Source organism: Amblyomma maculatum, chromosome 8, assembly GCF_055883805.1.
Source record: "Amblyomma maculatum isolate TAMU_Amacu chromosome 8, ASM5588380v1, whole genome shotgun sequence".
Lineage (NCBI taxonomy): Eukaryota > Metazoa > Arthropoda > Arachnida > Ixodida > Ixodidae > Amblyomma > Amblyomma maculatum.
In genome coordinates this window covers 108,738,972-108,883,150 of record NC_139351.1, presented here as the reverse complement: position 1 = coordinate 108,883,150, position 144,179 = coordinate 108,738,972, and the positions used below count along the sequence as shown (strand labels likewise).

At 46.5% G+C, this 144,179-nt stretch overlaps 1 protein-coding gene across 1 annotated transcript; it reads right to left on the bottom strand.

Moving 5' to 3' along the window:
* Positions 1 to 26,785: 26,785 nt before the first annotated feature.
* Positions 26,786 to 134,938, bottom strand: LOC146182152 (uncharacterized). The gene is made up of 15 exons (XM_084575903.1): positions 134,909 to 134,938; positions 132,188 to 132,317; positions 125,415 to 125,705; positions 108,276 to 108,545; positions 91,660 to 91,935; positions 90,207 to 90,461; positions 87,769 to 88,062; positions 87,311 to 87,568; positions 78,820 to 78,995; positions 75,045 to 75,178; positions 74,093 to 74,235; positions 70,382 to 70,463; positions 63,800 to 63,953; positions 47,379 to 47,601; positions 26,786 to 27,467 (listed from the first exon to the last, which is right to left on the bottom strand). Exons 1-15 carry the CDS (start codon positions 134,936 to 134,938, stop codon positions 27,235 to 27,237), a joined length of 2,949 nt encoding a protein of 982 aa, XP_084432029.1. The 3' UTR covers positions 26,786 to 27,234.
* Positions 134,939 to 144,179: the final 9,241 nt, after the last annotated feature.

Sequence of the window (144,179 nt, the reverse complement as noted above, 5' to 3'; positions counted from 1 at the left end):
ACCGAGTAGCGCGGAGTGCGTGGCCAACGGTCTAGTTTACTCATCCGCCTGTCGAAAGCAGCGATAGGAGCGCTCATTCAGTTTGCGAAAATTTTGCTTCTGTTTTCTTTAAGGTTCGTTTTCGCGTTTTGCCACTGGAGTGTCACTTTCATTCTTTCCACTGATACCAAATTGCGATGCGCGGTTTCGTTGGCAGCAGCGGCTGTGGCTCGCGTGGGTGGCTAAGAGAGCGCTCTCAGCTCGTCGCAACAACGCTTTGATTTTGCTTCCGTCATCTCACTTGCTTCACCCGCGTTGACCATAGCCGCTACGCAAGGCGCCACCTCTGAGAATGCACTGCGCCCGAGTGGCGATACCATAAAACGAACTTAACCAAAACGATCGCTCCACTGCTTTCGCGACAGGAGGAGCCGCTTCCCTTCTAGCTGGACAACACACTCAGCATCCCTCAGGATCGGACTCATGCTCGGGCCCAGGTTTTCCAAGTTTAGCGTACTATGCTCACATTAATTTCCAAGAACGAAAGATGAACGTATCTCATACTTAATTTCTGCAGCGTTTCGGTTGCTTGACAGAGGTTCTTGGCTTATATGTAGCCTCGACGGTCGCGTTTCGCTCCGGGCGAGATCCAAAACTCGCCCGCCTACCCATTTTCCGGTTAACGTTAAAACCGCAGAAGTCCGAAGTTAATCGAGAGCCCTACACCTAATACGTAATGACTGATGGCGTGTTGCTTCAGCACGTAAAGGTCGATTAACTAACTGCCAGAGCAAGGCCACGCTTGAAGCGGTTGACGGGCCCGAGGGCCAGGTAATATAAACCCAGCGCGCGGCGCCGTAAAGTGAGGGATGTATCTCGCGGGTCACGGGCTGCACTGGCCGGTCGGAGCGGAACCAAAGAGTGAAGCGTAGCTAACGACCGCGAGCAGCTGGGCCGGTGGTTTCGACGCCCACGTCATTAAGAATGCCCAGGAATACAAGCGCGAAGGAAAGACCCTGCGATTGGGAGGAAGAGGAGAAGAAGGAGGAGGACATAACAAGCGCGAAAAGATACCCTCCGTCTACAGGGAAAAGGAGCAGTAGTTCCGCGCAACACGCCGGAAAGGCTGCATCAGTGTCCGAGCGAGTCGACGACTGAAGAAACTGCTGAGGTACGGAGAGTTTACCTATCGCGTGCAGGTAAAAGCATGAGCAAAGCGATTTGAAATCAGTGAAGGAGCAAGATCCCAGCATCCTTGATCCTAACCAAGAGATGGCAATAATTTTAAGCGCCTGGGCAATGTTTACGGTCGGTGTATGTGTCCAGGTGGTAGTTATGGTTGTATTGACAAACTTTGTCAAAATGTGGATTTAACTGCGAGTTCACAACATTGTTCAAGCCTTATATTAAAGGCCGCACGAGAGTGCATTGTTACTGAAAAACAGGGACGCATTTGCAAGGTTGCACAGGTTGTATCTGCGCCAAAGTTGATTACAGAAGGGAAATGCGGAACCAAAGAGACTGTTCGGACGCTTTCAAGAAAACGCCTTCAGTTGTATCGATAGAAACTCACATTGAAAACGCCTTCAGTTGTATCGATAGAAACTCACATTGAATTTAGAATGGAGTCTAAAGCTGCATGAAGCGAATGTCTTTCGAAGACGGGGATCCTTGAGCAGCGACAACTCACACACTGAACGCTCTAGATAATGCGCGAGCGACAGGCTTCGGCAGCCTGCATACAACTATGAAGGGACAAGGCATAAGGCAAACACTGTCCAGTGGAACCAAGACAGGAGAAAGAGGAAAGGCGGAAGCAAACAAGGTATGACCACGCCTGACGCAAAGAAAGCGAGGGGCTGGCCGGGAAGGAGGCGACGGGAGGGGCAGAGTTTGAAGCGTGACTAGTCAGATCGCCTCGCTCATTTACCTACAGCGACGCGTGACACAACCGTGGTGGGGGAGCCCGCTACGAGGCGCTACGAGCGCATGCCCGAGCACGCTTTGGTTCCTTTTGCGCACGTGATGTGTAGCGGCGCGAGCTTGAAAGACGCCCCCGGAAGGTTCATTTTTCAACTGCCCGTCGTCTTGGCGCGAGTCGAAGAGCAAATACGGCGGCTTTTGCACCACCTGGAAGTGACGAAACGCCTACCGAGCGGCCGCAAGCGTGAATATCCGGTTTCTGTAGCGTATAGCAACGTGCGAGATCGTGCGGAGATTCGTCCTAGTACACAAAGGGTCTGCTGTACGTGCTAGGTTTTTCAAAGGAGGGCAGATTATGAAAAGCCGGAACCGGAATCGATAAGGAAGTCAAGCGCGAGAGACCTGCGCATTAGGTGCGTTGTGGAATTACTGGGGCTAGATTTAAAAAGCTGTTCTTAGTTTTTGAAAACATAACACAAATACAGACACGGACCACGCAGATGCAGACGGGACAGGTGCTACAACACAGGATTCCTTGGCAGCAGAGGATAGAAAAGAGCCAAGTATAGGAGAAATTTGATGCATCAGATGTTCGGTTTGGACTAGTTGATACTAATTACTTGAAAGCATAGCGAAAATACAGACACGACCGACACAGATGTATACGGGACAAGAACTGTCAGGTATGTTCGGTACCGGCGCGGGACAGGTATGTTCGGCTTGTTGATGACCTGAGTTAGCGCAGTAGACTAGTAGAACGGCACAAGGTACAAGAAAGGTTGATTCGCAAGAAACAGTGAACCTGAACTTACCTCATCATCATCATCATCATCATCATCATCATCATCATCATCATCATCATCACCATCATCATCATCATCATCACCACCACCATCATCATCATCATCATCATCATCATCATCATCATCATCATCATCATCAGCCTGATTATGCCCACTGCAGGGTGAAGGCCTCTCCCATTTTTGTCCACTTAACCCGGTTCTGTGCTTGCTGAATCCACTTGACCCCTGCGAACTTCTTAATCTTATCCGCCCACCTAACTTTCTGCCGCCCCCTGCTACGCTTTCCTTCCCTTGGAATCCAGTTTGTTACCCTCAGCGACCATCGGTTATCCTATCTTCGCACTACATGTCCTGCCCATGCCCATTTCTTCTTCTTAATTACCACTAGAATGTCAGTAACGAGTTATTTCTCTGACCCACTCTGCACCCTTTCTACCTCTGAATGTTACCCCTACCATTTTTCGTTCCATAGCCCTCTGGGTTGTCCTCAACTGAAGCAGAACTCTCTTGGTTAGCCTCCACGTTTCAGCCCCATAGGTGAGTACAGGCAAGATGCAAGATGCAACTTACCTACCAACACTTTACATATGGAGGGTCGGAATGACTGCGTAAAAAAAGAATTTCATAAAAGAATGATAATCTAAAGATTATTGCATGCAGAGACAATGTTTACGACGCAATTACCAAACGAGCAAGACGACTCAAATGTATTTAGGATGTTATGATAAGACAGAAGCATCCATTATTAAATGAAAATATGGCTTGAAATAATTCGCAGGCCAAAACACTCCAGTGCTTCATGAACCGAAATCGACTTTGTTTATGAGGAATTTTTTGTAAACCATATCACTTCCAGTCTGTGCTGCAGGCCCGAACAGTGATTCTTCTTTAGTCACATGTTTTTGCTGCAAATCTCGGTTGCCCTTCTCAGGCAAAGAAACACAGCCCTGCTGTAGCTTTTAAAAGCGAATACTTCTTCAGATATGCTAATGACTGAGCTTGGAACGAATGAGTTCACTGCATAGTGCTGATAATTATTTTCCTTGTTGCTTACACATTCAGTAATTCTGAAAGAAATTTCACAGATGTCGTATGAAGAACTGGCACAGCGAAGAAAAGTTAGGCATACGTAAGCGGCTATTATCGTTGTGACAACGTTAAGTGAAACAAACGCGGTAAAGTTAAACAATCTCAATTGGAGAGATATGTATGTACATATTCGAATTCAGTGTTTACGGTGCCAAAAAAGTTGTTTTCATTCACGTATCTCACGAAGAGCGGAAAGACATCAATAACATGATTTATTCTCAGCTGTCCCAGCTAATGAGGCGATTTCAGAGCAGCAACTATGTATCCCTTTGTCAAAGACTTCTGACCCCACGATCCGCTCTAAAAGGTGCAGACGAAACTAGGTAGCGAAACTCGAGCTAACAGTCCCATAAAAAACATTTTTTGCCAGTCACCACGAGGAAAGAAAAGCAGGAAAAAAATATAAGAAAAGAAAATGCCCCACCGGTGTGGCGCAGTGGTTACGGCGCTCAACTACTGTTCCGAAGGATGTGGGATCGAATCCCGGCCTCGGCGGTCGCTTTTCAATGGAGGCGAAAAGCAAGGCGCCCGTGTGCTGTGCGATGTCAGTGCACGTTAAAGAACTCCAGGTGGTCGAAATTTCTGGAGTCCTTCACTACGGCGTCTCTCATAGCCTTAGTTGCTTTGTGACGTTGAACCCTACAAACCAAAGCAAACCAAACAAAAAGATAAGATAACCAAGATATTCTTGCTGCCATGTATGAATTTATTTTTGAAATTTCTGAGGCAGCTACAGACTTAACCATGTTGTTCCCCACACTTTCTCGTGAAGTTTTCGAATAGCCTTCCCTCTTGGAGTTCTTCCTCTTAACCGTGGAGGCACCAGTTACATATTCTCAGTAGAATAATTACCCAGCGCAGCATTTGTGCAGCGTTTCCTGACTGATTGGAGACAAGCAGGCAGGAGGCCGGCGAAAGCATGCAAAGCTAAACATTTAGTGCCAGTAACTCCGACGCAAGAATGACCTTCACAAAGTGAGCCGCGTTACACAAGGACGGACGTTTCCTACTCGTCCCTTTGCAACGTCTCTCCTTTTCTGAACATCACTTGACGCTGAGGTTATTGCCAATCATCTAAATCAACTCGCCAAACCGATTATCTTACTATTTTAGGGCCAGTTTGAAACGCAGCATACTTTTCTGGGATGAATGAAGCCCGACAGTCATTAACGTGTTATCGACAGTCGTCATAATCAGTGGTTCTTAGCAGCATCCAGTTTAAAATGCCCAGAAACGTTTCATATAACGCCCTTACTTCGTCGAAATGGCCCGAAATATAGTAGTCGCACGCAGTTGACAGCTTTCGATAACTTTCAAAACTTCAAAGACCCTGTTTAACGAGCTCCTTGTTCCGTCTTGAATGCAGGTGCAATATACATCATTTAAGTTAAGTACGTGGTAGAATGCTCATTGGAAACAAAATTACAACTTTCAAAGTGAATCATACAAATCGCATCAGTTTACTTATACAAAGTGATCTTGGAAAGGCTTTTTTCAGAGCGTTCTTTTATTGCACAATTTCTTGCACGGCGACTATATATAGGGGCACGATGAATACTATAATTTCCAACCTCATTTTGCCTGCACAAATAACACATTGTTATAAAAAAAGTAAATGTATGAAAAACATATACATCGGCATTATGATGTAAATGCAAGGTCCCATGAGGTCGCGCGACTCTTTCCCCGTTGCTGGAACTTCAGCAGCCTCCAACGACGCCCAGCAATTTCCAGAACATTCTAGAGCAAAGATAAATGCACTGACAAAACGAAGTTTAAATCATACCGTTCTTCAAGCTCACGGAGGGCGCCAGCGGCTGGAGTTTGTCCCCGTTATTCTTCTTTAGCCCGAGCATTTGCATTCAAAGGCCGATGTCGAAACCAGGTCCTGTGCAAACAACCCGTGCGTGAGAGCGTGCTCGAGACAGCGAAGCGTGTCATTAACCTTCACAGAGGCGCCGAGTTCTTGATCATTCCTTCCAGCTGCTGCTGCCCCCTAATTGCGTCTTCGCGATGAGGTCCGCGAAGAGAATGGATGCCAGCTGTGGCGTGGGCGGCATTTCGACACTGTCCACCGAGCGCGCTCTTGAAGAATGGCTCTTGCGTTAAAGCTCGGCCGAGCACTGGGCTCCATCGCATGCTGTGAAGTCGGCGAAGCGAAGTTGCGCGTGTGCTTATGCGTACTTGTGTTCTGAGGTAGAGAAAAGGTAGCGCCTTTTCAGGAGCTGTCTAGTTAGTTACGCTCGCTTAAAGCGACATGCGCTCACACGTGCATAAAATGCGCGCAGCTCAAAGAGCACATGAGGAATTTTTTGTAAACCATATCACTTCCAGTCTGTGCTGCAGGCCCGAACAGTGATTCTTCTTTAGTCACATGTTTTTGCTGCAAATCTCGGTTGCCCTTCTCAGGCAAAGAAACACAGCCCTGCTGTAGCTTTTAAAAGCGAATACTTCTTCAGATATGCTAATGACTGAGCTTGGAACGAATGAGTTCACTGCATAGTGCTGATAATTATTTTCCTTGTTGCTTACACATTCAGTAATTCTGAAAGAAATTTCACAGATGTCGTATGAAGAACTGGCACAGCGAAGAAAAGTTAGGCATACGTAAGCGGCTATTATCGTTGTGACAACGTTAAGTGAAACAAACGCGGTAAAGTTAAACAATCTCAATTGGAGAGATATGTATGTACATATTCGAATTCAGTGTTTACGGTGCCAAAAAAGTTGTTTTCATTCACGTATCTCACGAAGAGCGGAAAGACATCAATAACATGATTTATACCTCACGTGCGTGGAGGCGTACTGACTCACCTATTAGAAGTCGTCGCTTGCCCGGTTGACTTTCGCCCGGACTAGTCACGAAACGTTGGTTACTGCTGGCGTATGTTGTAGAAAGAAACGCAGGCAGCATTTAAAAATATATGACGACGCTTATTGAGCTACAGACGCGCTAACGCCTCGAATTTTCGGCATTCAGAGACTGGCGTAGAGTTTGGCAGTGTTAAAGATCTTTATATTAAATTGGTTTATATATAAAAAAAAAAGAAACGCGCAGTATTTGCCACACCACTTGGTAAACACCTGTCCGCACGTGAAAGAAGGCGGGAGTGCAAGAGGAACGAGAAAAAGACGTGTCGTTGTGGAGGCTGCGGAGTAATTTCTACCCCATGGGGTCGTTGACGTACACTGACATTGCGTTCTCCCCTGATGGGGCTGGGGCAGGTAGGCCACCGCCGCTTGCGGCGAGGGCTAGCTAAGTTAAAGTTAAATTGGTTCACAGGAAGGGAAAGGCGCAGTAACTGTCACACTTGCACTGTGGACACCCGAACCGCGCCGTAAGGGAAGGGAGGAAGGTGGGAGCCTGCCACCGAATTTTTATCTGTTGTAGGCCGTCATTGCACCCGCCCCCGCTTCGGTGGTGGACGACGGCTGTTGTTGCGGCGCGCGTCTTTCTTTCCCTCTTCCTTTTCTTCTCTATTTTATCTTCTATCTGCACGAGGCAGCGGAGATGGCTCAGCTACAGAGCCAGTAGCAGGCCCGTGCATTTTCTTTTCCTTCTTCCTACAGCCACAACAACAACACTGACATTGCGGGTTCGGCGGCTGCGTTTCGGTGGAGGCGAAACGAAGAGGCGTCGTGTGCTGTGCGATGTCAGCCCACGTTAAAGATCCCCAGGTGGTCGAAATTACTCCGTAGCCCTTCACTACGGCTCCTCTTCTCTCTTTCCACTTTCACTACCACCTTACTCCCTTCCCTTACGGCGTGGTTGAGGTGTCCACGGAAAACAAGTGAGGCAGTTACAGCGCCTTTCCCTTCCTATAAATCAATCAGATCATTGCGGGCGAAGGGAGGTGGTGAAGAGTGGCTGTTCCTGGGCCATACGGGGCTGGGATGGTAGGTCAATGACGCTTTCGGTGTGGGCTGCCAGCCACCGAAATTTTATCCGTTGTAGGCCGTCATTGCACCCGCCACCACTTAGGGGGTGGACGACAGCCGTTGCGGCGCGCGTCTTTCTCTCCCTCTTCTTTTTCTTTCTTCTCTACTTTCTCTTTTCTGTCCGCACGAGGCAGCGGAGGGCCCCGCCAGTGGTAAGACGCCCGACTACTGTGCCGGAATACCCGGGTTCGAACCCGACCTCGGCGGCTGCGTTTCGATGGAGGCGAAATGAAGAGGCGTCGTGTGCTGTGCGATGTCAGCGCACGTTAAAGATCCCCAGGTGGTCGAAATTACTCCGTAGCCCTCCACTATGGCTCCTCTTTCTCTCTTTTCCCTTTCACTCCCATCTACCTCCCTTCCCTTACGGCGCGGTTGCGGTGTCCACAGAAATCAAGTGAGACAGTTACCGCGCCTTTCCCTTCCTATAAATAAATCAGAGGCAGCGGAGGTGGCTCAGCTACAGAGCCAGTAGCAGGCCCGTGCATTTTCTTTTCTTTCTTAAAAAACTGAAAAAAACTCTGAAGACGCCCCAAAAACGTTTTTGGGGCGTCTTCAGAGTTCCTTGTTGCATTCCCAGGAGTCTCCTCCGTCGACCTTGTCCACTTCCACCCAATGGTCGGTTGCTTTCAGTCCAGGGCTCCGCTGGCTACTGCTGCCCGTTGAGCTCGCTGTACCAGACCTTGCTGGTCTTCGCAGCGGTAGCTGGACAGCAGAGTCTCCCATTGATCCCCACACATGTTTCGAAATTTGTGGACCCCGTCTACATTTTGACAGGGACAGCACTCTCTTGATCGTGGAGCGAGCGGACGCATCTCACATGAGCTCCGTGATTTCACAGCAAAATTTCGTATTTCTTGCCACTTGCGTTCACCAACTTTGCCCTGGACGTTCGTCTATCGCTCCGGACCCGGTGTGGTGATTTCCAGACCAAGGCAAGCAGTTTGATGATTTTTCGACCAAATATTTTTGGCCGCAACAGCTGCGACAGCTAAGCCTATCGCTGCCTCACGACATCGGCGCGTTCGCGCGCAGCGGCGGTGGCGACGTCGCGTCCCGCCAAGCCCAACACCGCCTTGACTATGCCTTACACTGTGGAAGGCACCGATATCACCGCCGCGGAGTTATCAGATGGCTCATGGACGGCATTCGAGATGCAACGCCGGTACCGAAGACCATCTCCGCCCAAGAAACAACCTGCCGAGGCCCAGACGCCAGCCACGACATCGACTGTACCGAATCCGCGGACACGCGGACGCCCTCCACCTTTGACCAAAAAGCGTCCTCTGCCCCGCCTGCCCTCGGAACACCTCAAGATCGTCCTCCGTCCACAGGGCACGCTCAACCTTCACACCGTAGGCCCCGCACGACTTGCACTTGCTATCTACGCAGCCGCCAACGTCGACCACCGCCTAGCGGTTACTGCCGACCAAGTCCGCATACACCCCACTAACAACACCATCACAGTGAGCACGCCTGACAATGCCCGTGCAGTGTCTTACGCCAAGATCGGCACCATCACCATCGACAAGACAGTAGTCCCGGTTGCCGCCTACGCCCCAGCCCCGGACAATTCCGTACGGGGGATTTTGTACCGAGCCTACAGTTACGAAAACGATGCCGAGATCCTGGCTGAGCTCCGCGCTCGAAATCCCGATCTCCCCATCGTTGCTGCGCGTCGTATGGGCAAGACGCAGCACTTCGTCGTTACGTTCGCCAACACCGAGCTGCCCCGATACGTGCGGTACTTGGGGTTTACTTTCGAAGTCTTCCCTTTGAAGCCTCGTCCGGAGGCGTGCTTCAACTGTCGCAAGCTGGGTCACCGAGCGGACGTGTGCCCCCAACCACGAATACCTACATGCCGCCGCTGCGGCGTTGCTCACGACTCCCCACCAGCCGGCCAACCACCTACCTGCCAAGCCATGTGCATCGTATGCAAAGGCTCACATCCAACAGGCAGCAGAAGCTGCAAATACCGCTTCGTGTCTAGCCACAGGCGCAAATCTTCACAATCCCCCACGGACACTGCCACTGACCCAGACAGTTCGCCAAGCGGCCGCCAGTCCCGTCCCCGAGAACGCGGCCACCAACAACCACCTCCAAGGGATGAATCCTTCCCGCCACTGCAAAGCAGCAGTCCCCCAACTGACCTCGCCACAAGTCCACCACTTCAGCTGCAGGAACCAAGAGATGACTCTTTTCCCCCTCTACGTGGACGCAGTGGGAGCAGAGATAGGAGCAGGTCATCGTCCCAGAGACGCAGCTCGCGGATCAACTCCAACTCCGGAGAAGAAGGAAGACCTGCCAAACATTTGGCATGGAAGACTCCACTTACAGACGACAAGCAACGCCGAGCACCCGACCCACAGGTAAGGGAGCTGGCAGAGTTAGTCCGACAACTGCAACAACAGTTAGCTCAGTCTAACGCAAAAATCAAACAGCTAGAAACTGCAAATGCGCAATCAAAAAATGAACAGTCGTCTGTGGCTCGCGCTCGCGTTGAAGTCAGCCGCAATGAGGACATGGAAGTAGATCAAAACCGCCGTAACAAACGAAAGGCACCTTCGGTACCTCGGCCAGATACAGATGACTTAGAGAGTAATTATGAAGAGAGATTTGCAAAAATAGACCAAAGACTAGCCAAGGTGGAGGAAACTATCCAGAAATTAATACCACAGCTTAACAAAGTAACTGACACAATGGAAAAGTTTCCGACTACTTTCGAAACTGTCCTAGCTAAACTCGACACGCTTACAACCAGGGTTAACGCACTAGCATCCCCTAGCAATCTGATATCTCCAACGCCAAATGCAGGCTCTTTGCCTCCCGCCCACACAGCATTCTCACGCCCAGCTGACGGTGCTTCGGCGCGTCCGTCCCCAAGCAGCATTCTCCGACCCAGCGTATTGCAACCCGCGCGAGCGGAACCTTACCCGATACGCGATGGCTAGTACACCTGTTATAGTGTGGCAATGGAACTGCAGGGGATTCCGAGCCAAGCGCAAGGCTCTGGAATATGCAGTTTTGGCCCAAACAAACAGGCCGGTAGTCATAGCACTTCAAGAGACGAATACAGAAGTAAAGCTCGCAGGGTATACAGCATACAATGAGAAAGTGTCGGCTGAGTGCCGGCCGATCACAGCTACACTTGTACACCGTAATCTAACTGCAAACCAATTAGATTTGGAAATACCGGAGGTCTCTCATACATTTATACAAATCCTGCCGAACAAACGAACACAATCTCCCCTTTACATTCTAAACGTATATAGTCCACCTAAAGACAACAGCACGAAAATAGCCACACTCTTCCGTAAGGCGCATGTAGCCGCTCATAATGGAATGTTGCTGACTGTTGGAGACTTTAACGCACTCCATGCAGAATGGGGCTACTCAGTTAACAGTAGAAAGGGAACTAAATTATGGGAGACAGCCCAGGCGCTAGGGCATACCTTACTCGTCGACCCTGATAAACCTACGCGCATTGGTAACAGTGTAACCAGGGATACGTGCCCTGACCTTACCTTTGCCAGAAATATCCCCGATGCGAGATGGGAAAACCTAAATACAAACATAGGAAGCGACCACTATGTACTATGTACCACTTTCCGAGCTACGCATTGCAAAATGCGTCGCCAGGAAGTGAAGCACACGAACTGGGACGCCTTTAGATATGTCCGCTCGCAAAGGCCAGCGGAAAGTATAGTAGATTTAAGACAATGGACGGAGCGTCTGTTGCAAGACGCCGCAAACACTTCAAAAACTGTTGCCCTTGAGGACAGCAGTCCCAGTCCGGACGCTAAGCTAGTGCACATGATTGAAGCACAAGGAAGTATCCATGCTCGATGGCGTAAAAATAAGCATAACCGACGTTTAAAAATTCGGCTAACCCGGCTTGAAAAGGAAATCGAGGCTTACTCGTGGGAACTTAGCCGAGAACAGTGGCATCAGACTTGCGACCGCCTTAATGGGCAACTGGGCAACAAGAACACGTGGTTTTTACTTAGACATTTACTGGATCCTACGAGAACTAAGGCAGATTCCCACAAGAACCTACATAGGATCTCGCAATCTTTCCAAGGCACCGACGAAGAGCTCATGACCACTTTAAAAGATAAATACATTAACACCTCCCAGGATATACCCACGCCAGATGGGTACTCAGGATTGGATAATCCTCGCATGGATAGCGTCTTTACCGTAGCAGAGATTAGGGCTGCTCTTAACAAAATTAACACCACCTCGGCACCGGGGGAAGATTGCATCACCAATAAGATGTTGCGCAATTTAGAAGACCAGTCAGTAGAGGCTCTTACGGACCTCTTCAACAGGTACTGGACAGAGGGCAGCGTCCCTGAGGAATGGAAGCACGCTAAAATTATTTTCATACCTAAACCGGGCAAAAGACTCGAGATGGGGAACCTCCGCCCAATCTCGCTAACGTCATGTCTCGGGAAGGTAATGGAACACGTTGTCTTAAACAGGCTCCTTATGCACACCGATGCGGAAGGCACGTTTCCCCCGTCCATGATTGGGTTTCGAGCAGGTCTTTCGACTCAGGACATTATGTGGCAAATTCAACAAGACATTCTTGATACAAATCGCATAAGAGCCACGCGAACCATCCTGGGACTCGATGTGAGTAAGGCCTTCGACAATGTGTCACACGCTTCCATCCTCAATCACCTCTCACAGTTACACGTAGGCAAACGGACATACGACTACATCGCCGCCTTTCTGAATGCGCGTACGGCTACGCTCCATTTCGTTGACAAAGTTAGCGACAAAATTACACTAGGGACGAGAGGAACACCGCAAGGCGCCGTACTTTCACCTTTTCTCTTCAACATCGTTATGAGCGGCCTCCCGCGTCTGTTAGATGAGATCCCACACATACATCATTCCATATACGCCGACGACATCACCATATGGACCAATTCTGGCTCCGATGGAGATATTACAGATTCATTACAACGAGCTATCGACACGGTACAGTCTTATGTGCAGGAAAACGGCCTTACCTGTTCACCGGCTAAATCAGAACTATTAGTTATAAGGAACAAACAAGCTTCACAGGTAAAGCCAGATTCTCGAGAACCTATCCAGTTACACATTGACAACCATCCGATACCCCCGGTAGCCACGATCAGAGTTCTTGGAATGTTGATTCAGAATAATACGCAGAACACAGAAGCTATACGCCGGCTACGCGTCACGGCGCACCAGATAGGTGGGCTGGTGAGACGCATTGCCACACGTCGCAGGGGTATGAGAGAAGCCGACCTGTGCAGGATTATCCAAGCCTTTATGATAAGCAGAATCATGTACGCTTGCCCGTACTATCATCTGCGTCGTAGGGACGAACATGCACTTAATAGCATAATTAGAACAGCATACAAAGCGGCCCTTAGCTTACCAGTATACGCTAACTCAGATCGACTACTGCAGTTAGGAATTTTTAACACACTATCTGAACTAATTGAAGCCCATAAGACAGCACAAGTGACCCGCCTGTCACGCAGCCTTGCGGGACGCGTAATTCTCGACAAGCTCCACATCCACCCCACTGAGGAGGTGTGCGCAACATCCCATTTATCGGCTGACATAACTAGTAGACTAGTTGTTAAACCAATAGCCAAAAACATGCTACCAGGTAGACATGATGCCCGCAGGAAGACAAGGGCACAGACCCTTGAGAAACAGTACGAGGACGATCCACAAGCAGTGTACGTGGATGCAGCTCAGCATATCAAAAACGGAGCATACGTGGCATGTATGGCCACTCCAAAGTCAACCTTCATTAACGCTATAACATTTCATGCTAGCTCCATATGCGAGGCAGAGGAAGTAGCTATCGCACTGGCCATCGCGGATCCCCACACCAAAACTATTCTAAGCGACTCAAAAAGCGCTGTTCAAAATTTCGCCAAAAATTCTGTAAGCGCACTCGCGGCGCGAATTCTGCGCAACCGATCTCTCAATCACAACATCAATCTCGTATGGGTTCCGGCTCACGCGGGTAACTCCGGAAACGAAGGGGTCGACCGTCTAGCCCGAGGCTTAACCAACCGGGAGACGGGAGATCTATCGGGAACGGACGCGCCTGTGGAGGCACCGCGCACATACGCAGAGGTAACAAACTTTTATCGCGAGCTAAGATGCACGTACCCCGCCCCTCACCCCGACCTCGACCGGGCGCAAGCCACGACACTCAGACGCCTACAAACAAAGGCCATTCTTAGCCCCTACCGACTATCGTTAATTACAAACGGAGAATTCAACCCTGCATGCCGGCACTGCGGTGACGGGACGCAGGCCACTCAAGACCATATACTGTGGGAATGCGCCAGCAATCCCCCTCCAAAGACACTCTTGCCAGCTCCCTCAGCGGAGGAATGGGACAAGCTGTTGGCCAGCCCAAGGAAAACTACGCAACTGGCCCTCGTCACGCGAGCTCAAGAGGTCGCTCCCGACTGGAGGCCACCCTAGACTCGCCCCAGCCCGAAATAATTCCTTTCATTTCGTGGCAATAAAAGTTGTTACCACCACCTACATTTTGACAGGCCCATGAGATGTGATATAGTGTGGGTTTTTCATCGCACCACGAACATCTGTCTGCGTATATGGTAAGGGGCATTTTGTCTAGTATGTGTAGGTTTGGTATGAACCCGTCTGTAATTGTCTCCAAATGACAGCTTCCGTTCTGTTGAGAGAACTGTGCGGTGGGGGATATCACATTCTTCTGCCTCTATAGTTTTCTATAGTATGGCAGAGTATGCCTTGGGAGCTGGGAAAAGTTACGCGGACTCGTCGGATGCTCGGAAAGTAGTGTATGCTCAAGCTATCCTGTCGGCCTTTTGGTTCTCTGCCACCCTCATGTGCCCCGGTGCCCACATAATTTTGTGTGTGGTCTTGTTTTCTTCGTGGTTTTTAATTTTGTCACTCACTTCGAGGAGTATACGGAGCGCGTGACGACCTATCCTACCATTCATGTAGTCTTGACAGGCTGTTTGAGAGTCCGTGAGTATCTTTAGCGTCCGCCCGGTTCTATAGCCCTCCGCCACCGCTAGAGCTACGGCTACTTCCTCGGCCTCTTTTACCGTGCAGTGTTGCGTGACCGTGTATGCAGACGCGTCCACAACAAAATTGCAGTAGCCACGCTGGTCGATTCGTCTCTAGTGAAGTGGGTCGTTTAAGAAACTATTTTAGTGTGAGATTGCAGAAGCTTTCTCGTAAATGAGCAGCACAATCTGGCATCAGTGTTTAAAAACCAAAACGCTTAAAGAAATTGTCTAGCAACACACAAAAGAGCGACAACGTTTGCAGTGCGCCCAACAGCCACTCTCTGTCCCGAGAAATGTGAAAAGTCCGAGTCAATGTCAGCGAAGCACATTATAGGGATTCATAGGGGACATTTGTTTTCTGTCTTTCTTCAGCCGCTTGCATATCGTCCCTGCAATTTGCAGTAGATTGCAGGCTGCGTAAAACACGTGTCATCCAGAAGTGAATAATAAGTGCAGTCCGTTATGCTTTGCCGGCATTTTATAGCAATGCTTCTTAATATCGCGATAGCTAAAGTTGACTGCATGACATGACGCTCCTTTGGATCTCTTGGAAGGTTATCTCTCTTTCATGCCTGCATGGAATAGATGGGAGAGTGAGATAAGAATGGAACACGGGGCCTTTTGATTCCGTTTATTACCCCTACGCCGCGCAGGCACGCCGCACAGCTTGTTTGAGCGGGGCTTGATATATCTACTACGTCCGGTGGTCTTTCCCACATGGGGTAGTCTACGACCGAGTGCTAATGCGCATGTGCGAGATAATAAATTAAAAATTAAGGGATTAGTGAGTAAGAGAGTAGCATATTGCATGTACGCGAACGAGGATCCGCAAGGGGGAGCCACATACGGGAGCCATTAACGCTGTAGCATCATTGAAATGCGAAGCTTAAATGCCTCACTAATGTTTTTGGTGCCACAACACTGGAGTTTATACCGCCAGAAGGAACCGGTGGCATCCAGCGTTATCAGGAAATTTTCTGATTGGTCAAGTCGTTGATAACGTCACTTCGTCACGTGACATGCATGGTCGAATAGGCAGGTGCTCTAGCAGGTGACAGTTGGCAGGTGCCATGCCGTAGAACGCTCACTGGTCGCTAGGGTGCGTGACATCCTGAGACCACGTGACATGCCACACTTTGTATCCATAATCTACTATACGCTGTAAATATAAAACGAGAAAAAAAAAAAAGCGACAATGAGGACGTTGTGCTATAGTGACAGAAACCCGTTGCAGCGACTTTGCTAATGCCATCGCAGTTCGCTCTGAAAGTGATTTAAATGTCCAAATAATTTATTTTAGAGCGAAGTCCGTTCGACAGCTGAGGAGCGTCACTGTTCGTGCCGTAGCCGGAGCAACCGAGTGAAAGTCACGAGTCCAGAGAGAGTCACAAGCCAAAGAAATAGAGTTCCTCAGAAGGAGAGAAAGAAGAGAGCAACGTAGCTTTGTGCCGCTTGCTTGCGGCTGTTTTTTCTATTTTTCTGCCGAATTCCTTTTGGTTGGTTCGTTTTGGTTCATAGGGTTTAACTTCTCAAGGCGACTCGGGCTATGAGAGACGCCTTAGTAAAGGGCTCCGGAAATTTTGACCACTTGGCTTTCCTTAACGTGCACTGACATCGCACAATCCACGAGCGCTTAGCTTTTCGACTGTATCGAAAAGCTGCCGCCGCGACCGGGACTTGGTCCCGCAACCTTGGGTAGAACAGTCGAGTGGCCGTACTGGCTACTGCTTCACAACCACGGAGGGGGAATTCTGTTTGGTTCGTGAGAAAAGTTGTGTGTTTTGTAACTGCACATACATATATACAATCGTCTTTCAATTCCTTCCCTCAGTATGATGCAAAAACGCTTAAATAACCTCGTTAAAAAGTTTGTATTAGGGATTGCCGTACTCGTCCTCAGAATATTTTTTAAAGCAAGGCGCCCGTGTGCTGTGCGATATCAGTGCACGTTAAAGAACCCCAGGTGGTCGAGATTTCCGGAGCTCTCCACTACGGCGTCTCTCATAGTCTGAGTCGATTTGGGACATTAAACCCCACAAACCAAATCAAACCATTTTGTATGGCAAAAATAACGTGCGATATCAGTGCACGTTAAAGAACCCCTTGTGGTCGAAATTTCCGGAGCCCTCCACTACGGCGTCTCTCATAGTCTGAGTCGCTTTGGGACATTAAACCCCACAAACCAAATCAAACCATTTTGTATGGCAAAAATAACGTGCGATATCAGTGCACGTTAAAGAACCCCAGGTGGTCGAAATTTCCGGAGCCCTCCACTACGGCGTCTCTCATAGTCTGAGTCGCTTTGGGACATTAAACCCCACAAACCAAATCAAACCATTTTGTATGGCAAAAATAACGTGTGATCTCAGTGCACGTTAAAGAACCCCAGGTGGTCGAAATTTCCGGAGCCCTCCACTACGGCGTCTCTCATAGTCTGAGTCGCTTTGGGACATTAAACCCCACAAACCAAATCAAACCATTTTGTATGGCAAAAATAACGTGTGATCTCAGTGCACGTTAAAGAACCCCAGGTGGTCGAAATTTCCGGAGCCCTCCACTACGGCGTCTCTCATAGTCTGAGTCGCTTTGGGACATTAAACCCCACAAACCAAATCAAACCATTTTGTATGGCAAAAATAACGTGTGATCTCAGTGCACGTTAAAGAACCCCAGGTGGTCGAAATTTCCGGAGCCCTCCACTACGGCGTCTCTCATAGTCTGAGTCGCTTTGGGACATTAAACCCCACAAACCAAATCAAACCATTTTGTATGGCAAAAATAACGTGTGATCTCAGTGCACGTTAAAGAACCCCAGGTGATCGAAATTTCCGGAGTCCTTTACTACGGCGTCTCTCATAGTCTGAGTCGCTTTGGGACGTTAAACCCCACAAACCAACAAACCAATTATAAAAGATTTAATCGCACACTGTGCGGCTGGTAGGCTCGAAATTAGGCGGCGTACATCGTGTACAGCCTGATGAAATGGCGGTGGATGTGGAGTTAATTTTTGCTTAAATAAGTTTTCCTCAAAATTTGACAGCAGCGGCACTCCCTTAATTATTTTTTTTCCTTTTAAAATATTCGTTCGACTTGCATTCAGTTACTGGCATAAGATTGGGATGGAGCGCATTTGGCAAGCACTCGCAGATTATGACTAGCAGCTTACCGGTATCGCTCAAGAGGAAAGTATATAACAGTTGCATCTTGCCTGTACTCACCTATGGGGCTGAAACGTGGAGGCTAACCAAGAGAGTTCTACTTAAGCTGAGGACAACCCAGAGGGCTATGGAACGAAAAATGGTAGGGGTAACATTAAGAGATAGAAAGCGTGCAGAGTGGGTCAGAGAAATAACTCAAGTTACCGACATTCTAGTGGAAATTAAGAAGAAGAAATGGACATGGGCAGGACATGTAGTGCGAAGAGAGGATAACCGATGGTCGCTGAGGGTAACAAACTGGATTCCAAGGGAAGGAAAGCGTAGCAGGGGGCGGCAGAAAGTTAGGTGGGCGGACGAGATTAAGAAGTTCGCTGGGGTCAAGTGGATGCAGCTAGCACAGAACCGTGTTAAGTGGAGAAATATGGGAGAGGCCTTCGCCCTGCAGTGGGTATAATCAGGCTGATGATGATGATGATGATGATGACTGGCAAACAGTCTTATTCGTTTTGTTTGTGCGTAACAAAACAGCCTTTAAATAAAAACTGTTTTGTTACGTACAAACAAAACCAAATTAAAGGCTGTTTTGTTACGCACAAACAAAACGAATAAGACTGTTTCCCAATAACTGGATGCAAGTAGAACGAATGCTTTATAAAGGAAAAAAAATCCACATCTTTCATGCAAACGATTGCAAAGTTAGTGCATTTCTTTTATTTACACTCATTATTTACTTAGCAGGAGTTCGCGCCACGGACGTGTCTTCGCCAAGATTTATTCAGCAGTATCTTCTCAATGCGCAGCTTATTCGAGCTTCGGAAATGAAATATAATCGTTGTTTTATTTTATTTCTTTCAACAGAATGTCTACGCGTTCCATTGAAACGGGACCTATTATCGACGCGCCGGTATGAAGTTGTTCAAAAATATGCGCTGCTGCGACGCCGCCACCTGCGACGCGGCCTGTAAGCATTGAGCGTGCCTCACTCGGGAATCGGTCGCCAGGTGCCGCCACCTAGCCAAGAGGATGTGCGCCCTCTTTTTAATGATCGCTGGCGCCAAATGCTTTCGACTTTTTTCTGGACCTGGTAATCTGCATCACTTTTGTGGTTACGAGATGCGCTATAAAGAAAATGGAGTACCGTTTCCTCCTTGGGGTAAAATGATGGGCCTGAACACTGTAAACAACGTATTTTCTCTTAAGAGTGTACCTCCAAAGTGTTCGAACTCATTTGTCGATAAGCTAAAGCAATCGACAATCCTCCCCAGAATACTGATCGGCGAGTTTGACCTTTGGTCTTTGGTACCACTAGACTTCAGTTCGGCAACTCTCAATCACAGATTCTGAATTTCACATATATATATATATATATATATATATATATATATATATATATATATATATATATATATATATAAGATATCTAATTCCACTTTCACCTATTCGCTCAATAATAGCCATGCCGTACATCTCATCGCCTTCACAATCACAATAGCTTCACGCATATTTTCGGCCGTACCAAAGCATTTACCTTGCCTGCCCTCCCACGCGTCATAAGCCTCTGGAATAACCTTCCTGACGACACGTTACGAATATCAGTGGATACTGCAGCGTTCAGAGGAATAATAACTGATAGGATTGCTTAATATTTGGTCTATGCGCTCTTAGAAACAATAACTCTTGACGTTGTATAAAATCCACATTATTACCCTCGTATTAGCTTCAACTGATATTTGTGTTTGTAGCCTTATTTTAAACTTTGCATAATTGTTTCCTTCCGTTTGGTGTTTTGTGTTCAATACTTACCTGTAACCATTGCGTAACACTTTTCTTTAGTTGTTGTATTTGCTTTTACATTCTGTTACTTTATTTGTATGTCCTAATCACACAATACTCCTATGTACAAGGAGCCTGTGAGTTATTTGAATAAATAAATAAATGGAGAAATTTGTGAGCACAGAGAACTCGACGCCCCCCCCCCCCCCTCCCCTTTTTCTGCCAGCTCAGCCCTTATTCTGCAGCCGAGGTTTAAAAACAGAACTTCGTTAGTAATTGGCTCCAGTACTCGCGACAATAAACCGGGCTTCCAGCTAAATGTAGCTAAATTCTCAAAGTGAATTGTCCATTCCCAGAGAAACAAACCGAGGGCTGTAGAGAGTGGCGTGGCAGAGTCTGTGCCGGGCCGTATTGTTCTTTTCCGATAATTGTTTCGTAACGGCTAATTAGCTCACACAATTAGCAAATCGAATGACAAAACAAAACAAAACAAAATGAGAAAATATTTTTTTCGAATATTTGTATCTGGTGCGAATATTTGTAAAAAACGAATCACTCGAGACTCCGGTACAGTTAGAGCTACGGCTAAAAAGACGGGGTGCTGATTTCAATCCGAGGGATGCAACACGAAGTGAGTATGTAAGACAATATAATCTCTGGGGCATCATGTTTATGCGCATGGGAAATGTGCTTTGGCAATTTCTGATGGCAGTGAACAAACGATACATTCCTGTGGATGAGTGGGGCGAGAGATGCAAATGAGCCATGGCCTCCAAGATAAGGCATCGCGGTAGAGTTCACCAACACCATCTGCCCTTTCAGTGGCGACTGCGTCGCGGCGCTGAACTTTTTATACCACGCTTAACTTCCCAGCAATACTCCGTGCAGCGTTCGTATGCGACCTGTTTTATTCGGTCCGTTCCAAGCAATCCTGAACATGCAATATTTTAATCGTGTGGTGATAGAAAAACGATCAATGGACTGTTGGAAAGTTGAACATTCGCGCATTCCTAATTAAGTTTGTGATTTGTAGCGTCCAGGAAGACGTTACTTCGCGGAACATTTTCTTTCCGATTTTGCTTCTAGTGGATCTGAATAACATTTCAGTTCTGAGCTCTCCATTGGCCGCTGACGTGTTTAGATTTCAGGTAACTGCGAAGCAGATATCTTTGATGTCCATAATTAATTGCCGACTGCCTCTACGGATTAATGGTTAAAATTAAGGCACGCTATCAATCGCCGCTAATGATCTACTCGAATGCCAATAGAAATGAATGAAATCAGAACAGGCCGTACAAGGTTTGAATAGGACCGAGGGAAGTCCGCAATTATGCGTCATATGCCGAGAATTCGCGATCTTAGCCTATCGGAGTCTCTCTCCTTTGCCGAGATATAATCAGGTCAAAACATTACGCCGTTCTCTGAGGCCATGCGGTGACACAGTATAAGCATCGCAAATTCCGGTCGGTCTTGTTTAACAAGATCAGCTGAAAGTCAGCGTTTATTCTGTCTCTTTTTACACCATATTTTCAGTCTTTACGCTGTTAATATGACTTTGCACAAGTGTGGCGCATTTTCAAGAACACGTAGCCTATCCACACATGACAAAGATGCACCACTTTGTCCGAGTGGATTTCGCGTCCGGCTGCTGAGCCTATGGACATGGTTTCGAATCCTGGCCACGGTGGTCGCAATTTGATGGAGTCTATACGTGTAAAGGACCATGTTGTCTGCGAATTCGGCGCACGTTAAATAAAATTGGCTGTGGTTTGACCAATCACCATCCCGAGTAGAATTGCGGAAGCTTCTTCTGCGGCCAGTACAGCTGCGGCGTCACCATCGTATCGCGGAGGAGTCGGCGGTGGCACCGGCTTGCCAGCTGTGCACTGTGTCACATCACACCCCTTGGCGCCTGTGTAGCTAGCGCGGCGACACCTCTGAGTCACCCGCGCATCGGAGGAGTCGGCGGCGGCTCCGACGCGGTGCTCCAGCTGTGCTCCGTGTGACGTCACTCATTCCTCGCGCATGCGCAGCTTGGCTCATCGGGGGCTCCGCGAAATGGCTCAGCGACTTGCGTAGTGTTGCTTCCGCAAAAGCACCGGGCGGTAGTGTTGCATACGGTGCTCGCCACTACAGCATCTCAAATCCATAATATTCAGCTTTCCGGCGTTAATGCCTCCAAACTTACCTCACATATGTCGCTATAGACAGCAGCGGGAGTTATCTGTATGACATGCACTACCTTCGGCCCGTATTCACGAGATGATTTATTAACGAAGTGCCCTGTAGGGTAGCTGTGACGTGGGTTGATGTGTTGCAATGCTATATGTTGTGGCGCTGAGGCAGCCCAGAATTTGGGAACCGTGTAATACCAGATAGTGTATTTTTGAAAATCTGTGACATGTATAGCCAACGTCACTTGTAGCCTACAATGCACTTTTGCAAAGGTGGAAAACATTGCCAGGGTTATGTCCATTAAACCGATTACAGTGCGAAAACATGGGCCTTTCTTTTTCTTGTCTTGTTTTAACTCGGTGTAACTGATATTTTTACACTATACGTACCTGGAACAAACTTTCTGTGACTATGGGTCTCGTGCGCTGCGGTTGCTTCTGTACATGTGGAGAAATCTGGAGCGGCCAACTCGAATGGTGGAGCTTTAACCCCGTTTAAACCAGGTTATAATCAGAGAATTGAATAACCCACCATTATGGCTCACAGGTTGAAATACTCTGCTGCCTAACCCGAGTGCCCGGGTTCAAAACTGACAGGTTCGATTCCGCTGCGTTGCTTTTTTAGTGCGAATGCATTACAAGAGGTGATGGACAGTAATTGTTTCGTAGGCGCGTATCACTCCGTGCGTTCGGTAGCGAACTTGGAAAACCCGCCGCACAGACTCACGCGCTGGAGCCGCTACACAGTATTTAGTATGAAGTACCCGCGTGAGTCCACGTGATTGTGACCTCACGAAACAATAAGAGTGACGACACAAACAAGGCCACACAAAATTCTTGATTGGTAGTGGTGAGCTATAAGTGCTTTCGCAAAATTCGCACTAATAGAAAGCAGGCTTACAGTTCGCTGAGAGTAGGCTAGTTTATTATTCTCACGGCTTCTCCATTCTTTTCTATGACATCTTCTTACCAATAAACCGTAAAGACATGCGCCTCTAGGACTCGACGTTGGAGAAATCTCTATCAGGTATCGCAATTTTATGATATTCCAGGCAATGCGGAGGATTAGAGCGATGAATTAATCTGAGCATGACGATGCATGAGGTTGGAGATACTGCTTTCTACCATTGCGTGGCTTCATCCTTGTCCTAAAGAAGTGAACGAGAACGACCTTTCCGGGTACTAATTTTGCCTGTCTCCCGTTCTTGGCGCCACTGCTTTGTTTTCTTCATACTCTGTCAGCCTTGTAACTTCTGAAGTAAAATTTACTGCTTAAGTAAAGAAAGTAAAAAGTAAAGAATAATTAAACACCTACAATGTTTTGTGAACAGCTTAAAACATGTCCCCCCCCCCCCCCCCCCCCCCCCACACACACACACACAACAGACACCACACGCATGCAAGCAAGCACACTGCCGCTGGCTTATGCTCCGCAGAGGTACGGTTTGCTTTGAGAATTAGGATGCGTCTCGGCGCCATCTTCGTAACAGGCTACAGAAGTTGCGCAGGAGAAGAGTAAAAGAGGAGGAAAAACTAGCGGTGAAGAAATCGAGTTCACAAAGAGACTGCGACAGTTTGGAGCGTTTATTTAGGAAACATTCATCCACCGTCATGCGGCCCACCCGGAGAAAACAGCCGACCCTTTGAGAGCGTTGCTTGCGGTCTCTTCAGGACCGCACGAGCGCGCACGCGAGAGAGAGTTTCTTTTAAGTTTTGTCGTTCGCGTTGGCTACAGGGAGAAGAACGGATATATTGCTCTTTCAGCACGACGACGAGTTTGGAGTAGTGAGTGTGTGTGTGTGTCTGGACGGAGTCGTGGCGAGTTTTCTCTCTTATTTTTCTCATTTTGTTCCACTTTATCTTTTGCTACGTGGTTCCCTCGGCGTTGAAACCTTTGCTCGGAGCAGACAGGCGGAAAACACCCGCGGGGCCAGGCCGAAGAAGCAGGACATTGACTAAGCACATCGGCGAAAGGAGACGGGAAGCCAATTCGCCAGAAAGCCTTCTTCGTGCCTCATGTCACGTTATGCTGTGTGTCTCCACTGGCGATGGTGCTTTGAAACGCAAGTCGCGGCACAGACCGAGTCCTCCTCGCGGGCCATGTCACAGTATACCTTCTTCCGTTCACGCGATGTGGTATTTTGGGTGTGCGTCTCGTCTTTCCGCATTTCTTTGGAACGGCTGGAGCGTTTCGATTTTCGTCTTCACATTATCGCGCGGCGCATAGAGCAACAGCGAGCTTTGTGTAGGACCCATCATCTCCTTCCTTTGTGCGAGTGATGTCTCGATTCGAAAAAAGGAAATATCGACTACAAAGAGATACGCTTTGAAGAAGGAAAGTACTGGACAGGACCCCGTTGGTACATCGTGTCGACACTGCGTGAAAACCGAGGTGGCGAGGAAACTAATCTCCAAGTGCGAGATGCAACAGAAGTTACAAAAGCACTCAGCTCTAGAGCTCGAAAGATTCTCCGAAAATATTATAAGCGCGTTGAAAATTAAAAAAGAAAAACGACTAAGAAGTCGGAACAATATGATTACACATAAAAGTGTATTACTGCTCGCAGCCCAAGTTTTCATTTTGAGGTTGTGGTACATTTTTTCCTTTTTTTTTTTTTTTTTTTCAGGTTTGGCAGAGGTAGACTGAGGGAACAGCGCTGATTTTCTGCTGTAGACAATTCCAAAGTCTCGATTTAAGCAAGCAAGCTTCTTCTTTTTGTTCTTCTTTTTTTCTTTTGTTTAGGCAGTACTACGAGCAACACAGCGCTTCCTACTGAAACAAAATAGTTTAGGAACTAAGTATTAATATTTTTCCTTCGTGGACACACATTCGTTAATCGTCTGTCCTCTAAGTGTACGCGTGCGAGAACTGAATACTGCAACTACATGTTAAAAAAAAAAAAAAGTGCATAACGTTTTTCTGCCTAAAAACTGGGGTAGGAACTCGGAAGCTAAAACGAAGACAACGCTCATGAGACAGTTCGATTAGGCGTTCAAAATGAACCTTACGAAAGACGACAGTGAGTGTAAGGCGTAATAATCCCAAAATGAAGGCCATCTGCTGAAGTACTTCAAGCAATAAAACAGCATGACTGAGATCAAATGTAGCCGGATCAATTTGATACGAGCCATTAAGCAACGCAAGCTGTTTACAAGACAGCTATAGCTCTAATACTATGTAATATGTCCAGCAGTGCGCAGCATGCTTAATCAGTTAGTTTCCAAGGTTCTCTGCCACTTTAGTTTGATGCAGAATAAGCGGTATTACATATCTGTACTTTTTCCTTGATTACGAGGCAGAAAAGCGCATGAACTCTTTAAGCTGGAGATGGCAATGTAGTTCACAGAGTACTGCACGCCGCATCTGTACGGGCAATGAATGAGTGGTCTTTTTCCAGCTCAAACAGCCTTTGGAGCCATGTAGCTTTCACCTCTTGAACGACTTAATTGAAAGGACAAATGATAGACTTCATGCCACTCATGACCTTTTCCGAAAACATATCATTCTCACTGAAGGTGAAAAACCTGCGGCATATGTAACTTATATAAGATTAATTCGCCGTTCTTTTTAAAAAGCAGCCCGGAAAATCAGCGCGTTTCGTCATTTGCCTTCTTCTGAGTTCCAGTGGCCGATAACTGTTATTTTGTACAATGCATGCGCGGTTTGTGTCAGTGACCGGCGTAAGTAACGTAAGGTGACAGCCCTATCTAGCGAAAAAGCCGAATTCTCTTGGCCAGTAAGAAATTACAGTTACCACATTAAAGTTATTAGGGTTAGGTAACTTTCGGGACACTAGTAATAAAGTTAATACTGAACACAGACGACCGTGCCCATGCAGCACAAACCATTGGGCTAATATTGGCAATGTGTTGGCAACGTCCGGCCCAAAATAGGGCCAGTGTACTGCCAAGACAGTGCCAATATTGGGCCGGTGGCTTCTTTGTGTCGCCTGTGTGTTCGCTGTGCACATGCATGCGCTACCTCATTGAATACTGGTTGGTAGCCTTTGCATCAAAAGAAGCTTTGATGTTCCTCTAAGCGTCACTGTAGCAGACGCCATGCTCACGGTATCAGCAATAGTCAGTCGAACGTTAGCAACACTGTCTCCTGTTCAGCTCCAAGCGTTACGCGGGTTCTCAGCGACTTAGCGAGCACAGCTTACATGAGGGCGAGTTGTCCCCGACAAAGCGCTTTCTTCAGGACAGCGCCTGGTGAATCGATGGTACAAAAACGAAACATGCGATATCAATTCGGACGGTCAGGATCGTGACTGACATGCGCACGTTGAGCGATCCTACTGCTTATCGACGATGCCGGTGCTAGAGAAGAGATGCTTAACCCTCGGTCTGCCGAAGGACTACAGCAATACCGAGGCTTAGTACGTCATTTACTGTAGAACAACCTGTTTTCCTAGAAATGACATCTGTTGACGACAGGAACGAAGAAGCAGAGGCCCTCCACACTGTTGTGTGTTCGTGTGTAAAATGTGTATATAGCTTTTGCCGGAATGCCAGGTGGCGGCTGACCATGCTGACCTGTTTTACAAGAAATGTGACAATTATTATTTGAATACGGTGTGACACCGATCGTTAGCTAGACTCAGCACCATATGAGTGATGATGCAGCTACAATGTCTTCGACTTCGGAGAATACAGTAGAAGACTAATCAGCTCTGATCCGACAGAGTTGCCCTGTATGTTGAGATGACGGTTTATGTGCTATACTGCACAATGTCCTTTACTTGAAGAAATACTAGTACCTCGGCGGGATGTCCCAAGTTCAGGATGACGATGTCGTAGGAATGGTCTCAGAGTATTATGGATTGTGCACGAGATTCCCGACGAACTACTCGAGCTAAATTTTCCCTAAGTGACCTGGGGCCATGTCTTGTAGATTCCTTTCTCTATCCAATCTTTTTGTTTTCTGCCACTGGCCGGCGCCTTCCTTGATAGAGGAACCAAAAAATGAAGGTTTCAGCAACCTAAGTGACGTCACAAACTGCAGTAACGGAAGGAAAAGAGGCAAAAAAAATGCACAGGTTAAAAAATATTGGTTACAAAATCCCAACATAACATTCACTGAGGCCATTCAGGTGGTGCCGCCTTTCCCTCTACCTAGCCTCACGTGCCTTCGTTAGCATGGAATATATCACCGGGTCAAACCAAAGGCATATCAGGTGGAAAAGAGGTACGGTGTTTAAACAACCGTGCGCGAATTTTCGGTGCTTAATATCCGGACACAGTACAGCACGGCAAGCCCAAGTGGCATTCCGGCAATGCTGACGCCAAGAAGGGCGTCTGGACCTGCTTGGAAGCGCGCGAGAAGCTCCCCTTTTCAGTAAGGGGCGGAACAGGCAAAGTCCGTGGAGCCCTCGACGGAGTTGTCGTAGCAGATCGGCTCGTCAGCAGCGCCGCCTTTGCGGCGACGCAGCGCGAACACGAGGCAGGTGCCGAAACCAAAGACCTCGAGGAAGAGCGCCAGGCCTCCGACGACGGCCGAGGCGGTTGGCTCGAAGCACATCACGCCCAGCTGCTCGGCGATCAGGTCCTCCATACTGGCTGGCCGCCCTGCGCATTATTCGCAGAGAGAGAAGGGGAGAGTCACGTGACCACCAAGTCATCACAAAATAAGGTCACGTGGCTTGCATGACCGACGACTCAAAGCGCTCATTAGATCGGGCCATCATTTCGAGATATCAGTGGGCCATGGGAGCCATTCAACACTTAGTTAAATGAACGTAAATCTGAACACAAGAAAGCAAGGGGTTGAGAACTAGTAAGTTGCTGCGTGCAATTTTCTTTCGTGCAAATAAATCTTCTATCTCTTCTTCTTCGCTCCATCACATCTTTTATTATGTCGTGTCGTTAGCACCCTTTGAAATTAACTGCCTGAATGAAAATCACAAAAAAAAAAGCCTTCGGGATGATTTCACATCAATATGGCCGCTGTGCTATTAGTTCCAGAGCTGAATTTTATTTTATTTTATTTACACCTACTACACACAAAGACGTGATTATGAAGGGGATAATTAAAATAAATAAAAATACAAAGGCGAACAAAGACGCAACCAGGGGCGCCAAAAGTCCTTAACATGTAAAGCCCAAGTGGTGTTCAATGAAGTCCCAAGTTGCTCCTGTACGTTCAATAAAACAAATGTATTTCAACGTGAAACTGGGAGAATTAAAGGGGAAATTATGTTTCGTAAAGTTTCGTGGCTGTCTACGGCAGTGTAGGTGATTAAACAAATCTCAGAAAATCTGGGCAGTAAAAGTGTCCAGTTCACCGTCAAGGAGGCAGCAAGCCTATATTATGTGTTCACAAATCGCACAACTCACGGAAATATAGTCATAAGCCGTTCTAGTCTGGCATTCCACAGCACAGGAAGCCGTGTGCGGTACTTCCACCAGTTTACCAATTATATCCTTACGCACATAGCGTCTAAACATAATATCAAACACATATAAAATAAGCGTTGAGGTGCCGGCTAGTTGGTTATACATTTTGGAATAACAGCGCGAAGGACGAGGACGAAGATCAGAAGGCTGTGTTTGTGTCCTTCTGATCTTCGTCCTCGTCCTTCGCGCTGTTATTCCAAAACGTATAAAATGCACTCTAAATGAGCATCTTTTTCTCCTGTGCCAAGAGTTGTGCTAATGTGACCCCAGTAGCAATCTGATGCCGAAGAGAAGCCTCCAGGATGAATGGATGGATGGATGTTGAGAGTGTCCCCTTTGACACGGGGTGGTGATAGTCATCACGGTGCTGAACCTGTCTTTTTTATGCTTTTTCACTTAGATAACTTTTTAGCCTTAACGACTTTACGTTTAGATACGGGTTATCTTTATATACCCTTGTTTAATTTCGATTTAGCTTCCATGCGTTTCCTCCCTGCTATTTATCCAACAATCTTTCAAAAGTCTCTTGCTAACCTCTACCGCCTATTAATTCTTGCTTCCTTTGTTACCTCTAAACGCCCAGGGTCTCGGCTAGAGTTACTTTGTCCGCATCGACATATATGGATACTGCTACACTCCAGTATAAGATGTTCAACGTTTCTGGGCATCTACCGCAGATAGCACAAGTTTCGTCTTCTTGATTAGGTTTCCTTCTGTATCTTCGGTCTCTATGACATCCTGATCTAGCTTCATAGAGAAGGCCGCTGCCTCTTGAGTTGCCATCAAAAGTTTCCTCCTTAGTGCCAGTTTTCCATTTTCTATATATGGCTATAGGTTCGTCTTCCTTTCCCTTCAGTTGTTCTAGCTTTTAGCCTCTGTGTTTTTTACCTGTCGCTTATCGTTCTTTATTTCTCCGTTCTGCCTTCCGACATACTTGCTGATCAGTTGTCTGGTCCTTTTCCGCCACTGCCAGTCAATGCCCTTTCGGTATAACTATAAATGCTTTACCTGCTCAACTATTGCAGTCCATTTTCCCGAGGCGTTCTTCATAATTTTACTCTCAGCCTCTCGTGCCTCGAAAGACACCTAGCCCAGGTCTCCCTTACTGCTTCGTTATAGTTTTGCCGTGGGCTCCATGTGCCAACCTTCCCACAGAACGCTGGTTTATTTCTAACCCCGACTAGATTTCTGCCTTTATTCTAACTCCGACTAGATTTCTGCCCTTAAGAACAAAACCGCTTTCCCGAAGGTAAGCCCAGGTAATGATGATGATGATGATAATAATAATAATAATAATAATAATAATAATAATAATAATAATAATAATAATAATAATAATAATAATAATAATAATAATAATAATAATAATAATAACTGGTCCACAGTAAAGGAAAGGCGCAGTATCTGCCACACTTGTTTCTGTGGACACCTGCACCGCGCCGTAGGGGAAGGGAGGAAGATGGGAGTGAAAGCAGATAGAGAGAAAGAGGAGCCATAGTGGAGGGCTACGGAGTAATTTCTACAACTTGGGGATTTTTAACGTGCGCTGGCATCGCACAGCACACGACGCCCCTTCGTTTCGCCTCCATCGAAACGCAGTCATTATTCATTTCTAAATACCTTTAGGTACTTCATACTTGTTGTACCCCCATAATGCCCTGTGCTCCATTATCGCGGCATCCCTTCGTCTCTTCGCCCTAGTGGCCTCTTCATGCTCTTTCATAATGCGTGTTCTTCGTTTATTCATAGCGCGATATATTTATATTCTGCCAGTCTTAGTATCTCCCTTACTCGTAACGTAATCTTTTTATCATTGAAATATGTAGTTGAATACTACAGACCCGACTTAACTGCGCTCTAGGTTATGCAGACTGCATCTCCCACGTATTCACATATTTTCTCCAATGCTTGTAAATCTTCCTGGCCATTGGCCAATAGAACGATGTCGTTCGTGTACATTGATCCCGGAAGCGCTTGTTTCACATCCCTTCCACCTAGCTTATACGAGAGATTAAAACCAGGGTTGCTTTCTTGCAGACTCCACATCTTTCATATAAATGCTGAACAACAGCGCACCTCGACAGTAGACGTAGTTCTTAACCCATCCCATGCAACTTCAGCATCCCTGTATATTTCCTCTAGTATTTCAATTACTTTTTTACCGATGCCTTCAGATTCGAGTATATATATGTCCCACAAAAGTTCCTTGTTTACGCTGCCGTATGCACAGCTAATGTCCAGAAAGACTAAATACAGTGGTCCGCTTCCCCTCCTGGGTAATTCTCTGTATTGGGTTATTATGAAAAGGCTATCACTAGGCGACCATCGGTTATCCTTTCTTCGCGCTACACGTTCTGCCCATGCCCATTTCTTCTTCTTAATTTCCACTAGAATGTCAGTAACTTGAGTTATTTCTCTGACCCACTCTGCAAGTTTCCTATCTCTTAACGTTATCCCTACCATTTTTCTTTCCATAGCTCTGTGTGTTGTCCTCAGCTTAAGTAGAACCCTCTTTGTTAGCCTCCACGTTTCGGCCCCATAGGTTAGTACAGGTAAGATGCACCCGTACTCCTGAACCCGTATTGCAATTAGCCAAGTACATTATCACTTTCTATCCATGTCTGAATTTTTAATTTAACTGCCTGCATTGCCAGCCTGTACGTAACTAATGTTATCGTAATCGGTTTAAATAATGTAATGTTCTTCCTATCTCCTTTCCTTTTATAGATTAAATTCATCCTACTCAGTCACCAGCTGTCCGGAATTTCTTTACTTGTTATTACTGTTACCAGTGCCTTTAACAAAAAGTCCTTGCTTCTTGGACCAAGCCTATTAATTAGCTTGATTGAAATTTCGTCGATCACTATGGCTGTACACACAAGAACATCGGTCTCAGCCTTCTTCTTGTTAAGATTAGTCAATAATAAGATCCTTTTCTTCATGCTGTCTGATACGGTTTCTTCATTCGAGGAGATTACCCCACCATCGCACCTAAAATACTCGGCAATTACTGATGTAATACCAGCTTCCAGCGAGGAAGCGCCACCTACTTCCACCTTCTACAAGCTAGCTACGTCCCCGAATTCCCTAACTAGGGGGCTGCCCATCCATCCGTGGTCCTACATGATCCAATGCCACACCCCACCCTTGAGTGCCTTCAGTCTCCAGAAGCGCCATCGACCCACCCATTATCCCACCCAACTCTGCTCTTAGAAGCGGTGCGCACCCCCAACATGACTGCCTCCACCCTGCACAGGGCACCCATTCATCCAGTAGTTGAAGGAAAAAGCAAAAGCGAAACGAGTTCGAAGACGTGGTGGGAAAGTCACCTGCCATCTAAATGTTCCACCCACCACCCAACAGCCACCTATCCACCCAAGCTAGAGAAACTGCCTCTCAAACCACCGCCACACTCGACCTATAGCTCCGCCCACTTTCATCCGCCACAAAAATTGCATCGCGTGCGTGAAGTCTTGGCTTAGAGTAAAATCATGCATTAGAGCTAAAGCATAAAAAAAAATATATAAATAAATAATCGAAGCTAAGTTCAACTATTCTCGCAGAATATTGCACCAGGTTTATGATCGTCCCTCGATAGTTCGATTCTCCCTCTTCGCTTCACCAGACAGCGCTTCCGAAGAACGCTGCACAAACCGAAAACAAAAAGCATCGCAATCTAGTGACGGGAGTTACGCTTGAACAATAGTTGTTTACGCCTTTAATGAGGCGTAAACAAACGAACAAAAAAAAAACAACAATCAGTGAAAGGCAAAGTGGAAATGGCGACCGCAGAAGGGGAGAGCAAGGGCAGGTTTAGGTGATCCGTCTGCGATAGAAACGTTTTATTTTTTTTTTCTCATCAGTATGTAGCTGATGCATTCTTCACACTCGTTTCTAACCGCCAGGACACGGCACAGGCTATTCCAATGCGCTGCCTGCAATATTACATGCATATATTCCGTTCTAACCATCAGGACACGGATCAGGCTTTTTCAACAATAATGCGCTGCAATATTACATGTATATTAATTGAACGAACGAATCAACCAACGTTAACAAATAAAGGCGAGTAACGATAGATTGAGCATATTGGATGCCGTGCAACTCTGCCAGTCCCTCTCAAAAGCACGCCTTTCTTTGAAACTGTGCAGCTGGCTTCGCTTCAAAAGTGTCGAGAAGACATACGCACTTTTACCAAGGGCACACGAGAAACAAGAGCTTTACCTGGGCTAGTTTGTTCACGGTTAAGTGGCAAAAGAACAGCGCGAAAAAACGAGTACAAAAGAACACACGCAAATACAGGACGGGCGTTGTGTTCGCGTGTATTACTTAGCCCTCATTTCGTCGCGCTGTTCTTTCGCCACTTAGCCCACAAGAAAGAGCGAAGGAAAGGAAGGAAGCAAAGTCAGCTACTTTTTTCGACGGTGAAAACTAGACTTCCCACTAAGGCTGCGCCACGCCATAAAGTGAGCAAACTGAAGTTCAGTTTCAACCTGCTGTGCACAGTATCATGCCGAGAGTTATACGCAATACGCGACGCTCGCTGGAGTGTGGAAGCCTTTACAAATACCAAGTTACGCAATACATGTATGATAGTTAAAAGGATTGTGCAAGCTCTTTTCACTGTCCCCGAGAGAGCGGTAAAAACGGTGGCATGAATTGAGCCGTGCTGTAAACTCTTGTCTCCTGGGATTTATTTTGACAAAAAAAAGCGCTAAGCAGCTAAAAACTCGGGCACTTTCATCGTACTCATCTTTTATTTGCCCTTTCGTCTTCTTTCACAGTTTCTAAGAAGTAGATTTCAACAGTTCTTCAGAGGACATCATCATCATCATCATCGTCGTCGTCGTCGTCATCATCATCATCATCATCATCATCATCATAATCCTCATCCTCAGCCTGACTGCACCCACTGCAGGGCGAGGGCATCTCCCATATTTTTCCAATTAACCCGGTCCTGTGCTAGCTGTATCCACTTGACCCCTTCGAACTTCTTAACCTGATCCGCCCACCTAACTCTCTGCCGCCTCCTGCTGCGTTTTCCTTCCCTCGGAATCCAGGTTTTTACCCTAAGCGATCATCGGTTATCCTTTCTTCGCGCTACATGTCCTGCCCATGCCCATTCTTCTTCTTGATTTCCACTAGAATGTCAGTAACTTGAGTCATTTCTCTGACCCACTCTGCACGTTTCCCATCTCTTAACGTTATTCCTACCATTTTTCTTTCCATAGCTCTGTGCGTTGTCCTCAACTTAAGTAGAACCTTCTTTGTTAGCCTCCACGTTTCAGCCCCATAGGTACAGGTAAGATGCAACTGTTGTATACTTTCCCCTTGAGCGACATGCTGCGTCCTGAAAGTGCATGTGTCTTTGTGCGCGTGTGTCAAACGTCTTGAAGATATTGGTTTGCAGCTCCCATATGATCAACCGGCGCATTTACCCATTCTCGTCTGAATCGCATTGTGAACATAAGGTACTCTTCGTAAAGCCCTAGCATATACGCTTTCTCACCTGTCCCTTAAAGCTGACGGCAGTGAATTATATATGGAGTGAAGGCTATTATAGGAGAATAAAAAAAAATTCAGGGTCTTTTAGATGTCTCTTAAGAGGAGAATGGCGAGAACCTACCCTTCCCTATCATTTGCCTGTCATCGTTTGCCTCTTATCGGCGTTATAATTGGTTTACAAGAAAGGAAAGGCGCAGTATCTCTCCCACACACTCCGGTAAGTGGGTTTGTTCCTGTCGCGGGGGGTTCCTTGGCGGGCGTTCAAGTGTGATATTGCAGATGGCAGCAACGCTAGACAAGAACTAATCTCGTTGAATCTCGTGGTATATGACAGATCTCGCGCACGGGACTTCGTTCCATTTTCGCCTTAAAAAGAGAGCTTGCAGCGAGTTCATTGTGTATGTGAAGAACAATTAAGCGAAGCTGCAATGGCAGCGTCATGCTCTAAGCAGATATACTGCGCATGACATCACCACCCCTTGGGGAATAAAAAAACGAGAACCAATGCGCCCTTCAAAATCAAGATTTTCAAGTAAGCGCGTCAGATCCGGATGATGCATGTCATGAAAAATAAAACGGCACCAAGCAACAGACAAATGGAGCGATGTTCCGGTCCTCACGAGAGAGCTGAAACGCCACTCCATTTGTCTTTTGCTCGGCGCCTTGCAATTTCAGGAAACGACGCCCTTGTAAAGAGGGAAATCGCGTCACGCAGTACAAGTTGTTAGTCAGAGTTCAAACAGGGACTACTTACTGCCTTGAATGAAAAGCACATTCGGATCTGCTACCCTTCCTCTACGCGTGTAGGAGTAACGTACACAAACGCGTACTCGTAGACCTCAATCGATTAAAGCAAAATATTTTTTTTTTTTTTGCAGCATCTGCAATACTACGTAGAGGTCAGGAACGACCGATGATGCTGCTCTTTTCACGGCCCACCTTCACATGAGGACTTCAGGGCAGACCACTACCAAGACAATTCAGCGAGTGTAAAAAAGAAACAAAGAAATCAAAGCGAGGGAAGAGAAGGATGCACGAGGCATGCCTAGCGATCCAACTGCCCGTTGAGACTCTCCACTCGGTGAGTTCTCGGAAAGCCATCAATTTTTACGAGAGGCAACAGTAAAAAGGTGGAACGAAAAGAAAAAAAGACGTCTCCAATAAATAACACTAGCGCGACGAAAGTTGGACGCGGGACACGGGTCGGCCGGGCCACCGGACTGCTCGTTTACCTCGAAGCATAGTGAGGAAGGCTAGAACGGCGACGCTGTTTCACCCAGGTCTCGGATGAAGGAGAAACGAAGAAAAGAGATGGGCAGTCGGGGTGAAGGGGGAAATAAAAGGGGAGTATACGACTGCATCGGGTTTTCCCAGGTCCTGCAGTGCACATATATATTCTTTTCCCGGGTTACTTCATTCTCGACAAAGAAAGCACTGCGAAATGCGACGGCCACCTTCTTTCCCTGCGCGCGCTTCCGAGACTAATGCACACAAAAAACTGAGAGACGGCGCACAGCTTTACCGTGGCCGAAGACAAAGGAAGCTTCTTTCCTTGGTCACCGCCTCCCGAAAAGGGGAAGCAAAAAGGGGATGAAAGGCGTCCATCTCGGAGGCGCGGTGGCTATTTCGGTTTCTCGAGCGGATCGCGCGAGTCAGAATCAATGCTGCAGCGCGGAGACTTTCGTTTCGAGATTGAACAGTTGCCGCGCGCGGTTTTACCGGAAAGTGAAGTCTTGGGAAATGTAAGAAAGAAAAAACAAACAAACAAAAGCACCGGGCACCGACTTTCGAAAGATCTCTCTTTTATTTTTCCGACGCACCGCGCATGCCGTTCCGCGCGGGAGTATATAAAATGAAGAAAGCCTTCGACTCAGCCGACTGCCCAAAACTCAAAATACGATGGACGTTACCACTGGCCCCAAGGGATCATTTCACATTGCCGCCCGCCCCCAAAAAGTGCCACTCTGATAGCTTTGTCCCAGCGGGCGCTGGTCAGGCTAGTGTGGTGCTATAGCTTGTCGAAGCCAGCTGGCGTGCTGGTGCTTTGAGTCCAATGCAGTCTTGGGTGCGCTATGAGCTATGCTTCGGGAAAACCTGACGCAGACCCGAGTCGTATATTATTTACCGAGGCCTACAGGAAGTTAATAAGTATAGAGGCATGGGCGAACTGGTTGTTCTTGTTGAGGTTGGCCACAAAGGGTAGACAACATGAACACAGTACACCGCGTACCCGTGCACTCCTTTTCGAATGGTGACTATATCTTAGAGCAAGGGCTATGCTGACTCTTTGAGCTAATGGTGTTGCGGAGAATGTTGCATGCACCGTTTAGATAATGTAACTGGAGAGGAAATTACCATGCCTTATTATAAAGCGTGCTTTAAACCTGCATCATCTCATCTTGCTTGTCCCGTACGGGTCTCGTATTGCGTTGGTAGCTTTATATAAAGCCGCATAGGCAATCTGAAGACAACGCTGACGAATGGTTGTTCAGAACCTAATCTGAAAAAAATATAGTTATTTCATAACCTGGAACGGGAAAAACGTCTTCCTGGATATCTTTCCGTACCAATGTGAATACATTATCTCGGATAATCATTAAGTAGGTGTTCTTTGGGCAAAAAAAACAGACGAGTAAAACTATCGCAGTTTATTGTAACACATGAAATGTTTGAAGATACTTGCTTGAAGATACTCTAGGAAGCAAAAGTGTCCTGGACGCGTGAGCAGCAATGATGTGCACCGGCTTTTCGTCGGCCTGTGACATGAGAACATTCTTCACGAAAGGGAAGCCTGTCTCATATGCACTCACAAACGGTGGTGAAGAAGCGCGCATTCAGAGGACAGGCGCAAAGGGAACATCATGTCGCCTTCAAGTTCAATTTTTGCGATGTTCAGGTAAATTAGGATGCTCATGTTTACGCACGCGGTAGATACCACTAGTGCGGTTCTGTACAGACACACCATTCTCTTCTGATATCGCATTATCTGAGTCACCCTTTCGTATGTCCCATCCACAGCAGAAAATCTTAATCAGTGTATAATACTGCCAGCTCAGGAACGACCACCACGCGACCAACCTACGCTCACACTAATTCTATTCTGAGCCACTATATGGCAGCACTAAGAGCACCGTACGACCATCCTGTGGTGCACTCCATTTCCCGCTGGAGGCCAATTTAAGAAACTGTAATTGGAACCGGAGAACCGAATGCAAATCATACGATTCGCAACAAAATTCCCATAGCGACAAATCCGCACAGTCGTCCGTATAGGCTGCGGAAGCTATTTTTTTTTTTTCGACGGTAGTCCACTGGCAGTGGCAAACGAGTTCAGTGGTATCATCATCAAAACGTTTTATTTCCACCGAAATGAGACACCTTTCTGGCCCCCCCTGCACGCAGGCGCAAGGGAGCCCTACTCAGGAGCCTCGCAAACTAAGGTCTGGTGAAGACACATTGTTGCTTCACGGCTTCAGCCGCCAGAAGAACGTGTGACATCATTCACCGAGTCACCAGTCACCGGTGATCATGCATTTACGCTGAACGTGTGCGGCTATAACATTTTCTCTTTCCTAGAACAAGCTTGAAACATCTCAGCGCAAAGAACCGCGGTCCGTTAAATTTCCATTGATTTCAAAATAATTTGCACACGTGTCAGTTACGTATTTAATGGTTCAAGCTTTTTTATTGTTCACATGTTAGATACAACGTTCGTTCCTCTGCCGTTACCGTCATCACCTCCCTACCCCTCCTTTTATTTTCTTCTCATTTTTTTTTTACTGGCGTTTGCGGTGAACCCCCCCCCCCCCTCTCTCTCTCTCTCTCTCTCTCTCTCTCGCTCTTTCTGGATTGAAACGAATAAAGCCGACGGGTAGAGTCAAGAGTATGAGAAGCATCAGCGAGCGAGAGAGAGGGCGTTGACGGCAATTTGCATAGCTAACGTCGACACGTCTCTTGAAACAACACCACCGCCATCTGGCGTCGTTCCCTTACACGACTGTTTTCTCTGTCGTACACGCAACAAGAAAGGGAAAGCACGAGCAAGAATGCTCACCCACGAAACACTATATGATCAAGCATTCGTTGCTGGCTATATTATTTTACAGATCCTCGCGACACAGCCTGCGTACATTGAGCGCCGGGAATGCCTGCCGTGTCTTTGCGCTCCCATGCAAGCTTTCTCTCTCCTTCAGCCACACACTCGAGAATGGCACGCACGTGCCGGATAAAACGTGTCACCGTGCCCAGAATGCACAAGGCAGTCTCTGGTCCCATGACGCTGTGCGCGGCGCACGCACGCGGTTCGCCACAACACTGCACAGGAAGACAGTGTCCTGCGTGCACTGCGATCAGAATAACTACCGCGAAAGACGCTCGCGTTTCTTTCCTCGGCATTCCAACACGAGTAAAGGCAGGCGGACGCGCGTTCGCTTCTCGCTCTTTATATATATATATATTTTTTTTATTGGGGGAAGTGGGGGACGTCTAGCAGGTATGACTCACTTTCTTTTCTATGGTACGCTTACAGAAAAGGTGGTAAATAACAGAAGCAACAGATTACACGGCAACGCACTCACATAATTTCGTACCATTAGAGTGCAGGGTCCAAATATAGCACGACTTCAGCGCGTTCGCGATTAGCTGTTGGCAGGCCAGCTCTTTTGGAGCGGCAAGAAATGCGTTCAGAAGCATGACAGCCCCACTGCGCGCACGTCTTGTACCTCGCGCTCGACAGGTCTGAGCACTGCTCTCAAAGAATCGATGAAAGCTCGTACGTGGTGTTACGTTTCTCCACCGAGAAGTGGGACAGCTGACGCGGCCACCGCATAGCAACAGGCAGAACCGCGAGCGGATCGGCCATTTCGACGCCGTTCATCGGCCGCGCAACGCTTCCTCCCGCCGACAAGTCTCAGCGTGTTCCTGCCACGCGCCAAATGTGTGTGCGTGCGTGTGTGTGCACAAGCTGGCCAAGCCTGGAGATCGAGGGAAAGTGCGTCGCCCTCTCCTGTCTGCAGGAGGTGGAGGAGATGAGGTCGGAACACCTGCGATTGAGTCATTCGTCGTGAACCAACATGTTTGGCTCTCCCTTTCCTGTGAGGGTTTACCCTTTCCCTGTGAACTGGAAAAACTATAAAAAGCAGCGGCCGACTCCGCTGAGAGAGAGACTACTTTGACGCGCCGTTGGCACGACGCTAGACACCAGCTGTGTGAGAGTGTCTGTAATCTCTCCGGGTCAGCTTCACTGCCCGTTTCTTCCTGATGTTACAGTAAAGGTTGTTTCGTTAAAAGACGCCTCGTCTTTGCTGGCACCTTTGATGCCGTCCGCCGTCCACGGAGCCGCCAGGCCAACGCTACCGAGGGGCCGCGCGCCGCAGCGGTACGCTACCCAGGGGCGCGCAAACCACAAACGTAACAACTGGTAGGCATCGGTGGGACGACCAAGCCGTAACCGTGGTTGGAGGGACGAGCCAGGCGATACCGTCGTCCAACAACTGGTGAACAGCGGAGAGACGAGGACGACCATGCAGTGACCGTGGTCGGTGAAACGAGACAGGCCTGACCGAGGTGCAACATCTGGTGGGAAGAGCGGAGATGTCCGAGGCGTGACTCGTGAATCAAAGCAGCTCAGCGGAAAGGCAGGAGCAGTGCAACGAGCCCTGTGTGATGACTGGTTGCCTGCAGCGGAACGACTGCGTTGGATTCTTGGCTGCGAGGTTGGTGAGTGCGGGACTTTCTTCTACTGAGTTTTGCCAGGCTTTTGTTAAGTAGAGAACAGAGCTGGTAATTGTGTTGTCGTTGTTGCTGGGTTAATTGCAGCAAGGCAATAGTGGGCAGTAGAGAAGGCAGCACTCGGAACAGCCATGGGTTTGGATTTGAAGTCGTTGCGCAAACCGAAATTGCTGGAGCTTGCGGAGGAGTTGGGTCTGGATTTGTCAGACAAACTCAGAAAACCAGAAGTGTTAAAGGCTATTCTTGCGTTGGAAGCTGAAGATGACGAGCTTTTGGAATGCCTTGAGATCATTGACGAACGTAAAGAGGAACGTCAAGAGAAAGAGGAACGTGAACGTAGAGAACGTCACGAGAAAGAGATGCGTGAACGTAGAGAACGTCACGAGAAAGAGATGCGTGAACGTAGGGAACGTTTCGAGAAAGAGGACGCCCGCGTAAGGAAACTGATGCAGCTGGAGATATCAGCACATCGAATGAGCGTGGAAAGGATTAAAGCTTGCAATGCCATTAAGTGTAACGGTTCAATACCGCGAAATGGTCCGCCACCGTTCCTCATTGCCGAGGATGTGGCCGAGTATTTGGCAGACTTCGAGAATGTCTGCAGAAGTAAACGTTTCGAGCGAGATAGTTGGGCGCAGATGTTGGTAGCTCTTCTCTCCGCTGAAGCGTCGGAAGAAATCAAGCGATTGGTTGGCGACCGCTTGAAAAATTACGATGAACTAAAAGAGTCATTGCTGATACGATATCAGATAACGCCTCAGGATCTTCGGAAGAGATATGAGAGCGAGAAACATTGTAACGAGGCATACTTTGATTTGGCCTATCAGTTGAAAGCCGCTGTAAGCGAATGGCTAGACAGTGCGGAAGTTCCGGAGCAAATCGAACTTGCATCGGACTGTGAGAAACAGCTTGGGGAAGCGGCCGAGCAATGTGACCGCAGTAGCGAGCCGACCGAGGCTGTAACAGAAGAGCATCGTGTTACCTTGGTCGAGCCACTAGCTGAGACGGTTAGCACAGGCTTAATCGGCGAGAAGTCCGAAGTGACGCCGTTAAGCAAGGTGAACTGCATGCCAACCCAAGTAGCTGTAGGAGATACAGTTCCATCAAATGAGAGTGGGGAACTGGTAGTAACTAAACCGTCTCTCGAGTCGAAAACAGAAGCTTGTGTAGAGCATGGCGGAGATGGAAATGAGCTAGAAAAGGAGAAACTTTCAGTTTTCGAAATCAGCTGTGTCGTAGAGCAGGGCACGCAGAAAAACGAAGAGCCGATCAGGGAAACTGCGCAGCCCGCGAGTTGTGATCAGCCAGGGCGGACCGACGAGGAGTGCGCGTCCGCTGTAGAGGGCGAGACTTGCGAAGGCGACAGCGAACGACCAGAGCAGAGTCAGAATAGTTCGTGCTCCGAAACCACGCTAGGTTGTATTCGCGAAAGCAACCCCAGTGCGAACGCGGATGTGGCACACATGACCCTCACGCAATCCGAAGCGCCCCAGCTGTCGACGGAGCTTGATCGTGCGCCGGTTAACGCTGAGCGATGCGGCTCATCGGAGGACCCCTGTAACGTGAGTGGCGAGCCAGTGGAAATGCCTAGCTTGAGGGCTGGCATAAGCGGTTGTTCGGATTTGACTGAAAGTGAGTCATGCGATGCAGCCGCGGCGCCGCCAGAGGAAATGCCTAGCTTGAGGGCTGGCGTGAGCAGTTGTCGTTCGGACTTGACGGAAAGTGAGTCATGCGCTGCTGGCCGCGATGCAGACGCGGCGCCGCACTTTGACCACTCAGACGACACCGGTGTCCTACTAGCTCCGGTTACCGCTAGCTTGCCAGAGCTCGCGCCGAAAGAAAGTGGGACTAGAGTGTTCAAGTGCTGCCACCGAAAAACGCGGAAAGGCAGATGCGAGAAAGAATGCTGCCATCGTAAGGAGAGCAAACGCAAACGATTGCAGAAAGGAAGCAGAAGGCTAGTATTCCAGTGCTGCCGCCGAAAAACGCGAAAGGGCAGGCACGAGAAAGAATGCTGCCATCGTAAGCAGAGCAAACTCAAACGGTTTCAAAAAGAAAGCAGAAGGCTAGTATTCCAGCGCTCCCGACGAAAAGCGCGAAAGGGCAGGCGCGAGAAAGAATGCTGCCATCGTAAGGAGAGCAAACTCCAAAGATTGCGAAAAGAAAGCGCAAAGCATGTGTTTCAGTGCTGCCGTAGAAAAAAACGGAAAGGCAGGCGCGAGAAAGAATGGAGCAAGTGGAAGCTATCGCTCAAAAGAAAGCGACTATCCCAACGGCACAAATGCGCCCGTGCCGAGAAAATGCGTGACTGGTGCGCCAAGCGTAAGGAGAGGGATAGGTTGTTTAGCAAAGCTAGTGACTTATGCTCATGCGTTTCTTTGCACAGAAACAGGAAGGTACGGTTGTTCCGAGAAACGGACAGCCGAAGCTTTAGTGAAAAGGGTGATCTCAACGGTAATGCCGATGGCTTAAGTCGAAGCCCATAACGTGAGAAGAAGCCTCAATTTTCACTTGTTGTTTTTCTTCCTGGCATAGGATTTTGAAAATTTGTATTGCATTATCTTTGTTTGAAGTGCTGTTTTGAAAATGCGATTTTCAAATTTGTGGACGCGTTCCAAGTGCTGCTAAGCTGCCCTTTAATGTAAATGGGGACATAAGAGGGAAATAGTCTGGCAGAACTTAGTGAAGTTTGTGCCGTGCTTGCTGGCTGACCGGTTGAGTATTTAGCGTGGTTGTGATGCTGTAGGTTGTCAGAAATCTCCCCTGAAGACAAGTTGCAGAGTGCCTTGGAAACCCGGACTTGCCAAGGACTTCTTCAGGCTGACTGGCTCAAGAGAAGCTGAGTCGGACGACCCCGACTAGCAGCAACATCCCGATCCCTCCGGACAGCGGATGCAGTCCCCTGCCCTTCGGGATCTCCCTTCCCCGGCGGGGCAGTCTGTTACGTTTCTCCACCGAGAAGTGGGACAGCTGACGCGGCCACCGCATAGCAACAGGCAGAACCGCGAGCGGATCGGCCATTTCGACGCCGTTCATCGGCCGCGCAACGCTTCCTCCCGCCGACAAGTCTCAGCGTGTTCCTGCCACGCGCCAAATGTGTGTGCGTGCGTGTGTGTGCACAAGCTGGCCAAGCCTGGAGATCGAGGGAAAGTGCGTCGCCCTCTCCTGTCTGCAGGAGGTGGAGGAGATGAGGTCGGAACACCTGCGATTGAGTCATTCGTCGTGAACCAACATGTTTGGCTCTCCCTTTCCTGTGAGGGTTTACCCTTTCCCTGTGAACTGGAAAAACTATAAAAAGCAGCGGCCGACTCCGCTGAGAGAGAGACTACTTTGACGCGCCGTTGGCACGACGCTAGACACCAGCTGTGTGAGAGTGTCTGTAATCTCTCCGGGTCAGCTTCACTGCCCGTTTCTTCCTGATGTTACAGTAAAGGTTGTTTCGTTAAAAGACGCCTCGTCTTTGCTGGCACCTTTGATGCCGTCCGCCGTCCACGGAGCCGCCAGGCCAACGCTACCGAGGGGCCGCGCGCCGCAGCGGTACGCTACCCAGGGGCGCGCAAACCACAAACGTAACAGTGGGAATACTTCCGGAGGTCAAGAATTTCACGTGCGATCGATATATAGGAGGCTGTTTCCAAGAAGGCTAGGCAGTAATGGTGCACGTGTAGTCTTAATTAACTCTTAGAACTCTAGTTAACAAGCAGACATTACTATGAATGGATAAGGATGACATTCTAAGTTAAAAGGAAACAAACAGCTACGTTGGTGTAGCTCAATGTTTAGTTTGGTTTGGTTTTGTGGGGAGGCTATACTTTACTTACTTCCTGTTCATTGGTCTTGTAAGTCATATGCCTCCTCACACACATGCTGTACTTTCCCAACTCTTGTCAGTAAATAAAATATATTCATGAGCTCATACGACGCCTTATAAACTCTTCTTCTGGTTATTCACGAACAGATATGGACCCGAGTCATTTTTTCAAACCCATTTTTATACCATTGCATGAAAAAAGAACCCCTGAATTGGCAGAATTTTTATCGTCGATTTCAGTGACGTATCTTCAGCAAAAGGTAGGCTTATACTTATTTTTCCTACTTACTGCTTCAGAATTTGCGAGACAATGTACACGGAGTGCGGAAGAAGGTGTTTAAGAGTTTGTTTCTTCTCTTTAAACAAGCACATCTTTTCCCAATGAAAGCGCTCATCTGTATTTATTATTCTTTTATGGCAAGTTACACAATACATGGCGTTTCTCTGCATGGCCTAGCCGATCCAGTTCATTACATTAACTGCTTACTTACGGCGCATCAATAAACGTGCTACGAATGCTTGAGCTTTATCCGTACGTGTTCTGAAATAACTGCTTATTATTAAACACACTCCTCCTCAGTTACCTGATTCAGTAACGCCTTAGTGATATCGCATTCGCAATAATGGCTTAGCTCCGCCCTACCACGGCCGCTAAATCTTCCCCAATACAAACACACATGCCGAATGTCCCAAGCCATCTTTATCACAATGATTAGCTCTAACTCATGCTGGAACTTGTGTCGAGACAGTATTTTGCTACCACCGCTGTTCAATCGCTACATACTTATCTTAATGACATTATTTCTATTATGTATATGGAAGCATAATATACTTTGCCCTAATCTATTGAAATTATAGCGTTAAGGGCGTAGTCAAATTTAATCGAATCACAAACAGTGAATACAATCAAGCAAAATGCAGATTCCTTCTACAACTCACGTGTAGTTTCATACCCCCCATTTTCATCATATATACACTTTAGTTTAGTTACGGCATAAGGAAATAAGTGTTATTTCTATATTGTTCATTTTTAATAAGGATTGCTACAAATGACAAAAGAAAAATTTATCCTCTATAACAACAGCCGTACAAGATACTTATTTTCAAGCAATAAAAATACACCTCGAACTTCACTTTCGGAGAACTGAATCAAAATGGCGTCAGAATTTATTCAAAACATTGAGGGACCGTTAGCAGAGATCGAATTGTATATGCGGGGCTAGACATAATAGCAGTTGAGCAGTCCATTCCAGGTACAATATTGAATTCTGCATGCGTCCAGCGAAACACGACCGGGATGTTCGCCTTCAAATAGTCAAGCCGCCGCCCCCTCGAGGCGTGGAGCTAGCTCTCAGTCTACACTGACACTGACACTGGACAGGCCGGCGTCAGCAGAGCGCGCGCACCCAGAAATAAGATACACGACTCCCAGCGGTAACCGCTAGAGAACGGTTTTGAATTTCCGAGCGGACGTCGGCGCCGGGGTATTCGAATTCCCTTTTCAACTTTCAATTCACAACCGCCCACTCCGGTGCTTCTTACTTTCAACTCAATGTCACGGCAGCAAGAAGAAGAAACAATTCCGAATGCGATTCACACGTGGACGAGAAAGCCCGTCTCCAGCAACGAGGTTGACAGCGCGCCGGTATGCATAGCATGCAAATTCCGTGCGTCCCAGATGGCTGGATGACCGCATCTATATCGGAAGCTGTCTGTATGCCGTTCCATGTTTTCCGCGCTGCGGCGGGCGAACATATTTACGGCCATTGGTATTCCGGTGTTTCGTTCTTCACGGCACAAAGCAGCATGGCTCAAGGAACCAGCGCGCCCCGACCCGAGAAGGAAAGCGAAAATAAAAGCTTTATACCGGAGCCGAAAGAAGAGTGAGATGGCGGTTTCATTCCTACGCAGGAAAATAACTTTTTCTAGAGTCCCTTTGGGGTGTGTAAAGGAAAACCTTATATGCATGCTTCGTAGGTTTGTAAAAGAACCGCTCCGCAAAGTTCAGTCCCTGCTTTCAGAGTTTAGGTTACATTTTTCGACTCTTTTTTTTTTTTTACTCCGTTTTTTTTTTTTTTTTTAAATAAAGTTGCCATGAAAAAGAAAGGTTGACAGCGAAAGTCTTGAAAGAAAGGACGTTGTACAAGCGATTCTAGCGTGAAACAGAGGACTGGGAGACGCGGATGAGTCAGGGTAGATTTTTTGTTTTAAAATACTTGGCGACAAAGAAAAACTGCTGTAAAGTTATCTCATTTTTTCTATTTTACATTTTACTCTTTTTAGAAAGTCACCTTACATATCCTTCCCTCTGGATCATGCACTCAAAAAAGCAAAACAGTAGAAAGAAAGTAAAGAGCTGGTCAGAATAACAGGTAAAAATTCTACGATGCTGTTATTTAAAAAAAAAAAATGAATCAATCAAACAGAAACAGAACGGCCCGTCGAGTGCATTATAAATAATGTTGACATAACCTTCGCACGTATCAAGGTGTACACGACGCATCTAAAGCTAGCTTCCGATTTTGAATTCCCGACAGATATTCAGAAGCCCTGTAATATATTATCGACTAGTTGTTTTGATCATTCATGAATATTTAATAGAGGAACAAGCATTATCAGCGCGCCGATGGCTTTCGGAACAACTGGAAGCAGAACACGAAATATTCGTATATCGCATTAGCTTGCGCGCCCGGCTGCATCAGTTCAAGCTCGAAACATATCGATCATTTGAATGAAACTTTGACACTTGGCTGGATACTGAAAAATGAATCTGATTTCGCTGCTTATTTTAATAATTCTACGTTAGTAAATGAAAAGTAAATTTATTTATAACTGAGAATTCGTCGAATAATATATCATGTCACCTAATCAAGCTATAGAACTTTTGGTTATTTTGGTAGAATACATTTAGGCATTTAAATATCGTGCTTAATGGTCTGCGGGAAGATGTCGGTTTCATTCGGACCACTACTTAAATCATTTTCCTGGTACGCAAAAAATGCTGCACTTCTGAGCGGGAAACGCTGAAACACTGGCATGAAAAACCCATTATTATTGTACATAACTTGACACCTTAGATAGATATTTTTTCTTCTTCCCATTTCTCGAAGAAGCTAAATAAAGCGCTGGGACTTAATCATTGTAATACGCATTCTGATCTTCGTTAGGTCCCTGCCTCACGCAGTTAACACATCCACGTAACTGGCAGCCCGCTAGCCCAATGTGTGACTCACTCACTCACTCACTCACTCACTCACTCACTCACTCACTCACTCACTCACTCACTCACTCACTCACTCACTCACTCACTCACTCACTCACTCACTCACTCACTCACTCACTCACTCACTCACTCACTCACTCACTCACTCACTCACTCACTGACAAACTCACTCACTCACTCACTCACTCACTCACTCACTCACTCACTCACTCACTCACTCACTCACTCACTCACTCACTCACTCACTCACTCACTCACGCACGCACGCACGCACAAATAACGCAACCCCCCACAACACACAGTCATAATTACCTGAATGAGTATGAAAACACCGATAGAGTGTCAAGTGTTCGATGAACTTCTGTACGCCTATTTATTTTTACAACTAATTTCAAATAACCTAAAGACAAGCATATTTAAACGTTTTTCGCACGCATACTCTGCACACATACTCAAACAGGAGTCCGCATGCGTCTTTCTTCAGCCGTCGGCGACAACGTCATAATCTGATGAAGGTAAACCTAATCAGTGATGATGAAACAGGGCCATCATGAGACATTTAGAATGATTAGACCTTGTCTCATAGCTTGATGACGCTGACGCAGAAGCTAGTTACAGGGCACGGACAAGCCTGGACTAAGTTAGTTTAGTGGGGTTTAATGGCACACAAGGCCATCATGAGCCAAGCGTGAGGATTATCCCTATAGGTAAGATCCCGCGTGAGGATGAAACAGTACGCTTGTGGTTAGGCATTGACGCTAAACCATGCAGGTGTGTCACCATTGCCAAAGCGAGGGATGTGTTGTGCGTGTACCTGATGTGGTGGGCGCCGTCACGGGAAAGGCGTAGCTGACGTCCTGCGTCTGCTGGCCGACACCGAACTCGCTGGCCACCACGGACAGCTTCTTGGTGAGCGTGGTGCGGCGCAGTTCGTCCTCGGACAGCGATTCGCCGTCAGCACTGCGCCGGCGCCGCCCGAACGATGTCACCGTCTCGATGTCGTCCTCGCGGCGACCAGTGGGGATCTGACACAATACCTATTGTGGAAACGAGGAGTGGGAGGGCAAGGGCAGTAATAGCGTCAGTGCCTACATACGGTCCAGCTATGCTTTCTACAGGCCTTAGATAGAGAGAGAGAGAGAGAGAGAGAGAGAGAGAGAGAGAGAGAGAGAGAGAGAGAGAGAGAGAGAGAGAGATGGGGGGGGGAGAGAAAAAAAGACCTTATAGTCAGCGTTAATCAAAATACCATCCCTATGGGTGAGTGATCTTGCGAATGCACAGGGTCGTCAACTCTTAGGGCGAACACGTGAGCGCGTGGTGACTCTCTCAGGAGCGCCGCCGCCGACAGCCGGCGAGAACTGTTGGCAAAAGAACATCCGCAAGCATGTGCACGCATGGTACCACACATTCTCGCCGGCTCCAGGGCACCAGCGGCTAGTACAGTGCGGGGATCCTATGTTGCCGTATTCCCTCTAAATATGGCCCGTACTTTAGTAGCGTGGGTCGAAACGTTTTCTTTTTTTTGATCTCGCTCTATGCTCAGTCATCAGCTTCCGTTCGCTCTCACAACCATGCAAAAACGTCTTATTAAGCATATTTAGTTAAAGCACGCACGACAGAACGATCATATAAACGTAAATTACAAACGAATCACAGTCATCATACACGATAAACTCGGGAGGTATCTGACCTCTCCGAGCAGGAAGCTAATTTAGATGGTTACCAACCGCAAAGTATGCTCTTTGCGCTGTTCTTCGGTATACGCAGTTCTTGAAAAGGTAACTGCGCGAGAGCGCAGCTATACTCTCTGGCTTCTATTCAACCTGGGCTACAGAATTGATGCGTTTAAAAGATAAAAGCGTCGTGAATCACAGGTTAATTTTTTTTTTTTTTCATGCGATCTAACAGGTGTGCAGTTGGTATGCCTCCGTATTTAGGAGCAGCACCGGACACGTGGACGAGAGGGTCTGAGTGGGTTCCACGCCCTTGAGTAGAACAGTCTTGAAAACAGAGCCATACTATATCTCGATAGTCCCTCGCAGCACTGTCAAAGCTACGATGAGTGCAGAGGCGAGGCTCTTAAGATGCGGAATGTAATGTCAATATGGAGCGGTCATATCAGGATACGGGATAACATGCTTTAAAGCGTGCATTTATGAAACGCGATTTCAAATCGAACCTTGACGTAAAATCGAGCTATACGATATCATCCAAGTTTATTGTTCGCAACTCTTGCGCATGCTCAAATCACGTCTACAATTTGACGGTGCACTTCGTACCAGGCCGTCTTGCTTCGGAGGCAGATCGCCCTTGTTACTTGCGTGGTTTTCAACTGTTAATAGCTAACCAGTTAACATGGTATGTTAACTTGTTATTAACGGCACCTCGAGAATTCGGTCGGCCTCGTCTCATGCAGCTACAGTAACAAACAAGAGCGTTAAATTCCCTTTGCCTTTTATTCAGGGTGGTGATGTTTCCTCTCCCATGCATAAATAAGAAAGTAAGAAAGTCGCTTTGTGAGCAACATTGGTTTAAGCTTGAAATACCGCATGAAGCGAACAGGTTGAAGCATCCTAGAAATTGCCAGCGCCAATTCATTTGCGTACAATTGAACTAGAGGCGCGGGTGTGATACAGAGCGTAACGTCACTCAGAACTCTGTTATAAAACTGCCGAATAGTCCTTAATAGTTTGGTACGTATACAGCATCTATTATTTCTCCTTTGAAACCACATCTGCATGCGAGCCGACAACATGCATACGACGCGATGCGGATGAGCACGCCTAACGCCCTCTCGTGATTGGTTCAAAACGGCTTTTAGCCTCCACACTGCTGCAAGAAAGTGATAAGATAGAATGTAGGTAGTTGTCTGAACCTGCTGCAGTGCCCCGTATAAAGCAGACGCCGACGCCTTAATTCTGCTTCGAGCGCACTCTGTTGAAACCTTGGCACCGCTCGATTCTAACCCGATTACGTGCTTTGAGGACACCGCCACTACTTTCGTATTTCACTTACTAATATACTTAGGTTTTTTTTTTTTTTTTTTTTTTCATTTCATTCATTTCATCCTTAAGGTCCCGAGGGCATTACATAAGGAGGGGCTACAGTTGGGGTAAATACAATCTTGATGAAGGCAGGCACAATCAACACAATAACTACAAATTGTAAAAGGCAAGAAAAAAAAAATATAAAGAGCATCAAGGTATTCGTGGGATCATGCAGAAATGGGATCATGCGTTTGCATTTGCCGCTTATGCTTTTATGTATGCCAGGTATTCATTCTTTAGGTGCATGGTACGGAAGCAGCAGACCTTAAGCTCATTGGCGTGTTCCAGTCAATCTACTTGTTGTTTTACAACGTACACGTGTGTTTTATATAACTGTAGTTTTTGTTGTTGTTCCTACTGCTCCTGCTGGTGGCCTCTAATTATTTAATCGAAATTCACTGTATCATTTGTGTTTATGGCCTTTTGCTCTATAATGCTTGTAATAGAAGCCCTGAACGTAAAATAAATAAATAAATAAATAAATAAATAAATAAATAAATAAATAAATAAATAAATAAATAAATAAATAAATAAATAAATAAATTAAATAAATAAATAAATAAATAAATAAATAAATAAATAAATAAATAAATAAATAACCAACCCTTCCCTAGTTTTAGTCGGACATCTCTAGAGCGAGATGAGACTGTAGGTTTGCGTCTTGCAGCGAGGGTAGTCATTTGGCCGATGGCGTTTATGATGCCATCCAGCTGTCGCGGCGTACGAAAAAGGCACCCTTTAGGATGTGTTGCCGGTTCTCTCTAAAGAGCACGGTGCTCTGAAAACGAAGTTTTACGCAGTAGTAACTTGAAAAAATGAATGGGGTCCAAAAGTAACCAATAGCAAACGTATCTTGCGCTACTCCTTCATTATGATAAAATGACCAAATGATATGGGGCCAACAAAAATATGTGTCAATATAATACCAATATAAGCCCTCCCCTTTTATCTACTCCGATTCTCGAATTCTCTGATGACTTTATTTCAGAATAGAAAAGACAGCAAACTAAATCAATCGGTCCAATGCGAGCAGTCTTTTGAAAGTCCGTGAACGTGGGTACCCATGCCTAATTCAGTGTTCTTGGTGCTACACCAAAGGTTAAGCCCATGCTCTACTATTCTACAATATGTATTTTTTTTTTTAAAGAAACGAACGGCAATTAATCGCTGGGTACATTCCGTAGCAGTGCGCAGCCATGTATGTGCGATGACGAATGCCCAGATAGACGCCGGAACAATTTCAGTACGAATACTTCTGACGGCTTTTTGTGCATTTTTTGTAGCAAGTATGTACTTTCAGAGCCGTACAGCCACCCTGATTTTTAACAATATAGCGCGAGCATCCACCAAACTGCTGGTCAGCGCCTTACAACGGCGATAAGCGTGCAACACGGCGAGAGTTCGTGCATGCGCAAGAATGCGGAACGTCGCAAACAGATATTGTTGCAGGGCGTGTGTCTTTGTGATCCGAACAGCGTAGCTGAAGACGCTCTCTCTTCGTGCGCGTGCGCCAACTCTCGCCGTGTTGCACGCTTATCGCCGTTATAAGGTGCTGAGCAGCAGTTTGGTCGACGCTCGCGCTATATTGTTAAAAATCAGGGTGACTGTACAGCATACGGGATGATAAAAACGTACAGAGATATGATTCCCATGCTTTCATCTACAAGCCCTCGGCAAAAGCAATACAACAGAGTGGGTTAAATATAGAAAGCTTTGTTGCGCCATATCAGCACGAGCAGTCGATAACAGCGTACAAATGGAGTGCTGGAACTTGAAAGGCAAGAAAATAAATAAAAGAAGCTTTCATAGGCTAGGAAAGAAAAACGGAGAAAATTCCGACAGAGTAACAAATGAAGAGCCATTTCAGGCACCCTCACGAAGAGTGCTTCTCAGTATAAATAATACCAGAGCAGCAATGCACGCCTCTTACGCAAATCACCGGCCGTTTTGCGTTATATACGCTTACTGCAGACATGTACTTTTGGCGTTTTGAACATCGAATCAGAAGAATGTGGTTGGAAGCGAGAAGCATTAAGGGAATCTGAGCGTTGCAGTCATTTCATCAGACGTGCCTGACGCTCACATCGTAGTTGGTTCCGCAGCTAGAGCGAACAGAATGTGTGCGACATTTTCTTTTCTTTTTTTTTTTATGTCATTGAGCTTCTAGAACCATTTGCTCGGCAAGGTCTTGTCCTCAGTTTTCTTTTTTAACTTTCCATGCTCTCGCCTTGATGATGGCCGTTCTCGTGCTTGCACAAGAGAGTAGCTCGGGAGAGGGGAAGAGGGGCATTGTAAGAAACCAGGGTATAAAGAAGCGAAGTGTGTTAGCCTCACAGGTCTTTGCAGCTGCGGTCGCCTTCAAGCTCAGGAAGATAATACACGATCAACCGTCGGTTGCCTAGCTAGCACATGAGCTGAGGTTTAAAAATTTGTTGGAAGCACTTAGATCGCCTTAAAGAGCGGTGAGGCGAAAGCCTTTCCTGCGACTCTTTGAACTCATTTTTTGCTTTTCTCTAATTAGATTTTTCTCTCTCTTTATTTTTTTGCTCCTTCTCTCTATTTATCTCTTTGTCACTCTTTCTATTTTATTCCCTAATTTTTTGCACAATTTTTACGTCATCCACAATTTGGACGTCCGTTGCAGTTCTGACGTCTGCACGTTATATCGACGTCCCGGACAATTTTGATGTCTAAGTGGCTTTTTTTTTGGCTCTAATTAATTAACAAATTTATCCATATCAATTAAATTTTTCAAGTAGACACATTCCCTCCCCTCACATCATACAACCTCTCTTTTACTGACCAATCAATTAATTTCTCGACATCCTCTACGGGCGCACAAATCTTGTCCACACTGATGAGCCTATAAAGGCTTTCTTCTTAAAAAAAAATTGAATTAATTTCCCAATCGATCCCCCAAGCCTGGCTAAAGAGCGAACATTACTTTTTCTTTTTTTTTTTTTTTTTTTTGCTCCTGCTCCACTGCCTTGTGAAAAAAGAGAGTCTGCATAGAAGCACAATTCAAGATTGTGCAAAACAGGTTCTGCTAAATGGTGCGAGAAGTGCTGTTTTTTTTCAGTAATAATTATGATGGGCGACACGTGCTCATAAAATCTGCAGAAATTGGTGCCTCGTTAATACATAGACTCAGAATGCGTAAGAGAACCCCGCAAGTGAACTGAGGCGAGCATGGAACCGATTTTGCATAAAATTCCTCGAGGACTTCGCGCAATGTGGCACGAACGTTGCATTACCAAAAAAATGCTTAGCCAAGGAAGAAGTGTTGGGATAATGCGCGAAAGATGTGGCGCTTAAGAAAAAAGCCTGTTTTAAGCACTACGCCAAAGGATTAAAAAAGACAGCGGTCGAGAACAAATAAGCAGCTGATCTGAGAACAACAATGTTTCAAATTTTTAGTTTATTCGACCGTTATTTGTGTTTAGTTTTTAAGTTTAACTAGGCAAAGCGTAAGTTATGAATGTATAGAGAGTGCCTGAAAGAAACACACGATCGAGCCGTGAAAGGTACTGCTGGGGCCAAAAGGCGGCATATTGAGGTCAGCGCCTTCTTCGCTAATTTCGTGGTTGCCAGAGCTCGAAAAAGACGCCGTCACATTGTCGTCCTAATCGAATCAGCCGCAAGGATGAGGAACAGCATAACGTTTCTACGAATTACTTTTGCAAAATAATTAGGTGGAGTCTAATTACAAGCGTTCTTCAGAAATATCCTGCTTTTTGAAATGTACCGCAGCAAGGAAAATAAATTCATTACTTCATTATTAATTAATTAATTAATTAATTAATTTATTTATTTATTGATACTGCGATCTTTTACAAGACCTTCGCAGGGTGGGCACACAATATGGTAGTACATCAGTGCTGGAAACAACACAACGATCTTAAATATGAACAACACAATTGCAAAAGTACAAACGAAACACAGGAATGTAGCGGTACAACAATATAAAAAAGTTAAAGGTGGTTTTCAAACCTTTTAGTGAAGTTTGCGTTACTGCATCATTAGTTAGATTATTCCAGTCTGTAATAGGTCTGGGGAAAAAAGAGTATTAAAGGTGTTAACTCGTGCGTGTAATGGCGTTACTGTAAAATCATGCCGTTGTCTAGTGTTGTACCCCGAGGAGAACGATATAATGTTGGATGTGTCAATATTGTGCTGGCCTTTGATTAACTGAAAAAAGAACTTTAGGCGACAGATGCGGTTTCTGTGAGAGACTGGAAGCAAACCACTTTGATTAAGAAGAGCAGTGATACATGTGCGGTTATATGAATTGTAAATAAACCGTACTGCTTTCTTTCGGACACTGTTTAGTTTAGCAATGTTAGATTTAGTGAAAGGATCCCATATTATGACGGCATATTCTAGCATAGGGCGAATAATAGTGTTATATGAAAGTGAACGTACACTGGGGGGGGGCTGAGCATCAAAGCACGTCGGAGGAAAAATAGTTTGCGTAGGGAATTTGCTGCAACGTTGTCAACATGCTCTGTCCAGGAGAGGCTATGGCAGATCCGCAGTCAAGATTTATGCACGTCACATTTATTGAATTCGTTATTTATTCAATACGACGCTAACAAAGTCGACACGCTTTTCGGGGCCCTCCTGCCGGAAACATTGAAATCAAATTTAGAACGCGTGGTGTTCTTTAATGTGCCCCTAATTTTCTATTCACGAGCATCGCCTTTGACCGCGCCGCGCAAATGCAGATTCCAAGCCCCGTAAAGTGAAAGTGAAGCTTCGTAAGCAGTAGAAGAAAAGTGCCATTGACATATCCAAGGTTGCATGCTTAAAGACGCGGGCGTTTAATTACACACCCACATAATTCCACGAAAACTCAGTTGAGCCGCATACAATAACTTAGCGATGCAGCAGACGAGGCTCATTCGTGACCTGCGCAACGATCACGTGGCAACGATCAAAGACGTTCCCTAGGTGAAGAGTCGGGCGTGCGGTTTCGCTAATTTTACGCTAAACTTAATTTCGTAATGATTCAGGCATGGCAGTCGCGTTTCAATTAAGTGGGTTAAGGAGGACCCTAATTTACAGGTCGGATTAGCAAAATTCATCCAGCCAAAGGAGGTGCAGTATAGTTGAACGAAAAAGGGGAAGAAGCGAGTTTAATTAGGAACTCGCGTTATCATCGCCTCAACGCATAAAATTCGCACGATGGTTGAAAGAGCCGCACCGAAGTAATTATTATAAATGGGGAAAACGAGCCTCGGTAATCAGGGAAGAGAAATGGCCTTTTGTAAGTAAAAAAAAAAAAAAAAAAGTGCAGTGGCACTGCTCCGGTATTAGATGCAAAAATAAAGTAAAAGAAAATAAAACATCACAGGAAAGGAAAAAGGAAAACGCGCCGTGCTTTCCGTTTCTCCGCCTCAATCAGTCAGTGAGAGGATGTTTGGGAAGAGTGTGTAAGCAAATTAATCGTCACTTGCGCCCCCCCCCCCCCCCCCCCCCCCCCCCCCCCCCCCAGCCGGAGGCACGAACCGACGTTATCTAGATGAAAACAAACGAGTAGATAAGCAGTTTGCGATAGGAGAAATGAGGGGGACAATAAAGAGGGAATTTGGGAAGCCAAGGTGGCAAGCCACTTGGAAAAGGTGGCAAGAAAAAGCCATTCAAACAACACAAAAGAGATAACGAAGCAGCGAAGATTACGCCCGCTGTCAAAGCAATAACCTAATTAAGCGAAGACCAATTAAGACGCACCGCGACGAACAGAAAGGGGGGGGGGGGGGGCAAGGTGATCCTGGCCTCGCCCAATTTATAAATTGGCTTCGCGCTTCAGTAACTGCGATGAGGGGGGAGAGCTAGAGGTCGGTGGCCAAACGTGAACCATTAGCCGGATGGAAGCACGGCACACCGCCGAGACAACCCCCACAAGGGGAGAAGAACCGCGGATCGATCGGCAGATTGATTAAATTGTTTGCGCACCGCGGTAAAGGTCGCAATATGAAAGCACCTGGACTGCTTTTGTGATGCGGCCAGGTAATGAACGGTATCATAATGATGGGAAAGGAAGGTCAAAAAGCATATATATAAAAGACAGAACGTTGTGCTTGCGGCACTGATTGCTCTGGAAGATTGTTACCCATTGACGATAAAGAACCGTTGTGAGTTAAACAGAAGTGAACTTGGCGGTGATATAATAGAAGAAAACTTATATTTGGTGCAGCACCGTGGTATCGAAGTCTGCGTAGCGGGGAGAGTTTGGCTATTATATCTCGCAGGTTAATATCCTCAACAAAGAAAACCTTTAATTAATATCGATTCTATTGAATTATATCAGGCGTATTTCAGAGGGTAACAATACCGCCGAGACTGAGCGCCAACAATACTTTTTTCTTGAAGACATCGGTTTAAAGAGGCATGAAAAAATATACAACGTCGGAAACATGTCTAAAGCTCACAATTCTAAAGTACACAAATCCCTTCAAAATGCTTGCAAAATTGGGAAATATCGACGAAAGAAACTAGCGAAACATATGCCCGAGCATAGAATCTTTCATTAACTCTGCTTTTGTCAGGAGTAAAACCAAACCACTATCGCTTTCTATCAACTCGGGGGGGGGGGGGGGGGGGGGGGGGAAGCAGACTCCTTCGCTCGTTTCCTTAAATCCCTCTCCATTCCCAAGGTTATTTCTGCAGATAGGGCCTCAATCAGGAAAAAAAGCTTTAGAGGATTTCTTTAATCGAAGCAATTTATCTTTGCCACGTGCAAGACTGCACGAAGGGCGCCGTCTTGGGAACGAATAACTAGATTTTCTCTTCCATACGTTTACAGCAAAAGAAACAAACAAACGAAAAAAAAATGGTCATCAGGCCTTCCATAAAATCTCGAGTGTTTCCCTCCGCGCAGTTGAGAGGACGCAAAGTAAAACCAGAAATTCATATTCTTGGTTTGGCGTCTCCATCTTGTTCATCGGGATCGTTGTAACCTGAACAGCATGTGTGGAAGAAGTGTAACGTATAGAGAAGTGCTGCGATTTATTTCGATCCCTCGAAGTCCCGTAATACGCGTAAATTTCAGTCCTCGACGGCTTTTTCATCTCCTGTATACGCCGGGGTAGATCATGGAACTCGAGACCGCGCATTCAGCAACATAGCTCCACTAATTGTGAACGAGAGTGCAGGCTCTTAGCAACTATTTATTCATTTATCATATACAGGGTGTTACAAGGAAGACTTTATGTAATTTTAAAAAATGGACTTTGAGAGGTGAAATTATTTTTGTTGCACGAAGTTATCACGGGTCTGGGCGGGTTCTATAAAACGGGTTAGATGTGCTCTTCAGTGGAATAATTAACTAAAATTCGTTAATTAACTTTTGAAGTATTGTAATCGGGCGCACAATTGTAATTTGGAATTTGTAGAGAACTGTAGAAAAAATGACGTCAACACGGGGGCGTGACTTTGCGCCGCTCAGTTGCCGCGCGGAGCCCGTTGCGCGCGTCTGGAGAGCTGAGTTTCTGAGCGCTGCAGTTCTCCGCACAATAAAGTTTTCATAAAACTAACGATGGATGACTCATAATTCTCTACAATTTCCAAACTACAATCATGCATCCAAGTGCAATACTTAAAAAGATAATTAACGAATTTTAGTTAATTATTCCACTGAAGAGCACATCTAACCCGTTCTATAGAATCCGCCCAGACCCTTGATAACTTCGTGCAACAAAAAAAATTTTACCTCTGAAAGTCCATTTTTTAAAATTACTTAGTCTTCCTTGTACACTCTGTATTTCGGACCAAACATGCTCAAAACGGGACCATGTTTAGTCCTGTTTGGACCGAGACCTCAGCCCACAGGTACTGAATGGGACTATGTTTACTGCTCACCCTGCTGCTTGGGGCAAACATGTTTGGAGCAGTGTAAAATTCGTTAAATGCGCGAAAAACGAGCAACGACTGCCCTTGACATTTCCTAGCCGCACATTTCATTTTTATTGAGTATTTTGCGTGATATGGAGATTCTATTCCAGAGCCAAGCTCTTGAATCTCTGTCATTGACCGGCGCTGTATTTCGTATACAAGAGACAGCAACCGACATAGCCTGCAGATATCACAGAAGGCGGTACATTGATAAAAAGAATCGTGATTTAGTCGTTATGAAATATAACCTTTAAAAAATACGGCCGAGTTGAAGCTCCCTGATTATTTTAACAAAGAATTTTATTGCGATATTAGGAAGCCTGATCAGAAACATTGATATCTATGAAACTTGTCATCATGAAATTTAGCATATCCCATCTGTGCGCACAAACTACGGCACACAGTTATTGCAGTTCACGCTACCGTCAATACTAAATCTGCCTGGGCTATGAACTCTGACAAAAAATAAAGAATAAAAGACTGTGAAATGCAAGGGAAGAAAGGGAAGAGGGGGAAATGGCTACTTATTATTTTTTTTTTCTGGTTCTAATCTGAATTTCATCCGCGCTTCTTTGCTGCAGTCTCTACCTATTGTAGATTTTCGTTATTATACCTTCTATTACTACCAAAGCGTTGCTTTGCTACAATAGCATTTTGCTGTCGTTACTATTATAATTTTTTTTTATGTTTTATATTGCATCTATTGTCATAGATTTCCCCTGCCAATGCCATGTTTACATTTCACACATGTATATGCATTGCAAACGGGCACAGACCTTAAAGCTGTGTGTTCAGCTTTTTGTCTGCTCTCTTGACCTCTGTAAAGAAGTCGAATAAAAGTGATTCTGATTCTGAAATGCATTTGTGCGTTCGAATTTTGACGGCATTTCAGTCGCAAGGATAACTAGACACACTGCGCAGGAAGATATAATGCGAAGTTTGTGCGCTGAGATTTGCGGCGCTTGTTTCCCTTGTCATTCTCTGCGGTAAATCATCGCAAACGGAAAAGTAGCTGAAGGAACGTCGTGAACTATCGACTGCCCCAACCCTGACCACCGTTCATAACACGGTGCGTCCCGCCATTTTCGAGTTCCTGGGCCAATCTATGCTCCCACATACACGTTTTTTACACCCCCGTTCCTTACAAGGGTCATCAGCGCCACGACGCCCGATTACTTCCAATTCTCCCTTCCCCTTCCAGAGCAATTTCCTTCAGGCTTATCCCCTTCTCAGAAGCAGCGAATCATAATAAGCCCTTTTACGTTCTCACGTTTTCTTTAAAATTTCTTGCACCTTTCCATCTTGTAAGCTATAAAGCCACTTCGACCTCCACCTTCGATCCTTTCAGACTCCTCCCGGGCACAGCCCTCTAACAACACACAAAAAAGGAAGTTTTTTTTTTCTCTTTAAATACCTTCCTACCTCTTTTCTCCTAGCTCGCCCTTTTTTGTGATTGCTTATTATGTCACAGCCCCCATTTAACGCCGCTGCGAGAAAGGTCTGCGCAGCTTTCTGCCGCGTGCGTTTTGCTCCTAGCTGGGTAATTAGGTTATAACGATTAATCCGCCTCGATGCACATTGTTGCTGGTTCGCTTTTTCTTAACGACAGCTCCTTTCCTGCCGCCTGCCTCCCAAATCTTTTTTCTTTTTCGTTTCTGCACTAGCCGTTTTCCTTTTCAAGGAACTGTTTTTTACGTTATCATTATTTTTTAATTTGTGTTAACAAGAATAGCGCCCATCCTCGTCCCCCTCTTTCTCCTTGCTTCCCGCGCTTTTCTCGAATTGAGGGACACTAACAAGCTTCCATTGTATGACATGCTTCAAGCCGAGATTAGAAGCCCCCATATTCTTATCGGATTTCTCCTTTCAGAGAATGAAAAACGCACTCAAGCGAGCAGATTACCTGGCCCCATTCGATGCGGGAAATCTGTAAGCCTTGCTTAGCATGTTTTGGAGTAATGTAGAGCTGATTCATTGCTGCAGAAGTTATTACTATTGGAAAACATTTGAAGTTGGTTCGCCAATTAGTAAAATTTAATGAGCACTTGGAATGAAATATGAGCTCACCTGACCGGTTGTACAGCATAATAATCCGTTTATTTGACGGTAGAGTACCACGCAGGAATTAAAAGCAAGGAGATCGCAGTCTTGTCGTAAAAATACTGAATTTGAGCGCACGACACTCATTTTATTTGTGGCTTTTCTTAACGTGATCTGATGTGGCATATCTCCAAAATTGTACTCATGCCACGTCATCACGAAAGCTGACTTAAAGCGATTCGGATATAGCGCTCGTGGACAGGCAATGCAACGAAGCAGTGCGGCAGGAACGGAAGCTGATATAAATGAATTGAAAAAAAAAAAATGACTAAATTTAGTTTGGTGTCGTGTGGGTTGCGATACGCAGTAAAGGTGCCTCATATGCCTGGATATAAAAAGAGTACACAACTACTACAACCTACGAAGCCCACTAAATTAAGACTCTTAAGGGATGCGACTCAACATAGGGACTTAAGCCGGATAGCTGCATAGTGCCCGACGGTGTCCTGCTTGTTAGGCCTACTGATCCAGGGGGGAGCTCGGGCGACATGAATGTATTCGAAAGCAATCCGTGGAGGTACTACAAGGGGGAGGGGAGGGGAGGGGGAGAGGCGAACGGGCAAGCTGCTAGCCATAATCTGTAAGTAATTGCCAAATGCGTTCCACCCTAATTTTATTCTCCTGGCTATCTCTCTTTCATGGTCCTAGTCTACGGTTATTATACCTGTCCTAAGTATACATATTAGGCTTCCACTTCCAGTGTTTCGCTACCTATTGTAAACTGCAGTTCCTTACCTAGGCTGTTGAATATTACCCTATAGTCTTCTGCATACTGATTTTTGGGTCTACTTTTCTGCGTTTCTTGCCTAGGTCATCAATCATTCTTTGCAATTCATCCCCTGTGTTAATTAGCAAGGCAATGTCGTCAGCGTATCGCAGATTACTTAGGTATTCTCCATCTACCCTTATTCCTCACTGCTCCCATTCTTAGTCTCTGAATACTTCTTCTAAGCAAGCTGTGAATAGTACTGGGGAGATCGTGTCTCCTTGCCTTTTTATGGGAATTTTATCACTTTCTTTATGCAGAACTATGGTTGATGTGAAGCCACTGTAGATATCTTCCAGTATATTCACATACTACTCATCTACACCCTGATTTCGCAATGTCTGCATGACTGCTGCTTTCCGTCTTTTCGTATCTTCTAAAGCTTTCTTAACCTCGTGCTTCGTTACTGGCGGAACGTCTGACTGCTATTCGCTGCTGATACTCTCATTATTGCCCTGACTACTTCGGCTACGCATACATCTTAACTTTGCCTATACCTAATTTCCTTTTACCCACTTTAAGGTTACGACCATTCTTTAGCACACGCTCAAATTTCTACATGTTATACTTCCTTATGTTGGACACTTTGCACCTAATGATTACCTTCGATATCCTGTCTGTTGGGCTAGAGGCTTTCATACCTTGGCATCTCTTAGTCAAATCTTTCGTCTGCTTGGATAATTTACTGGTATCGTCTCTAACTGTCCCATCACGTACTTCTACCAAGCATTCAGTAATATCTCTGAAGGTATCGCTCATAGCTTCTACATTAAAGTCGTCTTCCGCGATTAAAACTGAATATCTAGTCTGTTGCGATGTCCTGAATTCTTCTATCTTCCTTCTCGCCGCTAATTCTTTGGCAGAATCCTTCCTTACTAATCTGTTTCGCTCCCTTGTCAAATCTTGACTAATTCGAGATCTTACCATCCTGTGGTCACTGAATCGCACCTTTACGATCACCTTTACATCCTGCACAAAGCCAGGGCTAGAACACAGTAAGAAGTAGATTTCATATTTAGTCTTCCCTTTAGAACGTTTACATCTGTACGTCTGGTTTTTTCCTTTGCCGAAGAAGATATTCGTGATACTTAAATTATAGCGCTCTGATCACTTACCTAATCCCTCTCCCCTGCTATTCCTAGAGTCAATACCATAGTAACGCACTGTCTGGTCTCCAGCCGGCTCAGCTACGGCCTCCTTTCAGCCCCCCCCCCCCCCCCCCCAGTTCGAGCCGGAGCTTCGGCAACCGGATCCTCGCAGGATAAGGGGGGATGGGTATACTCAGCGGCGAACGATGGTGGCAGGAGCGCGCGCAGCAACCGGAGAACACGAGGAAATAAGGGGTGGGGGGTGTCGCTGCCTGCGCGGCGAAGAGATAGTAGCGACTGACTGATGACGCTGACGCCGCTAGCGAGTCAAGACAACGTGACTGCGTAGAACACCGTCACCGCCATGCATAAAGACGAGGGGATCCTCTCCTCTTCCTGCGTGGCGGCGAGGGTGTTCTCCGGTTGCCGAAACTCCGGCTCGCTATCAGCAGATCGCGGTGCATGCCTCTCTCATTCTCACTCGCTTCACTCACCAGCGGCGTCAGCGGCATCAGTCAGTCTCTGCTATCTGTTCGTCGCGAAACGTTCCTATGGGTGCACGCGCTGTCTCCTGCAACCTCCCAATAACTATTTCTCCGACCACAAAGCTTCTTTCATGAGAGCCAAGAACTGTTAGTGGATTGTTTCTTGAAGGAATACGTGTAAAAAATTAAAAAAAAAAGTTGTCTCTAATTGAACATACGTGTCTTGTTCGAAATCTTTGCCTCAATCTATCGAAAAGTTGAAACAGCTGATGAGCTGCGCTCAAATTTTGCATTAGGCAGTAACGTAATCGTGGGCAATTTTTTGCTTTCTCCATTTCCGATTCTACATCTTCGTAGAAGTTTTCGTCTCCCTGGCCATCATGACTACATGTATGCGTGTATAGATAGACCTGTACGACCTTTGCTTGATACCACTTATTAGGCTTAGTTACGATGTTTGCCAATCTCTCACTAACGCTATAAAATTCATCGCTGTTACCAGTCGTATGCTTTTGAAAAGCAACCTTACTCCTATAGTTTTCGTCTGTCCAGTAAACCTCGATAACACAATACATGCCCTCCCCTGAGTATGATATAGGCCTCATTTGGCCTCCTCACCTCACTAAGCCCTATAATATCCCATTTCATGCCTGCAGGTTCCTCGAAAAGGGCTGCTAAACTAGCCTCACTAGCTAGGCTTCTAGCGTTAAACGTTGCCACGGTCAGTTTCCAATTGCGGCATGTCTGGAGACATTCTTAGCACCCTCCGCTGCGTCACAGGTCTGACCGCCGCCGTGGTCAGTTGCTCCGCAGCAGCTTATTATAACTTTTGGTAAGCTACAATATTGTGCGGCAAGTTATCACATTGTAACATAAATATAAAATGATGACATATGAATATTGTTTACGTAACCCTTTATCCTCAAAGCATGACCCATGGGAAAACATTTACGTCGTTCGCCATTTATTATCTAACAGCAAAAATAAAAAAAAAATCGTTGTGTAAGAAAGTTTGCTCTCCCTCCCATACTCCCTTTTCTCCCTAGAACCAATCCCTGGGGCCGCCATTGGCGCAACGAAAGTCTACTCCACTTTGCTGGCGTCGTTCGCCATTTATTATCGAAAAGCAAAGCGCATAAATATTGTTCTACAAATAAAAACCAAAATAAAAAAACATCATTGTGTAAGAAAGTCTGTCCTCCCTCCCGTACTTCCACTTCTCCCTAGAACCAATCCCTGGGGCCGCCATTGGCGCAATGAAGTCTACTCCACTTTGCTGGCTTTAACTGCGCTTAATGCACTGGCTAGCGTGCGCCGGCTAAGACATTCTGTCTTGTCTGGGTACAACTAAAGTAAACATTTTTAGGTGTGAAGTAATGAATAAAAAATTGCAGGATCCTGATCCTTGAAAAAAAAAAATTCCTGGCCATTAAAAGCGGATTTATGAAGCTCATAAAGCACCAAGCGACACGCATGCGCTATTATTTAAGCGAATACCAGCAGGCTGCCTAGCGAGGCAACCCAGAATTGCTTCTTCCGCGAATCCTCGTTTTGTCACATGACTGTACATGCGTCATTTTCAAGATATCTCGATTCATTCAAAAGAAGTAAAAAACAAAAACAAAACAACGGGGATCACCGAACTTACCAGGAAAGGAGCTAGGACGAAACATGATAAGGCTTCGTCAAAAAGCTGTTAGAAATGTTTTTACGATTGAGAACTTTTTCCCTAAAATGTTTAACTAGAATTAATACACCATTTAAGAGAATGAAACTAGACCGATTGGGAGTTTAAAGCGATAAGTGAATTGCTTTCTTTAAGTGATTTCGGTTCCAAATGAGGTCGTCGGTCTCACCGGCTTGCATCTCTCCAAGCAGGTGACCACTTCGGCCTCGAGCTCCAGTGTACTGCTGCCGGTGAATGCGAACGCCTCCAGGTAGCTCTCCAGGGACTTGCTGTGCGAGTCGATTGTGCGGATCTCTCGCATCATCTTCGCCTCCACCGGACACCTGCGCCAACCGACAGAGACGGAGAGCATTTTAGAACGTAAGCCCCTACTGTTCCCATCCGAAACCTCAAGGTTGTCTGGATAACAAAATTTGACCTTGAACTCTCGCTCTGTGCAGCAAACATAGTCCGTCTTTGTTCTCTAAAGTAATTTATCTATGCAAACTAGCTACTATGCATGCGCCAGGATAACTCGTGTCTCGCCACAGATGCGCCGCAAAAAAAATTGCAGCGACTGGGTTTCGAACAAATCAGCTTCCCTGGTTAGAACAGGAGAGCACTATGCTATCATCACAGCCGATCACGCCTCGTTTAAAACTGCAACACACTTTCGCGCTGTGCCGTGAAAATCGTAATTTTCGTGAAGTTTCACCTATGCCGCTTCTTCAAGCGGGGAAGCAAGCGCAAGCGGCAACTTTGGTTGCGGCCAATGCCTTATACGCTTGCAAAACTTGGTTCAAGGATAAGGACAGCGAACCTTCTACAAATTTTTATTGCGATAGAAATACTACGCCAGGTTTTGGTCCGTCACGTAGTCCCGGGAAGGGTCACGTTTGACACACTATAGTGGGCAGTTACTTTGGTCTTGGTTGTCTAGAAATGATGTTCAATGTTATAATAGTCGCGCCTATACTTATATGAGAGCGAATTCTCATTCAGATATTGATTTAACATTAGCTCCAAATGGTATTGGAGTATCATCGTGGTCTACAATAAACTTCAGTACGTCAAGTGGCCACTGCCCTATCACTTTCAACACTGCATGTAATCCGATTAGGTTAACTGGTACATCATGTAAATTTGTCAGCATTACACTGTTCAAGAAATGCCTACAAGTGGCCTTCAGGTCATCTTCCCCTTCTGATAAATCGAATCGCGTTCCTGCAGTATTGTGTTCAGTTTCAGACGCAACTCGGCGATCAGAGTTTATTGTTCAGTCTGCCATTAAAAACAAGACTCCTTCCAGCTGATGGAATGAAGAATGCGAAAAAGCCTATCGTTTGAGGAAATCCGCATGGAAGCGCCTAGCCCATATTCTGTGCCCAAACAACTGGATTAATTACAAATTATTTGCAGCTTCGTTCAAAACAACAATGTCCAAGGCTAAGGAGGAATATAATGCAAATCTGAACACCTATGTGTCTAACCCAGTCAGCCGGAAATCTCTCTATAAATACATGGAACGTACTTAAGTTTTTCCCTGCTTTAATACCACCCAGTCCTCTGTTTTGCCTAAAAAAGATGAATTAGGTCAATTGAAATCAATTGCCCGAGGCCTTGCGGCGCGCTTTCAAGCTTGCATTACCTTTTCTTCAGCCCGATTGCATTTGGGTATAAACTTCACTGAGGTAACTATATCTGAATTAATGCCTGTAGTTAATTGCCTGCAATCAGCTGCCCTTGGAGTTGACAGAATATCAGTTGCCATGCTGAAAATACTATTCAAAGACTTTGTTCCAGACCTATTGCAGATTGTGAATTGGTCTTTGGAAAATGCTTGGATTCCACAAGCTTGGAAAACATCGAAAATAATTTTACTACTGAAAGACCAGGGGAAAGGATTTGATCATGACAGTTGTCATGATGAAACATTTGGCCGATTGCTATCACTTCAAATTTGTGTTGTGTTGTTTTTTTTTTTTTTTTTTTTTTTTTTTTTTTTTTTTTTTTTTTTTGGCGATAAGCAACTCAGGCTATCACTTCAAATTTAGTTAAGCTTATAGAACGGATAGTGTACTTTCGTCTCACGGATCATATCCTTCCAAGGCTTTAGCGAGGCTCAGATTGGATTCCGACAGGGATGCTCGATTTGGAACGCACACGTAGAGTCGTATTAGGGTTGCCATGAGGCAAAAAGAGGTTTCAGCTCTAGTTACTTTAGATATTGCCAAGACGTACGACAGCGTAGAATACAGCATTTTGCTTCATAAACTAGCTGGTCTACATCCTCCGTTATACATCTTTGCGTGGATTAGGGAATTTTTAAAGGATAGATCATTCTTCTGGACAAAGGATGCATTAAATTCCAACACTTACACCCAGTTAAGAGGTGTACCCGAAGGAGCAGTCCTCTCGCCGTTATTGTTCAGTATACTAATGCGTGACATTCCTATTCACCCGGCCGTCAAAGTTTATGTGTATATAGACGATATTACTTTTTTTTTGCTTCTGCCACAAATATTCTCAACCTATATCATTTGTTGCAAGATTATCTAAATGCCCTGGAGGTCTGGTTAGACTGCCAAAGGCTAACTTTAAATGTCAACAAATGTGCCGTCCTAGTATTCCCACGGACAACCCCTATTAACATTTTCTTGTCTTATCATTCTGTCCTAATCCTGCAGGTTGATTCTGTTAAATATTTGGGTATATTATACAACCGGAGGCCTGAAATTAGAAGTCTTGTGCTTAAAGGTGAACGTGCCCTTGGCCGGTTGATAAGAATCAGCAATACGAAATATGGTATGCGTCGGGACACTCTGCTCTTGCTTTATAAGACCTACGTGCGACCAATACTTGCATTCGGCTACATTCTCTTTTCTGGGTGCCCAAGGTACAAGCTTGAACCCCTGTTTGTCTTGGAACGACGAGCTCTGCGCTTTTGTTTAGGTCTGTCCAAATCAGTGGCCAATGCTTTGCTATACTTGGAAGCTCGGATACCTAATCTAAATTCGCGGTTTCCGCTTCTAACTGTGCAAACATATTTAACGCCTTTGGAGCCAGTCCCTGGAGTAGCTAACCCCATATAAACTTCAATCCCATCATACTACTTTGATAATATTTGGCCTAGGTATAAGCTCCCTCAAGTTGTGTATACTAATTCTCTGCTGTCGAAACTTTCAGTATCAATAACCTCTTTAGTACAAGTTAACCACTGGCGGCCTGATACTATAATCTCATTTGGTGACACCCTCCCAGGGAATGCTAAGCATTTGTCTGACAATGTATTAAAAATGATCTTATAGAGGATTACCTCGCAATTTGCCGAGCCATATTGCCATTTTTACAGATGCCTCTCAGCAGGATGAAAAAGCAGCTATTGGCATATACTCCCAGGCTCTTGACTGGAGTTATTCATTTCGGGTCCCAGACTATACGCCAATTTTCGCTGCTGACTTTCTGGCCATTGAGCTGGCCTTGACTAAAATCCCTAGTAATATTTCTAAGGTTATTTTTCTTTCTGACAGCCTATCCGTGCTGTCATCGCTCGAAAATTCGAAGGACACTCTGTTTTGCCGTTCCCTTTATTTTTTCTTCCTCCTCACATTTCAGATTTGCGTTTTGAATGGGTCCCTGGCCACTGTGGTTTTTGCATATAATGAAAGGGCAGATTTTTTAGCAAGCTCCGCTCTTAGTGGACTTCTTGTTCCATTCATACCTAATACCGTTTACTTAACTTTAGCACGATTTCAAAATTTCCAACGTCTCCATCACCTCAGTAACGCGCCTCTCCTTTCTGCACCAGATTACCAACACCTCAGATGGCCTTTGTATGGCCGCATGCGTGTTTCAAGGCTATGTGAAGTGTCTATGACTCTCTCGGGCTGCAGATTACCGAAACTAAATCTGTATTTATCTCGTTCGGGGCTATCTGCTACTAACCTCTGTGAGTCTTGCAAAGAAATTGAACCCATAGATCATTTGCTTTCTCTTCTGCCGGAGGTTCGCATCTCTCCGCAAAATTTGCTCAGCGACTCCCCTTTTGAGATTAGGCCTTCCACTAACCATTCCAGTTCTCCTCTCTTTCAGGGCAAGCGTCAAGGGATATGCCCTTAAGCCAGTGTGCTATTCTATTACACAATTTCAACAGGTAGATTCCCATGCTAGGTATGAATTCATTACTTTTTCTTTTCCTTTTTATTTTTTCTCTATTCTAGTTAAACATTCATATCACTCTATACTCCAGTCCTTGAACATATTGCGTATTGAATATATATTAACAATCCACAATGCACCCGGGCCAATCCCCCGCCGTCTGGGGTCACCATCATCATCATCACTGACAGCTAATGCTTTCGCTCCACATTCGATTCAGCTGTATTGAACCCTTCTCATTCATATGTGGGCTGGTAGCTTGCGCTCTCGCTTCATACTCTTAAAGGATGAGCTTATGTGTCCCCAATAATTTAGCACCTTACACTGATAGGGCGTGAGAGGGTAATAATGTAGCAGGCAAAAGAAGCTTCCGCCGTTGCTATCGCAATTCAACTAGGGTTAAGCAGAGCTAAACGACAACTTTTTTTTTTTTTTTCAAGTCAGCTCCAGCCGCTTCATAGCTGTCATGACTTCATACCTGCGACTCGCACCTGACGCGGCAGAATTCGAACGTGCACAACTAATACAGAGCTGATAACATAGGTCTAGTAAGGATGCGATCACTGACCAGGACGGTTAGTAAATCTAGTACATAAGTGGCTCACAAGATTTTTGGTGTCAGTAATACACCGCTGACCATCTATTACGCCTCAGCACTCACAACCAGTGTGCATGGAATTCAAATAGTTGCATGCGAGAACGCTCATGGCGAAGACGACACAAACGCATGACTGACAACCAACCTCTCTGTCACTTTCCTGCACTTTCGTGCGTATGCTTAGTTTTCAAAATTCACTGAATATGGAATAACTAGCCTAAGCCAATATCGTATCAAAACTATGCAGTTGATGTTAGGAGGACGGCTGAATGAAGCGACCGAGCTCGCTCGGAATTCAGGGCAGAGCATTTCGAACGAGGGGAACATGATTCTGCGCTGCGGCTCTGGCAATAATACGATCGTTCAGATATTTACGACGTCTATTGCACCAAGTCTGAAGTTGGGCTGGTTTGGCGCTGTTTATGTTATTAAACAGTGTAAAAAAAGAGGTGAGAGAAATAGAACACGACGTTGAGTTCTGCATAGTGTGCAATTACGCAGCATTCCTTCTCTTCGAATTTTTGTTATATTGTAAGGCATTCAACTCAGCGTAAGGAATTACGTCTACAACGGAGCAGTTTCACAAAGCTTCATGCTGCTAATTTTCTGCCTACAAAGCCAACGCCAGAATTTGTAAAGAACAGGGCTACTATTGCTTCTCTACTAAATCTAGTCATAAAGAACGCTGCATACAAGGAATAAATAACGTTAAAAGGAGGTTAAAAATATAGAGCGTATGAACTAGGCAAATTTTACGGGAATGAAGTCGACTACGGATTCACTCAGAAGATGAAAAAGAGAAATATGGTTTGGTTTAGTCCATAAGGATTAACGTGTCAAAGCAACTCAACCTATGAGCGACGCCGTAGAGTGCTCCGGAAATTTGTACTGCCTAGAATTCTTTAACGTGTACTGACATCTCACAGCACACGGGCGCCTTGCTTCTTGCCTCCATCGAAAAGCGGGCTCCGCGGCCGTGATTCTATCCCGCATAAAATATGAAATGGATCTTTTTATGATGATTTAAATGGTGCGCCTTATTTTTGAAGCGCGATTAGGGCACTTCAGAACATGCATACATAGAAAGAAATATACTGATGTGGCTTATTATATAGAGGGCATATGTGATATGTCTGAAGATACATTTGCGCTCATTTTCCTGGAATGTCAAATTATCCAGTTGAGAATATCCGAGGCCGTACCGTTCAGAGCAGTGTGGGTGGATCCGATGTAGATATCAGGAAAAAAATCCCTTGGAAAATTGACGGCTTAAATGAAATTAAGGAGTCTTTAGGATTCAAATTTCGTATATCCTGAAAGCAACCGGAATTTCTACTCGAAAAGAGGGCTATTGCTATAGAGATTGGTGACGTCAAAAAAAGTGATGACGTCAAAAAAATGGCATTCGCCATTGCCGTGTCTCAGAGGAGACGTTCATATCATCCGCCCATCTATAATCTATAACCAATGTACCACACTTTACGTTTAGGTTTTCTCTACTTAACTCGCCTTGTTGAACTCATGTTTTAATGGGATAAGTGCCTATGCCAGAATCTAAGGCTCAACGAATTTCCTCACGAGATGGCAGCATTGTGTGTAACTTTGCAGGTGAGAACATCTTCGTTCGTCTGACAATCACCTGTAGTGCGTGTTTGCACAGCCGATACGTTCAAGCTAATCTTCACGAGTACTTTCTCTCAACTCCTGGCAGGGCCACAAACTAACGTATTCACACTGTGCGCAGTGCTCTGCGTCCATCGGAACATCTGTCACTGATCACGTATTATGTGCGTGAAATATCAACAATATTCATTGCAAGCATCAGAAGAGTACACATAGAATGAAGGGAAAGCCACCGCTTGCTGAATCAACAATATCAAAGGGTGGTAAAAAATCCTCTAACATCAAGAACACTCGCTAACTGACAAGAATTAAAAAAAATATATATATATACTAAATAATTAAAAGGAAAGCCATTAAAACGCAAGCACAGCAGGAAGTGCGTTGTGGACTCACCCAGTTTTATCGATCAGTGTGAGATTTGTGGACCCAGTTCCATCCCGCGCGATCAGGTTCTTGATGAAGATGCCATAAGTGTCTGGAGCAAAAAGGACGCAACAGCGATCGCATCACATACAGCTTTTCTCACGCTTTGGAAAATACTCTGCTCACGTCCTATGTTGCGAGCGTTGGTGTCTCAGTCGCACTTGAGTACCTTTAGCTTTTTTTTCCTTTTCCTTTCTCGAAAGCATGCGTTTTCGTTCGTATACGTTTGGCCAGGAACAGTATGGCACGCAATGCTCCAGATAACCAAGACAAATGGTCTTTTATCCCTACCTGCTATGTATCATAAACTGCTCCCCCCCCCCCTTTTTTTTTTTCTGTTTTGAAGAAAAGTAGATTCCGTGTTGGTGGACCATGCGAGCTGGGGTATGCGCGCCAGATACATTAAGCAAATTGTCTGCGCAGTGCCAAACGCAAATAACGGCAAGCGTAGTCGCAAGACGTCTCCTGAAGTATGCTACATTTATCTCCGTTCTGAGGTTCTTGAATTGTCATTTCTCAAGTTTGGTTTTCTAAAACTAAAACCAAAAACTTTGCAACGACGATGTGTCAAGCCGATAAAGCATGACATCATTAATTGATGCGAAAGAATGTCCGCCTTTATTTGCGAGGTACGAATCAGAAGCTCCAAGTAATAATACAACGGACGAAAAAATAAAATAAAAAGGTTACAGAAGCCTTGGAGCGTCGTTATACACTTCGGGGGGCCGACAGCAAGTCTTGCGATTTACACGCTTAAGTACTCATAACAGTCGCGAACATGTTCATAAACGAGTTTCTATTAGCCAGTTTTAGTCTAAAGTGTGCGAAAAGCTGGGAAACAGTGGGTTTGTTCCCTTTTTTCAGACGTGAACATGGGGTACTATCACCACCAGGAAAACAGTCTTGTGCAATAAGTGAGAGACGGAAGTCTGAAATACGATATTAAGATGCCGAAAATCACTAAAATGTAAACGTTTTTATTGAAAAGAAAAGGCGAAGTGACTGCAACACTCGTTGGAGGACACCAGTACCACGTCGTACAGTAAGGTAGGAAGGTGTGATTGAATGAAGAAAGAGAAACAGAGGAATCAATGTGGAAGGCTGCGAGATAATTTCGATTAACTGGAGATATTTAACGTGCACTGACACCATCCAGCAGGCGAAAAACGCTCGAATTGAATTTTTGGACCCTTCTAAAAAATAGCGCGCAAAAAGTGCGAATTTTCGCTCGTCCAAATTTAAATGTCTAGATTTTATGACATCAACAACCGTAAAAGTAATTAAAGGACAGATCAGTGAGGGCGCTGGTTTAAGGCATTAAAATATTCAGCAGCTTATATAGGTATACATTGATTTTCATGACAAATGAACAACTTCGTCCATACGATAGAGGTTGCAAACATAGAAACCCTAATGCTTGAGTCTAACTCAGTAAATATTCGTCTCAATAGTATCCATACGATAGAGGTTGCAAACATAGAAACCCTAATGCTTGAGTCTAACTCAGTAAATATTCGTCTCAATAGTATCCATACGATAGAGGTTGCAAACATAGAAACCCTAATGCTTGAGTCTAACTCAGTAAATATTCGTCTCAATATTATGAAATTACCGAAGAACTGAAAGCGAAAAATCTCCCCGGGTAGACGTTTTGGGAGAGGGAAAAACTACCTACACCAATATTTGCTTTCGGCCTCTAGCTAAGTTTGACTTTATGACGCATATCTATGCTCGCAAAAGCGATAATATGGTTACACCGAGAGTGTTTTCTTCTTAATCGGAGTATCCGTGTTAGAAATCCGTCCTTTGGCGGTCGCGTTTCGATCGAGGGGAAACGGAGAGGCCTCCGTGTGCTGTGCGGTGTCCAGTGTACGTTAAAGATAATAATAATGTGGGGCAGCGATCGACCGTGTGACGTACCGGCTCCGTCAATTTTCGGCTGGAACCGCAGACCATCTTGATCTAACTCCTATAAAAAAAACTGAGCATCTGCATCCGTGAAGGCAGCAGGATCCCAGCGACACCGATCGTGTCCAGGTACGCTCAAAGTTCGGCCATTTCGAGCAACTGTTCACATCACCACGCAGAAAAGGAGCTATCCTAACGGCTGCGGCTTCCCTGCCGCTGGTCGCCTGTCTCCTTAATGATCATCAAGTGAACGAAATTACTCCGCAGTCCTCCACTACCGGCACCTCTTTCTCTCTTTCCGCTTTGACTCCCACCTTCCTCCGCTCCCTCAGGGCGCGGATCAGGTGTCCACGAAAAATACACTGATGCACAATTTTGGTTCGGACAATAACGGCCCACTGCCCCACGACGGCCGTCAGTGTTTTGTACAGTGTGCACGTGCGTGCGTCGTGAACAGTTGCATGGGCGCAGAGCTATTGCGGAGGCCCGCCCGATGTGCCGAGTGCTCAGTGACCTAAGATATTTGCGGGTGGGCCTCAAGCAAACTACGGTATACTGTATCATAGTGTATATGTTTCTTTTATTTTTACCGATCCTTTTCTGTCTCCATATCGCTCACTTCTTTGATTTCCTCTACCTCTTCCTCTCTATCCCTTTATTTCCGCCGCCCCAGTTCAGGTGCTTCAGATATCAGATAGCAGATACAGGGGCTGGCAAACATCTTTTCCTTCCTTTTGTATATATAATAAATAACCACTACAACAACACAATTTTGGTGCATGGGCAATTTGTTTTGTGCCTCTGTCGCAGCAAGTTTGCAGATTATTTAGTCGGGAACACCCTGCACAGAAACAAAAGCTTCGCTCCTTACCGAGTGGTCCAAGAGGCATCGCCTCTACACAGACTGTTTTGGTGCACACTTTCAATCACTAAACTGCTCCTTTTATAAGAGGAATTTTAAAACATTTTGTTAACAAATGCAATATTTTACCACTCTTTTCTGTGCTTAGCTTACATATAATGTGGGCACAGTGTAACAAGGGCATTAAGAAAGAAAAAGTCAAAAAAGAAAGAAAACGTCAGTGGACGGCAGATGTTGGAGGAACACACTAATTCTCACCACTGTCTATGAAGGCATCTGGAAGTACTTGAAAGAAACAAATTAAGTTGTTCCTATTCCCGATTCCAATAAGCTATTTGTTTGTTTTCAGTTTTCCGAAAATGGGCAAGAAGAGAAGATTTTTGTCGTTTCTTCACAATATTTAAGCACACGTCACATGAACACAAGAAGATGTATACCAATCAAGAAGTTCTACAATCTGACTGCGATTACCAGGTTACAAGTACCCATTATAGTTGTGATTCTTGAAAGTCCGAATAAGGTACGGGTGATCATTTCCCTAGACTTAGTTTCGTCAACCTCCATGATTCCTCTACCCTTCATGTAGCGAAATCGCGTGTTTCTAGACACAGCTACTAATGCAAAACCACGAGCAAACCACGAAAGCGGAAAACGACGAACCGACGTTTTCAATAGAGAGATTTAGCTTAACGTGATCCGCGTTCCGCCCCCGTGACTCTACAGCGCGTCCCGGTCCCGACGCAGTAGGTCTGTGTGCCGACATCCAGTATGTGGCGCCATCTATCGGCGTCAAGGGGGGTCTGGACATGCGCAGTGGAACGCGCGGTGGCGAATCACGGTAGCGGATCGCGGATCACGGTAAGCTAAAACTCTGTAATGCAATAGAAGACGGCCTTTTTCCGCGGCCTCACCTTCTTCCGACATGCGGACCTGGACGCGCACCAATTCACCCAGTGACACCGACTCCCGCTCGTTGCCCCGCATGTCGAGAATGTGCAGGGACAGCTCTGGCAAGGGCGGCTTTCCCCGGCTATGGTCGGTCTGCCTCGGGTCCCTGGGGAGCGATGGTAGGCAGAAGGGTGGAGAGGGTTAACAGAAATACCCAAGACAAAGTTGTATAAATTACCTAAAGCCGAAGACCATTCAGCTCGGCAATGACACTGCTATAACACACGGTTCTAGATCTCTGAACGTCAACCAAGGCGACAGGCAAATTAGGTAAGAGTAGCAATCAGAAGGGTAAAATTATTGGGGACACTTAAGCTCGCTTTTAAGGGTATGACGCGATAGCATAGGCTATTACCGGACATATAAAAGCCCCGCTTTAGCCAAGCCTTAATTGTGAACGTGTCTGTGTGGCCTAAAGCTAAAATGTTTAACTACGAATGCAAGGATCCTGGCAGGCTGCTCAGATATCAGCCTCTCATATGAAAGAAGAGGCCCGAGTGGCCAGCTCCCGCCAAACGTGACGTCAGGCAATCCTACGGTCAGTAATAGCACGCGGCCATGACCGCTGCCAACGCCATGTTCGTGATTTCTGGCTCGGAATGCTAACGCCAGATGTTTTGGTGAACGGGGCCTTTAACACCTTGGCGTTAACATCAAATTCAGATTTATCGACTTAAGAATACGGAAGCACAGGTACGGGCTACAGGATATGACTTAGTGGACATTTCAGTTAGGAATTTGAGCCGTTCCACTGAGCACATCAGTAGCTTCCTAACTTCTTCCACGCGTAGCATCCGACGTCTCACCACTGCACTCGCATATTTTGTGCTTCAAAATTAATGTAGCGACAAGTACTTAGAGCGGCGTGGAATGGGTGAAAGAATGAAAATGTGGATGATCAACACAAACACTTACGAGACCTTCGCAGTAGCGAATTCCGTTTTGTTGCCTACATCGAATGTGCACGAGACGCCTATGGCCTTGTCCATCGCCGTCACAACCTGGTCGTTGCTCTGGATGACCAGGACGTTGGCGAAGTGGCCCTCCGCCTGCGTGAGAGACATGCATTATAAGGTAGCCATTTCATGACTTATGAAATGGGCTCAGTGCGACCGCACTGAATTCCCAGCGACCGTTTCTTCGAGGACATCACATAAATTTACAATCAAACGACAATAGCAAAATATTTCTCAGCAGCAGAAATCTTTTCTCAAATGCGTCTTTGAACGAACCGGTGGAATCTAACAATGTGCATAATTTCCGACACAGTTACATTCGCAATTGACGAAAACGATAACATCGTAAACAGAGACATTAGATATTTAGACACCCTGACTTTCTCTGGTGATTTCTGAACATTTCGTATCACAGAACCATGTGGAAGCGTGAAGTCTGCACCATCAGTCATCTTTACGATAAATAGGGCTGAATCCGCGTAGTATTACGAAAACGAAAAAAAAAAAGAGCGAAAATAAAAAGCACGATGATATTTTATTTTGGGAGAAAAATAAATAAATAAATATCCCGCAAGTCAGTATGACACCAGGAAGGCTCTCGTCCGTCAGTGTTTGAAGCAGCCTTAGACCTTTGTTGGTCAGGCAACTTCGGACATCTTTTTTTCTCCTCTACAGCTTTTTTTTTTCGGTTTCTCGCTTCATCAGTGCTTCGGACGAGTCCAGAACACCCTTTCACCCCGAAAAACTGGGTTGAAAATGAAAAACAAGGAATAGAAACGGATAAAGGGCTGGACATCACCACAGGAAACGAGAATGAATTCTACGCCGAAGCTCTGGGGCGGTGAAGCCCTGAAAGATCCGTCTTCGTTTGAATACCAAGCAGCTCACGTCACAACACTCCCGGATGCGAGAGAAAACAGTGAGAAACTCACGGCGCCTTTTCCCCTCCTTCTTTTTCTGGTCCCACCTTTCCGCCACGCTATCGCCAAGGGTGCCACCCTCTTTCAACATATATAGAGCAATGTGACAGCTAGTCGGAAGAAAAGGAGTAAAAAAAATTGGGACGAACTATTGATTCGTTGAGCCCATAAGCACCGCGCATTGATGCACAAGAACCGAAAACGGCGAATTGAAAACGCACGTAAAAACCGAAGTCCGCAAGAAGCCGCATAAAGGCCGCCAATGGTGCTTGCCTCGCGTGCGGAAAAACCCAGCTACAAATTCTGATAAGAATCTGGAGAGGAGGATGAAAGTGTCGATGCTTCCGGGAACATAGATTGTGCGAATAGCAACACAGCCCTCCAAAGATAAAGAAAAAAGAAAGGTTTACTGGCTAGAATCAGATCTATACGAGTGCAGAATCCAACGAAATCTACAGAAGCGGGGACAAAAAAAAAGGGGAAAAAGAGAGCGCAAGCACAGTAGAGTGAGCGGGCATCCAGCCCACCGCTGTCCAGATGTTCTTTCCGAGTTTTGGAGGTTGTGATGGATGACTATATGGCTAGATGCAATTTGCGCGCTCTGCGGCGCGTGAACCGAAGGAAACAAGCCGGCTTGAGACGTAACGGCATTCCTCTCCGCTCCATGCTGGTACCGACGTGTTGAAGAGAGGCGCTGCTGACTCACTGATTCGTGTCCTTCACTCTCTCTCTTTCTTTATGCTATGTGAGTGTGCAGAAATAGTTGCATCCAGTCATGCGCACTTAGGATTAGGCACGCACGCCCTGCAACTGCGAAAGTTTTCGTTCTATCCCTTTTCTTCCCTACTCGATCCATTCTTCCTTTCGACGCGAGCCTCTGGATCCACGGCATCCAGTTCTCTTGGGGCCGGCATTCGCTTTGGAAAACACGAAAAGCTTCAGCCGCTTCGTGTCCCCGCAAAAAGCGAGTTCTGCGTGCCCGAGCACAGCACGTACGAGAGAGCATTACGGGAAGCCGCCAATCGCCGGGCAAATAGGTTCTTGCGTAGCAGCCTGCTTCACGAGATATCTGTCATGCACGTCGGAGAACGTCTGCAGAACATTCGAGAAAGCATGCTTTCGATGCTTTTGTGCGTCCGGGATGGGGAATGCAGTCGCCGGTCTTTTTGTTCGCGGAGAAATGTTGGAAGCGTTCGCCGTGAAGTGCTGCTCCTGAGGCAGGAGAAATAACAGAGGATACAGAAATCGAATGTGCCTCTAATTCAGCCCGAACCAGTGGGCTGAGATGAAAAGAAGAAAGTAGGCTAGACGACGACAGTGAAAGAAAAATCGAACAGTTTCGAAGCCATAGACCCGCCTTGAACTATAGTTTTAAGTGTCAGTGTCCACCTAGTTCAGACAACTAGTTCATAATTTTTCGATAGTCTTCGCAATGCTGAGGCAATGCTAAAAATGAGTGATACACCTAACTCCTTATTTCCACTGTACAGTGGGCTTAAATCAATTGCTAAAGTAAATAACTGCGTCCAAAATAGAACAAGTGAAATTTTATAAATTCAAATTAAACATAAACAATAGCTCACATATTAACCAGGAGCTAAGTTTTGTAACACGCTCTTTATCGATGCAATTTTACAACTGGCACAGCTAACATACCATGTGCACTTGCTACCCTCTGGTGACAAAGTTGGGCCATGCATTACAAAAGGCAAGGAAAAAAAAACCTTTACATTTTTGAAACTGAAAATTCTGAATGCAATTTCTGAAAATTTACCTCAGACCAGCCTATTTTCCAAAGGCACTGACAGTTAACCTAAAAATTGCATTTGCACAGCGCAACACCAGTAGAAGTTCACCGTTCTGTTTTGGTACAGAGGCGCCTGCGGAGGCATTATTCTAGGCAACAAAAGGGTGACGAACAATTCCTTACAAGCGAATGACGGGAGCACAAGCGGAAGTTAGAATTGCGAACGATACACAACCGTTTTACTGATTCACGGCCAGATTAGAGAGCGGCGGTGGCGCGCGCTCGCCGATTAAAGGGAAGCTGAAACACTTTTTTTGAGAATTTCACCAGACGCACGCATTAGAATATACGAAACGTGTAGACTAAGCTCGCGAAGTGGTTTTGTGCGTTCAATGTACGCGTTTATTCAATTCAATTCAATTTTATTATATCGGTGCAGTACATTCCAGCTTATACATACAGAAGGGCAAACGCATCGCCTCTGCCGACGACGTCATCATCGGTGTGCCCACTCCGCACCGTGTGGGGCGAAGAAGCCTCAACGCCGAAACAGTTTAATTCAATGATTACGACGTTAATTTAAGTGCCAGTCCGAATTGACTCGGTATTATTTACTATCAGCCTTCACAATTTCGACTCCTTTAAATAAGTTAAAAAATAAAATCACTTTTTTTCGCTTTAAGTCCGGCCTTGACTGAAACAGACTTGGCAGCGACTGGCAGTCGAGCCACGACCTCCCTGGTCCAACATTCACACTTCTACAGCACCAGACCGCGCAATACAAGGAAAATACGATTATAACGACAATAGAGACGATGATAACGAACAGGTCTTATGCAGTGCATCTTTCTTCGTGATGTTATATCGCGACAACAAGTCTGAACAAACACGGAATACAGAATTGATACGCGTGCCAGAATCACAGTGATAAGGCCGCATGCTGGCGGCTGTTAAAAAACAACAAATACAGTTTTGAAGGTTTCGCGGCAATATCTAGAGTTTCACGTATGCAAAATGCAGGCCTGCATGGTCCCATTTCATGTTGCGGGGCGCGACTGTGTACGGACCTTGTTGACAGTGCCGCAGTCGGATCCAGCGAGCTGGATTGGAAGCGTGAAGTCCATGCTACTGCTGATGTCCTGGGAGCACGTGGAAGGCCGACCCCTGGTGTAGACCTTGCCCTTGAATACCATGTTGCTCCGTACGCGTGCTCGCATCACGTGAGGCTCGCACTCCACCGACACTGCGCTCAAAAGAAAGGCGGAATTGTGTGGACATTAAATGATTCTTAGCGTGTAAATTTTAACATGTTTGCACCATCAGCAGTTTCAAAGCCACGGCTGTATCAGAATTACTTCGCAGCGTCTGTGATGCACTTGTCCACTGCCGGCACAATAGAGATATTTAGCATACCGTGATCCACGATCCGCCACCGTGACACTCTACCGCTCGTGGGCGGGGCGCACAAGCCGATTGGTTCCGATGAGCCAGGTCAATGTGCCGACATCAAGTATGTGGTGCCATCTATCGGCATCAAAGTGATCTGGGCATGCGCAATGGAACGCGCGGTGGCGGTCCACGGTAGCGGATCGCGGATCACGGTGTGCTAAATCTCTCTATTGTGTCGCACTCGCAACGTTTAAGACGTCAGCTGTCCGCTGTGACGTGATTTCGTGAGTCATACGACTATGGTACGTAGTGAGCACTTGAATCATACGAGAGCCACGTAGGCTGTAGCTGAAGTACCTGCGAATTTTACTGTGAGGGGTCACTTTCTAGTCTACTTAGAGAGGAGTCACAAGTCCAGCTAGAAAGGAGTTACCTTCGAAGCCCCCCAATTAGATATACATGACGCGAGGGCGAGCGCAAAGAGTCACACCTCTATTATACAGCAGGCGAGCACACCAACGTTTCATTCTCAATGCTAAAGTGCTGAGTACATAATTTGGCGACGAGATCAAGCATTCCGTTACAACCTACACGGTTCTCAACCTGCTATCACTGTGAGGGGCACATAGCAAAGTATCTATCGCCATCACCTCTCTGTAGAGGAGGATAATGAAAGGTACAAAGAATGCGAGAGTTGAAATGTTTGCTGGCTTTCACTCGACACTGCAAACGTTCAGGCAGCAGTGACTTAGTGTACGGTAGATGGAAATTACCGGCACACTTTGCAGGCGTCTGCTGCCGTCAACTGTATATTTTCGCTTTGCTTTCGGAACTACACCGAATCTATTAAGCTGTGTTTCTTCGACGAACGAACAGGCTCATTGCAAATTCCGCTTCCCGATGACACGCATTCACAAGCGTTCGGACGCTGAGATTGAGGAGGCTAAGGGATACAAAAAGGGTGCCGAGTAGAGAAAGAACGTACGCGGGCTCTAATGTATTCGAACAAAGGTGGCGCTGCGAACGGCTTCGATTTCGCCGAACTTGTTTGCATTCCTTCACGCGCGCGAGCTCTGTGTTCGCTCTATCGTATAATTCGCACAGAAGCGCGCCACACGTCGGGCATGGCACCCGAGGGCACATGATTAGGCCTAGCAAAATGGCCGAGGAAGTGGAAACGAAGAAAGCGCCTGTAAAAACACAGGGGCACTCTAAGCAGCGAGCGACGCTTTAAGCATGAACGAGGAAGCAATTTGCGCGTTTTCGCGGTGCTTGCGTGGAAAATTGAGGGTGGTATGTTTGAGTTCGAATGTGAGCGCTTTGTAGACGGGTAACTATAAAGGAACAAAAGCGCTTGGAAGCGAGATAGCCGGTAATGTAGCTTTCCGGCGGAAAAAGAATTTGGTTGGGAAAAGGAACAGCAAAGGAAAAACTGAAAAGAAAGTGTCTTAAAAGAATGGAAGCTAGGTGGGAGCAGGCTACGGAACATTGTAAAAGCGAAATTTCGAGTGCGAAACCGTGTGAGAATTAGACCTCGCTCCTTAGCAGTGAGGAGCAAATTGAAAGTGTGCCAGGAAAGCGTACCTAGAAAGACTAATACACTATCAACAAAACATTCGAATTAACGAAAATATATCTACTGAGCCTCTTTAGAGCTGATTGGTGCACTAAATAAGCATTGGGGAAAGAAAAGGTCGCAGTTGTTTTCTCATACAACTTTCTGTTTTGCAAATGAGTGCTGAACGGAGACATGACAAGCATTTGATCGATGATCACCTCAAAATCGAAAGATGGCGTTTACGCAAAAGCACAAGCAGAGCATGACGATGACATAAACTAATAAGACTGATGAGAAATTCACTACAAAAAGTAAACAAATCGAAAATTCCGCGAAATAAACAGAAATTCTAGAAGTTACTAGAAGGACGCACAGACAAGCCCGTTGTCATGGTCTCTTAACGACATTTGTCCTTCCCTATAATTTTCGGCTTTATTCTGCATTTTGCTTTTATTTGTACAGTCGTTTGCATGGGACAATTTTTGAGGCGACAGTGAGCTCTAAGTGGAGTTTATATGCATTTTCATGCTTCTTTTTATGTTCTTGGAGCAAGATAACAATTTTCTAATTTAACCAGCGATCTCTTGCGCCTAGAAAACTACAAATTTCGGCGACTCACGACCACCAACAGTACAGCCTGTGGGCTGAGATCAATCTTAAAAAAACCTACAGTGAACACCGCATGAGGGAGCATTAAAAACAAATATACAAATAAAACTAAGAAGTACCGAATTGTACACCACTAAAAACAATTAAGAATATCACAAAGCTGTGAATTAAATAGATACACGTGCATCCTTTGCCAAAAGCTTAGAGCCAAGGAAGGGGGCTTCCTTCTGAAACACACTGAGTTGATCGGAATTCAGTGGCGGTGTAAGAAGACAGGAAGAATTTCGCTCCCGCCTTTTGTGATGGGTAGGTCTTCCACGAATGCTGAAGGATGCCCACTGTCCGGCTCAGAAGCAAGCACTCTGCACCCCAAATTTTTCGGAGAGGCTGTACTACATGAATTCTAGGATAACAAGCTATAATAGCCTCATCCACGGCTTTCCCTACTCTTGAAAATGGCTACAAGTGAAAAAAAAAAGAAAAGCTGGCACTAGGATAGGAACATGCGTGCCAGCACTGAAACTATTGCAGCAAACTGCTGCAATAGGCTCAAAGGGAGCACTTCAGGTGACGCTCAAAGGAAGCACCTTTGCAAGACAAACTGAACCACCTTTGCAGGCTGCGATGTTCGAAACTGGGTTTGGGCCCACTGCGGAGGAGGGGCGCGCAGCGGGGTTTACAGAGCTTCTCCCAAACGCAAACCCCTAGAAAAGCCGAGCGCCAGGCCAGGGGACGCTTGTACCCATTTTTACCGGTAGGTGTCCGGCGGTGGGTTTCGAACTAACCACCTACCGCAGCCGAGACGGGCGCTCTAACCACTAGGCGCTGTAACATGGCTGGGACAGAAGCGCACCGGAGTTGGTCAGCGCAGATAACGTTGCGATAATCCACTATAGCCAAATGGGCGAGTTTTTCTTTCCAAGATAATCCACTGTTTGCATGGCTAAGCATGGAAGCTTCAGCGTTAGTGGGGCCGCCGTATACGTACGTCGCAGACGAAAGGTAAAATGATGCAACCAGATGAGGTTTCGCCCCTGCCTTTCAAGCTACACCGATCTTTGGCTCCTTGTCGGTTTCGCCAGCTCACGCTTGGAGGAGAACTGTACCGCCGACTAAACTGGCCCGCCGGAAATGTTTTCTTCTTACCGCTTCCTCGATACACTAGCTGTAGCATCAATTCAGTGACGCGACTTTCGAGTTTGCACTGATTTTTCGAAGGTGCAATCACGTCTTTATCCACCCTCTGCTAGCTCAGCGATTGCGGTGCGACTCTGAAATATCGTTTACCGCGCCATGATCTTATAAATCGGCCGAATACAAATGGTCTAAGGCGGATTATTTCAATTCAGTGGGACGTACGGGTACGTTACGAGAATTAATGACGTTTAACGTGAGCCCCTGTGATACACTGGTCATTTGTGCGTCAATCTAATTAAGTAGCGCTTTCTTGATTTCTTGAGTGCTGCAATACTCCTTTAAGACATAGCTTTAAGCAATGAAAATATTTTAAAATTAAAATACTGTAGTAGTTAGAAGGTGCTGATTTCAAGGTTATAGGCGTTCTTCCAATGCATTATTATCCACGCATTTAGTACCGTGTTCAAGCAGATGTGTGAACACTGGTTCAATATTCAACATGCTGTATGGCAGCGGTTATGCAAGCCTGGTTCGACCTGTTAAAAAAATAACACGTTAAACACTCTGTTAGGTATTTGCGAATATCACGAGATGTGCCTCTCAAGAAAATAGAACTTAAAATAAACCGTAAAGTGATCCTGTACCGAGAGTGTAAAAAGGTCTTATCATTAACTGGTTCAAAATCATCTTTAATCATATTAATCGCATGATAAATCCAACAACGCTTAACAAACGGTTTAACTGTCTGAACATATTCGACTCATACTGACCATTTTTGATTACTCGACAGTGGTTCGCGTTTGTAAAGCAAGCTACTGTGCCTGTATATGTATTTCATATACCTTCTTCCACATCGTCACCCATCATGACCTTCTTTCTTTTCTCCTTCCCCTTCCCCAGTGTCGAGTAGCAGGCCAGATTTGAATTATTCCGGCCAACCTCTCGGCCTTTTCCTTTCAATAAATCCATCTATCTATCGACAGTGGTCATACACTGTTCCGATTTCATTAGATCCAGCTTTCATTTATTATTTAGAGCATCATTATCAGCAAAATGACTTTCCTATGCCAGTCGCATGCATTATTAGCCTTCCAGAATTAATTCGAAAGAGCGAAAAATAGCACTATTCGTGCACTCAAAAGCATTGAACTGTACTTTTGCTGAGCCTCCTAAAAGCGCTCTCTAGTACTTACAGTTTCGGTTTTTCCGTCGCTTGAGTCGTTCCAGGTTTTTATGTGCTTCAGGCTTTTGTTACAAGCATAATACTAATGCATTACGGTGCAATAATGCTCCAAAGGGTTCTTGAGGTTTAAAAAATATGAAAGAAAGCGTTAGCGTTGCATTGTTCCATGTCCGGCTCTCCGACAGGGCGAAAAAAAAAAAAATCTGCATTGACAATAATAACTAGCGCATAAACGCAAACATCCAATAGTAACAAAAAAATAAAGCAGCTGCATTTTTCTCCCCAATAGGAAAACGCAATGGTGTATGCTTTCGTTCAAAGGGTGTTCATATCTGTCCACTTCGAATATCTTTTGTTAGGCGCAATCGAGAGAGAAGAAACAGTACCGAAAGAAAAAACGTGCTCGAGTGCGGCTACAACAGAAAACGTAGTGAATAACTCCTAACAATGGAGCGACGCGTGCTTCCATTGCTTCTCCGCCTATTTCGGATCCCTTGGTGCTCTTGTGAGACAAAAGGAACGCGGGACCATTTTCCGCGACAAAATAAGGACCGACAGGGGTCCTCGGAAATGCTTTCAACCTCGACATTTGGAAGGTCTTTTGTTGAGAGCTTTCGGTGACAGGATGGCCACATTGTGCCATCTCCTTTGTACACTCTTCGACAGAGTTGAGAGGCAGGTTGCTAATAGCGGGCTGAGAAATTTAATTTATCCCCCGCAACGAAGATACACCAGCTTTTTTTTCCCTAAATTTTTTTTATAATGATCTTTTTCTGGAAACTCTCATGCCTCATTCAAGCGGACTGCTTAGTGGCTTTTCGAGTCAACTTGAATTATACTCCTTTAATTGCATATGATTTCGCCGAGAATTGTTTAACACGAATTGTCAAAAGTGCTTCCGTCGAATGAATGGGGAATGAGGACTCATTTCTGCTTCGTCACGTGCATTCGAGAGGTTATTGGGCCATTGTGAAAGACACGAGTATTAATTAAAACCCGATACTGGGCTGGATGATCTATTAGAGCTCCGCACAACGAACCTATCATATTTTTTTTTTTTTTATCGGTAACCCTGAGCCAAGTACACGGTTGCGTACAGGTTAGAGCGATAGCAGAACAGCGGAAAAATACATGAAGGAAACACAACCTGTGCGACTTTGAATAAGGGACGGAACAGAAGTGGAAAATAAAGTTTCAAAACGAAGATACTGTTTGGTGCAAGAAAATTTTATGCTGAATGAGAGCGCCGCAGCATTTGCGACTGGGAAAATCGAGTGGGCAGAGCACCTAGCTGCCGCAGGGTGGGTCCGAAATTATTGATCTGATGGTTATAGAAATAAGGGATGAATCCAAGCAATGCAGCAAAGTACACAATGACAAACAACGGCTACGACGTCCGTCCTAAATAAATACGTTTGTGCTCAGTTCAGTCGTTCAGTTGTGTCCGACTCTTCGTGACCCTATGGACCATGTCACGCCACGCTTTCCGGTCTCTCACTATCTTCCTAACATCACATAACTTCATCTGCAGTGCCTCGAGGATGCCATCTAACCATCGCGTTCGCTGCCTACCCCTTCTCCGGCGACCCTCAACCTTTCCCAACATCAAATCTTTCTCCAGCGACTCCTCTCTTCTCATCAGATGACCAAAGTAGCTGAGCTTTAACTTTAGAATTTGACCCTCCAATGAGCAGTCAGGGTTTATGGTCGACAGTATCGACTGATTTGATCTTCTGGCAGTCCAAGGAACTCTCAAGAGTCTTCGCCAGCACCACAATACAAACGCGTCAATCACTTGAAGCAGAAAGTCGGCAATGAGAAAAAAACAAAAACAAATGCCACTTTGTCGAATAGCATGCTCTTTCAACAAGTCAAACGAGGGCTGGCTTGTGAATAGAGGGCGACACCAACGCGATGACTCCACAAAACCCGCATAGAAGGGAAATGCGTCACAAAGAAGCGCCGGTCCAAACGAAAGCCAGTCAGCCACGTGCAAGTGAGCGCAGGGTCATAGGAAAGGAACCTTGCGAACCGTTAAGCAGCAGGGACGAGATGTCGTTCCTTCCATGTCATAATTCTTCGCTTCGAGGCGAGGTGGTCGTTCGGCTCTCATACCTGAATTTTCCACCTCGTTTTCCCTCGCGAGCGTCCATCAAAGCCCTCTTTCCTGTGGCGCTCCGAGCGACGCGAGTTTCTTTTTCTTTCCTGGCTCTTTGTGAGGCTATCAGGACTGCAGTGCCGTCAAACCTTCATGGCCTGCTTCCTCTCCAGCGTTGAAAAAGAGAATATAGAGAATGAGAACCTGGGACCATTAAGCGAAAAAGATAGAAAGAAGTAAAACTCAGGGTCGATTGCTTCACCATTTTTATCTTCTCTTCTTCCACTCCTTTGTTCACAACTGTTTTTGATGCTAGTATAAATCTCGGCACGATGGAACGGCCATCTTCTCCGGAGCCCTTCTGCCTATAATAAGGAGACAATTTCACTGAAGGTTCAAGTTCTCCCTCGTTTCTGTTGCAACGGCGCTTAAGATGGGGACAGACGGTCCCCATTCTCCCCGGCTCGTTGGAAAGCAGACGGGCGCGCGAAATGTCACACCATCATTTTTAGATTTCTCACGCGCTTCTGAGCCGTTCTTTCCTCAGCTTTTTTTTATTTTTTTTTTTTTCATTTTTGTTTTCGACTCCGCTGTGCGGCGCCCTTCGGACTAATCGCCGAAGTTTGGTTCGCTGATGCTTTTACTGCATAAAGTTGTGCAACTTCTAAAGACCACTTCAGAAAGGCCTGTGTTCTGAGTAGGAACAAGTGCTGGCTAACTGCAGAAAATACAAGTGTATGCATCAAGTATCGGGTGGGCTAGAAGAAAGCAAGAATGAATTTCGCAACTTCAAAAGGTTATGTGAAAAAGCTGCACGAAAGCACACCAGTTCTTGCTTCTTTCATAAAGCAACAAAAAGCAACGACAAGCACGACACATTACGGAGCCTATAATCAAAGAAATAAAAAGATACTTCAGTTTTGGTAGTTCCGAAAATCTCTCAGAGATTACTGTCCCCAAAATTCAATTTCCAACTTCCGATATCATCATCATCATCATCATCATCATCATCATCATCATCATCATCATCGTCGTCGTCGTCGTCGTCGTCGTCGTCGTCATCAGCACAATCATCATCATCATCATCATTATTATTATTATTATTATTATTATCATCATAATCATCATTATTATTATTATTATTATTATTATTATTGTTGTTATTATTATTATTATTATTATTATTATTATTATTATTATTATTATTATTATTATTATTATTATTATTATTATTATTATTATTATCATCATCATCATTATTATTCAGAGCACCCCTGCTAAAGGCTCTGCAGCAAATCAAGCCTAGATCAATCCCGGACGCAAGCCTTTATCACTACGCAAGAGCTTCTCCCCAAGCTGTGATTTCGCAAATGGCAAAATAACCGCAATGATCAGCGCTCGCAAGTTTTGGCCCTCTGGCGCGGGGGCAATGACCCTTTTAGCCCCTCCTTCGAGCGCCTTAACCACTGTGCCACAATGACGGAGCAATCGTAACTTCAATAAGACGTTAACGTTGCTTGGACATAGCAGCGGTCAGTTCCCCTTCAATGATGCATTGTTTGCTTTGGCAACACTCGGACTCACCATCGAAGCAGGCTCCCAGCTCCACCAGGTCTGTGCCAGGTAGCCGAAGCGTGGCTCCCTTGGGCGCCGACTTTCTAGTGTGGTGGCTGAGGAAGCAGGTCTGTGTGTCCCGCTCGAAGCTGAACGAGCGACACACGAAATCGACGCTGTTCAGGCAGCGCTGCAAGCAGTCGTCCTGAGACATGGTGCCTATCACCAAGTCCGCCAGCACCAACTCCTGGTCTCGATACTTTTTGGTACTGCAGAAGCCCCGAACCTCTGCGAGGCGATGAGAGCGACGAAGAAACGTGAATCTCGACTTAAGGAAACGTGTCCGTGAACGGCGTGTACCTTTGGCGACTAACTTGCAAAAAGTGGGATATATATGTCCCGCTGTCCCGCAAAGGCTATGCAGAATGAGAAACTTCAATCTGCGTTCACACAAACACCCCCCAGTAATGCATGCGAACGAGCCTCACCGCGGACGCAGTTGTTCTCGAAGTAGTCCACGATGAACTTGGAGTCCTCGAGCTTCCCCTCTCCGCCGGTGGCGGTGAAGCGCGAGTGAGGACTCAGTCGGCACTCGCTCAGCTGGTAGTTGAACTCGGCCGAGTGACAGGCGAAGTCTTGGTGCGCCAGGCATGCCGCCTGGCACTCCTCGCGTGTGTTCGCTTCCACGCTCACCTTGTACGAGACACCCGAGCCACCTCCCATCACCAGCTCCTTGCCGGGAACGCGCTCGAAGGCCCAGTGCTTGTCACACACACTGCCGGCTGCGGCGTTGAGAGAAGTGGAGAATAGTTCAGCTCGGAAGTCCTTAATATACCGTAGTTTGAGTCTTAATGCAAGTGCATGAAAAGACAGAGTCGCGGTTTTGTGAAGTGTGATTTCAGAAATATGATCTGTCAATTGTTTCCGAATAATAGCAAGGGAGAGAAAACATGGCTCTGTAATGATAAGAAATTAAATTTAAAACCTCTTGCTTACAGCGGTGCAGTATAATACAAAGAAGTGTTGTTCACTAGTAATCGATATGCAGGCTTAAATACCGCGGGCCGTTCCCGTAGTCAACATTTAGGTGAGCAGATGAAGGCGAAGCTGCTGATACGCAGCCTATACTTCTAGCGCGTATCAAGGCTTTTTTTTTTTTTTTTTGTGCTCGCATCCCCTCAGCCGTCACCCCCGTCCTTGCCGATCGATCCCTTTTAATGTGAAATGAAGACCGGCTGACTTATTGTTTGATTGGGTCATTGTATAAAACGGGTTTCCGTAGAGAAATGCTAGAGCTAAACCAGGCTGAAGATGGGTTTCAGATATAGAAAGGCAGTGGCATCTAGGGGATATTTAAAGAGCGGATGTGGCTTAAAGTTGGAGGAAATGGTTCTTAGCTGTGCAATTTATTTTTCGCTCCACCCCACCGGGGTGGCGCAGTGATTACGGCAATCGACTATTGTTCCCAAGGTGGCGGGATCGAATCCCGGCCTCGGTGGCTGCTTTTCAATGGAGACGAAAAGCAAGGCGCCCGTGTGCTGTGCGATGTCAGTGCACGTTAAAGAAACGCAGGTGGTCGAAATTACCGGAGTTCTCCACTACGGCGTCTCTCATAGCCTGAGTCGCTTTGGACGTTAAACCCCACCAAACCAAACCAAATTTTTCACTCCACTGAATGTTGAGGAATAATCGAGCTTAGCTCGAGTCAGACCAACATCATAAACAGCACACCAGCTAGCCTGCTTCCATACGAGATGTCGGACGTAAAATGCCTGCAAATTATAACGTGGGTTGGTATGCATATTGCTCGTTCAAATACACCTAGGTTTATGGAAATCCCTGTCTTCTCACCACATTCAAACAATGTCTTCAGCTTTTTCCACGAATAGCAAATCCTGACTTCAGAATTACACCTTCTAGTCTCTAGGCACACATGCCCTCTAGGGCACACACACTATACAGCAGCGAAAGCGACGACAAAGACTTCGGAGCGCTTGTTACTGCTGAACAAAAAGCAGAAAACGCTACCACAGCGATGTTTGAATCGCAAAGCGGTTGGTCGCTTGTTTTGTGTACACTTTCTTCTTCAAGAGTGAAACAAAGTTCCTCGTTATTTCTACTTCATCACACGATCGTTTTCTCCCTTCGAGAAGTTACCCATGCTAGTAACAACGCAAACAAAACACTTAGATATCTTCGTCATAAAGTTTCGTAAAGCACATTCTTCTCTTAAACTTCTACTTTAAAAGACACTCGTATTAACTAAACTAGGGTATGCATCATCAGTATGGGATCCATCAGCAGAACTTAACACACTCACTGGAAATGGTCCAAAATATTTCTGTACAATTTATCCTCTCTGATTATAACAGGACAGCAAGCGTATCCAGCATGAAAGCTTGCCTCGGTCTGTCATCCCTCGCGTCTCGTCGCAAAACACTTCGTCTTCGCCTTTTTCATAAAAGTTTTCACCATTCTCACCTGCGCGAAGAACTTATTTCGCCCCCACAGTACGTGTCAGCCGGAACGGATCACAGCCACAAAGTTAGAGTACCAGTCTGCAGAAGAAAAACCTACTTCCATTCATTTTTACCCTTACATCCGAAAAGTGGAATCACCTTCCCGCATCACTGGCACTATCTAATGACCACCGTTTATTTCAAGAATGCCTTAGCTAAAAATGTATAACCAGCAACATTTTGTAAAACTATGCTCATAATGTTATGTTGTGTTTTTTATTACATTGTATAACCACTCCCCGCTATAACGCCCTATGGCCCCGAGGGTATTTTAAATAAAATAAAATAAAAGTGGCTTGCGCAGGCTGCATTGCGAAAGAAAGGAGGGGAGCATTCCTTCCGCTCTTGAACACTCACGGGGCCAGATTCGCGGTATGAAGACTCGTGGCGCCCTCTAGGGTACTCACCGGAGATGCAGACCTTCTCGAAGTAGTTCATCTGCGGATTTCGCTTGACATTCGAGTCGGCGCCCGTGCGTAGCGTGTCCGAGTGGGCTTGGCACAGGCGGCGCCGGTAGTCGTACGACACCGAGCGACACCTGGCGTCACCTCGGCACAGTGACAGGCACTCATGCGCCGAAGACACGGGCGAGGTGCGCAGGGGTCGGTCGGTCATGTAACGGCCCGACACCAGTTCGAATTTTACGTCCTCCTCGTCGCACGCTAGAAGAGAGAGAGAAAAACAATAAATATTCGAGCGATGGAGTGTTGTACGAGATGTCCTGCTAAGAACTCGCGGACTAAGTCATTTACGGGTGAAACTTCAAATGTAAGTTCCACCGGAACGTCAGAATAAATCTTGAAACTCGTAGAAATATCAAGTGGCTAAGCAACCTTGAATTATAAGCTCGGGAAATCAGAGTACACACAAGACGTGGGGAGGTTTGGACTGTACCTACAACTTGTTTGAATTCAGGCAGAGAGCTTGTGAATTGTATTCTTCCTTCATGCTAAACGTATACTAATTTAGAAATTTTATCCATTCAGCTCATCTTAGTCTTTTTGCATGCTACCGACAGCAAGATCCCTTATAAAGTATCTCTATATACTGAAATTGTATAGTTTTACTGTAGTGCGCCTTAAGTTTGTTCACAGCACTGAAACAAACGAACTTTAATTAAACATTATGTTCGTTTGTAAACAGTTAAATCTCATATTACACTGTTTCTGTGCCTACGATTGTGTTGCTTAGCCGCCGCCAAGTGAAAGCGGCCGCGAATTCGTCTGGCTGCGTCTAACGGCATTTTCTGAAGGTCCTCGATCTGCATGTTTTGCCAAGTAGAAAATGAACTTTAATTGGCATTCCGTGGTTTTCTGTTTTGGTTAGGCGGGCTCGCAACAAGAATATCTAAGAAAGCGAAATATTAGTCTCATCTGCAAGCTTGTTATAAAGTGAGCTGTCGTTATAGAGTGTGAAATGATCACAATTTTTATGCCTAGGAGGTTTAACAGCCTCCTTAGTTTATGCTCCTTCCTTCCCTTTTTTTCGATATGGGCAACCTTGAAACGTCTGCGCGTGAAGGCTAGACCGTTTCCGGTAGGCTAAAGTACTTTCCCATTTGAGATACATCTGTGAACGGGCTAAGTCAGGCTTGGTAACCGTATGTAAGAATAAATATGACTTTGTCACACGCTACTTTTGCACACATGATGAGGCCTCAATGATGACACTATACATTAGCAGGAAAAGAAATCGTGTGACATTAGTAGTTTCATCGCATCACTCTCCTACTGTAGTCTTTTTCTTAAAAACGGAAACTCTGTCTTAAGTATACGCTACTTGGCGGTCTGTCTTTACGCAAGAGCTTCGAGTGAACTGACAGAAAATACGCGTCTGCACGATCGCCACGCGGTACCTTACCGTCGAGGTTGCGCGCGATCTCGTAGTAGTTGACGCTGTGTGACGGCTCGAAGCTGCCCGGGTTCTGGAGCAAACCCGCGCGGTTCTGGTGCGTGAGACCGCAGTAGGTCTGTTGCTGGGCCCGGCGACCGAACAGGAACGAGCGGCACGGGAAGAGAGCGTTGCGCAGGCACGACTCGCCGCACTCGCTGACCGACAGGCCGCGGTACTCGACCAGGCTGTACGGGTGCTCAACGTTGCCCAAGAGGAGGATCTCTGCCGTGTGGCCACCGCTCACTGCGCCCGGAAGGAGAGAGGGATGATGTCAGCGCGGGAGAGGGCACTGTAAAACTTCACTCACTCACTCACTCACTCACTCACTCACTCACTCACTCACTCACTCACTCACTCACTCACTCACTCACTCACTCACTCACTCACTCACTCACTCACTCACTCACTCACTCACTCACTCACTCACTCACTCACTCACTCACTCACTCACTCACTCACTCACTCTGTAAAGAAGACAAAGAACAGAAAACGCTGCGGCATCGCCATCACCATCGCTTGTCTCCGGCGCCCATCTCGCTCGCGCTGAAGCTGTGCCCTGCGGCTGGTAATTCGATCCCTTGTGCCCAAAGTACTGCCAGCGCTAGACGTTCCAACCAACCATTAAATCCACATTACACTTGGTGGAGGTCAATCTAAAGTTCCCTGTACCCATCTCGCCCTGGAACTTCGCAGCAGAACATTGACTACCCCAATGACGGAGCCGACTTCATTGCACCTGCCTCCGCCCGTCACCTGCACAGGTGCGCTCCGTCAACGGGACCCGACTACCTTCAGCGGAAGCAGCGATGACGACGTCGACGATTGGCTGACCACTTACGAACGGGTCAGCCGTCACAATAACTGGGACGACAACCGTAAGCTCAACAATGTCATCTTTTACTTGAGCGACGTCGCTAATCTGTGGTTTCGAAACCACGAGTCGGACTTTTCCACCTGGGCGAATTTCAAGACTAAATTTTCTGATGTCTTTGGCCGCCCCGCCGTCCGAAAACTCCGCGCGGAACAGCGTCTTCGATCGCGACTACAGCTGCCCGGTGAAACGTTCACCAGTTATATTGAGGACATTGTTGATTTGTGTCGCCGCGTTGACCCGACCATGACCAAGGCCGTTAAGATACGTCATGTCCTCACAGGAATTGATGCCGGCGCTTTCAACATGCTTATCGCCAAAGGCCCCAATACGGTCAAGGAAATATACGACCTCTGTCAAAGCTACGACGAACTCCGCAAGGAGCGTGCTTTGATTCGCCAGCCTGATGCATCACTCGCTGGATTAGCCGCGGAGAGGGAGTCATCTAGCCTCTCTGAAGACATCAAGGCTTTTATACGTCAGGAGGTCGCGCGCCAACTGTCCCTACAGCCATATGTTAAGGAGTCGTCAACAACTGGCCTTGTTCCGGAGCTTCGCCATGCAATCCAGCAGCATGTCTCTGAAGTCCTCCCTAATCCTGTTCCTCAATCAGCTCCGGTCGCACCCTCAATGCCGTTACTCACGCCCACAGTTTCATCCTCCGGCGTTGCGCCACTGAGCTACGCTCCAGCATTCGCGCCGGCTCCTCCTCAAGTATTGCGTCGCACGTATGCCGACGTCACTTCAAGTCCACCGCCTGAGCCAGCATATGCCTATGCTTCGCCCCCCATGCGGTCCGCACCAACAGCCTTTGCTTCCCCCTTGCGTCAGACACCATCTCCATGGCGCACTGCAGACAACAGGCCTATTTGCTACCACTGCGGCATCCCCGGACACACTACACGCTACTGCCGGCGCCGAATAAATATGGCCTTTGCTGCACGGCCTACGCCACCTTATTTGGCCCCCCAGTTCCCAGTCCCATCGGGTCCTCCAACAGCATCCCCTGAACCTCCGGACTTCCGCCCTCGTCGTTCGCCATCACCACGTCGCCGCTCCATCTCGCCAATGCGCCGACGACCCGCTACCCAGCCGGAAAACTAACCGCCGCAGTTCGCGAGGCACGAACTGCGTATCCGACCGAATTTCAAAGTCCTCGTCTTAATCCCGCGAATGTTATTCCTGTCATCGTTGAAGGTGTTCATACTCTTGCGCTCGTCGACACCGGTGCCGCTGTATCAGTTATCAGCCAAAAACTCTGCCGCTCCATCCGAAAGGTGACTACGCCTCTCGAGGGACTATCGCTTCGTACCGCATCCGCTCACAGTATACAGCCGACAGCTATCTGCACTGCTCGCGTCGTCATTGCTGCAGCCTTGTACATCATCGAATTCGTCGTTCTCCCCACATGTTCTCATGACGTCATTCTTGGCTGGGATTTCCTGTCCCAGCATCATGCTATCATTGACTGCGCCAGTCCTCAAGTAGAGCTCATTGAATCGAGTGACGCACCGTCTGATGCCCTGCTCCACGAGCCGTGTCCTCGTTTTGCGACCAAACTCCTCGTAGCACATGACACAACCATCCCACCCGTTAGCGCTGTTCTGGTTCCCCTCACTGCCTCTTTTACCACCGCCGTGACAGTCCTCTTTGTGCCCTCTAACGTTGTCTGCCGCCGCCGCCACTTACCGCTGCCGTTTGCCGTCCTTGACATGAAAAACGGCGCTAGCACACTTCTGGTAGCCAATCCTCTTCCGTCTCCCGCTATGTTGATCGAAGGGGAGTGCCTCGGCCGCATCGAGCCCGTGGACCTTCTGTTCACATTTGATGATGTGTCATTCCCTGTCTGCCAAGTTGACGCCTTGACTCCAACTCGTGTGGCTTCAGATCCGCTACAGCGGGACCTTTTTGACCATTCCGTGGACAGCGCTCTAGAACCGCGCCACCGCGAGCAACTTCTCGACCTTCTACACCAATTCCGCGCCTCCTTCGACATTCCGCAATCTTCCTTGGGCCGCACGACGACCGTTTCCCACCTCATCGACACTGGCGCTCACCCACCTCTCCATCAGCGGCCGTATCGGGTGTCCCCGACTGAGCGCCGTGTTATTGCCCAACAAGTCGATGACATGTTGCAACGCGGAGTAATTAGAGAATCCTGTAGCCCATGGTCGTCTCCTGTGGTTCTAGTTAAAAAGAAGGATGGCTCCATACGATTTTGTGTTGATTATCGCCGCCTCAACAAAATCACTCGTCGTGATGTGTACCCCCTCCCACGAATCGACGATGCCCTAGACTGTTTGGAAGGCGCAGAATTCTTTTCCTCACTCGATTTACGCTCCGGGTATTGGCAGGTGCCCATGGCAGAGGCGGATCGTCCTAAGACCGCCTTTATTACTCCAGACGGACTATACGAATTTAATGTTATGCCATTCGGACTCTGTAATGCCCCAGCCACATTTGAAAGAATGATGGACACTGTACTGCGCGGCCTGAAATGGAACATCTGTTTATGCTACCTCGATGATATCGTCGTCTTTTCAACCGACTTCCCGACCCACCTGACTCGACTTCGCCAGGTCTTCACCTGCCTAACCCGCGCCGGTCTTCAACTCAACCTCAAAAAGTGCCGCTTTGGTGCCCGCCAGCTCACAATACTCGGACATGTTGTGTGTAAAGATGGAGTTCTGCCTGATCCTGAGAAGCGCGCCGTCGCTGACTTTCCGAAACCGACCACTTTGAAACAACTGCGAAGCTTCGTGGGCCTCTGCTCGTACTTTCGTCGTTTTGTTCGGAATTTCGCAACCATCATAGCCCCCCTTACACAGCTCTTGAAAGGCACCCCTAACCTCTCCTCTTGGTCGCCAGCCTGCGATGATGCATTCGCGACACTGCGCAATGTTCTGACGTCACCCCCAATCCTTCGTCATTACGACCCTACTGCACCTACAGAACTTCACACCGATGCCAGTGGTGTCGGCCTCGGCGCCGTCCTCGCCCAGCGCAAGCCTGGCTTCTCCGAATACGTTGTCGCCTACGCAAGCCGTGCTCTTACCAAAGCCGAGTCCAACTACTCCGTTACCGAAAAGGAGTGCTTAGCAATCGTGTGGGCTGTAACGAAGTTCCGCCCTTACTTATACGGCCACTCCTTCGAGGTAGTTACAGATCATCACGCTCTCTGCTGGCTCGCGTCTCTCAAGGATCCGTCTGGCCGTCTCGGGCGCTGGGCTCTCAGGCTTCAGGAATACGACATCCGTGTAGTGTACCGCTCTGGCCGCAAGCACTCTGACGCCGACGCTCTTTCTCGGTCACCGGTGCGCTCGCCTAACTCATCGTCCCCTCCTCAAGCACTCTTGTCAGCACTCACCATTGAGGATATGCCTTTCGAGCAACGACAAGATCCTTGGGTTTCTAACCTGCTGGATATCCTTGGCACTACTTCCGCGGCTACGCATCCTCGGGCACTCGCCGACAGGCCTCCCATTTCGCCATTCGGGACGGCCTTCTCTACCGCAGGAACTACAACTCAGACGGCAGAACGTGGCTTCTTGTCATTCCGCGCCACCTCCGCTCCGAGGTTTGTGCCCACCATCACATTGACCCTCAAAGCGCTCATGCCGGCGTCCTCAAAACCTATGATCGAATTCGTCAGAGGTACTACTGGCGGGGAATGTAGAATTTCGTACGGCGCTACATTCGCTCTTGTACCGCCTGTCAACAACGCAAGATTCCTCGCCACCCCGCTGGCCCTCTCCAGCCTTTACCTTGTCCAGCTCGCCCGTTTGATCGCGTGGGAATCGACCTTTATGGTCCGCTACCATGCACGGCCGCTGGTAATCGATGGGTCATCGTCGCAGTCGATCACCTTACCCGTTACGCCGAGACTGCTGCACTTTCCGCGGCGACAGCCCGAGAGGTAGCCCATTTTCTTCTACACCACTTCATTCTTCGACACGGCGCCCCTCGCGAGCTACTAAGTGACAGAGGTCGTGTCTTTCTTTCCGAAGTAGTTCAAGAGCTGCTGTCGTCTTGCAAATCGATACATCGGGCTACAACCGCGTACCACCCACAAACAAACGGCCTCACGGAGCGCTTCAACCGTACGCTTGGGGACATGCTCGCAATGTATGTTACATCTGAATCGGGAAGCTCCAACTGGGACCAGGTACTGCCATTCGTAACGTTCGCGTACAACACAGCCACCCAAGCAACAACTGGGTTTTCGCCCTTCTTTCTCTTATATGGCCGTGAACCATCTTGTACTCTCGACACAATTTTGCCATACCATCCAGATGCCTCTGAGTACAGTGCCTTGTCAGATATTGCACAGAAGGCCGAGGAATGCCGTCAGCTAGCTCGCACGTTTACCTCCAACACTCAAGGCTATCGCAAAGATCAGCATGATACCGATACCCCTGCTCCCACGTTCCTGGCCGACAGCTTCGTTTGGCTATGCGTTCCTGCCACCAACAAACTAGACACCAAATACCACGGACCTTATCGCGTCTTGGAACGCACATCCCCTGTGAACTACGTCATCGAGCCAGTCACCCCTTCTTCCGACCACCGCCGTCGCGGCCGCGAGGTTGTCCACGTTAGCCGCCTCAAGCCATATTACAACCCTCTGGTCGTCTCTTCTCCCTGAGTCGCCAGGATGGCGACTTCTTCACGCGGGGGAAATGTAAAGAAGACAAAGAACAGAAAACGCTGCGACATCGCCATCACCATCGCTTGTCTCCGGCGCCCATCTCGCTCGCGCTGAAGCTGTGCCCTGCGGCTGGTAATTCGATCCCTTGTGCCCAAAGTACTGCCAGCGCTAGACGTTCCAACCAACCATTAAATCCACATTACAACTCACTCACTCACTCACTGACAGACTCACTCACTGACAGACTCACTCACTGACAAACTCACTCACTCACTCACTCACTCACCCACTCACTCACTCACTCACTCACTCACTCACTCACTCACTCACTCACTCACTCACTCACTCACTCACTCACTCACTCACTCACTCACTCACTCACTCACTCACTCACTCACTCACTCACTCACTCACTCACTCACTCACTCACTCACTCACTCACTCACTCACTCACTCACTCACTCACTCACTCACTCACTCACTCACTCACTCACTCATGGCCAAGTACTAGCTGACATGCCAAGGACCTATAGCTTCTTCAACGGACTCTCAAAAAGGACATTGATATTACGCCCTATACTATAAGATTTTTTCCTACAATGGAAGCTTCTGAAGCGCTATGTGGCCTTTTTGTGCTCATGGGACTTTTTAGCCTGTGGAAGAGCCGCATGACAGATCGCCACGCAGAGCCACCACCTTCATCGAAGTCTCTGTTCAGAGAACAATGCGTTATGGTGCGGGGGTATATGCTGCGCAGGATCGGCCTCCTGCCTGGCTACCTTTACTTGATGCATGTATACGTCTCCCGGAATTTTAATCTGTGGTCAAAGTTAGAGCTCGATGCTGGTGTAACTGTGTATTGACAGGTTCCGGAATGCGACCTGATTAAATTGCTCGAAGTACTTCCATGCAATGAAGAAAAAAAAAATCCTGGGCATGGGGCAGTTATTAAAGTGGTCGGCTGGGGATCTGAGGGATAGAGGTTCGATTCCCGGTGGAGACCGGACTTTTATTTTTCTGATGATGCTAGTTTCGGGTTTGGGTGATGATGTCATTTCATTGACAGCTATAGGGTAACCGAACGAACGCCGTCAATATGAGCCATTAAAAGAATACATTAAGCTAGTAAAGACTGGCGTCAGCACTTAATTTTTTCTCTCAACCAAATAACTTATTTTCCCAGACCGCATCCATGCCCGTATGCGCCCCCCCCCCACACACACACACACACACACACACACACACACACACACACACACACACACACACACACACACACACACACACACACACACACACACACACACACACACACACACACACACACACACACACACACACACACACACACACACACACACACACACACACACACACACACACACACACACACACACACACACACACACACACACACACACACACACACACACACACACACACACACACACACACACACACACACACACACACACACACACACACACACACACACACACACACACACACACACACACACACACACACTAGGTCAGCGTGCGTTTTTAACATGTCCCCTCGGGCAATGAGTTTTATTTACTTACTAAGTTTAAAACTCAATGCCTCCAGGTAAGACATTACATGAGGGGTGGGCGCTTGAAAGGTGGTTAACAATGGGTGTTGCGTGGTGATTTGATTGTGCGAGGTGCAAAACTCAATCACTCTGTTGAAAGTCGCGGCTACTAAAGAAAAAAAGATAAGGAGAACGCTGACAACTCTGACGCCGGTTATTGTGGGGAACCGGACCTTTGCCTCTACCACGTTGAAAGACGGCGTCGTGAAAGCGAAGTCTTCTGAACGCCCCTACACTGATTCGAAATTTAAAGCTCGGAATTCGGGCCTGCAAACCAGTGCAGCGATTTCAAGCCTTTCGAATCATCGAATCTGTCGCTTACGGGTCACTCTTCCCGAATCCACGCAAGAAGAAAAAAAAAAAAGCAAAAGAAACAGACAGATGGAGACAAATGCAGGGCCAGCTGCATTTCATCCGGACGCTTTCTTAACGCTGCTTCGAAACCACATTCGTCGACAGAATGCGTCTTTCGAAGAATGGCAAAGCGAAATTACGTACAAAGCTCAGTGAATCCTTTTCGACGGATCGCGTTGTACAAGCGGGGTTAGCCTCGTAACGACCACTGACGCGGACGCACAAGGACGGGAAATAAAGGCAATTCGGGATGCTTTGGCGCACTAAGGGCTCCTACGCTCTTTCGATAAGAAACGCAGATGCCGAATCGTATATACGCTTTATGTAGACCTCCTTATTCCGCCTCTACAGCCGAAATTGAGAGAAAGAAGGGGGGACGAGAGAAAATAAGTAGCCAATAAAGTGTGTGGCCCCAGAGAGGCGGCGGGAACAAAGATATTCGTCGGCGATGACACGCTTTCTACATCAAACCATTTCGCCTTTTCTTGGCGGGTTCAAAACGCGCAGGCAGCGACAAAAGGGCCCACGCGCGATGATTTACGACGCTTGTCGCTTTTTGAATGGGACCGCGCCGCAAGCACAGCTTGCCGCGTGTATATGTTGCACTATGCCCTCTTTCTTCTTGTCTTTATCACATAGGCACTGATTTTGTTCTGTTATCATTTTTTTTATTCCGTTTCTTTCTTTTTCTGTTTTCCTTAGATCTGGCGCAGAGGCAAGAAAAAAAAAGGAGATTCGAAGGGAAAGAAACCTAGGCCTCGAAACAAGCCGTACACCAGAATTCTTGGGCTGCCTGTTCAGCATGGTGTCTCAATTCTTTTTGCGACGTTCCCTGGTCAGAGTATTGAAGCGCGTCTTCTTTTCGGATTGCAGGAGATCACACAAAGGGTAGCGTGCATTGAAGTACTCGTACGGCACAGCCTATCAAAAGATTTCGTGCTGTTTATTACATTCGGTGGCTTAATAGAACGGAGCTTTTTCATGACACGTGCAGTTGGCACACCACGGAAAATCGCGCTTCTTGCGTGACTGTGTCAGCGATGTTTGAAGGCGGCTTCACGGTGCGCAATTCACAACTATTGGCGGCTGGAGTTTTTTAATGAGTAAACGAAGAATGACGCTCCCACAGTTGCGACAACCGTAGTTAGCCTAATGATTGAGATTCCGCAAAGATATTGATTTTTAGTGGTTTTCCAGCTTTACCTGTTTTTTTTTTTTTTCTTTTCGCGTCGGTTGTAAATGAGCTCACGAATGCTGGAATTTAGAAGTGACCACAGGAGTACTAAAAAAAAAAAAAATCCTCTTTCTCTCTACATTTCATACGTATATAATGCAAATTAAATGCGTCATGCTGTCCGAAGAGGGGTCCAACAGAAGCGTTTTCAATATGTGCCTAAGGATTCTGAGGGCACTCTTTCACGGCCGAACGACGAGCAAAAATGCATAAGCAACTCGTCGAGGAAAATCTAAACTGCTTCAAAAGCATTGCCGCATTTATATTCCTGAAAAATAAAAGACAAAAAAAAAAGAGAACGACGGTGTCAGACGCAAAAAATAAAAATAAAATAAAAGCATTTAAGGACGTAAATTCCCATATGTGCTCCACCGCACCTGATTGCCTCAGGGTATAGCCGTGATATAGGTTTTGTCCCCGGCTTTTGAAAGCGGTAAGGTTGGTAGGATGAAAAATACTTTACGCTTATCTCACGAAATACTGTACAGCACCAGGAAACGCTGAGCGTAAGCATCAGCCTGCCGGTGGTTTCACATGATTGAAGGCTTCTACTTACGTATTAGGATATCTTTATGACTGACAGGTGCCAGTAAGACGTGAAAGCCCTGACGCTGGTCATTCGCAACGTGTCTAACGGGAGCAGGCAGCTTCATAAACGCGGCTGCGCATAGTACAGACCTTTCCTGCAGCTTTCCCAAGGCTGCACGGTTTTTATGGCCTGAAGAGGACGGCCGCGCACCTTGTTGCTTATTTTGGTTACTGATAGCTTCCTCACACTTTGCTAGGTGCGCACCGCCGCATCTGTCGCATTTCTCAGACTAGCGGCAACGGCCAAGCCTGACGCCCGCCACGACCACGAGAAAGAGCAGCGCTCGCGTGCTGACATTGATAATGCCCCAAGATGGATGAGCTTCGGGCCTAAAGAAGAAGGCAAGGTGTTTCCCCGCACGCATACAGCTACACTACGCATCTCCTTAAAAGGGAGCAGCGTCAAGGAAGCAGGATAACTGACATCACCTCAAAGTTGTATATATATATATATATATATATATATATATATATATATATATATATATATATATATATATATATATATATATATATATATGGAAGGTAAACGCCTATAGGCACCTTTGTATTCATATCGAAAGAAAAGGTTCTACTGGCTAGCAACGGAGTGTTATACGGTGACTTCAACATCTCAGAGTGGCCATATATATGGCGCAGTCGACAGGACCACCGCTTAGGAAAGAATTCGCAGCCGCTTTACAAGTCTCTTATTTTTGTGCTTGCATTAAGATACAGCTTAGAGTCATTCTACGAGCGTCGTGGGGTGTTTGTTTCCCCGTCTTACTTTCCCGTTTCAAGACCCGAGTATAGGGTCCCGGGAGCTCCTGTCCACCCTCTCCCCTTGTACCGCTATTTGCTACCTTAATGTAGGGCCGAATCACGGTCCTGTTAAGATCGCAAAGACGCGCACTTATCGCAAGTTCTTAATGGGCACATGATGGCAAATTAGACGCTTGAGTAGGGAAGGCAAGCTCCCTCCAGCTTCAGTGACGGTGCACAGTTTTAGGGAGGCAAAAGCCAGAGCTCATTGTAACGCTCCCCACTTTCACTCTTCACTAGTGCAACCCATAAATCATGTGCGTTGGGTTCCTTCCTTTCTGGAGAGCTCGCATGTTGTTCACGTACCTCCTTGCTTGTTTCGTTCGTTTTGCATCGCAGTTTCTGCAAGATTCACTTATAGGGCATGCTTTGCTTGTGTGGAGAGATGCGTCTCGCTTCCGGCCCCTGGGGCTCTTGGGACGATGTATGGAGACGCCGCAGGGCGCCCTTTGTATGGTTTTGTTATCGTTTGAGGCAACCACGGTGACATGAAAATGGTCTTTCGCATCGCTGTGAATATTACGGGGATCAATGAAATCCAAGGAAGGCACGCGGGGAAGATTGTGTGAATCATAGCATTTGCTCGGATTTGTTCAATCCGCAGTTGCAAAAACCCAGACGACGCCCCAAACCTATTCAATGGTCCTGAAAAATTGGAGCTAGCACTTTAGAATGCGTAAAAAAAAAGAACAATGCTCCTGTCCAACTGGGTAGGGTTTGTCGTAACCACTCAGCCGTCGTATTTCTGCCTGTAACGACTGACCTATCGAGAGGAAAAATCTCACCAGAAAACGTATTTTGTAACCACTGTTATAGGTTCCTTAACCCTTACTATTCTGTTTTATCATTTCTCCGCTTTGCCTTTTGTACCATAACTGGCGACTCGCGTTGTTTGTTTACCTCTTAGTCATGAAAGCAACAAGTAGTGCTAATTCGAGAGAGAAAGACTCAGGACAGCGTTTGTAAATGCCGCAGGACGGATTTGTGCCCTAAAACGCCCGCGACAGCTTCGTCGGAGATTATCGCACGGCAGTTGCACATTGCCTGCAATGTTCAAGCATTGAGTAATTAGGCAGAGTGCTGACGCGCAGCCGACGAAGAAATTCAACGTTTCACGAACAAGACTCTTATTTACAGTTACCGCGCATCTTGTACCTGCAGACCATTAAGTCCACAGTGAAGTACACGCCCTTTTTCTCGAACAGGACCCAGCACTATGCTCGAGATGCGTGCTTTATGAAAGACTCCATTGCTAAGCGGGCGAATAAGAGAAGGATGGCATAGCTGCATTCGCGTAACGGGAACCGGGGCCTAGCGCCGTTTTATTTTTTTTTCAAGAACCCAGGAAAGTTTACCGTTACCACTCTCTGCAAGTCTGGTTCTCGGTGACGCTGTTATTGGTGCTACAAAGGAGATACATGCATGCCAAACAGAAGCCCAAAGCGGCACTGAGCCTAAAATTTCAATAACTTACATGTTTGAAACTGCTGCGATCCGCGCGATATTCTGCGATATTATGTGAGTCTATGAAAGAACTGTGAAAGACTGTCGATAGGTAAGACGCAGCAAAAAGTGTTGCTAAGAGCGCCTAACAACGGGACCAAATTTATTTCCTCCCTAAACCTTGCAACTCACAGCAGTGCTTCCGCCGAAGCCGTTCGGCAGCGTTCTGTGGTACGTGAATCACACACATTGCGTGCACGCCTTCAACAAACTCGCTAATCGGCTCCGCTACGTAACCTTCCCATGCCCTGCATATATCCCGCCTCCTGCGAGGAGAGGTGCGGAGAGATGTATGCGGGCGCTACACACTCAGAGCAGTGCTCCACTGTGCACTTCCCGAACTCCCGCTATTCGGCAGTCTCCGCCCAGCCTTTCAAACGCTGCACCGGCTATTTAGCGGTCGTGCCTGCTATAGAGAGTTAGGGAGTGTCTGCTGTCAGACACAGCGGCGGACACTTCCTTTCCCTCCCTCTTGGTCCGCCATTTCTCCCTACAGTTTTCTCCCGGTAGTACAGTAACGTGGGCGTTGTAGCCCGGAGCTCCCCAAGCAAGTTCCCGACACCGCCCTCAGCGCCCGGAACGGAGTCCAAGCGCGATGATTAATAAGCCCTGTTATTCCCTGTCCTCCTTCAACGGGGCTGAGCGCTCCGGCCGACTCCGCGTATTGGGATGCGCCTGTGACTGACAACCATTCAGGCGAGAGAAAAAAATGGACACTCGCGCTGAACTTCCCGAACACCTTTCAGCGGTCGCTTTGCGATCAGCTGGCCGAGCGCGTCTACACGCTGCTTCTCCTTGGCTCCCACACTCAGCTGGCGCAGTGTTAAAGAAGCTTGCTTGACACGATGTTAGGAAACGCCTGTTTTCTTTCCTGTCATCGTTTCAACGCACTCTGCACGTAGTCTTCCAATTTCTGAATGTTCCTTCTCTGCTGACGACCTTTTTTACATAAAGTGGCCGTTCGTTCTCACGAAAGAGCAGGTAGAGAAGTAGTACTTCCTTACTCCCTTCGTCCACTTCGACCGTCTCGTCTCAGTAATGAAAGAAGAAAACTATAATCTATTTTGGTTACACAGGCGGACATGCTTGTGTTGTCCGCTTCGCCCGTCGTAGATGTGGTGACTGTTATGATCCCATCAGTGTAACACGTGGCGTTCTGTGATAGTGGATAACTTCAGAGCTTCCTGCACTTATACTCTTATGGAGCTAGATTTCAATGACTTCCCCCCGTTTTGTGTATGCAGCTTGGTTACTTGATTACTATGGTGACTACTTGGTTACTTGGTTACTATGGTTACTATTTCAGTATGAAAAGCACCGATGAATTATAGTGCACGTGGAAGTAAGCAAGATAGTGTGAGTACTAGACAGTACTCTATAGAAGACAAGATATCACTCTACAATACCTCGTTCCCTATGTACGCAGTGCTCGCTTGATGAAGTGTGCCCCTATACAGTGGACGTCCATTTTCCCATAGTCCACGCCGCACTGATTGTGTTCAAAAGCTTGAAGATACCGAAGACCACTCCTGCAGATACATAACATTTTAATAAGCCTTCTCTCTCCCTCTTCCGAGACTTTTCCACTCACTCTCATACTTACTCAAAAGCCTACGTGTATCACAGCAAATCACAGCATCCCGAGCTATTCGTACAATTTCATCCTTCCTTTCCAAAAATAGCTATGAGGACAGCAGTCGAAGCACATGTCGCTTGAGTCATCCAGCATTTAAAAAGCGAGGGGTACGTTATACTGTAAGCGGTCGCCGTCGTTGCAAAAGTAGCCAGAAGGGGCAAAACTTGTTGCAAAATTTCTTTTTAAAGAGAATCCGCTCCTTTTCACCACAAAACTGGTTGAGGCTCCTCGCAAAGACGGATGGAGCATACACGGCCTTTCGGGACGCTCCGTCGACGGCGTCCCAAAGCTCGGTCAGGAGCGACGGACCGCAAACACCCCCGGGGCAGCCTCGGCTGCGGCTTGATTTGAGGACCCGCGGCATCGCCGCTGCAGTCAAAAAGCGGCAAACACACGACGACGGCGAAAACGACGATGCGCTTCCCGAAAGGGGAGCGGTCCCTAATTCAATTCAACGTCCCAAGAGATACGAGCCAAATGCAAGACTAGGGAAGTTGGGGCTCGTGAACGGGGACCATGGTCTATGCTCCACGACCATAAGTCGGGCGCAAATATATTGAAGTGCGCGGCTGAAAAAAAGGGGGAGGGAGGGAACTGATCGAACGGACAAGAATAAGGGATCTATACAAACAGGATGACATGAGTATTCTTAAACTCACTGCGCTATTGCCCTGCGGGTAGTTATCTGCAGTGCTGCTAAGACGGTGCTCAACGGGATGTGTGCTTGAAAGCAGCAATGACATATACCTGCTTTTAGAGCTGCATTATTTATACGCTATTACACTGGTTAACGACGCCGAGTGCAGTACAGAAACGGAGCTCCAGTTTAAGAAATTGAGGAAGTTAGAAAATTTGAGTGACTACCTTGACTGGCTGCCTACCTATCTCGTCCGGGTCCACCTTGAAATACAAGAAGACGAAGATTCCCAAATACAAACTTTTCAAGAACGCTGTTTCGAAGGCGCTCGCCAAATCCACGGTTTAAGGTTTTACGATATGATGATTCGCGCGGTCAGTCCCTTGAAAACAGGGCGAGGAAACATATCTCCAATTTTTACGCTTTCATAAACACAGGGCTGTACCCCCGCTTCGACTTTCCGCCAAGTCATACTTGTAAAACTGGAAGCCCGTCCTGAAGCAGGGACATCTATGGTACGCTGAATCAAGCAGTCAAAAGAAAAAAGGGAAAAAGGGAAAAAGGGAAAAAAGAAGTAAGGGGTGGAGCCTGTCAACGACAAGTATGCGGCGGAGCATTGTCTACGTGGAACTTGTGCACTCTACTCCTTAGATGAACCGCATATCCTCTCCTTTTAAGAGGATCGATGCATCCAACTGTACTGCATGCAGGAAATGGAGAGAAGAGAAAGACCATGGGGAGTCTTCCTGTTCTCCCCTCCCCTTCCCTGCAGCAGGCTTCCGGATGCGGCGTGTGCGGCCATCCGCAAATCCGATTACGCGACACAGCGGCCAAGACAAACATGTCCGCGCTTTTGACCAAGACGCCGCTGCCCACTCGGCCGGTCCTCCGAGCACCGTAACAACATAGTGCGGCTGAAATGCTTCCCCGCCACTCGAGACGGTGAAAGCGTATCGCTTGCTCTTTTTCCCCATCTCTCGTCTATCGGAGAGTAAGCAGCAAGGGATGCGAAGTAGCGCAACTTGATTGCTTGCCCGTCCAGGTCTGCTTTGAAGATCATTATGAGTGCGTAGATAACCAAAACCAAGCCGAAGAAAGCAGCGCTACTCCTCAGGACGGCTTCAAGCCTGTTTCCCTAATAAAGATAGATGAGCGCTTACCCCCCCCCCCCCCCCCTCCCTCCCCTTGCTTTTTGTACATTTGTCTTCCTTACTTCCCCATGACTAATTAGCAGAAGGAGGAAGCGAGGCGCCGCGTGAAAACCAAATGTTAGTTTGGGGAAAACACATTTATCATCCAGAAAGTGTGTTTGTGTCAGCTGCACATTTTGGCTCGTAAGACTAATGCCGGAAATTGACATCTGTGAAATGCGAGTCTGAAAACATTTCTACTAAATGATAACTTAACAGGGTATCGAAAAGAATATCTGAGCACGCGACGCACTGCGATCCAGTTTAAAAGCATTTTAGCCAAACTACTCTTGCTTTTGCCTGAGGCATAAGCCGAGCTTAGAGCATTCCAGAAAAAAAAGGAAAACTCAGCTTTTTGTAAATCAGAACCAACAGGGCGTATCCGTATCCGTACTTGTCCCTACGAGGATTTCTTAACCTTTTCTATACATGCGATTGAGCAGCTTTATCGACCACTGTAGCCGAAATTCTGATAAGGAGTTTTAGAATACGATGACATGCTATATGCTTAAAGGCGAAGTATGTGGCTATATGTGCCAGAGTTTCCCTCTCTGCTGCGAAGCTAATCTAAAAAATTACGAGAGACTTAGCGGCTATAGTAGTGAAAGGTGAAAGCCTAAGTGCCCCATTCTGCTACGCGACTGGCATTGATTAGTAGTTCATAATTAATTATTTAGTCATTACGTAACTGATCAGACATCAACTAGTAAGGTAATTGCTTATTTTCATTAATTAGTAAGTATTAATCAATTAATTAGTCATTAATCAGTAATTGATAATTGATTGGCATGTGGCCATATAAGGCACTCATTCGCGCCTACTGTGGTGGGGCTCTGTGATTGGTCGAGACCTCTATGACGTCATCCCGCCTCGGCCAATCAGAGCGGCCGCAAAAGCGGGGCACATTTTGTTCACGACAGCATGAGCCATTAAAGGCCCTTATATTGCATAATAACTATTTTCTAGCTGTAATAAAGCAACGGTAACGTAATCCCGTACTCCACCACCTCAAAAGATATGGCCAACTTCAGTTTCTGATCTCATGCCACGCTCAGCTAGTACATCACCAGTTTATATATTCGCTAACTGGGCTATAGGTAACCTGCAATGAAGTTTGCTGTATTGATTACCACGCAGTAACGCATATCCTAGCGAGAAGAGCAAATACTTCTAAGGCGGATGTTTAGAGCGTTTTCACGCCACCTGTATGAGCTTGCAGGGATCATACTGCACGCTCTGTCGAAGCTTTGCGTGGCGTGTGTCAGATAACTGGGCTACATCTAGAGCGCCTGGGCAAGGACGTTATCTGTCACACGCGTATCTATAATGCTGCTGAACATGCTCAGTCATTTATCGCGATTCAAGCGGCTAACAGTAGCATTTTTGAATCACGCTCGGGACAATTGCAGCGTATACCTACGCAGTGCAGGTTCCTTATAGTGCTCTAACTGGGCTACCCATTGTTCCTTGCTTCTTAAATCAGGTGATTATTTGGAACGTGGAACTCACCGGGCTTGTATGCACACGTGTTGTCGAAGTAAGAGACCGACGGTCGTGCGGCGCGGCCGAAGTGCACGTGTCGCGAGAAGCGGTCGTATCGGCTAAGCCGACATTCGCCGCCGTCGTCGTCCCACTCGGCCGAGCGGCACACGAAGGAGCGCTCGGCGACGCACGCCTCCAGGCAGGCCCGGCGCGTGGCGTTGCGCAGCACGCGGTTGTCGTGGCCCTCCAGTTCCATACCCTGGATCCACTCGGCCACGAAGAGACGATCGCAGAAACCTGCAGCCAAGGGTGAAAATGGCACGCAAGTTAAAAAAAAAAAAAACAAAGACGTTATTAAAATGGTACCTGGAACGGTTCGATGGAAAATAGAGACTTTGCCTGACACAGGCAAGCATGATCCACATGATATGGACATGTACGCACTTAGAAAGCAGTTCAGGGATTAGTCAAGGGTTCGACGAAAGTTCGTCTGGTCAGGCATGGTAGTTGAGTAAAAAGAGTTTCAGTCACTGACCAAGTCAATATGAAAAAAGAAGACGTTTCGGAACCCCTACGGGTTCCTTGATCACAATCAAGGATCAAGGATGCGGAGATTGTGATCAAGGAACCCGTAGGGGTTCCGAAACGTCTTCTTTTTTCATATTGACTTGGTCAGTGACTGAAACTCTTTTTACTCAGTACAGGGATTATTAGAAAAGAAGAAACAGTGCAGGTTCTGATCAAATGAAGTCATAAATCAAGTCCTGGCCGCTGGCAGTTACCAAGGGGCTCCTAGCCTTGGAAGTTGAAACGTCCTGTAATTTGATTCAAGAAACAAATATTTGTTCGCTTGGTCTCTCTCTAAGAACCCGTTAATATTGTTTGCTAACAATAAAATCCCGATAATTCGGACTCGGAAGAGGGGCCGGGCCGCTCGCGCTTCTTTCAACACAGGTGATGTTAACAAGGTCAAGGGGGCATGCGGAATGAACCGGTGGCTCTGATTAAGCGGATCAAAATAACGTGATTGAACTCACAAGGAAATTCTTAGCGGCACATATGAGTGACACAAGATACATAGCTCGAAATGCACGTTCAAATGTGTTCTTACCCTGAGGAGATAGTGTCCTCGATGTCTGATAAATGCTGCATACTTTGTTGAAATTTTTCACTGTAAGCATTGTCAGCATACGCAAGGACGGGCGTTGGAAACCGATAACAGTGTAAGGCCGCACGAAGCCATACCTCATTTTAACAGTTTCTTCTGAATAAGACATTTGCATTACATTAGGTTTCATGGGCCAGCTTATCTGTCACCAACGGCATCTAAATCTCCCCGTTGTTCTGGCTCATCTTTCTTGTGCTGAGAAGAGGCTCGGTGCAGATATGACAGTCGCCAACATGGCGCAGTTGATATGCACCTACGACACACCTGTGCCTATTTCTACGCAAGGGTAGAGCCTAAGGTTAATGTGTGCAGTAGTGAGTAAAATAGATTAGCACACGTGACGGATCACCGGGTCACCGGAACGATAACGCGTGGTGCTGCGGTTGACGAAGAGGCTGGTAACCAGAGTGCATGACCATTCCTATTCTTCAGTATTAGGGGGTGCAGCGAGCTGTCACGGGCCAGGAAAAATTTATTTTTGCTCACATAAAACTACCAAATAGAAGCCATCGTCGCTCATGATAATCTAGATATAAAGAAATGCCACATGCACAGCAGTCACGTAAGGTCGGCACTTCAACACTGGGGTATTGGTACGATTGTTAAAGGTTATTTACTGCCGCCCCCCCCGGCCCGCCCTTGTGCTGCAAAAATAGGAACGGCCCTTTTCGCAAGTCTATAGGAACCACAGCGCTGCGTGGTCAAATATCACAGCTCTGGCGACAGTCACGTGTGCTAATATTGTTTCCTCGCGACTAGTCTCTCGAGAGTATTCCATCTTAGACTAGGAAATGTAAAATGGAACGCTGGATGAGGCGGAGGGGGTTGGAGTAATTATGAAAAAACTAAAGCTGAGCTAAGCGATACATCTTGTATGTATGAACACAGCGAGAGAAAAATACCGAGAATAGACGTGAGCAGGTGATCGCAAAGAAACAGGGAACTCCGATGATTCCCTTTCAGCGCAATCATTCAAGGCACTCGACTTTGAGAGTATCCGTAGACACACGTTTCATCAGCCAAAATTGAGAATCGAACGGGGCTGCAGAGTCTGATACCACGAATGGAAAGAAAATCTTTTTCACCAGCCCTTCACGAAATCCGCAGCGAGATATTGCAAATGCTCTCCTTCATACCAGCCGCCGGGAATACAATAGGACGGGTATGCGTGACGATAGATTGCACGAGTATATAATAAGAGTACGTTACCTCATCTTTCTGGAGCTCACATACATTTATGTCGCGTGATTTGCATTTGAGGTTTCATTCTTTTAAACTGCCCGACTTTCTTATTTTTATGTTCGAGTGGATTACGAAGCACGGACAAGAAACGAGACTGCTATCCGAGCGTTGGTGTTCATTCGAGAAGTGGGAATGGCGCTGTGTGGGTGTGGTGTTTGCAGTGACGTGTGCAGGTACTCGCCAGGCATGCACATCTTCAACGCTCCATCAAAGGACCTTATCGCATATAAGAGCAAGAAGGTGGGAGATGTAAACCTTGGAACGCACTCCGCAACACCTGCTTCACCGCATCTACGAACAAACCAGATATGAGGCAGGTCATATTTTGGCTTTGAAGCTCAGCGCCACAGGGAAAAGAAAAAGGGAGGAAGGATCGCGGATTTCCGGGTAGCAACGGAATATGGATCGAAATTGAGACTTGCACTCTTCTTTGTGTGCGGAAATGTCTTAGTGTACCTGGTGTGGGCGGCGAGAAAATAGTTCTTGCATTTTTTTCTCGCTTTAGGGCTGTAGATTTTTGTAATATTTGGAAGCCGTGTTTAAAGTCGGAGAAAATTTTGCAGGATGCGGGCTCGGGGGAATGTAAACTGTTTTGGCTCCGTTTCAATGCCTAATCCGCTGCGAGCGACTGACAATCTTTCGGTGGATAGAACAGGCATGCCCCAACGCGATTCGAGACTATTACGCGATAGCGTATAGGAATGATGCCGCCGGAAAGCTGTCGCCGCCCCCCCCCCTTCCCCCCGTTTCCTCCCCAGAAAAAAAAAAAAAAAAAAAAAAGCGGAGGAAAACGAGTAAAAAAAAATGTGAACGAGATTTTGTATATTGTGACGCAAGCGTCCTTTTTGGAGCATTCAGGGTGGTGTCATATTATGTCGCTTCTCATTTAGCATCCAACTGGTGGCCAAGTTGGCGACTAGTTTGCGATAAGGATTTGAACCCAGAGCATATGCGCCTCATGATGTATGCCGTTGACTTTAAGTCGCGGTTTCTACAGACAAGTGAGACATTGCGACTTCCTTTCCCCAAAACCAAGTTAAAAGAAAAAAATATTGAAAAATTCACGAAATGAAAAGGCGATGGTATATCGCTATCGCGTCTACTTATCAGGCGATGTTTGAGCTTTATCTGCGGCGTAGTCGCCATGATCGCGCAGATTATATATATATATATATATATATATATATATATATATATATATATATATATATATATATATATATATATATATATATATATATATATATAATTTTTTTTTGCGACCTCATATCCCAGAGTTTTTTGCCCATAACTATATTTTTGCGTGGTAGTGCTCCCTTCTTCGTCTGCACCGGGGACACTTTTGACTAGTTGGAGTGAAATGGCGAGAGATCCAGCGTGGGAAAGACGGGAAATAACGAGATACACGTACGTGTATTTCAGTGTGCCTTCTCTCTATCCCGATGTCTCTCTCTAGTAGTGCTAGACGCGATTGGACGATCATGAGTAATATACGCCTTTAGTGAATGAACGCTCTGAATAGGCTACGCGTTTATTGGCGATTATATTCACGGTGCGGCGCACCATTATTTCCTTTCAAAAATAAAATTTATTGCTTGACAGGATACTCTCAAGCCGGTGAACTATGAGGTAAATAGTCATTTAATATGGATCGCAAATCTTTAATCATAGTAACCATTCCCTTAGAACGGAACAAGGCTGTATAAATTTCGCAAGGTATTAGTTCGAAGCAAACTGTTCTCGTTTTCTGCAAGGTTGAATCAGGCTGAACATATTTTCTGGAAAAAGTGCCCGCCTGTAGCAAGACACTAATTTTATAGCATAAAAAGAAGGAAAAGTAAGTAAAGCGTACAAAACATGTGTGCCGAACAATTAATCTGTATTGGGCCAGGAGAAAGAATTTCGACGCACCTGATGTTCGGCAAACAAGAGATTTGTGCATGAACACACACTAGCAGCCTTCGCACGGAGCGAGCCACAGCCGATATGGCCTTCGAGCAGTTACCGCCTGCGCGAAATACGAATTGATTCGTTTGCGTTCAAGGTAGGCACCACTGTCAGCGTTTCTTTTACGCCTGGATCACCATTCACCGCAAAATAAAAAAAAAGTAAAGGGATCATGATTGTTCTAAGGAACACAATGAAAGAAATAAGGTTAAATAAAATGTTAATTTCTCTTGCCGCCGAGCCAGAAGCAAACACAGAGGGATCTTGGGAAAATTTGGTCTTCGCTCATCCTCTTACAGCTCTTGCTGTTTTTTCTCGCTCGCTCGCTCGCTCGCTCTCTCGCTCACTCACACACACACACACACACACACACACACACACACACACACACACACACACACACACACACACACACACACACACACACACACACACACACACACACACACACACACACACACACACACACACACACACACACACACACACACACACACACACACACACACACACACACACACACACACACACACACACACACACACACACACACACACACACACACACACACACACACACACACACACACACACACACACACACACACACACACACACACACACACACACACACACACACACACACACACACACACACACACACACACACACACACACACACACACACACACACACACACACACACACACACACACACACACACACACACACACACACACACACACACACACACACACACACACACACACACACACACACACACACACACACACACACACACACACACACACACACACACACACACACACACACACGCGCGCGCTCGCTCCCTCTCTCGCTCCCTCCCTCCCTCCCTCCCTCCCTCCCTCCCTCCCTCCCTCCCTCCCTCCCTCACTCACTCACTCACTCACTCACTCACTCACTCACTCACTCACTCACTCACTCACTCACTCACTCGTCCTTTTACGGCTCTCGCTGCTTTTGTTCACTCCCTCATTCTACCACAGAGGACGTAATCTGGGAAGATTTCTCTTCACTTGCAAATACATGCTAGGTAACAGGACCATAGTACATACATTTATCTCTCTTCGATTACGGCGTGCAGAAAGCAAGAACGCCACAAAAACAGAGGAAGGGTAAGTGCGACCAAGGTATTTGCTGAAGCAGCTTAAAACTCCCGGACTTCAGCAGCGACCCGCAACGGTATACTATCATCTGGGACGCCAGCTGTCTCACTCGCCCTAATTCTCACGACATTCCGTTAGACTCTTGCAAACTTCTCCGATGGGCAAGTTCCTTCAGTGCGAAGGAATGTGACGAAAGAGAAACGCAAAAACACTCAACCAGAGAAGCGAAGAGAGGACGGGAGAAGGAGATGGGAGAGCGGGTCCGGAAAAGAGCTTTCTGAAACGCTGACCCGAGCAGCAGCTCTTTCTGTAACGACAGCCATTTCCCAAAGTACCACATTGCGGTGTCCATGAGCTACTAGTGCGAGCATAGTTATGCTTAAGGCGATCACGAAGTTCGAGGAGCCTCCAAAAATGACACTTCGATGCCCGGACTTGTGAAGTAAGCGGCGAGAAGCTGCCGCTATCTCGGTGTCTTCGCGGTCTATCTATCGCTTTTTGCCACTTTCAGGGAGAGAGACTCAGACGAAGCGTCATTTGGAAATGGGCAATAATGTGCACTCTATTTCGTTTGCTCCCTGCATGAACAGTTTCGCAGTACTCCACTGCCGAAGCTGGAATGATGACTTTGCAGTCTCCCCTGCCAAGCCAGAAGACAGCGCCTGTCAACGTCATGCATTACTGCAGCATTAGTCATGACATCTTTATGAGTGAATTTGGCACAGGAAGCTTCTCCGTCTTTTCTCTCACTACGTATATGTGCGAAAGCTATCAGGTTCATGCCGCAGCATTTGCTCGAACGAATATCGTGGGTTTATTTTTACATTATCGCGGCTAAAACTATAATAATATGCATAATCAAGAAGTTTGATACAATACCAAAATGCAGGAGATAAAATGAACTGCTAGCGCTTCCTATAATGCTAGGAAGATTTGGAACTGTCAGCAAGAGTAGGCTGAGAAAGAGTGAAGATGCAATAAACGAAAATATTTTAGCACCGGCCAGAAGCCCTGAGTTGGTAGAGGAGGCCGTAGGTGAGCAGTGTAAGTCAAATGCAATCCCCTGACAACAAAACACAGCAGCACAGAGTGTTTCATCGGTGAAAGCCAGAAAACTTCAGTCCTGGAAAGCGCACGCGATAAAAGCTACAAATGATAGATCACTTTGCGAGAAAGAATACAGCCGAGAGATATATAGAGTGTTTATTTTAAGAAAGTCAGAACTGAATTGCTGATATTGTTGTGTTTCTTATTGAATCCCTCGTGAAAGAGACGTCTCTGAATGATGCAATAAAATCACACACGTTTTAAAAAACCCAGAGTATCATGCCATTTATGCTTCAAGAAACGAAACCCTGAGTGCGAGTTGACATGATAACGAGTTCACAGGCAACAAAATAATATATATTTTTTCAAAGTGATTGTGAAATAAGTATGAGTCGAGAAGAATTAATGGAGAGAAGACTGCAGTATGGCTTCATCTGCTGCTAGCCCCTAATTCTTATTTTTCACAAAACGATTACCATAAACAAGTACTTTAGTTATAGTTCTCAAAGTTACATTAAAATATGATGTCGTACGCAGTCGCACGCAACTTGCCAGCTTCACTTCAGTGCTAAATTTCCTCGGACGGCAAGTGGGCGACCATAGCACAAATGCATCATCATATGTCAAGCAATTATCGCGCAGATATAAACACTTTTCGTGCAATGCCATGCCGAGGTTGCACCACGTATAGGCGATGTACCACGAATAGAGATAAGTAGAGCTGGCGTCAAATACTCTTTCAAGCATATATTGCACTTGAAAACGCAACATGATAAGCTGAAGTATTCACTTCGGTTCAGTTTTATTCGTTATTAGCGTTCGTTATTGATTACTTGGTACCCGCTAAACTTTGGCAAGGTTGCGCTGTTGTTAATAATAATGCTGACAGCAGATGCACTTAGCGCTCGGAAACATCTGCGACTTCGCTCGCATTGTTCCGCTTAATCCCGAAGTGGGCGAAGCGCTCAATATATGCTATTTCCACCGCTGCGTTCCATTAGGGCAAATCACACGTTCAGCCCAGATGACTGATTAAGTGAGAACACGCGAAATGCCGTCCCTTTGAGTTGTAAGCGCACACACCAAACTCCTCGTGCTTGATTGCTGCATGGGCGATGTTGCAACGTTGGGTGGTCACGGTCGCCAAAAAGCAGATGCCGGTAAAGCACGCCGTCCCAAACTCGAGCCCGCTTGCGCCGATTATCGTCGTAGACAGCGTTCCTCCACACCGCTAGACGGCAGAACGGGCGTTCCCGGTCATTTAGGCGTAAGCAGCACATGCTTCCTATCGTTAAATTGAATACCACCGACGTTGGGAGTCGAGAAGCAACGGAATACCGTTGCATTAGCACTGTGCACGCTCCGCGGTGGCAGGTTCGTGTCGTGTCTCATTAGTGTAGGCTCGCAATTCGTGGGATGGGCTGAGCAACGCATCTCCTGGAATCATTACGCTCGGCGCCAGTCATATGCACTCAGGTAGGACTAGTTCCGCACTGGAGGTAACCTTACGCTGCTTGAAGACTGCGTTCGTGTTTGCAGAGATACCGCTTCGTGCTTCTTCAGATGTGCAGCATGGATACGCTCAAATTTCTTCGAAACCGACTGGCCGCCACAATTGAATCACCATAATCACCATAATCATCATCATCATCAGCCTGACTATACCCACTGCAGGGCGAAGGCCTCTCCCATATTTCTCTACTTAACCCGGTTCTGTGCTAGCTGCATCCACTTGACCCCTGCGAACTTCTTAATCTCATCCGCCCACCTAACTTTCTGCCGCCCCCTGCAACGCTTTCCTTCCCTTGGAATCCAGTTTGTTACCCTAAGCGACCATCGGTTATCCTCTCTTCGCACTACATGTCCTGCCCATGCCCATTTCTTCTTAATTTCCACTAGAATGTCGGTAACTTGAGTTATTTCTCTGACCCACTCTGCACGCTTCCTATCTCTTAATGTTACCCCTACCATTTTTCGTTCCATAGCCCTCTGGGTTGTCCTCAACTTAAGTAGAACCCTTTTGGTTAGCCTCCACGTTTCAGCCACATAGGTAAGTACAGGTAAGATGTAACTGTTGAACACTTTCCTCTTGAGCAATACCGGTAAGCTGCTAGTCATAATCTGTGAGTGCTTGCCAAATGCGCTCCATCCCAATCTTATTCTTCTTGTTATTTCCTTTTCATGGTCCGGATCTGCGGTTACTACCTGTCCTAAGTAGACATATTCGCCTACCACTTCCAGTACTTCGCATCATAATCTGACCTGCTTATTCCTCCTTTCGGTTCCAAATTTAAGCGAACGGTGGAGGGGGCGGAGGGGGGGCTGTGTGGGGGCAGGTGACCTAAGCTCCTCTTTTAATAAGCCTTTAAAGGTATGACGCAACGGCACAGGCTATCACCTCACATCGAAGTCGTAGGCATACCGTAGGCCTTGATACACCTGGAAGATGCTGGGGCGTTTCGTCCTTGCGGAATGTAGAAGCAGACACACATTTAATTTTTCGGATTCTCGAGGTACTTATGATTTGAAGGTAGGTACTAAGCAAAGGAACGTGGAGAGACATTGGTGATCACTGTTGGGCTAGAAACACAGCTCCCTAACAATCTGTTTGCCCAGCTATACATCCTCAGTCTCAGCTCGCCTTGGCATCGTTTGCACATTGCCGGTAAAACTAGATCCATCAATCAGACATGATATATGACTGGCGCAAGTATTGAGCGGGTTGAGGTTAGGTTTTGGTGCAAAACGTAGTAAAAATGCAAGTTTGGAGGGAAATGTGATGTTAAGAGAGCATAGTACAGCATATGATGCATTGTCGGTTTCTAGTAATTTGGCAAACTATTGCCCCCGTCGCGGTAACGCTGAGATGGAAAAAAAAAAAATTTCAGCTATGAAGCTTTGCGAGGCCAGGTTCGGGGACGCAAATTCTCCTGGCAAGGTCTAAGGGTACTTTGAAAAGAGTGATTTTCGAAGCCTTCCGAATGAATTCGGGTCAGGAGGGAGAGTGTGTGGGTGAGCCACCAGTAGCCCTCAGTAGGAAGTAGTTGAAGCTGCTTCTTCAGGAAAATAGCAGAAGATAGGATTGGTTTACAGTTCTTAATTTTGTTTTCATGCCTTTTATTTTTCCTCGATTATTTGTTTTTGCTTTTCTTTTCCCTCTGATCTCTTGTCTTCTTCAAATTTGCTTCTTTTTCTTGTTTTTTTTTTCTTTCTTTGTAGTCATGGAACGTTTTTTTCTTTCCCCACAATACTAGATTAAAACCGCCAGTTGGTAATGTGCGCTTCACCGGTGTGGACGCCTTTTTTTCTGTGCTCGCTATTGTTCATGTAAATCACATGCTCTCTGATGCAGCGCCATCTATACGCAATTATGCAGCGCCAGCAGTTCAGAGCATAGTGTCACCAATTAGCCCGCAAACATGTGTACAGAGTATTATTTGAGTGAAAGCTCAAATTATTGCTTGTAACGGATAAACCTGCACGTCGTAACTTTTGCTAATAACTGGCGCGTCATAACATGGGCTTGCTATTCCCTTTCAGATTTACGTCAAAAGTCTAACTGGCCTGATTAACCGCACATAAGTCCGTCCGTCCATCTGTCCTTTTGTCTGTTAAACGAATTATTAGCATGCCCCTAGCAGGTTGTAGTTGGCATGCGATAAGGCTTGGTAGTGATTGGTCTGCGGTTCCTGTGACGTCACAAGACAAGTTATAACGGGCAGCATATATCAGGGTCGCCCTTAAAAAGCACGCCTTTTGCGGACGGTAGTTGGCAGGTGACATGAAAGGGAACTGATTGATCAGCCGTAGAATGAGCCAGCAGTTAACAAAGTAACGTTATGCAAGAGTAGAGTTTGTACAAAAGTTACGTATACACACATTCATATTCATTATGCTATGTGCCGTAACCCAAAACTTTACAAAGTATCATTATCTACAGTGACGCAATGCTTTCACATCTCACACTTAAGCAGTCTTCAGTGTTTCTGCTGTATGTTTTATAGCATCTGAAATTATGATCGATTGAATGAATATATTGTGAATTGTGTTTCCGTGCTTTTTAAATGCGCGGGACTGCTTCTTCACTCCGCCCTTCACCTGCACTAGGTATATTGTCAATCTAAGCAGGGTTAAGGAGCTATAGGCTGTTTTTTTTTTTTTTTTTTAGTCGTTATTTATTGCCTCAGGGCATCGGTAGGTTATGAGATGAAGGATGAATAAATGATTAAATGAATGGAAAAAGGTTGGCTGATTTTATGAAGTCCAGAAGTGAGCGATGATGAGGTCCCTGCGTCCAAGTGACGTATGAGGCAGGATTGGTTGCTGAAAGGCCAGCTATTCTCAGGTGCCGGATTCGTGTTGGCTTGAATGCTGGGCAGTCCCACAGCAAGTGGTGGATGTCGGCCTCGACATCTTCGTTGTTACAGATCGGGCATCCTGGGCGAGGATATAAGTGTTGGAAGTATGACCACGTCCTAGTTAAGCTGGTGTAAGGGCAACACCGACCCGGATCCTTCTAAGCGCAACCTCCTCTGCACGGGTGAGACCGCGGTGAAGGGATATCGCACACGGAGGGATAAGTGCACGTGTGCGGCGCCGGAGGTGCTCCTTTCTTGACAAAAGGAATGTAGCGTCGTCGACTTCGAGAAGCCGTGGGATTAATGCGTCTTGGTTCACGAGGCGGGTTGCAAAATCAGCTTGACTTTGCGAAGGCAGTAGATCCCGTGGGACCCACTCAATGCGTATTGATTGTGGGATGCGCACCGCAAGCTGGTGGATGTCCTGGCAAATTTTAGGGCAGCGGCTGACACGTCGGAGCAGACGTACTGCTCTAAGTGCGTCAGTGCGGATGACAATGTGGGCTGTAGGGAGCATGGTTATAGAAGTCACGGAGCAGAGTGCCTCCTGAACTGCCACAAGCTCAGCGCAGAAAGATGTAAGTGGTTCCGAAAGCTGAAACGTAGTTGTCTGATTCAGGCTAGGTCTCCGTGGACAGTGGATTGCCGTTTTGGCTTCACAGCCTTGCAGGCTTCCATCTACGTACACTACTATGGAATCTTGAGGCAGGTTAGTATCTTGCTCTTCAAATCTCTGGCGTAGCAACGATGCAGAGTTGGCAGACGTCGGTCTGCGGATGTCAGTTGGCTTGTTGTCTCCTAACTGTATAAATTTCCAGGGAGGGAGAACTGGCGCAGGTGGCTGAAGAATAATGTGTGACGTTGCATACGCCCTCAGTGCTTGCGTGGAATGTGACAAAGCGGCCTTGAGTCTGCGAGCATCTCGGCGCTGCTGCACCAGTTCATCGATGGTGTTGAGCTGCGCATTCTCCTGTAACGCTACGACCGGTGTGATTCGTGGAAGGCATGTTATGGTCCTCATAGCTTCTCGATTTACGGCTTCAAGGCGATCCCATTGTGCCCTTGTAAGATGCTGGAACTGGGCCTGATAAACAATACGGGGCTCCAGAACCGCCCTCACTAACTGGCGTGCAACAGACGAGCCAGCGCCACCCGTTTTAGGTGCAATTCTTCTTATTAAACTTGTAGTTTGAAGTGCTTGCTTTTTTGCCTGAGAGAGCCAAGCAGTCGCTGATCCTGATTGGTGAATTGTTAAGCCCAGAATTTTCAGGCTCGAACTTTCTTGTGTTGGGGTTCCTGATAGAGAGAGACGAATTGGATTTGAGGCAAGTTTACGGCGTCCCCAGCGGTTGGCGACTGACGTGTATGAAGTTTTACACACAGAAAGTTGAAGGCCAATGGAGGATGCGTAATCAGAGGTTACGTCTAATGCTGACTGAAGGGCGGCCTCTTGAGTGAGAAGATCATGGTGAGTGCTCCATACAGTGATATCATCTGCGTACTGCAAAAACTTGATTTCAGGGATATCATGTAAGCGCCACGCCAATGGGATGAAAGTAATATTGAATAACGTTGGAGACAATACTGATCCCTGGGGCACACCACGTAGTGAAACAAATGAACCAACAGTGTCACCGCTGAGGCGTATTGAAAATTTTCTTCCGTCCAAAAATGATGCGACAAAAGTGCGTACTCTCGGAGGGAGATGAAGCATGTCAATGGCATTCAGGATTGCAGCATGACTGATGTTGTATATGCCTTTTCAACATCGATTGCTAATATGGTACGTACATTGCGGCTGCGGGTAGATGACAGAACTGCTGATACCAAGACAGCCAACCCATCCTCTGTACCTATGTATGGACGAAATCCAATTTGAGCAGGGTGATAAAAACCGTGCTGTTCAAGCCACCAAGAAAGTCGTGTGGCTAGCATTTTCTCTGCGAGCTTGCAAAGCGTTGATGTTAAGGAGATTGGTCGTAAGTTGGCGAGGTCCGTTGGAGGCTTCCCAAGTTTTTTGAATAGGGATCACGACAGCGGTTTTCCAGCTCTCGGGTACGACATCATCGAGCCACACTTTGTTTATGGTGTCTAGTAGTTGAGGAAGTGCAGCAGTACTGAGGTTCTTGTAAACCTCATACTGAATTTTGTCCAGGCCGGGCGCTGTTTTCCGTTTCGCATCGTCAATTGCAGCCAGCAGCTCGCACATCGAAAAGGGGCTCGCAATTCCATCTGCGTCGGCAGCAGATGGTAGTTTCCATGCGTCTGCAGGGATACCTGCCAAATTAAGGTTTACAGCTGAAGGAGGCAGTATATCGTATTTTGGGAAAAATTTTCGAGCAGCTTCTTTGGCGAAATCACCCGGCGACAGATTAGCCGCAAAGCATGCTGTTGCTGCTGCGTCAGTAGAACGACGACCATGTTCCATTGCACGAAACGTTCGCCATAGTGAGGCATTCGATGATTTATCAGAAAATTGTTCACACCATGCGGCACCGGCGTCGCGAGAGATCGCGTTCATATCTCCGAGCCTTCGCGGTAAGATAATTCAGTCGTGTACGTGCCTGCCCCGAAGTAGGGTCTCGCGTAGCAGCCAGCTCAGCTTGACGGTGGGCTGCCCACAAGTTAAGCAGGCCGAGATCTGGTGCCGGTCGACCTACATCAATCCAGGTAGTAGTCGTAGCGCTGAATTTAGTGCTCTCTGCATACGGTCAACAAGGAGTGACGGCGAATCTGAAGACATACTGTCGAGACATGAGCGAAAGCTGTCCCAGTTTATCACAGAACATTTGCGGCGTAAAGGGCGGAGACGGGAGGGATGGAGACCGATGAGGATAGGGTGGTGATCACTTCCCCAGCAGTCCGGCTCCATGTGCCATGAGGGAGTTCCTGCGCCCAACCACCACGTCAGGTCTGGAGCATAGGCAGCACTACGTATGTGACGCACAGGCCGTGTTGCTGTACCAGGGTGATTAAGCAGAACAAACAGGGCATCAGTGAAGGCGTCCCGCACACGCCTACCACGAGGGCTTGCAGTCGGATACCTCCAATCTGGGTGAGGGGCGTTAAAGTCGCCTCCGACTAAAATTGGACACCCGGGCTATTGCCGACGAACACTTAATAACCAGCCAAGATTAATACGGGAAGAGGCGCCTCCAGCTGGTCGAACGTAATAAGAAACAAGAACAACGGTTCCTTTCAGAAATTTCGCAGCAACTGCTACTACCTCTTGGTATGATGTGCACCCCTTTTCGAGAGAAAGGCGTACATGAGGAATACTCGTTTCAACATATATCGCCGCCTTTCCCGGGGGAGAAGCAATCTGCACGCGACGGTCGGTCATTGAAGGAGACACGTAGCCGCTGAAGCCAGGAATAGATGGCAAGGCGTTCGTTTCCTGAAGTAACATAGCCCACACCCGAAGCTTGTTAAATCGCAGTCGGGTCCTGATCTCGGCCACCTTCGTGGAAATGCCTCTACAGTTCCACTGTAGTACACCAGGACGACCGGATTTCGCCATTTTTGTGTGCTAGTCCAAGCGCTGTAGTATCACAGATGTCAGGTTGGACAACTGGTTGACCATATAGCGGAGCAGCGATGTTGCAGAGTTATCATTGGGCGTTGTGGTACTCTGGGAAGAGGCAGCAAATGGCACTGTTGTCCGGCATGAAGGCGGTTGTGTTGGGCAATTACTAGATTTGGCGGCTACTTCTGCAGCTCGCCGACGTCGAGCAAGCATTTCGCTGTGTTGTCGGAGCTTAGAGACCTCTGCTAAGAGACGATTGATTTGCTCATCCACTACAGCCATATCGTCGTCTGGTAGATCAGTACACTGCTGTATTGGCTGTTGTCGACGGCGTTTCTTGAGCACCGTATCATTAGACTTTGTCTTAGCTGGAGGTGCATTCGAAGCGGGCTCAGGAAGCTCTGGCCACTCGTCATCATTCCACTGAAGAGCTGCAAAGCGATTGGATGTCTGCACCGGTGTCATGTCCTCTATTGGCCAACGCTTAGTGTTCCGAAGACGAGCCTTCTGCGTTGCCTTTTGCTTTGTCGGACAACTTGGAGATGTTATCTCGTGGTCGTCCGATTTGCAGAGGCCGCATCGGTACGTAACTTTTCCTTCAGACGCACCTTCATCGGCAGTAGCAAAGGGGGAAGATTTGCGCATGTGCCCTGCCCGAAAACAGTTATAACAGTATACCGCACTCGGTTTATACGGCCGTGGCCTTAATATTGCCACCTGACGGTTCGAGGTAGCGCGAGAGTCCCCAACTTCTTTGTCGTTCAAGCGCTACCTCGAACCGTCAGGTGGCATTATAGCCGTAGTAGTACAGACAGGCTGGGAGTGTCGGAGGGCCTTGCAAGGTGATCATGCAGGAACGCCCCTTTCCTATGTGTCGGGCCTGTATGACTCGGTGCGTTGGGCAGTACAGCTCAAGTTGAAGGATGGTTTGATCTTCGTTTATGTCGACGTTGTAAACAACGCAACGCTGCAAGTCGGAGCCTTCAACTAGATACACTTGCACAGGCACTGAGATCTCACTTGTGACTGAAATATAACTAAGCGCTTGGACACGTTCCACCGCAGTAAGTGTCGGGAGCCACACAGCTATAGTGTTTGACTTCTTCCTTGCCGTGAAGCCCCGAAAACCTCTGGTTCCGAGACACGCGTCCAAGTTGGCCAGGATGATCCTGTTTGGTATATCGGTGAGGCTTTTGTTGGCTAGAGATTTAATCGCCACTTTATAAGATGACGATCCCGGTGTAGGTGCAACCTGGTTTTCGATAGGTAAACAGGAGCGCTTTCCTTGATAGCCACCACTTGCCGAGGACGAATTCGGTTGATTATCTTCCGATGGACGCTTGTGAGGGGCACGGGTGCTCGTTGATACGGATGGTGGAGCCGATAGGTCCATTGAAGAGCTTGTCTCCTCAGGTCGCACTGTTGGATGTGCATCTCGTCGTGTTAGCTGAGTGGCCATAGCCGTGCTCCGCCCAGAGAACAGTTCACTTACGGGCTGTTGTCCATTTTGGGAAGGCTGAATGGGCGCTGGTGCTGAAGAACCGGGAGCACCAAGCTGGACCTGAGGCCGATGGTCAGGTTGAGGTGTCGACGGCAGGGCAGGAGTTGCAGCGAGCAACTCCGGCGAAGCTGCCTCTGCCAGCGTGGCAGCGGCAGCACTAGGCCTAGCCTCCGTGCCGACCTGAGCTGCAATCATGCCTGCGCCGGAGGTCTCGCAACCTGACGCGGAGAGGACGTCTGGAGCTTCCTCGGAAATAGAAGATCCACTTCTCTGGAGACAGGACAGGTGCTTACAAGGACGGCAAGAATTTTCAGAGGAGCGATGAAGCCACCTTAGCAGGAAGACACTCAAGTGCTTCGCTCAAGTGCTTAATGGCTATAGGCTATAGGCTGTTTCAAACAGAGTTCCTGTTTTCTCAACCCAAGTCTTTGTGGAATAGCGAATGCTATTTGTGTTCCCCGGCTATGAGCCAACTAAACCACGTACACAAACCAGTCTCTAAATTAAGCTTAAATACTAAACATTATCTAGGCTTGCACGCTCCAGAGCATTCGAACCCCAAAGCAACGGTAAACTAAGTTCTGTTTTCCCCTTTCGCACAATCTAGCCACCCGTTGTGACATTGACAGGCGCACCAGGCAGAGCGCGAAACGAAATCACGGAGCGTAACTACCAATCATTTTGAAGAATCTTTGAAACATCGCGGAATCAAGCTCCTTACATCGATAGCTCTTAAAGGCATATTTCTGGATACTGCTTAGTTGGTGTTGGTATAAGACCGCGCCACCTGATGGGTCAGCCTGCAGTGACGTCACATATGACGTAATTTCAAAGCGCCACAATGCATTATCCGCAAGCAGCGATGCCACACGATCTCTTAAGAGGGTCTCTTAAGTAGCGCCGTCCTGTGCTTCTTGTTCTCTGTGTCGTCCTTTAGCGCTGCAGATCTTTTTAATAACTATTAACCAACAAGCCTAGCTTGGAGTTTTCTTAAGAGGACTTAAGAGGATAAGACGAATGATATAGTGCGAACAATATTACATTCATAACTGCAAACAGCTGTCAGTGAATCCAATTTCACACAAGAAGTGACCGTGTCCTGTGAGTTTGTAGTGGTTCCTAGTCACTATATCGTGTTCTAAAAACGTTGCCGCGAGCCAGCACACATCACATCACAGAGGCAGTCGTATCGTAGCCTTCAGAGCAGCCCCGTCCGATGCCGACCCCTACCTTTGAGGCACATCTTCTCCAGGTAGTAGACGCCATTGACAGGCGACAGCGTGCGCTCGTGGGTCACGGCGGCCGAGGCAGCATCGGCTGCGGTGCCCATCAGCTGGCAGTAGCTGTCGGTTGAATTCTTGACGAACGTCAGCGATCGGCATCGGGGGTCCCGGCGGCATGCCTCGGCACATGCCGTCAGATTGACGCCGTATTCGTGCCAGAAGATGTCCGTGTCCAGCCGCGCGTTAGTCGCCAGCAGGAACACGGGTTTGCCGTACTGACAGGCGCCATCGCCTGAATCTGTCAAAAAAAGAAAAGAATAACGACGTGTCTCACGAACTATACATAGGTGTGCACATGGCCAGGCTGATTCGTATTCGTAACAGAACAATACAAAAACAGGTGAACAGAAGGAGGGAGTGTGTCTACCATCTATCCAGCCCAACCGCTTTTGTTTCGTTCATTTCAATGAATCATGTGCCTAAATAGAATTTGGCCTATATATACTCCAGCCTTCTGAATTAAAAAAAAAAAAAAGGACGCTTCCACTAAGAACCCAATTTATACCCGCTAGAAAACGCGAAAAATGAAACTCTGATGTGTTGCCATCGGTGGTCGCTAATATGATTAGGTATTTGGGCTAGATAGCTAAGTATGACAAGAATGTCATGCCGAAAGGCAGAGCTGTATCCGCTTTTCCGCATCCACGTCGCATGCCGGTGGTCAGAAAAACACCTCGATCATTTCCTCTGTTTCTTGAAAGAATCAACAGCAACACAAGTATAGGATGCACCAAGAAGAAGACAGAACACGCTGGCAAATCAAACAGAAGTTTTGCTGCATGCGTCGTAATAAAAAAAAAAAAAGAGAGAGAGAGAGAACACTGACACTGCAGCGGCAAATGTTTAGTGTGACAAGCAAAACAAAGCGGCGGCACAATAGGAACACCTCTGGGCATTAGGGAGGCTAATTAGGGAGAAAAGGAATAGAAGAGGCACAAAGCGGAAAAAAAGTAGGGAGGGGGGTAGAGCAACGAGGATAAATAGCCCCTCGTTAGGTTTTGTTGCCTTGTGCTTCGCAACCTTCTTCACGCTGAGCCTTGTTTCGCCCAGCAGCTCCCAAGACTGCCGTAGCTCTGTGTTCTTCCCTGCTAGTGTTTTCTTTCCCCATCTGGGGTCGCACCAGGGCTACCCGGAAGTTGCCTTAACAAGCCAGACCAGAGGACCATCGCTGCCTGGGGAATCATCGTCACTAGGCTTTTCTTCCTCCTATTATTTTTTTTTTTTTCGTGCAGCCCCACACTGTCATTTCCACTGCCTGGTCGGTTTTGGCCGCCGGTGGCAGCAAAGCCCTGCACTCATCCGATGAAGCAACATCGAATAAAGAGGGCAGGACAAACTTCCCTTGTTAGCGCATCCGGAAAAGAAACATAGTCGAGGACAGCCCCGGGCGAGCCAAGCCCCGGGAGGGATTGGCGGCAACCTTGTCGGTGTTATGGTCCTTTGCACAGACTGATAAGGAAAGCTATATACCGCGGCCGTTCTGCAATTCACGATTTAGGTCCATGAACCCCAGTGTATAAATCCTCTCGTACCGCTCTCGCTATCACCGGGCCTTTGCGCATCTTTACTTTCCGTACGCTTCATATTGGTAAGAGGGCAGGGCGAGAGGCCGGATATTTGTTCGTAGAACGCCTATTTTATGTCTATTTTCATCACTCATTTGCCAAGCCAAGCTCTCGCACCCGTGAGCCGGTCAACTTAGGTACTCAGGGTGCAACGGTGATCGACCCCTCGACCATACCGTAGATCGCGGTTCTGTTCCGCAAATGAGCTGACAAAAACCTTCGTTCGGAAATTGGATGCTGGATCTATCGTACCTCTCCGGCTCTCCATGAAACATTACCCCCCCCCCCCCCCCCCCTCCTTCCAGGCTTTTTCTTCCCTATTTGCTCTCGTCCGCGCTTTATCAGGCTGCTGCCAGCCCAACGCCGGTAAGAGGACAAAGCAACCCCGGACGCGGGCGGTTAAGAGCCCTGGTCGTTCGATTTCCGCCACTTGGTCTTCTGTGGCTGCGCCGTCTTTCTTCGGCTCCGAAAACAAACCGTAACGTTCGGATCCTTCCGGATAATTCCAGTTATTTGTGTCCTTGTCTCGCAGTTCTTTTTCGCGTGAAAAGTAGATCGGTGAACTTTACTGCAATTCAGAAAACGTATTACTGGCCCTTTATAGCCCCATAGCTTCTACTTTATGGTCTTAGCGTTCATTTCACTGCACTATTTCATGCTGTGGTTCCGGCTGTCTCCAGCTAAAGCTGGACCCAAAGCTCTGGCTAAATCACTTCGGCGGCGCGGGAGTGGAAAGCGACGAAGGCAGTTCTATTTGGCCGAAATTGAGCGAGATGCCAATATTGATCGTTATTAATGTTAGGTCATTCGGAAGCTCTTGCTAGCCTGAAGGTTTACGGATCCGTACGTGGCCAATTATTGGTACCGGACGTGGAAGGCACGGTCGTCTATTTGACCTTGACATGTGCTCGTTGCGAGAAATCAAGGGTCCGTGAACCTCGATTTCTTCAGTTCTTTAGGCGGAAGAGTTTGATATTCTGTCAATGCAGAAATCGCCCATCCACATTGCCTGTCGGTCTTCTGCAGCCTATCGACGTACCCCTCGAACCCTTCCGTCATGTCGAACTAGACCTCCTCGGACCTTTTCTGACGTCCAGTTCCGACAACCACTGAATTGCTGTTGCGACTGACTACACCACCCGATATGCTATCAAGCGTGTATTACCAACCAGTTGCGCCACCGATGTTGCTGATTTCCTGCTTCAAAATGTCATCCTTCACCACGGTGCTCCACGCCAATTGCTGACGAACCGCGGCCGCTATTTTTTGTCCCAGATAGTTGGCGATATACTCCGGTCTTGTTCCTTGCAACGTAAGCTCACTACAGCGTACCATCTTCAAACGAACGGGCTTACCGAGCGGCTGAACGGGACCCTCAGTGACATGCTATCTATGTACGGTGTACTCGACCATCGTGATTGGGACATTGCCTTGCCCTATGTAACATTTGCTCACAATTTGTCGCGGCATGACACCACAGGCTATTGTGTGCTTCGTCAGGTGACTGAAGTGGCATATGAGGTTGCCCCTCTTGATTCTCTGACATCATCCACCCGCCCTGCCACCGACGTTGTTCACGAGTTGGCCTTACACCGTACCATGCACCTGATGTGTTCTACTTAGCACCGGGACGGTGCTTTCGCCGCCGGGAGTTATGTAAAGGGACGACGACGACAAAGGGCTGGGAAGGTGGGGAACGACGAAGTGTGTATGATTCGTTTTGGGCGCCGCTGGCATGAAGTTGTTCGTCTGGTCAGCTACCTTTTTGTAAATATCTGTAAATACATCCGTGTACATTACAATATGAATGGCTTCGCCTTCTGAGGGCGTCACGCTCTTCGACAGGCTGTGACATAGTTCTAGGCTCACGGTTTGTCGGCAGAAAGTGACCGCCGGACACGTCATCAAGAAATGTCTGCCGTATGAAGACAGATTTAAGGAAAATGATTTATAGTGATATCTAATTTACTTTTCTCATTTAATGATTAATAAATGTTATAAGAGATTAGTAGAAATTATAATGAAAAGTAATGACTATTAATGACTTGCAATGACCCAAGTTACTAACGGTGGTTTGTAACGACTACAAGTGATTATAAATTACTAAAATGTTTAGTAATAAGTAGTAATGAATGACAACTAATGACTTGTTGTGACTACTAATGGCTTGTAACGACCAATACGTCTAATGACGACTTGTAACAACTGCAGCTGATTAGAAATCACTAAAATGCTTAGTAATGAGTAGTAATGGCTAAAATACTACTAATGACTACAAATTACCAATATGTCTAAGGACGACTTGTAACGCTCACAATTGATTACAAACGACTAAAAATACTTAGTAATGAGTAGTAAGAGAAAAAGAAGCGAATCATAGAGGAGGAAGTGCTTTCGCTGTTTATCTCTTAAGAGAGCCTGTAATTTTTTTAATTTGCCTCCTTTGAATTTTCTCTCCCCTTATACCCAGTGTGCAGGAGCCAGCATCAGATCCCCTTTGCCTTGGTTGTCGTCGCTATTCAGTACAGTTGCGGTCTTCAAGAATACTTTCCAGCAAGAAGTTCTGTTATGAGAGTTTAAGAATGCCAATTATATTCAGTCAGAAATTTAATTGAAGCGTTTTCTCGTATTTCTGCATATCCAACACTTTTATTGCACATTTAAAAGCCGGTGCTTCTCCGGTGACTTCGCGGCTGACGGAGCTTCCTTATTCACCAGCGCAAAGAAGCTGAACCAGCCACATAAGCTACGTGACATCCAAATAATCTTACCAATCTTGCCAATAATCTTACCAGCTTGCCGGAAAGGACTGTTCGAACTTCCTCTCATGATCGCGGGTTCTTAGCTACCCGTGGAAGATTATTATATGCCTCAAACTTCGCCGACAAAGCAACCTAGTTACTTATAGAGCTTATATATTGTGCTCACAAGGAATTACAGAACCACATTAATTGAAGATTATTTTCTCACTCGTATTATTCCTTGCAAAATATACATAAAAATTATGTTCACAGAGTTCTACATCAACTCAGAGTCACGAACGCTAACTATGCTGTTTCGGAGTTAGTGTTTGTTACACAAGTTGAGAAAATGCTGACAATAAGCGTGACGTTAGCCGAATGGCAGAGCGAAAACTGTTGACACGCCCTACCACAATCACGCGCAAATTATGCTTATTTCGAGTCGAGTGATATAGAAGATGTTAAAAAGGTGCGACCACAGGCTTTCATTATTTGCTTAATTAGAGAAAGGACGCGATTTTTTGCATTCATAAATGGCGTTGCTAATTGAGCAAGAACCATTTATGCAATCAGGCGCTTCCGTTTAGTGGGGCAGAATTCTAAGTTGTTTCTCAAGGTCGTGGCCCACGAAAAGTTCAATAACCTCAATATGATTCCCGTCAGCTGACATCATTAATAGCTGAAAGGACCAGCAGATATTATCACTGAAATTTATTTGGCTTTGTGCACCGGGTCCTGTTTGTTTGTATGTGCCCACACATGCTTTGAGCATTCTACACTTTCCACTGTAAAGAAACTGATAAAAGGTACCAATTCGGCCTAGTTGGTAATGGCCGATTTGTGGAGTTGCAATATATTTCACTCTATAGTACGCGAAAAGGTATTTTAAACATATAAAGAAAAATGTAACAAACGAAACACCCCAAGGCGGTGTGGTTGTAGAGAATCATCGTACTAGCTAAACCTCCAATTCTTGAAGAATGGCTCTTACCTGATAATTATTTATTGCGACAAAATAGAAGATCATGTTCTAACAGGAGTCGGCATAATTACAGCCACCTGAAAAAACCTGTTATGACGTTTGAACAATGGGCTAACCATTGGACAGAATAATTTTGAACAAAATGGAAATGGCTGCAGCAGGCAGCGAGAAAACTGTGCCTTTGTTTGGCCCATCCTGACATTACGGCTGAAGTTTACAGGAGGAAAAAGAAAGTTTTTACTTTCTATCTCGAATCACTCGCAACTGCCACGCCTTTTCCTTGTACGATAATATACAAGCGTGCCGACGCAGTATAAGCTGAGTTCATTATGGATAATGTAGTTACTTCATTATAAATTAAAAGAGACAATATTACTCGGGTCATTTAATTTAAACTTTGCCGCCCCTTCATTTCAGCACTGCGAAAAATGAATGGAAGCAAGCTCCCGCCTATACAAAGAGCACAACGAAGCATAAAGTAGCTCGGAAACCTGCATTTTTACGACGAAGCTCTGCAACACGGCAGGCAGCGGTAACACACGACAGAAATTGCATTACAACATTAGAGCGCAAAAAAAAAAAAATAGTTGTGTTTCAGATCTGGTTATCCCTAGTTGAATTGCGAAAGCAAATACGGAAGCTTCTTTTGCCTGCTACATTATTTCCCTATCACGCCCTATCAGTGTAAGGTGCTGCATTATTGGGGACAACTTAGCTCATTTTTTAAGGGTATGACGCGAGAGCGTGAGCTACCAACCCACATATAAAGTGGCCCTTCAACCAAGCTGTATGGACGTGCATGTGTGTCGTATGGAGTATCGAGAATGCCAACGGTTCTGGCAGGCTGATTGTGATATCACCCTCCCATATGAGAGGAGCGACCCGTGCTGGCAGCTCCTGCCCGTGGAATACGGGTATCGTGAATAGAAATGTCATGGCAGGCTGATTGTTTTCTTATGAGGAGACCATAGCTACGCTTCTTCACGGCGGCCACACGATGTCTTGCTTTGGCTGTCGGAGTGTTGCTTTCGCAACAACCATACACAAACAGACTAAAGACACAGCCGCACAGACTAACGACGCTGCCTGTATGGGGTTGTTTCTTCGCGCTCTAACTTTATAATGCACAATATGCACCAACTTACCCAGGAAGAAGCTATACATGGCAGAAAGCTGAGAGCTTTAGAGTCTCGCTTAATTGCATATCACTTTTCTTTGCTCAGGTGAGAACGATAGGTAAAATACTCCTTGAAAATAAGAGAAAGAGAAAGAAGAAGAGCAGAATTAATGAATGAATGAATATCTGCAGGAAAACCCGAAAAAGAAAATGATCGCACGAATTTATGCAATCTAATACGATAACCAATGCATTTCCCAAGCGACAAGGTAAAGTGAACAAACCATACACAAATAGCAGCTAAAGCATCCTTACCTGCGCCGGAGGATGCCGCAACGCCACAGATCAGGAGCCCTGCCGCGATGCAGAGACAAAGGCCGGGGGAAGTCAGTGTCCGCCTCGCAATGACGGGTCGGGTCATCGCACCCTCCGTCCGCCGCCGCTCCTGCGAGACGAGGAAAAAGGAGAGCGCGCACAAGTTACGTTGTCCGGCGGTCACTGTCGATGCGCCCCCTGCTCGTCTTCGCCTCGGCAAAGCCCCGCGAAGGAGACAATGGATCGCATCGGATGGAATTCCTTCCTGTCGGCCGGCACCACGATTCCAGCTACACTGAACGCAGTCATTTCTCGTTGTTCGCCGGAACTGGAATAGCGACTAGTCGGCGCGTAACAGAATCGACAGGGTTTAATTCTGCGATGACCTTGATTCCTAAAGGATTAGTTTGTGGCTATTTCCATATTTGTTCATTTGCAATACTTGCAAGAGTCACAGGAAATGATGCGAATTAAGGGGAAGAAATGGAAGTAATGGGCTAAGGATAGTGGTCAAGAAAAAACAAAAACAAAACGGGGTTCTTAGTTACCACTATGTAATCACAATGTGGTAGCATTGGGTCTTTTACTGACATTTATTTGCTGCTCATATGCTCCTCATCTTTTCATATTTCGTATGCATTGTAACGTATTTCTTTACTCATTAAAGGTTCCTTTTTGCTATTTTGGTCTGCTCTTTGCTAAGTCGTTCTTTATCATCTTCATTTTGCTAGTCATTTGTAGTCATTTCCGTACCTGATTAATAAACCTTACTCATTTTAAATCGTGCTCACTCATTCCTAGTAACTATCAGTCGTAATCCATTTTGCAAATTGATTTAAATTTACCTTTTTTTGGAGGGGCCATTTAGGTGAAAGCCACCTTGCGGCTTACCCTTCCTCTCTCTAACTAGTAGGGATCTCTCTTTACTTTGCAACCTCCAACCGTTTTAGGAAGCGTATACGTGTCCCACATGTGCCTAATAATACGTAAGTCGCTGGCTTTCGTATTTCAAGATGAAGCTTACATATAGGCCATGCATTAAAAAAAATGGTTAGTTTGGTTTGAGTGGTTTCAGTGATCGTATAGTGGAGCAGTAATGCACACGCAGAAAAAGAAAAGAAAAAAGAAACGCACAAAGTGCAAATGTCGAAACTGCTAAAAAACGACGAAAAAAGAGACGAAAGCTTGTCTACAGCTGCATAGGTTTCTAGGAACTGAAAAATGTTAGATGTGCAGTCTGTTTGCAAGGGTTTATAGCGTCGTTGGGATCAAATGCGCGGTGTACTGCAACACACTAAAACAAGAGACTGTACCAGTTATTCTGGTTTATTACAGGCTAGTAGATTTGCCGTGCATTGCCCGTATAAGGTTACGGGGTCACGCAGTATGACATGTCGCTTATTGAATACCGTGTATACTATGCCATGCCATTTCGTGGAGAAAGAACAAAGGTCTGTCAAGATTTGTTCTGTCCTTGGACTGTAAAGAAACTAAGCTCCATGTGCTTTGATGACGCTGAATATCATCAGCTCAGCTCTTATGGTAATCTCGTGCTCCGTCTGAGCGATTGCTAAGTTTAAATTTTCCATGACGCTGAAAGCCTGCTTCCATCGTACAGCATCTGTGAACTATGGCGGTGTGCTGCGGTGACTGAATCAGAATGGAGGGGAAATTAAAAAAAAAAAATAACTCACGTGCACTATGCGTCATCAGATAATCGTAAATGACCTTCCTTAATCCTCTACAGCAGTGTCCGTCATTACCAATGTGTTGCTTCGCGATGTTGAACCCTGCAATTTACAAAATATTGCAAACCGAAAGGGTGGTGGCAAAACCTTTTCTGGTAAAGTTAAGTAAGATTTTTCTTTTGTACACTAAGTGCATCCTTCCTTTTTCACTCTTCTCATCTTGCTTCATTGCTGGTCGTGTGATGTGGCCCGGAGTCCGTGGCGCTTAGCAACTTCCAAAGTTCAGTTCACGGCCCGATCGGAGCTGATCACCGTAACCTTCCGGTCTTCGCGGTTAGAAAGCGGCAGGTCCCGTGGACAATCGTGCACTATTTGAACTAAGGCGACACTGCCTTGACCACACAACTTACACTGGGGTGGGGAAGCCCTTGGATGCAAAACGGAATTTTTATAGTAGTTGTGGAAAGTATTCGCCTGGAGTTGCCTCTAGGTTATCGGATTGAGGTTTGGTCAGAAAATTACCTAGCGGTGGGTATGTAAACTAGATGTAAGCGAGATGAGTCTCTAAAATTCTGCATAGATAACGCCTTTCCGGGTTTCTAAATGAAGGTAAATTTCCCATGCTTTCGGGATTGAGGAAGTTGATTTTTCCGCCAGTACTTGTTTCTTAATTTGGTGAGCGTCCTCACACACGCTTCGGTGGGCCTGTACAGTACAGATCACAGTACGCGCTGGGACCAGTCCAGAGCCCTGTCCGTGATTTAAGCTGCTATGCCGGGCCTGTGCAGGGCTCGGGCCAGGTTCAGCTTAATGTTGCGGGCTCGGGTCGGGCTTGGACACGTACACAGAGGCGGGTTCGCCCCGTCTGAGCCGCCACGTGTGTGAAATATACTTGAGGCCATAAAAAAAAAAATATGCTTTAGCTTTAGGTCAAGGCAGCCATCGATGAAAGCGGTGAGTGGGGTTCTGAGTGCTATAGCCCTGAAAGTGGTTGGGCGGGTATCGAACTACTGACTTTCCCATCCGTTCTTACCTTGGAGTGGACAGCAATCAAACATTCCATTACATCAACGCCTAGTTGAACGTAAGACGAATAATTAGGACAACTAAGAGCTTCTAATACTTAGCTCTACTACTTAGTCATACACTTTAGCACTAGTAAGTAGCGTAATTAGTACTGAATTAATAAATAACGTATATTATTCATAGGGCCACAATTAACACCACCAAGTAACATTGTTACTTAGCTCCACCACATAGCCCTACTAATAAGCAATATTAATCAGCGCTACTAATTAAGACCGTAACTTAGCAACAAAACATAAAGGCCAGGGGGCCACTAATTATGGCTACAAAGAGCTCTAATACTTAGCTCTAGTTCTTATCACTACTAATAAGCCTTAGCAGCTAGCACTACTTATTAAGAACGTTAATTAGCAACAAAGCAAAATGTCCACAGGACAATACTATTGCGGAGTAATGATTGGTTGAACCAGGATAACGCGCTTCATCTCCTATTGGGGCTGTTCGAGGTACAACTGTTGCCATAATATCCGAAATCCTGATGAAGCCAGCGACCGCGATTGCTTTTCATGGTTTCTGATACCCCGTGTTCGCAAATGCAAATAAACTAATCCGAGTTAGGTCAGCTTAAACTTTGCTTTGCAGTGGCTGTTCTCGTGCAAACCAACGAAAAGTATGGCGGAAATAAAAAACAATGATTTGAGCCCTAAATCATGGGCAATTTTGTCTCCACATTCGCGCAGAAGAAAGAAGCATTATTATGCGCATATTGTGTGAAGGCGTTAAAGCCATGACATGGAAGAAAAAGAAATTACATGCGATATACCGCTGAAAATAAGAATTCATCCTTTCTTCGCAGAATTATCCAACACGGCGTCGAAAGGCTGGAATAACAAATGGTTCTACGCGGGAGGTCACGTCTAAAAAATATATATACCCAACAGACCCACCGAAGGGCAGCCGAAAAACCAAAACGAGTGCAATAGCGAGTGTTACATGAGTATTCACCCTCCCACTCGTCGGAATTCTCTGGAAAAAGTCATTACTTCGAGCGCGCATACCGATAATTGTATCGGAAATCGATGCGCTGCGTATACTGTGCTCCTCATCGGAGGCCCACAATGAGGCCAAGTTTCGAGTTATGCCAGCGACGAACTTTTCCGACTCATGGTGCCTAAAGATCCTCTTACCACCCTACTAATGGAGCAAGATCAGCTGTATATGACTGTATATTATTTTATTGTGTAATTGTCACACAATCGATAGCAAGACGCAAGAAAGTTTTGGGGCAAAATTTTAGCAGGCTTGTTATCTCAGTCAGAATGCCTCAAAAAAAAAAAAAAGACCTGTACTCCTTCGGTGATTTTTTTAATTCGCCCGACTAAGCTTTTCGTATTCGGGGCATTGACCGAAGGAAGGCGCGGCCTCCCTTAAGGCATCCTTATGAGATAAGGAACCTTCTAAGCATAGGTATAGTATATGGAAGGGAGTATATAACCATTCAGCCAGTGATTACTGCGTAAGTATGAGAGACAAGCATACTTTTCTTTCTTTGAGTGTAGTTTCTTTAAAGAAATTGACAAACCATTTTCTGATTCAATGCCGAAAAAAAAAAAATTCTTGAAAATGAGTACGCCCTTTCACAGTACAGCCCAGCCACAAGTGGAATGAAGAGCCTTATGAAGACTGCGCAATTCTTCGTATACCTGTAGGTTTCGAATCGCAACACTGGGAAGCAGCAATAACTGCTACATGATCAGCAGCATGAACCTGTGAAGTGCCGCATCGGAGAGCTGCTGAATACCCCGCGGATCCGGAGTTGATTTCATTCGAGTATATAACGCACAAGGAACCAACCCCACGATATACATGGACGTGTGTTTCCAAAAGCATCTGATCGTATTAATTTTAGATTTACATCAAACCACCATTAGGCGCGAAGCAAGAAGCGGTCAGTGAAATGCCAAACAGCTGCGCGAACTCATTGTTTCTTAATCTCCGTTCAGCCTGAATGTATGCTACACCTCCTCACATCCGTTGCTCTTTGTAGAGAGGAACCAGCACCCAAAGAGAAATTACTCCGTAGCCCTCCACTACGGCCCCCCTTTCTCTCTATCCACTTTCACTCCCACCTTCCTCCCTTCCCTTACGGCGCGGTTTAGGTGTTCACAGAGCAAGTGTGACAGATACTGCGCCTTTCCCTTCCTATGAACCAACCAACCAACCAACCAACCGAATTCGACCGCAGTTGGCGTCTAACCCAATGTGCGTGCGGCGAGCTCAATGGTGACATAAAAATTTAGGTGGACAACCCTAAGATTCGGCTTCGACTGAATATAATGAACAGAAACAGCATCTAAGCAACGACACTATGCAAAGAAACGCAGAAATTGTAACAGTACTTAGAGCGGGATTCACAATTTTTCGCATTTCTGTAATTAAACAGACTTAAGAGCACCCAAGCAATTTTTTTCTTTACAAACAGTGCTCAAAACCAGCAAAAGCAAGGAAATCTGCAGGAAAACGTTCTAGTTACGACTTCCTTTGACGGAAGTTCCTGTTTCCAAACCTATCCTCCCCCATCACCCCATAATGGGAATGAAGCCACTTTTAGACGTGATTTTTTGTTTAAAGAAGAATTCATGATTTCTGCAACGAAACTGTAGTGAAGCAAAGAAAATTCTCCCTTTTTTTGTTGCATAATAAAGATGAAGCGAAGTATAACTCTCCGTGCTAATGACTAGACTTATTTCCGCGCAGCCTGTTTATCACACAGTGAAGGTCACATGACGACCCTTACCATGATCACGAAAGGTGCGACTTTGAATCAATGCGCCAGAAAAAAAAAAAAGAAGAAACTTTCCAATTCCAAATTTCGCCCAACTGAATGCATATGTATACTTGCTGTGTAATAGACACCCAAAATTACGAAAGGTGGACCGAAGAGTTTTACTTAGAACAAGTGAACGGAGGCCTCGTCAACAGTCGGCAAGTAAACCTTCCTACTCCTTCCTCGTTCTCGTTGCTCCGCACATCTATCGCTTCTACGCCGAGATCACAGAGTGCGAGCGCATCCGGATCACAAAACACGAGCGAAGCCCGACGCATTTGCATCGCAAACGCGACGTCCGTTACGAATTCGCTGCTGTTTCCCCATTCGTTTCAGTTGTCATAGTCATGCAAGTAATTATCTGCATCTCCTGAAATACACCTGCCATTGTTGCTCGCCGTGCAACCAAGCGAGCACTCTGGCAATATCGCGCCGAAAACATGCTTCGATGCCTGTCAGCAAAGCGCGAAAAATATCCGCCCGGGGCTTCGCATCTCAAGGCTAAGAGCGCGACAGGCAACAGGCAGAGGAGCGAGACGCGCGGAGAAAGATGGGTGGGGGTGGGCGCCCGTCCATTCGACAGCTGCCGAGTCCGGCCATTGTTTCTTGCTTCGTCTTCTGAATGCTCTTCTTTTGCTCTTGCGAGGAATATTCCTTCCGGCGAGCATGTCAAGGGGTGCGCGAACGGCAAAGGGGAAAGTAAAGGGAAGACGCGATTTGCCCGTCAAAGCGGCGACGCGTGCGAACAGGCTGACGGCTACGGCCGCAAAGCCCGAGGGTTTTGAGAACAAATAAAAGGAAGGAAGCAAGCGAGAGAGAGAAAGAGAGCGAGAGATGAGGGAAGGCGAAAAAAAGCACTCGGTAGGTAAATAAAGGAGTATCACAGTTAAATAACGAAGCTTGGACGGAGAAAATTCTCTAGCGTGTGTCAAGCGGGGAAAAAAGAAAAGAAGATAAATAAAACCCGAGAGCGAAGCCAATGGAAATATGTCAAGCAAATGATCGAACAGGATTCTTCTGCAGGAGTAGAAGCAGGAAGCACAAAAGGGAATCGAATTAAGGAGAGAAAAAAAGAAAAAAAAAAGCCATGTAGCTGTTCCTGAGCTTCTCCAGAAAAACAGAACAAAGAGGAATCACACAATTGGGAGGGACGGAAAAGCATCAGGAAACCAAGAAAGATGCCTGTAGCGAATGGGTACGAAATATGCAACAACATTTCAAAACTGTTTTTTTTTTTTTTTTTTTTTTTTTTTTTTTTTTTTTTTTTTTTTTAGCGAATCTGGGTTGAAATATCCGTAATACAAGGAAGCTAAGCAAGGTGGCGCGATTCTCCCTCAACGGAGAAGCTGTTCTGCGCGCCCTAAAAAAGTTTAGTTTTGTTTCCAGGTCGAATACAAGGGTACAGGCTTCGCTAACACTCTCAGCAATGTTTGAACAGAGAGTGCATTTGCTTGCAGCAAGCAGGAACAAAACTGGAAAATTAAGGAGGCCTTGATTATAAAGGCAGATACGACGTCTTTCAACTCTACTGCGCGAATAGGGATTGATACAGCGAAGATATGGCCGATGCCAAGGAAGATGGAGTAAAATCAAAAAGAATACCAACGACGAAAAAAAGTGGAAAGGGTACGGATACAGGAACAGGCGGGACGGGACGTCCACGGCGTCAACGGCGACGCGGGAGACCATTCCCTCCTCATAATCGAGTTGCAGAGGCAAGGTCAAGTTCGTCCGACCAACCAGTCCGCTTCTTTCTCCCGCTGTTGCGTGCTTTCTGACGCGCCCCTTCTTCTTCTGCATCCTCCTCCTCACCTTTCACTCCCTTGCATGGTAAAAAATAAATAAGTGCGCGAAGCGAGAGGCCACGGCGGGCGAAGCCATTCCACCGAGTGAACCTTCTTCGGCTTACCGGAGTGAACAACCCGTCTAGAGGAGAGAGAATGAGAGAGGGAGCCCGCATAGGCTGCAGGCGCACGAGCACCCCCTCTTTCCTTTACGATCTTCCGTTGCCGAAAAGGCGGTGGCGGATCTCAGACCTACCGGTTTGCTGGCGTTCCTCAAACACCGCGCCAGTCGGCCCGCCACAGCAGGGAGTCGTCGTATTCGACTGCAACCAGCTCAATGTCTGGACGGAAGCCGTTCTTTCTTGCTCTTCCTCAGGCAGCCTCTTGGAACGGCGTAATTTATCGACTGACATTCGTTTGCGGACAAACACTCCTCCGTTTCTTTTTTCTTTTTACTCCTCCCTTGAAAGGAATTTATAGGGTGATGTTGTCGCATTATGATAAAATAAGTCGTTTTCCCTCGAACATTGTGGCAGCCATTCAAAAGACCACGTTACAAATGCTCTTAACAACTTCAAATTTCAGGCCAAGGTCATTCCACAGCAAGACTTCATCCAAAGTATTAATTTACAAATGACACCGCTCACAGCATGACAGACACTCATGGATTCTCATCGTTAAATTGAAGGCGTTCTTTTACGGCCCTCACTTTTACTTCTGCTATCAGATCCTATGGTGGGCTGATGCTTCGTGCAGAAGAGGTAGAACATCGAAAGGTAAACGGACTCCATCCCACTGAAAATATAGCCAGAAGTCCACATTAATCCTTCTGGACGAAGTCACTCTGCTCAGCATGAGAAGAACGTCATGACCTGCTGCATGAACCATGACACGCTCCCCTGCACGCCGCCGAAAAAAAAAAAAAAAGCAAACACATGTGCGTGGCTAGTGCTCCTCCTTACCTGCGGATCGTGTTCAAGGCACACAGTTTTCTTTTGCACTCTTCTCAAGACACTGCTTCTCAGAGAGGTCCTCATCTGAAGTCCTGCACTCGTCCTTTGACTTTCAGCCGTGAGACAGACGACGATGACCCGTCCACACCGACACTGGCACCATAACCTACGTCATACGCTGGCGTTCAGTCGTTTTAACCACAAAGCACCCACAAAAAACACGCAACAATCCGAGGTATCCCGGTGCCACTGAACAGCAGAAAGAGTTGGCACAAGGAGCGGGGTACGGACCGGAACAGCGACGACGATCACAAGCGGGCTTGAGTAGAAGACAACAGACTGGGAGAGGAGGAATTTCTACTGGATCGATCCTTCCTTCACTGACACCAACCTCCCTGGACGACGAGTGCAGTTGGCGATCCTGAAGAAATATACTGCAGAAAAAGCGAAAACCGCCACTAGAGTTTCAAACCGAACGCAACGACGAAGTCGACGGGCAGCGAGACGGCGCGGCCGGCCGAAAATTTCGGCAGGAGCCAAGTGGTTCCGTCGGCCGGAGATACTCTTCGCACGCGCGCATTGACGATGCAACTCGCTCTTTCCTCCTCTCTTCTTACTTCTCTCTCCTCGCTTTCTTTCATCGCATCGCCCTCTTCCCTAGATGAGCCCGAGTTCTCAGAGAAGAAAGGCAAGCAGATTTTCGACCCGAGAGGTGGTGCCATCTCTCGACGGGGACTGCAAGCGCGTACCTGGTTCCTTTCAAACTTTCGCACACTTTCGCTAGCGAGAGGTGGTGTCATCTCTCGACAGCGACTGCAAGCGCTTACTGGGTTCCTTCTTTCAAACATTCGCCAGCGCTGAATCCGCGCGCTGAACATCACGCTCAAAGCCGACTAGACTACCGACGGATGCTACGCAGGACTAAATTGATGGCTCTACTCGAGTTCGATCCCCGTGACTACCGTGGGTCGTTTTTTGAGCACATTAAGCTTAGTGAGAGAAGTTGGACCAGTATAGCGGAAGGATTGGATTGGAGGAAGCAAATGACAGACAGACTTACCGACTTAGAGAGCGGACTGGCAGAGAGAAACTTAGTAACTTATGACTTACTAGCTGACTCTATGACTGACCCCTATGTCGACGTTCTTCAATTACTTACGCTGTTCCGTTTAAACTCGAATAGTTCTTGAAACTTCACTGTTAAAAAATTAGCAGGAGGCTTGCTATGATATCTGACCAGATTGTTTTATACTAACAGCACCTTGGGTCATAATTTAAATATGTGAACAACTTACGCGCTTCCAATGCGTCAGAAAGGTCTGCTTTAGTGTTTTCTGTGTGCATCGAGCCGTTGAAATTTCCATGGCAAGAAAATGAGCTCCGTTTTTGAAACTAAACATGAGGCAAATGTGAAGTGCATGAGGCTAACTTTATGTACATATTGACAGAAAAAAATCCACGCCTCCAATAAGTAGCAAAACTTTGCTGCTAACAATAACACGCGCAGATAATTAAATATTAAGACTGCCATAACAAACCAAATGGGCTGCGTTTTTTAACCAAACACGAAACCTTCAAGCCTGCCCATGGGGTATCTGCAGGTATGTTGATCCTTATGTTAGAGTTTATCAATATGTGCTAAACATTCAGTTCAAAAAATATTTCCCGGAATTTGTTCAAATTTTTTAAATATGCGGCAGTATTGAGTATTAACCAAATCAGTCTACGGATGGTAAGGACGCTGTACAACTAAGGAATTAAAGGAGAATACAGTTCATTTGGCTATGGAGGTCACCGTAGACCAAAACTATAAGACCTCTGTTCGGAAATGCGGGAAGCACGGAGGAAGTCCAAGAATGAGGCCAGAAGCAGAGAAAGTTTAACCACAGTTGAATGATTTTATAGGGCGTTACTAAGGAATTAAAGGAGAATACAGTTCATTTGGCTATGGAGGTCCCTATAGACCAAAACTTTAAGACCTCTATTCGAAAATGCGGGAAGCACGGAAAAAGTCCAAGAATAAGGCCAGAAGCAGAGAAAGTTTAATCACAGTTGAATGATTTTTTAAGCAGTTACCAAATGCTGATCAGTGAGTGCATAGTTTCACTTAACTAGAATCAAAATAAGGAATGAGTCAACGCAATGAAAAAAACAAAATTGTGGTGGCTTAGCTTGTATAAGCCTGTATATCGAAGCGAAAAGCTTCGCTATGCCATGGCTTAGCTTGTGGCTCCTTGGAGTTGTTGTGGCTTACCTCGTTGCTCACGGTTGTACCTTATAAATATTCCATATCTTATCATCACGGTGAAACATTGATTACAGCCTTTCATACCGTTCTTCTTTTCTGCGCGACGAAATCTTCGCTAGTTTTCTTGCTTGACGCAGTCAAACGACGTTCAGCATCTCTCTGTCGCCGTATAGCAAGGCGAGTCTCCCGTTCTTCTGGTGTTTCAGCAGCTTGTTGAGCCCTACGTCTCGGTTTTATCGCTGCCACTCAGCCAACCACCTGCGCCTCTCCTATGACGTCATGTGGCTTACGCATGCGCAGCTGTGGCTTTTTTTCTAACGACGGAGCACACGCGAGGCTCGGAGTTGACTAGCCTAGTGAAGCTTTTCGCTTCAATAATGTCTGATGCCATAGGGCCGGCTATTATATACTGCGTGGTACCATGACAGATGTGGTACACATGAGAATAAAATTTGTATTTAGGCGTTGTGGCTGTCCTTAATTTCTATTAGTTGACAGTGTTCGAAGTGCTCCTCAGATAGTTCGGGACTTACTTACATTAAGGAACTCATATAATCAATTTATATTTATCGCGAAATGGGATAATATACGCGGGCACGGACATTCAAAAGCGCTGCGTAGCCATAGCCAAGCCACTGTTATAGATTTTTCGGCGGCGTCTCCCTTGAATAGCTCACTAATATTGAAGACAGACAGACCGAAAGAAAGAAAGAAAGAAAGAAAGAAAGAAAGAAAGAAAGAAAGAAAGAAAGAAAGAAAGAAAGAAAGAAAGAAAGAAAGAAAGAAAGAAAGAAAGAAAGAAAGAAAGAAAGAAAGAAAGAAAGAAAGAAAGAAAGAAAGAACAGCAACAATAATGTTTCCCCTAATTCCCTAGTTCGGAGCTCTTTGTGCACTCTCAAACTTTGAACTTGTGCTGAGGTCATTTTGCGTATCGACCCAGTTCCTGAGGTGATTTACCTTCCTAAACGCAATAAGAAAATGTCTACTGACAACGTTTAGGTTGTGTATGTTTAGAGCGTTCTGGGGGGGGGGGGGGGGGGGGGGGGGGGTTCCTAGGAGACTCAGTCTATGAGGGACGCTGTAGTGGAGGGCCCTAAAAATATCGACGATCTGTGAAGTTTTAAATGTACACTCACATCGCACAGTGCAAGATAAGACTCGCTATTCGCCCACATCGAAAAGCGGCCTCCGGGTACGGAAAAGGGTAATGAGAATGACGGTAAGTACCTCCGGATGATTGTATTCGCTTCCAGTTTAAGTACTTGTTGATAACTACAAGCGTTCTTTACAGCTGCAAAGCAAATAAATAAAACAAAGTACGGTGCACGCATAATAATAGTTTGCCAGAGAAAGAGAGATAAACTCTGCCTTTTATCTTTAAAGGATAGGTACGTGAATGTGCGAAACGTGTTAACCGATGGATCTATTCTGCACAGAAAATGGAGTTTACCGCGTACTCCGCTGTG

What these genes read in the sequence shown, in the direction of transcription:
- LOC146182152 (XM_084575903.1), bottom strand. Translation starts at nt 134,938, where the DNA reads ATGGAATGTTTGATTGCTGTCCACTCCAAG. An exon ending in ACACTGATCGATAAAACTGG is followed by an intron (nt 63,954 to 70,381) that starts GTGAGTCCACAA and finishes CGGTTGGCGCAG; the next exon opens with GTGTCCGGTGGAGGCGAAGA. An exon ending in GACGGCGCCCACCACATCAG is followed by an intron (nt 27,468 to 47,378) that starts GTACACGCACAA and finishes AATAATGCGCAG; the next exon opens with GGCGGCCAGCCAGTATGGAG.